Here is a 144,179-nt window from a genome sequence, read left to right as displayed (position 1 = left end):
AACATATGAAAAAATGTTCATAATCCCTATCTATTAGAGAAATGCAAATCAAAACCACCCTGAAATACCATCTAACCCCAGCAAGAAAGGCCCACATCACAAAATCTCAAAACTGCAGGTGCTGGTGTGGATGCAGAGAGAAGGGAACCCTTTTACACTGCAGGTAACCTCAAAGAACTCAAGCTAGACCTCCCATTTGATCCTGCAATCCCACTACTGGGCATCTACCCAGAAGGAAAAAAAATCCTTTTATCGTAAGGACACTTGCACTAGACTGTTTATTGCAGCTCACCTTACAATCGCCAAAATGTGGAAACAGCCTAAATGCCCACCAACCCAGGAATGGATTAACAAGCTGTGGTATATATACAGCATGGAATACTATTTAGCCATTTAAAAAATTGGAGACTTTACATCCTTTGTATTAACCTGGATGGAAGTGGAAGACATTATTCTTAGTACAGCATCACAAGAATAGAGAAGCATGAATCCTATGTACTCAATTTTGATATGAGGTCAATTAAGGACACGGTGGGGTGGTGGGAAGGGAGAGCAGAGAGAGAAAGAAGGAGGGAGAGGTGGGGAAAGAAAGAGCAGAAGAGAGGGAAGGAGGGAAGGGGGTGGGGCCGTGGTGTGTGCCACACCTTTTTGGGGCAAGACACAATTGTAGGAGGGACTTTGCCTAGCGAATGTAATCAGTGTAACCTGGTTTCTTGTACCCTCAATGAAGCCTCAACAATAGAACAAAAACATTAAATGTTTGAAAGTCATGAAGAATGAGGAAAAGGGGGAAAAATGTCCTCAAATTTAAGTGACAATTTCTCTAGTACTGTTTACAACACTGGGATGGCCTCCTGGGATAAAAAACAGGATTCATCAGAGCAAAAAGATAGTGTGGCTTGGGTGACCCTTGAGTTGCCACCACAATCTCAGTGTTAGTCTTGAATGCAGGAACTCATTCTGATGAGTGTTCCAACAAACTAACTAGACTGATTTTTTGGCAGTCTATTATTAAAATGTTCATATTATCTGCAGCATTAGAACCCTGGCTTCCTACCATTGTGTGGCCAGATGGCACCTTAGCTGGTGTCAGAGAATGCTGGGGAGGGGGAAGCAAGGCTCTTCCTGAAACCTGAGTAGCTACACCGGCACTCAACCCCCAGAGCCTCACTATCTTGAAACATCAACAGTTGTCTCCTAGTGCACAAAAAATGTGCTGAATGATGTCAAGCACAAGTTTGATTTTGCCTTAAGTAAAAATTTGAGTTGAGAAAAGTGTGGTCATTTCCATCTCCCCCTCTTAGAAGTGGCTGAGTGAAGGACTCCAACCTCTTAGGTCTAGAAGACAGTCATCACTGGATCTTGGCTCTCCCCTCTCTGCCCAAATCAAAATCAGTAATTTGAGAAAGGAGTGTTGCAAAAGGTTTTTGTTTGTTTGTTTGTCTTTTTGAGACAAAGTCTCAAGCTGTCACCCTAGATAGAGTGCCATGGCATCATAGTTCACAGCAACCTCCAACTGAGGCTCAAGCAATCCTCTTGCCTCAGTTTTTCTATTTTTAGTAGAAAAAAGGGTCTTGCTTTTTGCTCAGCCTGGTCTCAAACTCATAAGCTGAGGCAATCCACCCACCTTGGCTTCCCAAAGTGCTAGGATTACAGGCGTGAGCCACCACACCCAGCTGCAAAAGGTTTTTAATGAAAGTTCTTCACCACCTTTAGTTTCAGCAGCATTTAACTTATCATAACTGTCAAGTCAAGAAGCCCCACTAAGCTGGTGTGGTGGCTCACACCTGTAATCCTACCACTCTGGGAAGCCAAGGAGGATAGATTGCCTGAGCTCAGGTGTTCAAGACCAGCCTGAGCAAGAGCGAGACCTGTCTCAAAAAAAAAAAAAAAAAGCCAGGTGTTTTGGCAAGCACCTGTAGTCTCAGCTATTTGGGAGGCTGAGGTAAGGGAATTGCTTGAGCCCAAGAGTTTGAGATTTCTGTGACCTATGACACCCCAGCAATCAACTCCAGGGTGACTAAGTGAGACTCTGTGATGACAAAGAAGAAGGAGAAGGAGAAGCGGAAGGAAAGAAAGAAAGAAAGAAAGAAAGAAAGAAAGAAAGAAAGAAAGAAAGAAAGAAAGAAAGAAAGAAAGAAAGAAAGAAAGAAAGAAAGAAAGAAAGAAAGCCCCACTGCCCACTGACATTTGCATCAGCAAACCAACAGTCCCGGGGCTGGCTCTGAGGGACTCAGTGACACCTGTTGGCCCTGCTGGCTGTAGGGCTCCTATGCCAACTTCCAAGTGGGAAAAAGTGTAGTCAGAAGGCAGTGCTTGTTTCTGCAAGGAGGGCAAGAAGGGCAAGAAAGTGCCATCAAGGGTTATAGTACTCCTCACAGCCAAGTCACTGCTTGGCAGGGAAAACAGCAAAGACCCTGCTACTCATCATGGTGGGTAACAAGAGAAGCCTGCACCCAACCATTTGTGTGAATTTCCAACATCATAATTTGGTTTGGTTTTAGTTTGAGATTATAAAAGGTAAGTCTTTGGCTTGCATGAAAACGTGAGTCAGAGGGGCGGAGATAAGATGGCTGACTGAAGCCAGCTTTCCACAGAGTCCCCCATCCAGAAGGAGAATTAAAGGACAGAAATTAGCAAGTAACCTGGTGGATTAGAGCTGCACCAAGAGAGAAGGTTGAAGAACACACATCAACCCTGCTGAGGCGAGCTGCGACCCCAAGGATACAAACAAAATGTACAAAATCCATCACCAAGCATATGGGAGTCCCCTCCCCCATGAGAATGGCTCGGAGTACGTCATGAACAAATGAGTAGAGTTCAAAAGTCCTCCCATTATACTTCACGGGAGAGACCCTCTAAAAACTGGACCTACTTCCCCTACTAGGGTGCCATGGCACTCTCCTGCCAGGCATAAAACTGTGTAAAACTGTATATATTCTCTACCTGAAATTCTGAGCTCCCAGCACTCCCCTCCACTCTCACTCTGAGGTCTGTATAGGTCTGTCTCCCAAGAGTCCAGATTCTTGGGTGATCTCTTGAGGAGTGTGGACAGGGACTGGACTGCAGCTGGTCAGTGCTGATTCTGCGGCACGGGAGTGAGGAGAGGATGGTCAGCAGAGAGGGAACCATGCCGGAGCAGCGTTGCCCTGAGGCACAGAGTAGCAGCCATTTTTGGCAACATTACGGCTGACACCCAGATATTCCAGAGTCACACCCCCTGTCTCTCTGGGCAAACAGAGGAGGCTTGGCATCTTTTCAGATGGCAGCCACTGGCAGAACAGATCTGGGACAGAAATGCAGGCTCCATGAGTAAAGGATTTGCCTGAGGCAGTACCAGCTTGCGTGGAGGGCAGGAACTAGATAACGTATGTTCAGAGCCAGGAGTTTCCCAGGTGGGATTAAACCAGAGGACACTTTACTGAGCCTAAGATGCACCCAGCCCCCAGGGGATCATCAGCATAAACAAAGAAGGGCAGGCAGAGGCTGGAACTGACAGGTAACTGTGCTGCAAATACAAACTACAGTGGCACAGACAGGGCCTGAAGCACAGGTTCTGGGAACTCAAAACAGCTTCTCTTCTGCAGGGGAATTTAGCAGGGACAGAAACAAATTCTGCAAAGTTGTTCTGTTCTGTCAGTAACATCAATCAGGAGTGGGCTGGAACGGAGTGAACACACCCAGCCTCCCAAGGTTGTCAGGCCTCACCTCCCCCTGCCAGACAATGGCAGAGAGGAGTGGCGTGGCTGAGCAGACATAGATCTCCTTGTGATTCAGGCAGGTGCAAATCCCTGGAGTATCTGCTCATTGGAGGCAACTGGCTCATAGCCCTGCAGGGTTATCAGTGACTGGGTGTGAGAGAGGTGCAAGGTGGGGAAGGAGGCATCAACCTTCCCAGACTAGTCTATTTTCTGGGTAGGTCCTCCTGACTTCACGGAGAACCAGAGCAAGTCATATTTGAGTTGTCAGCAGACCCCTGTGATCTAGTTGCCAGAGACCTTTTAAACTCTCCCACCTGAGACAGGTGCAGACTGAGACAATTGATTTGGACCTTTTGAACTGAGCCAATCACCCAAGGACTATCCAAGTTGTGCCCTGGGTGTGTGGTTGTACAAAGGTTTGATTTTTCTTTTCCAATTGTTACCTTTGGGGGTGGGGGTGGGGATGACTTAATTGCTGGTATTTCTCCACAGCTGAGACTTAAACCCAGAGTAACTGTTTCACTAGGGTCGGACAGAGACCAGCTGAAAACAAGACAGAGCCACTTAGCCCCACCACACCAAACAGTTCCCCAGTTTCTCAGGCCGTAGCACTGTACGGGTCTTTGGCAAAGCTGCGAGGGAAAACTCAAACAGTGTAAAATAATCATGGGGCAAAATCAGCAAAAAAACTCTGGTAACATGAATAACCAGAGTTGATCAACTCCCCCAAGGAAAGATATGGCAGATATCCCATTCATAAACATATAGCTGAGATGTCAGAAATTGAATTCAGAATTTGGATTGCAAATAAGATTAATAGAATAGGGGAAAATTTGGAATTAGAAATTCGAGGAGCAATTCAAAAGTTGGAATTAGAAATTCGAGGAGCAATTCAAAAGTTGTCTCAAGAATTCAACAAATTTAAAGACAAAACCACCAAAGATTTTGACACATTGAGACAAGAATTTGCAGTCCTGAAAAATACAGAAAAATCCCTCAGTAACAGAGTGGAGCAAGCAGAAGAAAGGGTTTCTGACATTGAAGACAAAGCTTTTGAATGCTCCCAAACTCTCAAAGAGGAAGGGAAATGGGGAGCAAAAATGGATCATTCTGTCAGTGAGCTCTGGGATAATTCAAAGAAGGCTAATATCCGCCTCATTGAAATCCCGGAAAGCTATAAAGTGGCTTCACAAGGCACAGAGGCCCTTCTCCATGAAACTATGAAAGAGAATTTTCCAGACATGCCTAAAGATTCTGAAATTCAGATAGTAGACACTTTTAGAACCCCAGCACAACTCAGCCCGAATAAGACATCTCCCAGGCACATCATAATTAACTTCACTAAAGTTAATACGAAGGTAAAAATTCTGAAAGCAGCCAGACATAAGAAAACCATTGCCTACAAAGGGAAGAATATTAGAATGACTGCAGATCTCTCTACTGAAACTTTTCAAGTCAGAAGAGGGTTGTCATCGACTTTTAACCTCCTAAAGCAAAATAACTTTCAACCCCAGATTCTGTATCCAGCTAAACTGAGTTTCATTTATGATGGAGAAATTAAATACTTTAATGACTTTCATATGTTGAAGAACTTTGCCATAACCAAACCAGCTCTTCAGGATATTCTCAGAGCTATCCTCCATAATGACGAGCCCAATCCTCTACCACAAAAGTAAACTCACTCAGAAACTTTTGATCAAACTCCAACTTCCACAGTGGCGAAAGGATTAAAAATGTCCACTGGACTTTTGAAAAACTTGACACCCCAAATTTCACCAGACCTATCAATATTCTCCATTAATGTGAATGGCTTAAACTTTCCTCTAGAGAGGCACAGATTAGCTGACTGGATACAAAAACTCAGGCCAGATATTTGCTGCGTACAAGAATCACATCTTACCTTAAAAGATAAATATAGACTCAGGGTGAAAGGATGGTCATCCATATTTCAGGCAAATGGTAATCAGAAAAAAACAGGTGTTGTAATTCTATTTGCAGACATGATAGGCTTTAAACCAACCACAAGTAAGGAAGGATAAGCATGATCATTTCATATTTGTTAAGGTTAATACTCAATATGATGAGATTTCAATTATTAATATTTATGCACCCAACCAGAATGCACCTCAATTTATAAGAGAAACTCTAACAGACATGAACAACTTGATTTCCTTCAGGTACATAATAGTCGGAAGTTTCAACACTCCCTTGGCAGTGTTGGATAGATTCTCCAATAAAAAGCTGAGCAAAGAAATTTTAGATTTAAACCTAACCATCCAACATTTGGATTTAGCAGACATCTACAGAACATTTCATCCCAACAAAACTGAATACACATACTTCTCATCAGCCCACGGAATATACTGCAAAATCAATCACATCTTAGGTCACAAGTCTAACCTCAGTAAGTTTAAATGAATAGAAATTGCTCCTTGCATCTTCTTGGACCACCATGGAATAAAAGTTGAACTCAGTAACAACAGGAATCTGCATATTCATACAAAAACATGGAAGTTAAATAACCTTATGCTGAATGATAGCTGGGTCATAGATGAGATTAAGAAGGAAATTGCCAAATTTTTGGAACAAAACGAAATGAAGACATGAATTATCAGAACCTCTGGGATACCGCAAAGGCAGTCCTAAGAGGAAAATTTATAGCACTGCAAGCCTTCCTCAAGAGAACAGAAAGAGAGGAAGTTAACAATTTAATGGGACATCTCAAGCAACTGGAAAAGGAAGAACATTCCAACCCCAAACCCAAAAGAAGAAAAGAAATAACCAAAATTAGAGCAGAATTAAATGAAATTGAAAAAAAAAGAATATGCAACAGATAAAGGTCAATAAACTAGATAAACCTTTGGCTAACCTAACCAGGAAAAAAAGAGTAAAATCTCTAATTTCATCAATCAGAAATGACAAAGACGAAATAACAACAGTCTCCTCAGAAATTCAAAAAATTCTTAATGAATATTACAAGAAACTTTATTCTCAGAAATATGAAAATGTGAAGGAAATTGACTAATACTTGGAAGCACATCACCTTCCAAGACTTAGCCAGAGTGAAGTGGAAATTTTGAACAGGCCTATATCAAGTTCTGAAATAGCATTAGCCATACAAAATCTCCCTAAAAAGAAAAGTCCGGGACCAGATGGCTTCATGTCAGAATTCTACCAAACCTTTATAGAGGAACTAGTATCTATATTACTCAACCTGTTCCAAAATGTAGAAAAAGAAGGAAGACTACCCAACACGTTCTATGAAGCAAACATCACCCTGATCCCCAAACCAGGAAAAGACCCAACAAGAAAAGAAAATTATAGACCAATATCACAAATATAGATGCAATGAATATAGATGCAAGAATATTCAACAAGATCCTAACAAACAGAATCCAGCAACACCTCAAACAAATTATACATCATGAGCAAGTCTGTTTTATCCCAGGGTCTCAAGGCTAGTTCAATATACGTAAATCTATAAATAAAATTCAGCACATAAACAAATTAAAAAACAAAGACCATATGATTCTCTCAATTGATGCAGAAAAAGCTTTTGATAATATCCAGCATCCCTTCATGATCAGAACACTTAAGAAAATTGGTATAGAAGGGACATTCCTTAAACTGATAGAGGCCATCTAAAGCAAACCCACCACCAAAATTGTATTGAATGGAGTTAAATTGAAATCATTTCCACTCAGATCAGGAACCAGGCAAGGTTGCCCATTGTCTCCATTGCTCTTAAACATTGTAATGGAAGTTTTAGCCACCACAATTAGGGAAGAAAAGGTGATCAAGGGTATCCATATAGGGTCAGAAGAGATCAAACTTTCACTCTTCACAGATGATATGATTGTATATCTGGAAAACACCAGGGATTCTACTATAAAATTCTTAGAAGTGATCAAGGAATATAGTAGCGTCTCAGGTTACAACATCAACATTCATAAATCGGTAGCCTTTATATATACCAACAATAGTCAAGTTACTAAATCAGCCTACCCTTAGGTTTGGCAGGATTGAACTCTACTGCCTTGGGGCAGTTAGATGCTTGAGAACTGGGGCTCACCCTGCCCCATTCTACCCTGTTTATAATTTGCCAGTTCATGTATTATGTGGGGGAGAATGTGTCCATCCTTTCATAGCTGACTTTGGAATTAAATTGTGTCCCAGCCACTGGGGACATAGAGGTGAGCGGAAAATAGACAAGTGGATAAGACATGGGGGGGGGGGTAACAAAATGAGTTTTAAACTCAGCTCTTGCATAAAATCACTGTGGGACCAGTCTGGATTTAAGCAGTTTCATCTAAAAAGTTGGGATAATGATAGCATCTTCTTTAGAATTAACAAGGACGATGAATGCAGAAGTACTAAACACAGTGTTTGGTATATAGTAGCTATTCAATGAAAAGTCACTTGTCTTCCTTAAGGAAGCAAATGATAGAATTCAGCTGTCAAGAGTGTGGATCTTGGCACCAGACTGCTGCTTTTGAGATCTTGTTCTCCTGCTTTAAACCTGTGTGACCTTAAATGAGTTACTTAACCTCTCAGTGCCACAGCAATTTCTTGAATAAAAGGGAGGTAATACTAGTATTCCTCTCATGGGGTTGTGATAGGTATGATTGTATGTCAAGGGTAAAGAATAATGCATGTTGCGTAGCGTGTGTTTTAAGTGTTTGCAAATATTCCAGATCATTCAGTATGTTCATATCCTAATTAATATGTATGAATTCAACATACAACCATTCTATAGAATTTAATAGATTAGAATTCAATTTAATAATTAGTTTACTATTTAACCATTCTACGGAATTCAATGGAATAGATTACTATACTAATGTAATTTTTTCTACCAGCTTCCCCCTATACAGCATTACTGCTGAGCAGTAAACTGCACATTACTATACAATTGATGAGTCTCATTCACATCTGTGAAGCCAGGACCACAATAAAACACTGAGTATACCCATCAGTCCCAAAAGTGTCCCCATGTCTCTGCAATCCCGCCCTTCCTGCCTCCTGTTCCCAGAAAACCACTGACTTGCTTTGTGTTGCTCTAGATTTGCTCACATTTCCTAGATTTTTATATTAATGATATCAAACAGTAAGTGCCTTTGGGGGGGTATGACTTATTCCAGCACAAATATTTTGAGGTTTATCTATACCGTTGCATATATCAATAGTTTGTTCCTTTTTATTACTGAGAAGTATTCCACTGTATGACTATGCTACAATTTTTTTTTTCATTTTCCCATTGATGGATATTTCTATTATTCTCAGGTTTTTTTGTTCTTGTTGTTATGACAAAGATGCCATGAACAGCTGTATATAAGGCTATATATGAACATATGCATTAATTTCTCTTGGATAAATATAGTCGATTTTTACTTACAAATTATGCATTTTTTTTTTTTACAGAGACAGCATCTCATTTTATCGCCCTTGGTAGCGTGCCGTGGCGTCACACAGTTCACAGCAACCTCCAACTCCTGGGCTTAAGCGATTCTCTTGCCTCAGCCTCCCGAGGACTACAGGCGCCAGCCACAACGCCCAGCTATTATTTTGTTACAGTTTGGCCGGGCCCTGGGTTTGAACCCGCCACCCTCGGTACATGGGGCCGGCACCGTACTCACTGAGCCACAGGCACTGCCTATGAATTATGCATTTTTAAAGATTTGCCTACTCAGTAAAATTTATGTGTAACCCCCAAAGTACTAACACCATGAGTATTATTTATGGTCATTTACCCACATGTGCAGAGTTGCAAAACGTTGGAGTTGCCAGGCTTGCACATTCCCAGCCGAGGCTGAACAAGGTGACGCTGGACTTCTTGTTTCAGCTCTGGTACAGAGACAGTCAGAGGATGAGAATGGAAGGGGGCCATACAGAGCAAAAAATCAAGCTCTGGGGACAGTGGGACAGATTTGAATCCCAGCTTTGGCACCTGCTAGTGGAGCAGCCTCAGGCAAGTCACTTGGCACTTCAAAACATTACTTCTCTTTTATAAGATAGGGAAAAGAGAATCAGCCAGGATGAGTTGTATTAGGGATTTAAGATTTTAATTCATATAAAATGTGTGTGTGTGTGTGTGTCCCTCTAGAAGTAATGTTTTCTAGTAGCTGATTCAGAGTTTGTGGCCACTTTATAGCAATAACTGCTTTGAATAATGAGGAGTGACTGTACCAAGGAGTAGGAGGGATAAGTCTTATGACAGGTGTATATTTAACATTTTAAGAAACTACTAAACCATTGTCACTACTAAACTACTAAACCATTGTCACAATAGTTGTGTGAGTTTATAGTTCCAGCAGGGTAGAAAAGTTCTGGTTGATTCACAACTCACTATCACTTGATATGGCCAGTCTTTTTAACCTTAGCTTTTACAGTGGGAGTGTAATGATATCTCATTGGGATTTTAATTGGTACTAATGTGCAGTGAATAATGGTTTTTTTAATATCTTTTCATATACTTATTTGCCTTCCACATGTTGTGTTCAAAGCTTCTGCCAATTTTTAAAAAATCCATTCTATTGGTCTTTTTTTAAAATAAGTCTCCAACTCCATTGACTTTCTGTATTTTTTTCCTATTTTCTACTTTATTGATTTCTGCTCGTATCTTTAATACTTGCCTTATTCTCTATGTTTTGGGTTTGATATGATGCCTTTTCTTAGGTTGTTAGAGTATATTGGTGGTGTGAATTGCCCTGGGAAAACTGAGACCAGCATGGTCTAAATGCCTCCCATAGAACTAGTTCCCTGGATAGGACTTGTGTAAGGAAAGCATTCTATGCAAAAATGAGTTTGGACACACTCGTTAGGAAAGCTACTGTCAAAAAATGGAAAAGAACAATTGTTGATGAGGATACGGAGAAATTGGCACACTGCTGGTGGGAGTGTAAAATGATGCAGCTGCAGTGGGAAACCGTTGGGCAATTCCTTAAAAAGTTAAGTTTAGAATTACCATATGACTAGCAATTTTAGGTACATATCTCAAAGGACTTGACTCACGTTGACATTTAATTGCCATGTTACAGTATTGAGAGGTGGGGCCTTTAAGTAGTGATTAGACCATGAGGGCACCTTCATGAATGGCTTAATGCCATTTTTTAAAACCATTTCTTTCTCATTTTTGTCCCTTCACCTGTCAACAGGTGATGATGCAGCAAAAAGGCCCTCACAAGTTTCCAGTACCCTGATATAGGACTTCCCAGCTCTACAACTGCCAGCCAATAATTTCTCTTATTTCTGTGACAGCAGCACAAACAAACCAACACAGAACTAAAATTAATGTTCACAGCAGCAGCATTAACAATAGCCAAAAAGGTAGAGCAACCCAAATGTCCATCTACAGATGAATGGATAGACAAAGTGGGGTAGAGACATCAATGGAATATTATTACTCAATCATAAAGCAGGATGACCTTCTAACACAAGCTGTAATCTGGATAGGCCTAGAAAACATTATGCTTTTATAAGAGAAGGAAGCCAGGTACAAAAGGGCAAATTATCATGTGATTCCACTCATATGAGGTACTAGAATATGCTAATTTATTGAGGCAGAAAGTAGAATGAAGATTACCAGGGGGTGAAAGGAGGGGAGCATAGGTGAAATTATTAACAGCGCAGTCCCAACTCCCCAGACTGCAGACCAGCACCGGTTGGTCTGTGGCCTGTTAGGAACTTGGATACACAGCAGGAGCTCAGCAGCGGAGCGAGTTCATCTGCATTCACAGCAGCTCCCCCTGGCTCACATCACTGAGCTCCACCTCCTATTAGATCAGCAGCGGCATTAGATTTTCACAGGACTACAAACCCTACTGTAAACTGCGTATACCAGAGATCCAGATTCTCCTTTTGAGAATCTAATTCCCCTCACCCCCGTCTGTGGAAAAACTGTCTTCCATGAAACCAGCTCCCTGGTGCCAAAAAAGTAGTGACTGCTGATTTAGTGGGTACAGAATAATGATAAAGTTCTGGAAATAGATAGTGGTGACAATTATATAACATTATGAGCATACTTAATGTCATTAAATACCTCAAAATGATTTAAATAGAATATTTTATATTTTATACGTTTTACCACAATTTTTAAAAATCATAAAAAATAAAATGCTGAGAAAGAAATAAGTTTGGACAACACTGGATTATGTAAAGCTAAGCAGGTTTCTTTACTGTATGGCATCTCAGAATATTCTTTTTTTTTTTTTTGCTGTTTTTTTTTTGGCTGGGGCTGGCACCCTACTCCTTGAGCCACAGGCACTACCCCATCTCAGAATCTTTAATGGGCTAGTGTGAATTTTCAACCTTCCAGGTGGGGTGGGACTAGGATTTCTCAAGTCACCTTTTAAAACATTTTTTGTGGAACAAATTCATATTAAAAGTTGAGCGGTGAAGGCTATGGTAACCAGTTTGATGAAAATATTTCATATTGCATATAAAACCAGCACATTGTACCCCATGATTGCATTAAGGTACACAGCTATGATTTAATAAAAAAAAAAAAACCTGAAAAAAAAATTTAAAAAAAGGTTGATCAACAACTAGTAGACATTTAAACTTGAAATACAAACAGTGAAACAAAATAAAATAAAGCATCAATGCTTCGATACTGCTTTAATTGATCAAGCCACAGTCCTACTTTCTGAGCATCTGCCTCTGGAAGGGTATTGAATGTGGGGGTGGCTGCTGTGCTTCTTGGGGAGGAAGGCAGAAGCAAGGGGAGAGTGGAAGTGGTTGCTTCCGTCCACCACCCATCTTTCCTAGCTCTGGAAAGGCTGTGTAGAAAGATGGGGGAGGGTTTTCATTTCTTCTTAACTAAGCTTCTCATTTCATTAAACTGAATCCAATTTTCCAGAACACAGAAAAGAATTTAATAAAACTATCAGGTACAAATTCTTTTTCTTTGCACTAACATTTGCCATCCAGAAGTCTGGGAACATTTCCCTCAGGAATTTCAGATCTCTGCCATAATTTTGAAGCACGGTACTTTCTCAGAATACTCATAATTGGTCCACTGTGATGCCCCTGGAGCCGAGGTGGTTTCCACTTTGACATTTCTGGATTCCAGTCTTTAGCACAGAAAAATGAGACTAAACAAAAACTTTTCCCTATTTGAAAAAGCAGCGCATTTTCTGACAGAAAAAAGTAGCAGAAATCATCTATAACGCAGCAACTCCGAGGTTGTGGCTGTTGATATTGTGGTATCTACTTCCCAGTCTTTTTTCCGTGTATGTGTGAATGTGTGTGTGCATCTGTGTAGCGAGAAATGTGTCTGTCTCTCACCCCTGGATCCTAAGCACATAGCAGGTGTCTGCCTCAGTCCCTGGGAGAGAGAAGGCATTCCTTAGGAGGAGCTAAAAATTATTTCATAAACGAATATAAAAAGTGGGGATCACGGTAGGTCTGTTCTTAAATACTCAGTCTTCTGAGCTGCCAGATCTCCAACCAGCAACAGGCTAGTGCAGCAAGAATGCCTGGATATCCCGTTCTGGTGATAGGCAAGCTTCTTGGCATCATGGTACTGAAACTTTGATCAAACCTTTTCATGGAGCATTTCACGAGCTTTCATTTCTTACCTCTGGGTCATAAAACTAAAGCAAATATGAAATTAAAAAACAAAGGAAAATCCCCTGCCGGTGGTAGGAAGATGTGGGTGCTTCAGCCGTACTATTTCACAAATCTTTTCTATCTTGACATCAATCATAAAGGTGGGTTGACAAATATTCATTAAGAACATGGTAATACTTCTAGGATACCTGTCCTCTACCTGAGCTATTTATGTGCTAAACATATTAAATATTCTTGGCAAAAGAACATCTGTGTACTTTGTTCATTAAAAACAAAATATCTCTGGGTGGCGCCCATAGCTCAGTGGGTAGGGCACCGGCCACGTACACCAAGGGTGGCAGGTTCAAACCCGGTCTGGGCCAGCTGAAAAAAAAAGGAAAGAAAGAAACAATGGCAACTGCAACAACAAAAAAAAATAGGTAGGCATTGTGGCGGACACCTGTATTCTCAGCTACTTGGGAGGCTGAGGCAAAAGAATCACGTAAACCCAAGAGTTTGAGGTTGCTGTGAGCTGTGACACCACAGCACTCTGCCCAGGGCCACAGCTTGAGACTCTGTCGCAAAAAAAAAAAAAAAAAAAATCTCCCCTCTTTCAAAAAAATATGAGACATGATAGATTGTTACCAGTCTGTGAAGGGGACTATTAATTTCTTCTTGACCAATCTCTTAAAATTAATATACAGCACAACTTATACCAATGTTCAGAATAGGCAAATCTAGAGAACCAGTAAGTAGACTAGTCATTGTCAGGGGCCAGGGGTTCAGGGCAATGCAGTGACTTCAATGATTATGGGGTTTCTTTAGGGATTATAAAAATTTTATGGAGTTAGATGATAGTGATGGTTGCACAACCTTGTGAATATACCGAAAACCACTAAACTGTCTGTTTCAAATGGGTGAATTGTACGGTATATGAATTCAATCTTGAGGGTATTATAGAAAATTTATATCATAATAACAATGGCTTGTATGTATAACACGTTTATTCTTTCAAAGTACCTTCCTTTATTATATAATTTTAATCTCATTATAACTGTGTAAAGTACACAGGGCAAATTTATTTAATTTTCCTTAACAGTGGGTGGAACTGAGACCCAGAGAGAGACTCAGTGATTTTGCCAACATCACACTGCCGGTTAGAGGTAAAACCAGATTTAGAATAAAAATATTACAATTCTTTTTTATTATGTTGGGAATTAATCGAAGTTACAATAAACCAGGTTACACTGATTGCATTTGTTAGGCAAAGGCTCTCTTGCAATCATGTCTTGCCCCCAAAAGGTATGGCACACACCAAGGCCCTCCCCCCTTCCCTCTCTCTGCTCTTCCTTTCCCCACCCCTCCCTCCTTCTTTCTCTCTCTGCTCTCTCCTTCCCCCACCCCCACCGTGACCTTAATTGTCATTAATTGTCCTCATATCAAAATTGAGTACATAGGATTCATGCTTCTCCATTCTTGTGATACTTTACCTAAGAATAATGTCTTCCACTTCCATCCAGGTTAATACAAAGGATGTAAAGTCTCCAATTTTTTAAATGGCTGAATAGTATTCCATGCTGTATATATACCACAGCTTGTTAATCCATTCCTGGATTGGTGGGCATTTAGGCTGTTTCCACATTTTGGCGATTGTAAATTGAGCTGCAATAAACAGTCTAGTGCAAGTGTCCTTATGATAAAAGGATTTTTTTCCTTCTGGGTAGATGCCCAGCAGTGGGATTGCAGGATCAAATGGGAGGTCTAGCTTGAGGGCTTTGAGGTTTCTCCACACTTCCTTCCAAAAAGGTTGCACCAGTTTGCAGACCCACTAGCAGCATAAAAGTGTTCCCTTCTCTCCACATCCACGCCAGCATCTGCAGTTTTGAGATTTTGTGATGTGGGCCATTCTCACTGCGGTTAGATGGTATCTCAGGGTGGTTTTGATTCGTATTTCTCTAATAAATAGGGATGATGAGCATTTTTTCATATGTTTGTTAGTCATTCATCTGTCTTCTTTTGAGAAGGTTCTATTCATGTCTCTTATCCATCAATATATGTGATTTTGTTGGCTTTTTTCATGTGGATTAATTTGAGTTCTCTGTAGATCCTAGTTATTAAGCTTTTGTCTGATTCAAAATATGCAAATGTCCTTTCCCATTGTGTAGGTTGTCTATTTGCTTTGGTTGTTGTCTCCTTGGCTGTACAGAAGCTTTTCAGTCTAATTAAGTCCCATTTGTTTATTTTTATTGTTGTTGCAATTGCCATGGCAGTCTTCTTCATGAAGTCTTTCCCCAGGCCGATATCTTTCAGTGTTTTTCCTATGCTTTCTTTGAGGATTTTTATTGTTTCATGTCTTAAATTTAAGTCCTTTATCCATTTGGAATCAATTTTTGTGAGTGGAGAAAGGTGTGGGTCCAGTTTCAGTCTTTTACATGTGGATATCCAGTTCTCCCAGCACCATTTATTGAATAGAGAATCTTTCCTCCAAGGTATGTTCTTGTTTGGTTTATTGAAGATTAAGTGGTTGTAAGATGTTAGTTTCATTTCCTGGTTTTCTATTCAATTCCAAATGTCTATGTCTCTATTTTTATGCAAGTACCACGCTGTCTTGACCACTATGGCTTTGTAGTACAGACTAAATTCTGGTATGGTGATGTCCCAGCTTTGTTTTTATTACTAAGAACTGTCTTAGCTATACAGGTTTTTTTCTGGTTCCATACACAACACAGAATCATTTTTTCCAAATCTTGAAAGTACGATGTTGGTATTTTGATAGGAATGGCATTGAATAGGTAGATTGCTTTGGGGAGTTTTAACAATGTTGCTTTCCGCCCCCCGCCCCTCCCCCGGCCATAAGCATGGTATGTTCTTCCATTTATTAATATCCTCTGTTACTTTCTTTCTTAGGATTTCATAATTTTCTTTATAGAGGTCCTTTACCTCCTTTGTTAGGTATATTCCTAGGTATTACGTGTCTTTGAAACTATGGTGAAGGGAGTTGTGTCCTTAACTAGCCTCTTATCTTGACTGTTATTGGTGTATACAAAGGCAACTGACTTGTGGACATTGATTTTATATCCTGAGACATAAATTGTATTTTTTGCTGACTTCCAGGAGTCTTTTGGTTGAGCCTTTGAGGTTCTCTAAGTATAAGATCATGTTGTCAGCAAAGAGGGAGAGTTTGACCTCCTCTGCTCCCATTTGGATTCCCTTTATTTCCTTGTCACGCCTGATTGTATTGGCTAGAACTTCCAGCACTATGTTGAATAGTAAAGGTGACAGAGACAACCTTGTCTGGTTCCAGTTCTAAGAGGAAAAGCTTTCAGTTTTACTCCATTCAGTAAAATATTAGCTGTGGGTTTGTCGTAGATAGCTGCAATCAGTTTAAGAAATGTGCCACCTATGCCTATACTCTTCAGTGTTCTAATTAGAAAAGGATGCTGGATTTTATCAAATGCTTTTTCTGCATCTATTGAGAGGATCATATGGTCTTTATTTTTGCTTTTGTTAATATGGTGGATAACGTTTATGGACTTGCATATGTTAAACCAGCCTAGCATCCCTGGGATGAAACCTACTTGATCATCATGTATGACTTTTTGGATGATAAACTGTAATCTATTGGCTAGGATTTTGTTGGGAATTTTTGCATCTATATTCATGAGTGAAATGGGTCTGAAATTCTCATTTATAGTTGGGTCTTTTCCTGGTTTTGGTATCAGGGTGGTGTTTGCTTCGTAGAACATTTTGAGGAAGATTCCTTTCTCCTCAATTTTTTGGAATAATTTCTGCAATACAGGAATAAGCTCTTCCTTGAAGGTTTGATAGAATTCTGGTGTGAAGCCATCTGAACCAGGGCATTTTTTTGTTGGAAGCTTTTTTATTGTTTCTTTAATCTCAGTGCATGAAATTGGTCTGTTTAGAAGCTCTATTTCTTCCTGGCTAAGTCTAGGGAGAGGGTGTGATTCCAAATATTGATCCATTTTCTTCACATTGTCAAATTTCTTGGCATAGAGTTTCTGGTAGTATTCAGAGATGATCTCTTGTATCTCTGTGGGATCAGTTGCTATTTCCCCTTTATCGTTTCTGATTGAGGTTACTAGAGATTTTACTTTTCTATTTCTAGTTAGTCTGGCCAAAGGTTTATCTATTTTATCTATTTTTTCAAAAAACTAACTCCTTGTTTCATTAATTTTCTGAATGATTCTTTTGTTTTCAATTTCATTGATTTCTGATTTAATTTTGGATATTTCTTTTCTTCTACGGGGTTCAAGTTTACATTGTTCTTTTTCCAATTCCATAAGAGGGCTTGTGAGTTTGTTGATGTGCTCTCTTTCTGTTTTTCAAATGTAGGCATCTAAAACGATATATTTTCCTCTCAAAACTGCTTTTGCAGTATCTCACAGGTTTTGTGTCATCATTATTATTATGCTCAAGGAAGTTAGTGATTTCCTGTTTTATTTCTTCCTGCACCAAAGTGTCATTCAACAGAAGGTTGTTTAATTTCCATGCCTTTGTGTGGGCTTGAACGTTTTTACTGGAGTTGAGTTACACCTTCAGTGCCTTGTGGTCTGAGAAGATGCAAGGTAGAATTTCAATTCTTTTGATTCTGTTGAGGTTTGTTTTGTGTCCTAGGATATGATCAATTTTGGAGAATGTTCCATGGGGCAATGAGAAGAATATATACTCTTTATCTTTGGGATGGAGTGTTCTATATGTGTCTATCAAGCACAGCTGTTCTAGGGTCTCATTTAAATCTCTTATATCTTTGTTTAATTTCTGTTTAGAGGATCTGTCCAGCTCTGTAAGAGGAGTGTTAAAATCCCCTGTTATTATGGTATTATTGGATATCATATTGCTCAGACTGAGTAAGGTCTGTTTCAAGAATCTGGGAGCATTTAAATTGGGTGCATAAATATTTAGAATTGAAACATCTTCTCATTGTATTTTTCCCTTGACCAATATAAAATGACCATCGTTGTCTTTTTTGACTTTAGTTGCTTTAAATCCAAAAGTATCTGAAAATAAGATTGCAACTCCTATTTTCTTTTTTTTTTCTTTTTTTTTTTTTTGTAGAGACAGGGTCTCACTTTTATGGCCCTCGGTAGAGTGCCGTGGCCTCACACGGCTCACAGCAACCTCCAACTCCTGGGCTTAAGCGATTCTCTTGCCTCAGCCTCCCGAGTAGCTGGGACTACAGGCGCCCGCCACAACGTCCGGCTATTTTTTGGTTGCAGTTTGGCCGGGGCCGGGTTTGAACCCGTCACCCTCGGTATATGGGGCTGGCGCCTTACCGACTGAGCCACAGGCGCCGCCCTGCAACTCCTCTTTTCTTCTGAATTCCATTTGCCTGAAAAATTGTCTTTCAACCCTTAACTCAGAGTTTTAATTTGTCTTTTGAAGCCAGGTGTTTTTCCTGCAGACAGCAAATGGATGGCTTGTGTTTTTTAATCCAGTCAGCCAATCTATGCCTCTTCAGTGGGGAATTCAAGCCATTAACATTTATTAAGATAATTGATAAGTGTGGTAGTATTCTATTCATCTTATTTTGTGAGAAAAATATTACAATTCTTATCTAGTGAACCTCTGTCATCTAACATCACATGAATGAGTTATAATCAATATTCAGTTAAGCAATTTTATAACTTTTGTATTATTATACAAATATTATTATTTAATATTATTTTTAAATACTAACAAATCTTACTTATTAAGTGCCTGCTATGTGCCAGGCAACTTCATACATTGTTTGCTTGTTTCTTTGTTGTTTCTAGAGATGGGGGCTCAATATGTTGCCCAGGCAGGAGTGCAGTGACTATTCACAGGCATAGTCATAGTCCACTGCAGCCTTAAACTCTTGGACTTAAGTGATCTTCCTGCCTCAGCCTCCTGAGTGCATGTGCCACTGCACCCAGCTTTTACTAGTCATTGTAGAAACCTCATAAAGTAGCTTCATTTTACTGCTTTTAAGAAGGTAGTTTGGGCGGCGCCTGTGGCTCAAGGAGTAGGGCGCCGGTCCCATATGCCGGAGGTGGCGGGTTCAAACCTAGCCCCGGCCAAAAAAAAAAAAAGAAGGTAGTTTATTGGTCCAAGCTTGCCCCACAGATGACATCTGGCAATGTCTAGGGATGTTTTGATTGTCACAACTCATGTGGAGAAGGTTGTATTAGCATCTAGTAGGTAGAGGCCAGGGACACTGCTAAACATCATAATGCACAGGACAGCCCCCAACACAGACAATTTTCTGGTCTAAAATGTCAATAGTCACCAAGGTGGAGAAACCCTGCTTTAAATGCTAATAACATAACATATGTGAATCCCTCTACAAATCCAAACTGTTGTTTTTACCATTTTCCAAGTAGATTTTTCTAGAGTAACAGCCATTCCTGGAATGTTAGTAAGCCCTAGCCCCTCAGCTCACGTCTATTGGATAGATCTGTTCATGCCAAAGATGCTTGAGCAAACATGCCAACTGCATGTTTTTCTTAGTAAAGTATCTCAGGAATGTAAAAAAAAATCCAATGTACTCAATATTATTATGAAATGAATATATAATCACCCACACTTTCATATGAAAGATATAACACAATTATATAGCCCAGAAAAAAGGAGAGAAGAGGAGGGTGAGTGGAGGGGAAGTGGGTGGACGGGTGGCAGAAGGGTAATCGGTGGGACCTCACCTACTGTACATATTGCAAGGGTACATGTCAAATATATTAATAGTAGAGTATAAATGTCTAAACATAATCAAATAAGTGAGGCGAACGCTCTATTAACCAGTAAACATTCCAAATGGTATATAAAATCAGCACATTGTACCCCATAAATGCAGTAATGTATACAGTTATGATGTAATAAAAAAAAGACATGACCACTATAAAAAAAAAATACCAACTGAAATAACCCAGTTACAAACCAACGCTGTGTGATTTCATTTATAGGCGGTATCTAAAGTAATCAAAGTCATGAAAACAAAAACTAGAATGTGGTTGTCAAGGGCTGTGGAGGGAAAAGGGGGAGCTTTCCTTTGGTATAGAGTTTCAGTTACACAAACTCGGGGCAGTTCCAGAGAGCTGTTGCATAGTGATATATACACATGAACACCACTGCACACCTGAAGACAGATAAGCCAGTAAGTTTCATGGTATGTGTGACAAGTGTTTTTCACCACAGTTCACAGTTCATAGAAAAATGCTTCAGCAAGTGTTCAGCATAAGTGATTAGGAGTAGAATTTGAAGTTTCCAGGTTCCAGACCTCAGTATTAAGGGTTAGAAAAGGATGTCTGTGTCAAATTTTCCCATGTCAGTGTATGTACTACTTTAAAACTACTGTCCCATCGCTAGAGACCTAGGGAAATTCTTGTAAAGTTCTGTTTTCTGGTCTTTGGTATAGAAAAGAAGGAAGGAAACATTTTGGAAGCAACTTATCGCATCAGACCTCCCAGGTCTGGGGCTCAAGAGCTTCGTGACTTCAGGTGAGTCACTTTCCTTCTCTGGGGGGGTCTCTTGCTTTCCTCTGTAAAATGACACAATGGACAAAGTGACCTCTAAAGTTTCTTCCCTTTTCTGTTACTGGACTGTCCTCCTACATAGCCATTTTACTTTTGTGAATTTTTTTAAAAAAGTGAAAATACTAAATATTTGATGCTCAATCAAACCATGTGAATATAATTAAAATGAAGGCCAGGCACGGTGGCTCACGCCTGTAAAGCCAGCACTCTGGGAGGCTAAGGCAGCAGGTTGCCTAAGCTCAGAAGTTGGAGACCAGCTCTGGGCTAGAGTGAGCCCTCGTCTCTAAAAATAGCCGAGCATTGTGGTGGGCACCTATGGTCCCAACTACTCAGGAAGCTAAGGCAAGAGAAGGCAAGAAAATTGGTTGAGCCCATGTGTCTCAAGGTTGCTATGAGCTATATCACCAGAGCGCTCTACAGGGGGGACAAAGTGAGATTCTGTCTCAAAAAAAAAAAAAAAAAAAGAAAGAAAGAAAAGAAAAGAAAAGAAAGGGAAAGAAAATAATTAAAATGAAACTATAGGTTGAGTATCCATTATCCAAAATGCTTGGGATCAGAAGTGTTTCAGATTTGGGATTTTTTTCAGATTTGGAAATAGTTCCATATTCTAAGGGATCCCATTAGCATCCCATACTCCAGACCTTGCTTGCTTTTCTTCTATCTAATCTAACCTGTCTCTTGCCCCATTTTTTGAGAACCTCTAGTGTCATTAGTTACAAATGGCCTAATGAGCTATATAGACATTATCCCTAGGTCACCTTTTTTCTTTTTCTTTTCTTTTTGCAGTTTCTGGTCGGGGCTGGGTTTGAACCCACCACGTCCGGCATATGGGGCCAGCGCCCTACTCCTTTGAGCCACAGGCGCCGCCCTCTAGGTCACCTTTCTTGAGTACAACTCATTTAAACAATGTGCTTTAAGAAACCTCCAAAGTGTCATTGTGGATGCCCTGGCTGGCGGGTGGAGTTGAGAACTTGGGACAGGCAGGCTTACCAGGCCCCTTAAACACTGTGTGGGACACTCTCCTTCTGGCTTCAAAGACTTCCCTTCAAGCTGCTCACAGTCAGGTGAGGGATAAAATAATAGCTTAAAGAGTTACCCTTCCTGTGGTCTGTAAATTCTCAACCACCTAAAGGAAAGAAAGGACCTGCTAAGCTACTCCACAGCGGGCCACTGTGTGGCAGCACCACATCTTGCCAAAGCTCGGGACACAAGGGAGTTGGGCAAAGATGAGGAGTATGAAGCACCAGTTCACTAAGGGTGCAGGCAGACCATTAAATTGACGATGTGCAGATAACAATAATAGCTCTAGAGCCTGGGAGTGTTGACCATGTGTCAGAGTCTTCTCAAAGTGAATTCCCCTTATTAACTCATTGGTTTGCAAAACAACCCTACTGGTATTACCTTGATTTCATAAGCAGAGATCTACACCAGACAGGTAAAGTAACTTGCAAGGTGATACAATGAGGAACCTGAAAAGCCAGGATCCAAACCCACATGACCTCTCTTTAGAGCTGATACTCCTCTACCAAATATGATGTCATTTCAAGTATTCACAAGGAAATCTTGAAAATAAAGCAAAATGTTGTAAAACAGTATCAAGTCCACAGTAGCCATCATAATGTAGCAAGAACGTACGACATGCAGGGCCATCAGTGAGCACAGAGGAGGGCGTCAGCAAACCTTTTCTGGGAACTATTTAGACCTTGGTGGCCAGATAACTCTCATTGGAACAACCCAACTCTGCCATCATGACGTAAAAACTTCCCTAAACAGCATGTAAAGGAATGAGCATGGCTGTCTTCCAATACAACTGTACTTGTGGACTTTGAAATTTGAATTTCATGTAATTTTCATGTGTCATAAAATGTTTCTTCTTTGTATTTTTTCCCAGCCACATAAAAATGTAAAGCCATTCTTAGCTGACGGGCTAAAAAACACAGAGTAGGCCAGTTGGGCCCCCCACCTATAGTTTTGCTGACCCCAGGTACAGAAGAAAGAAGAGAGTCTGGATTTAGCTCAGTAAATGCCTACCATAAGCAAGTGCTGAACAATTGAGACCCGTAGACAGAAATAGTCCTCCATGGGAAATTATGTTTAATGAAATAAACCAGGCACAGAAAGACAAATACTGCATGATCTCACTCATGCGGAATCTCAAAAGTAGTTCTTCTAGAAGTAGAGCGTGTATTAGTGGTTACCAGAGGCTGGGGAGGGAGAGGAGAGAACGAATGATAAGAAATTGGGCAACAAGCACAAAACTGCAGTTAGGGAGGAGGAATAAGTTCTGGTGTCCTATTGCATAATTGCGTAATAGGATGGCTACCATTGACAATAATGTATATTTCAAAATAGCTAGAAGAGAGTTTTTTTTTTTCTTTTGAGATGGAGTCTCACTATGTTGCCCTAGATAGAGTGCTGTGGCATCACAGCTCACAGCACCCTCAAACTCCTGGGCTCAAGCGATTCTCTTACCTCAGCCTTCCAAGTAGCTGGGACTACAAGCGCCCACCACAATGCCTGGCTATTTTTGTTGTTATTGTTTTTGTTGTTTTTGGTGTTTGGCAGGCCCAGGCTGGGTTCGAACCTGCCAGCTCTGGTATATGTGGCTGGTGCTCTAGCTGCTGAGCTACAAGCACCAAGCCTAGAAGAGAGGTTTTTAAATGTTCTTATCACAAAGAATATTATCACAAAGAAATGATAAATGTTTAAGGTGATGGATGTGCTGATTATACAGTGTGTACATGTAATCAGAACATCGTGTTGTACCAAATAAATATGTACAATTATTATGTATCAAACTTAAAAAATAAGATATATAAAAATTTTTTAAAAAGAAAAGAAAAAAACTGTCCTCCATGGGCTAGCAGTTGAGCAAATAAACAAGCTATTATAGGGAGTACAGGTCTTATTAGGACAAGTAGAGGGCTCCTAAATCAGACTTAAGAGGGCAGGGAGGGGTCACCAAGGAAGTAGTGGTACACAGAGAGACCTGAAAGATGAGTAGGAACACATCAAGAAAAGGTAAGGGGGGGGCAGTGCCTGTGGCTCAACAGAGTAGGGTGCTGGCCCCATGTGCCAGAGGTGGTGGGTTCAAACCCAGCCCCGGCCAAAAATTGCAAAAAAAAAGAAAAGGTAAGGAGACCCATCACTTGGGAGACCAAGGCGGGTTTGAGGCCAAGGTGGCTGGATTGCCCAAACTCACAAGTTTGAGACCAGCCTGAGCAAGGGCAAGACCCCATCGCTAAAAAGTAGCCGGGCGTTGTGCCAAGCTACTCAGGAGCCTGAGGCAAGAGAATCGCTTAAGCCCAAGAGTGTGAGGTTGCTGTGAACTGTGACACCATAGCACTCTACCGAGGGGGACAAATTGAAACTCTGTCTCAAAAAAATAAATAAGAAAGGAAAGGTAAGGGGAAAAAACATGGTAGGTGGAACACCGTAAAGTCAGAAGAGTTAGGTTTGAGACCCCATGCTATACCATTTAGTCATTAGTGGTTATCCGGGAAATTAATGTATCTTTGGGCTTAATTTCCTCCTGTGCAAAATGAATGTAATGTCGAAGCTTACTTCACAAGCTGTCCGCAAGAAGACGAGTACAAAAGTGGTGCACCATATTACTAATAGTTATAGTTTATTTTCGTGCTCTCCATTTGCAAATTGAATGACTTTGTGTGAATAATCTGCATGATCCTTTCCAGCCCTGAAATTCTATGAATTCTTGATCTTTATCTTTAGCTCCAGAGACCTGGGTTTTGAGCAATTCTGGGTACTGTCAGTGGAAATGGCGACCTGCCCGAGGACAACTATGACTGCCTGAAGTTGAAGAAATATACTGTCCCTTGTATTCAAAGATGACATCAGTGATGGTGATGGTGGCCCTCCCTGGGGGGAAAAGCTGAAAGACGGACACACATTCTACCCTGACCCCACCTGGGAGAACCACCGACAGTTGGCAGCCACAGCTGATTTGGCAGAGTTTCAACTTGAGGTCGCCCTATACAGAGATGCCTGAACATGCCCAGCTCTTGATGGATGGTCACTTGACCCCACTGGCTCATGTTTGCAGATCCACTCAATTCTTTCCATGTAAGAAAAAAAATGCACTTGTAGTTGATCCCCCTTCCCTTAAGTATGTGGTAACTTTTCTCTCGTTGTTGAAAAGAAGACGTTAGAGCAGATTTCTCAATGGTCTGGGCAGGCAAGTGACAAATTAAGAAGAGTTTGTCGGAAAAATGAAGCTGAAGGTGTTTGGATTTGTCGTGGGACTTATGGCCACATTCATAACTCTTTTGTTCCTGTATACAAACAAGCTAGTCCCGAAAAACTACCTGCAAGTGAGGAAAATCTCAGATTCTTCAGACCTTGCACACGTCTGTGACATGGTTGTGACAGGAAAGGAAATTTTCATGAATGAAAATATACCAATGACACTGCTGAGAAATGTAACTTGCCAACAATACTTGATCCAGAATCACTACATAATGGAACCTTTGTCCAAGGATGAAGTTGAGTTCCCTTTGGCATATGTCATGGTCATCCACAAGGACTTTGATACATTTGAAAGGCTCTTCCGGGCCATTTACACTCCCCAGAACCTCTACTGTGTTCATATGGATGAGAAAGCTTCAGCTGCTTTCACAGATGCTGTTGGAAAACTACTGAGCTGCTTCCCAAATGCCTTTGTGGCTTCTAAGAGGGAGTCTGTGGTCTACGCAGGAATCTCCAGGCTCCAGGCTGACCTGAACTGCCTGCAAGACCTTGTCGCCTCCGAAGTTCCCTGGAAGTATGCCATCAATACCTGCGGGCAAGATTTCCCCCTGAAAACCAACAGGGAAATAGTTCTGTATCTGAAAGGATTTAAAGGAAAAAATATCACACCTGGGGGGCTGCCCCCTCCTCATATTAACAGGAGGACAAAATACGTGCACTTGGAGCAGAGATACCATTTTTTTTCCTTCATGCTGTGGACTTGGATGAGAAAGATGCCTCCTCCTCACAGTCTGACCATTTACTTTGGCTCTGCCTATGTGGCACTTACAAGAGAGTTTGCTAATTTTGTTCTTCAAGACCAGAGGGCCATTGATTTACTTGAGTGGTCAAAGGACACCTACTCTCCTGATGAGCATTTCTGGGTGACACTCAATAATATTCCAGGTATGTGGAACTTGATTTCTATTCTATCTAAAATCTGGAGTGTGTATGTGTGTGTGTGTTATGCACTAAAAATGTCCTTGGCTGGCTCGGTGCCCGTAGCTCAGCAGTTAGGGCGCCAGCCACATACACAAGGGCTGGTGGGTTCGAACCCAGCCTGGACCTGCTGAACAACAATGACAACTGCAACCAAAAAATAGCCAGGCATTGTGGCAGGTGCCTGTAGTCCCAGCTACTTGGGAGGCTGAGGCAAGAGAATTGCTTAAGCCCAAGAGTTTGAGGTTGCTGTGAGCTGTGACGCCATAGCACTCTACTGAGGGCAACATAGTAAGACTCTGTCCGAAAAAGACAAATAAACAATAAAAATTTTAAAAATCTTTAAAAAATGTCCTTGGTTGCATTATGTATATTCACCTGTTTCCAGACTTCATGAACATCCTATAGACTATCTTGTATGTCTGTTTCAATGAATTAATATAAGTTATACTTCTTATGTATCACTAAATATACTGTTTGCCTATAGAATGTGTGTATTAAATTTCCGCTTGCATTATATGTCACAAATCTTTGATATGATACTCCAAATAACATTTTTTAAGCAATGATAGTATGTTATTTAGAAATAAGGTCTCTTCAATAGGAACTATTCATTGTAGTTTCATTTCCTGTGAGTTTGAATGATTAGAGTTTGAAAAGTTTGAGATCTGAGAATGCCCATAGAATCCTTATAAGAATAATTTGAGCGTGGCGCCTGTGGCTCAAGGAGTAGGGCGCCGGTCCCATATGCCGGAGGTGGCAGGTTCAAACCCAGCCCCAGCCAAAAACCAAAAAAAAAAAAAAAAAAGAATAATTTGAAAAAATGCAAATGTCTCCAAGTAAAAAATATTCAAAAAGTTGTCAGGCAGGCATACCTTTTGAGTGTAGGACACAACTACAAGAGGGACTCTACCTAACACATGCAAATACATTGTAACCTAGTTGCTTGTACCCTCACCTCAACCTAAAATAAAATTAAAAAAAAAGAAAATTTACATTAAAAAAAGTCATTGAGCATTTCCAGAATTAAGAACCATCCACCAGATGACCTGTCCACTGTCTTTGGGCCATGGCCACTTGGCAGCTTCATTTTGATTGGTGAATGATACCCTTGGAAGCTTCATTTTGCTTGGTGAATGAAAACCTTGGCAGCTTCATTTTGATTGGTGAATGAAACACTTGGCGGCTTCATTTTGATTGGTGAATGAAAACCTTGGCAGCTTCGTTTTGATTGGTGAATGAAACACTTGGCGGCTTCATTTTGATTGGAGAATGGAAACCCTCTGTAGGATAGGTTTATGCCCATCTTCAGGAACTCATCCCCCCCCACACGCAAAATTTAAAAACACTGTTCTAATTATTTGAGGGAAGAAAATCTAAAAACATTTTTTCTTATAAAATTTAGTCTCATTGCAGAAAATCTTGGAAATGCAGAAAAGTATCGACAAGACCAGTAAAAACTGTACACTGTTTAAACTGGGAAGTAATTGCTGTTAAAATATTTGCATTATTTACCTCTTTCTCTGTGCATTGCTTTACAAAGTTAGGCTGTAGCGATGATGTACTTTTTTTTTTTTGCAATTTTTGGCCCCGCCCCGTTGAACCCACCTCCTCCAGTACATAGGGCCAGCGCCCTACTCCTTGAGCCACAGGAGCTGACCGATGATGATGTACTTTTATATCCTTCTTTCACTTAATACCACATCATAATAATTCCACTATGTGATTAAAAACATGAAATAATTACATTTTTTCGTAGTATGGATATAGCATAATTTGCTTACCAATTCCTCAAGCGTTGAGCATTGGTTCCCGGTTTTTAACGCTAAATAACATCAAAAGTAAATAACATCTTTTTACATAAAGCTTTGCCACATTTTAGTATTACTGCCTTTGGAATTAGAATTTACCAATTGAAAGATAGCCACATTTGAAGTTCTTGATACATATTGTGAAATTGCTTACTAAATATGTTCTAATTTTCCATCAGTTTACCAGTGGAATAACATTCAGCCAACAGTAGATATTTTGATACATCTCTTTTTGAAAACTACTTGAATTAAATTTAAAAAAAAAAGATGCATTACCGTTTTTATTTAGAATTCATTGAAGGTGATTTTTTTTTTTGTAGTTTTTGCCTGGGACTGGGTTTGAACCCATCACCTCCAGCATATGCGGCCAGAGCCCTACTCCTTCGAGCCACAGGCTCCGCCCTATTGAGGGTGATTTTTAAAAATGTATGTTGGCCATTTTTCTTGCTCTTTATGTGTAGCCAGTTAGTAGGCTTGGGATTTAATTAAAAAAACAAACAAAAAATACAGATTGGGTGCCAGCAGACGAAAAGATAAGTCTATTTAGAAAAAAGAATAAAACGAGAAGAATCTGGGTAGGCCTGAGATTACTTAAATGGGCAGGATGACATAGCAAAATAATTAGGTAATCACCAAGGAAAAATCAGCTCTTTCTATGATTTGACTTAATTGGCTCTTACCCAATAAGTAAACCCAATCCTGATCTCTAGGACATCTATCCCTCCTCTTCTACCTCCATCTCCAAACCCCACCTTGGTAAAACACTGATGCATACACATGTATTAAATCATGTTTAGCCTAAATCTGCCTCCTCCCCTATTTGAAGTTCAGCCAAAAGGTTACTCCATACATACTGAACTGTAAACTACGTGATGTGTGAACAGACTCTCACCTATTCTTGTACCAATCAGAGAGTTTTGGCCAATCACAGGCGGCTAATTGTTCAAATAAGGAAACATCAGTACAGCTATTTCTATATCTCACTTCTGTTTTCTCTATAAATCCTCATAAACCACACAGCAGCATTGGAGTCATTCTGAACCACTTCTGGTTCTGGGAGTGCTGACTGATTTGAAGTCATTTTTTGTTCAATTAAACTCTGTTAAATTTAATTGTTCTACCATTTTTTCCTTTAAACTATGGATATTAGATAATTTCATTCCTTTCTTGGGAAACTTTATAGAATTATGGTATGGAACATTTTATTTACCTTGCCAGCAAAAACTCCCATGGACTGGTGTCTACTTATTGTGCTTTTCCAAATGGTACAGAATACCAGGCCATCAAAAAATTTCAAGTCATGTACTGATGGAGAAGCTGAATTGTAGATCTAGATCTAACACAAGCCTACAGTCTAAGATGAGGGAGAAGGTAACCAGTCAAGACCCTTACAATTATTCTTTTCCAATTGGTAAAAAAACTTCATGACCATTTTGGAAAAACATGGAAAACAGGGAAAAGTGTGTGGAAGAAAGTAATTTCTCATAATCTTAAAACTCTAAAGAAAACTCTGTTAAAACTTGTGGGTTTTTCAGAGTTAGGTCATTTTAAGAATTGTTGATTTTCTATTCTTTTAGTTTCTCTTGGCTTTATGCCTGCAAAAATTTGTTAACCTCTCTGGATTTTTCTGTTTTAGAGATAAGGTTCTCACTATGTTGCCCAGGCTGGCCTCAAACTCCTGGGCTCAAGTAATCCATCCTGTAGCTGGAACAGGCACTTGCTTTAACCCCATTGAATTTTATATGCTGCTTCCAACTTCCAACTGTTTGAGGGAAGAGAGGGACATGGAAAAATGCACAGTTGGACTTATTTGTTCCCTGGGAGTAGAAATATTTCATTTCTGGAAGGGAATGTACAGAGCCTATTTGCCTTGCCTACGAGGAACCTGAGGCTGAGAGACAGGAGGTGACTTGTTCAAAGTACATGCCTTGCATTTTAGAGGAGAGAGCCTGACTTCTGACTCCCAGCCCTGGGCATTTTCTATGAAATCCTGTTGCCACCTTGGAATTCCTCTTGCCCAATGGGAAGGCATTGGGGCAGAGCACAGATCTAAGTCAGTTACAGGTCATCACCTTGCATTGAGGCTATAGGATTTCCTACCAGAAGCTAAATAAAAGGACAGAAGCTTAAGTATGAGAGGTCTGTGAAGGGAATACAAAAGTTTCCCTCTGAAAAAAGCAGCCTCTGAGTGTGTAATGTGCACAGTACATGGGGACCTGGGATTAGATGATCTGAGATCTAATTGAGCATTCTTGGGGAGATCTAGTTATATCAAGGTGGTTATCTCCCCGAACAGCTTCTCTTATAACATTTCTGGAGTTGGAAGCATTCAACCTAAAGGCCTACTGGATGAGCTAGATTTGGGTAACACCTGGTCCAGTAAGTTGAGGAACTCCACTCCATGGGGACCTGCCTTCTCACCTCTGAGACTCTTAAGGCCCGCCTTTGAAGGTGGGACAGAAGGCAAACAGACCTTCCCACTTTCACTTTCCAGCTTGTGCCATCCCACTTAAAACACTACAGTTAAACTGCCTGTCCTTTAAAGAGGCTTAGCGTGTTTGCTGATTCTTGATTCTCAGAAATTTTATCCTCTTGGAAACAGAGGTAGGTAGAGAGCAACTTGGTGGAAATCTACTGCAAGAGGGAGGGAGAGAGGAAATTGATCTTCCAGTATCACCTCTATTTAATCCTCAGTAGCAGTTCAAGAGCCAGTAGGCTTGTACTCTGGGCTACATTTATATTTTCTATTTCCAGAACCTAGCACAGTGCCTGGCGTGAAGTAAGTACACAAATGATGCTGAGTGAGTGGATGAATCATTTGGTTGTGGTTTATGAGATTTCTGTTTCTAAAGATCCTTCCTCCCCGACAGAATACCACATTTGCCTAGGGTTTGCTTATGTGATGTCCCTCCTGGGCACTGGGATGTTTCATCTGTCTTGTTAAATCATTAGTATCCACACATATTTTAATTACAATGTTTAACCTTCTATGAATTTAATGGCTTACATTATATTCCTCAGTTCCCTTCAGGCAAGGGGAAATGTTTCCAGAATTTAGTAAGGTACCTGGCATAGTCTGGTGTGTAAAACGATTTCATTTAATTAGTCACTCCCAAAACATTCCTGTGAGGTGTACACTTCATTTGATGATAGGTAAAACTGAAAATGAAGCCTTAGAGTCCCACTTAGAAAAGTAATAGACTAGTACTGAAATTCTATGAAAATAATTTATCCTTTCATTTTAAGGATGGACCTACTAAGGAAATTCAGGTTTCACCAAACCAAAAGCTACTTTTCTTTTTTCGTTTTTTTTTTTTGTTGTTGTTGTTGTTTTTGAGACAAAGTCTCACTATGTCACCCTCATCACAGCTCACAGCAACCTCAAACTCTTGGGCTTAAGCAATTCTATTGCCTCAGCTTCCCAAGTAGCTGGGACTACAGGCAACCACCACAATGCTTGGCTATTTTTTTGTTGCAGTTGTCATTGTTTACAGGCCTGGGCTGGGCTGGAGTCCACCAGCCTCAGAGTATGTGGCCAGCATTCTATTCACTGAGCTGCAGGCGCTGAGCCTATTTTCATTATTTTTAAAAGTGGGCCTTTGACTGTCATTGTTTGTAAAAAGTGTCTTTTCCCCACTTGGGGGTTAATTTGCCATGTAAAGATTTGGTACACCAGTTCCTATGATTTTCCAGAAGAAATGGGGAGATTGTAATCCCAGGCCTTGGGGATTGCAATAACATAGGCAATCCATTTCTTTGTACTCTATTCTATTTGAACAGCATGTTGTGATTGGAAGACGGGAGGCTGCATTCTTTTTCTTTTTCTCTCTTTTTTCTTTAGAGACAGGGTCTTGCTCTATTGCCTGACTGGAGTGCAGCAGCACGAATCACAGCTGACTGCAGCCTAGAACTCCCGGGCTCAAGTGTTTCTCCGGCTTTGGCCTCCCAAAATACTGGGATTACAGGTGTGAGTGAACCACCACACCTGGTCTCTACTACATTCGTTCATAATGTTTTTCTTAGTGATCCGGAGTTCAAGATCTCCCTGTAGAACTCTACCCACAGCAGCAGATTTGTTTGTTTGTTTTTGAGACACAGTCTTACTCTGTCATCCTGAATAGAGTGCCCTGACATCATCATGGCTCACAGCAACCTCAAACTCTCAGGCTCAAGCCGAGCCTCTCGCCTCCACCTCCCGAGTAGCTGGGACTAAGGCACCTGCCACAGCACCGGCTAGTTTTCTATTTTTAGTAGAGACAGGGTCTTCTTCTTGCTCAGGCTGGTCTTGAACTCCTGAATTCAAGTGACCTTCCTTCCTCGGCCTCCCAGAATGCTAGGATTACAGGCGTTAGCCATTGTGCCTGGCCACACAGCAGTGATTTTTATTTCCCATAACTTCAAAATCCTATCAAGGACTTTCCGAGAAATAGATGAGAGGAAATAAAGAGCTGAAATCCAGAAAGGTAAAAAAAAACAAAAGTGGGGACCTGGGATTAGATCCCTGTTCTGCCTTCTCTGCATAATACCCAACCTATAAAATACACCCAAATTCAACCTCCAGGATAACTTTTTCCAACAGAGAAAAGTTAGGCTGCTGAAACAAATGAGGCTCTTGGGCTCAGATTCCTACATTCTGGGGTTGCCAGATATATTTTCACCTGCAAATGCAGCTGTAAAGTGCCTTTGAGAGACAGACTCTATCTAGTCCTGGGCAGCTGTTTATCTTTTTGAGTCTTGCCTTAGGCTCGCATAGCTTCAACTCTTAATTGACTGAGCTTGAAAAGATCTTCTCTGGCATCTCCCTTGTTTCCAGCTATTTTATCTCAAACTATCACAGCCCACCCCCTTCCTCTACCTACACATACCCTTTTCTTCCCCACAGCTTTACCCCATGGTCTGAAATTTGCTCTGATATCTCTGGCCAGCCCTGTGCTGGGTGCTGTAGGTATCCTCCCAGCATGGCCCATAGATAGATGTTTTGATTTTGGAGATGAAAAGCCTGGACTTAGGCTGGGCACCTGTAGCTTAATGGTTAGGATGCCGGCCACATGCTCCGGGGTTGGTGGGTTCGAACCTGGCCCAGACCTGCTAAACAAACAAAAAAATAACAGCCAGACATTGTGGCAGGCACCTGTAGTCCCAGCTACTTGGGAGGCTGAGACAAGCGAATCGGTTGAGCCCAAGAGTTGGAGGTTGGTGTGAGTTGTGACACCACAGTACTCTATCAAGGCAAGACTCTGTCTCAATAAAAAACAAAAGAAAAAGAAAAACCTGGACGTAAAGGTGTGGTGGCCTGGCTAGGAAGAAAGCCAAAGTTAGGAGATGGAGACCTTGAGAAATTACAGTCTCCCACCCCACCCCACCCCAGCCTGTGAGATTCTTGGGAGTTGTTTTCTCAAATTCACTCAAGGGAAAGCTGTGAAGTGTGAGATCAAATGACTTGTTCAAGGGCTTCAGGCTTGTCAAGGCCTTGGTTCACCTGGAGACTTTCTGATGCATAATCCGGGGCTCTTTTAAAAAGAGATTTGTTTTATGTTATTACCTATGATTATAAAGAAACAGTGTACTAAATTGTTTTTAGGGTGCTACGTTTAACAACAATAAATAAGCAAAAGGAAGGAGAGAAGAAGAAAGGAAAATAGATGGAATTGCAAAAGAGGACAAAAGGTTAACGCATCCAGATTAAAAAAACAATTGATTCCAATCTGTTCTTTCACTGAGACCTCACCAGGCTTTTGTAGGCAAGGGAGAGTTTCCATTGGCCTCTCTGGTTTCTAACTTGGGCACAGAGATGATGTCATGACAAAATGAATATGTGAAAAGCATTGTGGGTGTTTGTCATATGGTCCGGAGTAACTAAGGTGAGGATAACAGGCCTATGATGTATAATCTTACATAAAGCCATCTTTAAAATAAAGCACTTGGGACAAAAAAAAAAAAAAGAAAGAAAGGAAGGCCTTTTATTCTGCTCCCCTTTCTATGATCATTTATTGAAATTTAGCTCTGAGTGCAGTTAACTTAGTACAATAAGAATTCGTTTATGTCTGGAGTGAGAATTTACAAGAGTACCTGTTATGGAGAAATAAGCAATTGGAGGTTGAAGACAATGTACACCCCACCATTTAAGGAGGGACCAAATTGCAGGTCTGTGCTGCTTCCCAATTTGTTCAAAGTTCTTCATTCTTCCCCATCACCACCTCTGGTTTAGAATTGAGGGTACTGATTTTGATGCAGTGTTAAAGCTGGGATGAATAGTGTCAGTTCTCTTTTTGGTCACTCACTCATTACTATCTCTTCCCCTTATTTCACACAAATGCCAGAGCATCAAGCCCAATTCATCAGGATTTAGAAGAATGGGGAGTGGTAGATTGCAAAAGGGCAGCAGGAAAGCTGGGGGTTCAGGGGAACAAGGGTTTCTCATAAGTCCACCAAGAGAAAAAGCATTAAGTAGCACTGGGTTGATGAAAAAGAAAATAGGTTCCTACTAATTCCTTTAAAAATGTCTAGTATTGACAGGCATGGTGGCTCGAGCCTGTAATCCTACCACTGTGGGAGGCTGAGTGGGGTGGATTGCTTGAGCTCAGGAGTTGGAGGCCAGCCTGAGCAAGAGCAAGACCTCATCTCTATTAAAAATAGAAAAATTAGCCAGGTGACATGGCAGGCACCTGTAGTCCCAACTACTTGAGACATTGAGGCAGGAGGATTCCCTTGAACCCAGGAGTTTGAAGTTCCTGCGAGCTATGCTGATACCATGGGATTCTAGCCCAAGGCAAGTGTGAGATTCTCTGTCAATAAATAAATGAATAAATATGACTAGCATTGTCAAAGATGCCATTTTATTGTATTTTTTGAGACAGAGCCTCAAGCTGTCGCCCTGGGTAGAGTGCCATAGCATCACAGCTCACAGCAACCTCCAACTCCTGGGCTCAAGCGAGTCTCCTGCCTCCCCTTCCAAGAAGCTGGGACTATAAGCGCCTGCCACAACGCCTGGCTATTTTTTTGGTTGCAGCCGTCATTGTTGTTTGGCAGGTCCGGGCTGGATTCAACCCGCCAGCTCAGGTGTATGTGGCTGGCGCCTTAGCCGCTTGAGCCACAGGCACCAAGCCTAATTTTCTTATTTAAAAAAAATTTTTTTTTTGTAAAGATGGGGTCTCGTTGTTGCCCAGGCTGGTTTTAAACTCCTGACCTCAAGCAATCCTCCCACCTTGGCCGCCCAAAGGACCAGGATTCGGCATGAACCACCATGCTCAGACGAAGATAATATTTTAAATAATCATTAATGTTTCCAGAGCTCAGTCAAAATCCAAAGACCCTTGTAGCATTTCAGGTGAGGTGCAAGTAAAAACTCCACTGCAGGAAGACACAAAATGCAAGTGTTCCGTCCCCTGTAACTGAACCTGGTGAGCTGTGAATTCAAAGAGCAGGTAAATGATTTGAGATGCCTTTGTGCCTCCTATGTCTGCAGGGATAGAACAGGGCCAAGAATGAAGTGATAACCAAAATAAACAAAGGAAGAACCAATGTAATTATCTGAAGAAACTGGGAGAAAAGACTGCAAAAGTTACTTGGCTACTCGCGGCAGGCATAATTAGGCATTGATATATTCATTTAGTCATCCTATACTCAATTACATTTGACTGGATTACTGTCCTAGAAAAACATGAAAAATAAAACGAAAATTGAGAAATCAAAAAAGATTGCTTTTTATGATGTTGATGTACTGCCTGTTGTGCTAAGGAGGCAGCTAAGATTACTTTTTATGACTACTGTATTAAAGAAGTGATTTGTTCCAGAATATTCTACACAGGCACCTGAACGATAGTTAAGGAAATAGATATTTGGGCTCATTGAATTCTATTTTGGGGGTCCTATGGATGAAACTGGCTGTATCTGAATCATGCTATAGAGTCCAACTCCTAAAACAACTGAAGACAGATTCACTGAGTTCTGGAGAATTTTCTTGTCATCCTTTCCTATGCTCCTGATGTGCCTAAAACAGTTGGCAACCATCCTATTAATATATTAGCTTTCAGACTGGCAAGGGAGGTTCACCCAATAATCTTAGCAGTCTGGGAGGCCAATACAGGAGGATCGCTTAAGGTCAGGAGTTCAAAATCAGCCTGAGCAAGAGCAAGACCTCATCCTCTACAAAAAAATAGAAAAATTAGCTGGGTCTGGTGGTGCACACCTATAGTCCCAGACACTCGGGAGGCTGAGGCAGGAAGGTGGCTTGAACCCAGGAGTTTGAGGTTGCAGTGAGCTATTCTAACACCAGTACACTCTAGACTAGAGAGAAAGACCATCTCTCTAAAAACAACAACAACAACAAAAAATTATCTTTCAGCTAAAGGGAAAAAAAACAACAATAATAACTCCAGGCTAATGTTCTAAAGTAATGGTTGTAAATACATTACCCAGTGAAGGCCAAGTAATGCTCTGGAAAGTGTTATGCTATAATAAGTGCAAAACGCAGGATGTCAGCTTGCACTTCCCCTGTGATTCTGATAAAATCAAGATGTCTTTGTCTAGGGGCAAGAGGAAAGTGAAAGTGCAGGGCACGAAAACATTGGGTGTTTACAAAATGTTCAGGATGTGAAAACATTGTTTACAAACTATAATATTACAGCATTTTATAATTGCATCATTTTATAATAAGTATATCATTTTATAATAATATTATACAATTTTATAATATTAAGAAGATGTATTAGAAAAAATAGGCATGTTGAATGTACCACATTCATAGGTATAAACATACGGCTTCTACCAATCAGAATTACCTGGAATCTCTCACTAGCGCAATCAGGGAAACCAGGAAATGAAACCTTGAGCATCAATCAGTAAATATTTGATTGTCTGCTATGTACAGACAACGCGAGAAGCTAGAAGCAGAGGAGGAATATGTGAGCTGAGCACCAGCAGGTCCCACACACATCATTTGCAGCTAACTGCCAAATAACACAGAGCTCATTAGTGCTGTCCCGGACGTGTAATCTAACTGATGTGGGCTCACAGAAGAGGGAGGAAGGGAGGAGTAAGAAGATTTCAAAGGAGAGGTGACATTGTGTCGTTTTCCTGAAGTTTGCCTGTGAGGAGATGGGCGCATGCACCTGTGTGCGTGCATGCACCTGTGTGCACGTGTGTGTGTAAATGGGCTTCTTTACCCTTGTACAGTTATGCCTCTTTTGTCTCAGTCCCATCTGTTCTGGTCGTGGTGAGGAATGCTTTCTATGTTTTCGTTTTCTCACATTGACCTATGGATGGTAAAACTATTCTCATTTTTTACAGATACAAAAACTCCCCTTAAAAGCATTATAAACCTGTATCTAAGAGCTCTCTCCTGAAGTTGAAGAACATCCCAAACTGAGGCATCAGGGTGCTCTGTCTATATCCTGTGCAGGCCAGAGTGAAATAAATTTGACATTTACTAACTTTAGCCTCTATGCAATTTGGGGGTGGCAACAGGTTATTCATTCTTCTGGTATTTTTTTAAAAAGAAGTTAGCTTTTATTCATCAGTGTGCCAAATCACTTTGGGCAGTAAGTTAGACGGTGAGGCAAGCTTGCTAATTAACATGCCTTTTAAAGGATCTTACCTAGCAGCAGGGAAAATTAAGTTCTGGAAAGAATAGCCAGTCATATGCCACACTTTATAGCATACCCAGCCAATGCGGAGAAGGGGTGGGTATGTGGAAAAAGACAAGGTTAAGCGATTTATTTTTAAGCACTATATATTTATTGACAGAATCTCTCTCCAATATGCACATGCTTCAAACTGAAGCTTTTAACTTGGCAGTGCTGTTTAAGCAAACAAACTCAGTCGGTTGAATGCAATGATTAACAGAAAGCCGGGGAGCTGACATAGTTACCACCAGCCTTTGGCTGGGAGAAGCTGGGGGTGAAAGTCTTAGAGCAATGACTTGCAGAATGGTCACCTCACCCACCAGCGATTTCACTGTGCCGACAGGTGGACCCCGTGGAAGCAGAACCTCCCCGAGGCAGTTTGTTTTTGTGTAGGAACAGGTGGCAGATTAGCAGGGGACAGAGCAAGTGGAAGGGAGCTGCTTCAGAAATGTGTCAAAGAAAAGTGAAAATGCAACCTAGCGGTATATGAAGAGGGAAGGAAGAAATAAGACAAGCACTGTCAGTCGGGAGGACACCGAACAGCTGCTCGGAGCTGCATCTATCAAGATGATTCTGAATGCTGGAGAAAAATGTAAGTTAAATCTATCCACACTCTGATCAGACCTCAAGAGACATTTTACTCGTTTCCTGGTTTTGAATGATGGGTTCTTGGAAGCACTGTCTTTTTAGTGTGTTTCTTATTACTGCTCTGATTTTTATCTTTTTTTACAACAACGAGTTAGGGGAAAAGAAACGTTTTCTGAGGGCAGCTCTGTCCAATGCTTTCCTGTTAGGAGAAGCCTGTCATCAGATTTTTAAGGGGAAGGTTTTTTACCTAACAGAAAATGCATTGAAAACTACCCTTGATGAAGCTACCTGTTATGAGTACAAGGTTCAAAGTCATTATATAACAGAACCACTCTCTGAAGAAGAGGCTGCGTTTCCTTTAGCGTACATAGTGACCATCCACAAAGACTTTGGCACTTTTGAGAGGCTCTTTAGGGCGATTTATATGCCCCAAAATGTCTACTGTGTGCACCTGGATCAGAAGGCGACAGATGCATTTAAAGATGCAGTGAAACAACTCCTGAGCTGCTTCCCCAATGCTTTCCTGGCTTCCAGGCTGGAGCCAGTGGTCTACGGTGGAATCTCCAGGCTCCAGGCTGACCTGAACTGCCTTCGAGACCTTGTCCTTGCCGAGGTTCCCTGGAAGTACACTATCAACACCTGCGGGCAAGATTTCCCCTTGAAAACCAACAGGGAAATAGTTCAGTATCTGAAAGGATTTAAAGGGAAAAACATCACCCCAGGGGTGCTGCCCCCTGATCACGCCATTGGACGGACTAAATATGTCCATCGAGAACTATTAAACAACAAACATTCCTACGTGCTTAAAACAACAAAATTAAAAACTCCTCCTCCTCACAATATGACCATTTACTTTGGCACCGCCTATGTGGCCCTCACAAGGGAATTTGCCAACTTTGTCCTCCAAGACCAGCATGCACTCGACTTACTCTCCTGGTCTCAGGATACGTACAGCCCCGATGAACACTTCTGGGTAACGCTCAATAGGATTCCTGGTATGTATATCTCTTAACGTTTGTTTTTAATGAATAAACATTGCATGGTTAATACCGAATAAAATGCTTAGAAAAGAGTAAACAAAGTTAATAATCAAATTGTTCACAGTTTCAAATGTTAAATTAAAACAAAAATTTCACCATGCTTCTGTTTACAGAGTAGGACACAAATCATGCCTGTTTTACAAATGAGAAAACTGAGACGATTCCATAGAGGTGGAAACTCGACTGTGTGATTTGATTTTGCTGATTTACCAACCTGCTTTTCTGGGCCCTTAGACCCACCCCAAATGGGTACTGTGGCCTTGACACAGGACAAAAGATTGAGGGAACACTAGACATACAAATGAAAAATTAAACTTAATTCTCCTTTGAGTGTAATGAGATTTAAAAGCAGGAATACATATTATAAAGTTTGAATGGCAATATGAACATTTTAATAATATTTTTGCCCCTGTTGAAGCTCCTTTCAGAGTGTGAGCAGGATAAAGCTTTTTAAAGTCTTCATTTTCAAATTCTTTTCCAGAATTGAAACAAAACACACAACTAGTAAGTAAATTCACCAATTATAAACCAGGTCTCCTAAGCCTGACTGATATCCTTTTATCCTAACTTGATTTTCTTTTTTTGTTTTCATTGTTGGGGATTCATTGAGGGTACAAAGAACCAGGTCACATTGATTACATTTGCTAGATAAAGACCCTCTTATAATTGTGTCCCACCCCCAAAAGGTGTACCACACACCACACCGTGACCCCCTCACCTCTCCCCCTTTCCGTCTCTCTGCTCTCCCCACCCCCCGCCCCCCACCGTGTACTTAATTGTCCTTATACCAGAATTGAGTACTTAGGTCTCAAGTTGTTACTAAATTAACTCCACCTCTCCTTCAGTCCACATTCCAAATGATCTGAGTAACCTCAGGTTGTTTCCAGTGAACCAACTCAGTTTTGCTGGTTGAAAATCAAAATTCAGATTCACAGTTCAAAGAGAAAAGTAATTGGAATCAATGTGAGAATAAAATTCATGGTCTCTTCAGATTGCTAGGTCAAAATGGGAGACATCTTAGGATCACCTAGAGCTCCTAAAAATATTTACAGCCTGGCCCACTTCCCAGAGAGGCTCCCTCCCTGGGGTGGACCTAACCAAGGTATCTGTACAGCCTCTGGGTGACGCTCAGGTCTGGCCAGGGTGTGAACCATTGCAGATGCTTGTTTTAGACGTTGGTGTGTGAAGCTTTGTAGACTTAGAATTATGTATAAGTCTGGGATTTTTTCAGAGCTGGAAGGGGGGCATGTAATGATAAAAAGAAATCAGGGCCCAAGAAAGTCAAGTAAGGGAGACTATTTAAATAGAACTGTGGGGTCCAGAGTCAGGAAAGTGAAAGCCCCACTGTTCTCTCAAGTGCTACTCACAGCATGGCAGACTCTTCACTTCTGGCCTCCATGCTGTATAGGGAAATATTGGCAAAGCAGGTTCCGAAGAGAGCAGCCAAGCAGGTTAAAAGGCCAAACTCTACTTTATTTTCCCTTTAATACCAAAGAACTAAGATAAACAAAAGGGTATTTGATCCGATAAAGACTCAAAGAAGGATCACTGTTTTCACCTACTTAAAAGTTTTGCTCATGAAAGAGAATTGAGACCAATTATGTGTTTTGGAAGAAGAATCTAGGGCCAGCAGGCGGGAGATTAGAAGCTGGGGAGCTGAGAATAGAATGCGTAGCTTCCTCAATGGTGAGCAAACCCAAGGCTAGCAGAGCCAGAGGAAATACCTGAGGGGAAACCTCAAGGGTTGGACAGGAGTCTCTGAGTCTCTTCCCAGCCCGAGAATCCACAGATTCTAATGAATGCATTGAATAGAAACCTAACAGTAACACCCTGACTTGTCAACTTTATTTACTGGCTGTATGGAACAGGATTTTTATTACTACATCCCTCATTGGCAGGAACAGATCAGTAAAGCAATAGAAAACAAGTGCGCTGATTCATGTCTTTCAGAACTAGTTTCTGTGCTATGCAAGTGGAGGATCCTTGTCAGAGGCCCCGGACTGGTCCTGCAACTCTCAGGGACCTGGGACAGGCCTACATGTAGGAGACAAGGGAACTAGAATCTTAAGAGGCTCCTGCTAGGTGGAAATCTGGATCCTTTCTAGTTCATGTATAGGGTTTTGGGGGGATGGGTATTTTGAGGTTATTCTTGTTGATTGCAATGATTAGGGGCTTATTATTAAGATTCTTGAAAAAATAATTGGGCCAGGAAAAAAAAATCTCACAGCTGAAATGGTTCCAAGGGAAGCTAGAACAACCCTGCCTGATACTATCACGTGAGCCACTTATGTGATTTTAGATGGTCTGGAGCCACGTTAAAGGAAAGCATCTTCTTAGAAAAGGACCAAATGTTTGGGGGACATTATTTCTTTGATTGAGGTACTATAACAATTCCTATGAGGAAACAGAGGTTTGGAGAATTTCTGTTACTTGTCTGAGGACACCTGGCTAGTAATGGCCAGTGTCAAGGTGATTACATTTGTATTAAAGATGAGGTCGATTAGGAGATGAAATTGTTCAACACTGAATTAAGGACATTTCAGGGGCAAAATGTTCATTCAGGTCTCAGACCTCCTGGATCCTGTGACAAAGCAATTAGCTCAGACTCATTTAAAAAATAAATAAAGCAATGGGTGTAATCCTGATAAGTAGTTACAGTGATTAGATCCCTTTTCTATGGTTTTATGCAAACCATATTTCCTCCTCTAAGAATCTCCTCTCTCTCTTCTGTGTTCTCTTCCTCCCAGCTCGTAAGCAATGAGCTGAAGGGTGAAATGGATTTAAATTGTGTATTTTGTTTCACTCAATATATCCAAAGTGCCTATGGCCAGTTGTTATGATTACGCTGCTTTTGGTGGGACGGTCAGACGACAGCTCTGCCATCCCTGCCGTGTAGAGGAGCCAGCTGTACTCAAGCCTCAGAGGCTCCATCTCTGCTTATGTTGTTTTTGCCAGCTCCTGTTACCTCATCTGAAACCCTCACCTCTGCTGCAGAGCTTCCATGTGTCCGTGGGATCCTCAGCCCACGGGTGGGGATGGGAGGAAGAAGGCTGCCAATCTCTGTGCTGCTGTATTGACAGCAATCCCTCCCTGTGTCTCATTCAATCCCTCCCTGTGTCTCAGAGAATCTTTGCTTTGGGTCCTGGAGCCATCGTACAGTGAGTATCCCCATTCTCACTGCATACCACCACTTCAGAGACAGTGGCCCTTCGTTAGGCCGCAAGTTGTCCCATCAGCTGTAGCCAAGGCGGTAAGGTTACGTGGTTTCCAAAAAATGAAACAAATAAATAATAAAATTAAAATAAAATAATTAAAAAAATGAAATGAAATGAACTATTGAAACAAAGCATGATCTGTCTCCAGACCATAGTAAGTCCCTTATGAAGTGGCAGGTCCTCTGGAGGCCTCTCAGAGGAGAAGACTGTGTGTGGCCTACGCAGGCAAAGGTACCCAGGAGGAGGGTGTGGCTTTAAAGATGTTCTCAGATAAACTTCACTGGTGTTGTGAAATTCAGCCTTCCTGTCCTCTCTTCTTCCTCTTCCTTCTTCCATCTTTCTCTCACTGCTTCTTTTAAACCCAGTCCACAATAAGATGGCATCCCTGCTAGTTTGCATCTGACTCAGCCAAGGATGGTTTCCCTGGGGGAAAGAAACATTAATAGGCCAGAGGTGCACGTGCACCTACTTCCTACCTTCTCTCTGAGCTAGTGACTATCTGCCTGTGATGTGGACATGCAGTGAGGTTTTTTTTTTTTTTTTAAATTGTTGTTCTGAATGTGTTTCTCAGATCGAAAAATTTCAAAATTGACTTAATGATTTCTGCTTCACTTGCTACAAAAAAGTATTTCTTAAAGGACTCCACGGGGAATTTTAAACTCACATTAAAATGAGAATGAATGAGAAAAGAGCCTGTTCTCGGTTTGGGTGGGGATGGGAGGAAGAAGGATTGCCAAGGTGCCCAGAGGGAAAGGAGCAGAGGACAGGGAAGGTGACTGGGACCCTGTGAGTCTGGAAGACAGACCCTCTCTACTTGCAATTTGTTTTCTCCCCCTGGAAAGCCCTGTTGGCATTCTTTGGCGTGCGTTTCCACTTGAGCCCTTGATATGGGAGGCTTATTGCATTTCCATTTGCTGTCTAGTTCACTCTGGCCTGACTCTCAGTCACTATTTGAGACTGTCATATCCCAGTAGTTCCCATGTATGTACAAATGCAATGCTGAGGTGCCAGGTGCTGGAATGGTGACATTCACAGCTATAGGCACTGAGAAGGGTGGGTCTGAATCAAGGTGGCTTTGGGAACTCATACCTGAGGCTCAGAGATGTGGCTGTGATCTTACCATAGCCAGAGGGAATTTACATGCCCAAGCCCATCATGCTCATCAAGCTTCTGAGATGCTAGGTGTGGAAAAACATGCAGGAGAGGAAAATTTGGGAGGATAAATTGTACTATTAGGTGGGCTTGAACAATCTCCATTTTCATATCTGCTAGAAATACTAATTATTGTCAACTCCGAGGAAAGGAAATCAGTGAATTGGTCTTTTCAAGAAAACGCAGTCTCTTGCGAAGGTGGTAAATGGCCTGGCAGACTTTGACTTCTGTAGACTATCAAGAATTCAGTGGCATTAGTTTTATAGCTACCCTAGAAGGAGGGGGGTAATGTTTAACCTGTGAGTGGATTTAACTCACCATTGTCTTCCCTCCGTCACATGTCACTGGGTTGGTTCTTTGGGCATCCTGTGGCTCACACCCTAAATTTACTTTATGCTTTCTCCTTCCTCAGCTAAGTTGGACTCCAGATACACCTCAGTTTGCAATGAGGTTGCACCATTACAAAGTCCAAAAATCACAAGAGGGAACCATTGTCAGCCAGGGACTGTGTTCTTTACTAGTTCTCTTCCCCCAAGAGGATAATTCATACCTGTGTCACCCTGAAGTTAAATACTAATAGGACATAGGATTCAGGGGACCTAGAAATTCAGTACCTTATATGTTTTATGTTAAATATGCTAAAGTTTATGGAATAACAGACTTAGTTTCCGGAAGTTATATAGTGACACAGAAGAAAGGAACAATCCCAGCCCTATGGGAGGCCGAGGTGGGTGGATCGCTCGAGCTCAGGATTTTAAGACCAGCTTGAGCAAGACACCCCACCTCTAAAAATAGCTGGGTGTTGTGGCAGGTGCCAGTAGTCCAAAGCTACTTGGGAGGCTGAGGCAAGAGAATCACTTGAGCCCAAGAGTTTGAGGTTGCTGTGAGCTGTGATGCCATGGCACAAAGTGACACTCTATCTCAAAAATAAATGGTTTGCATGATAATGATAATGCTTTTTCTTTGTCAATTACACCACCTTCTAAGATCTCTAAGGAATTAACAGAGACATGACCCTGTTTTAATATTTCCTTGCCCCTTTACATGGCAATTTCTTTTTTCAGACCAAAACATAGCATCTCTTCCTTTGGTAACCTATCTTCATTTTACACTGAGGAAACTAAAAGTTGATGGAAGGGAAAGAAACAAATAAGGGTTGGATCCAACTGCACTAGAGTCAGTGGTCATCAATTAGAATGCTTTTTAGATGTCAGTGGACTGTTAATTGGGTTGAAAAAGTAATCTGAAGATCTGTCTACTCTCTAGAGTCTCACACTTGCTCATGGGATTTAGAAACAGGCAGCTCTGTGTTGAAAGGCTGCTCTACCACCTACAAGCAATCCCTTTTACTTTGGCAAGATTCCTCCTTTCACCAAGCCTAATTATTCATCTATAATCCTGGGATAAAATATCTCTTTGTAGGCCTATTGGCAGGATTAGAAAGTACAAGAACTGTGACTGGTACATAGTAAGAAATCGCTAAGTGTTAAAAGAGGGAACAGGTGAACTTCTCAGATGTTGATTTTCAAGGATTTAGTGTTAGTATTCTATTAAAAATCCTGTGTACAACTAAAAACAAGACAAACCCACAAACGTTTGGCTTTGAAGGCACAAGGTGTACATTTTTTGTTAGAAATAGGGTGTTTGGCCATGTAATGTCGTCTGCCTATGGCCTTGTACTAGGCAGTAGTATTCTTCTGTGGCTAGTTAGAAGCCTCTCAACTTGCCGAGCTTCTGTCCCCTTTAGAGCAGTCTGGAGCCAAATGGCCTCCACAGCCTTGTTGGTGCTGCCCTTTGGTTCTGGAATGCTCTGAACTTTGCAGCTCTCTAATTAGTTCTCATCAGGATCTAGTCATTCTTCTTTCCCTGGTGAGGCCTCCTCCATAGCATCTTAACTATCCGTGTGGCTCTCAGTCCCCTCACTGCTGGTCCCGACCCCTCTCACCACCACTGCATGTGAGAATGCGAACTGAATGGCTGTCCCCAGGTCGTGGACTTAGCCTCATTGTTGAGTGGGGTTCCCTTATCACTTTGAGTGGAGCAGCAAAGGAATGGCAAAGAAAAAGTTACTGTTCTGCGTGTTTACTAAAATGTTCTCAAAAAATGAAGAAAACTCTCCTTCAGCTTTGCAGAAAGTTTATTTTGTGATTTTTCAATTCTGGCTTACCTTTAAGCAGTCCTCAGGGCAGGAATCAAGCCGGCCCCGCTTCCAATTTACACACACCCTTCCCCACTCTCACCAGCTTTTCCAAAGAGCAGATGTCCTTTGCTACTTAGGCTAAATCCATTAGAAAACACTTGGAAGCGTGGTGGACCTGTGGGAATTGGTCATCTGATGGCTAAGATCAGTATAGATTACCTTCTTAATGCATTTTGAGGATTGAAGTTGGTACATTTTAGTTCAGGTCTAGAAAAGTGAAATCAAGAATTAAAGGAATTTTGCCAGAGTAAGTTTGGCCTTGAGAGGCTTTGATTTAAAATATCCTGACCATGTAGTTAAAGTGGTTTATTTAGCTCTCACTTGAATTCCTGCATAATTATTATTCCCCAAGCAGACCTCTTTGCCTTTATACCAGTTTCCCCCAGGCCTTTCTTTGCCTGGAAAAATCCCAGTTATCTTCTAGGGCCCAGCTGAGCCGCTCTGAGCTCAGAGATCTGTGATAACCGCCTACCCCCAGGAAGAGCTGCTGTTTGTCATCTCTGCCTCAGGTGCTGTTCTCTCTTCTTCTCTCTTCACTTCTCTGATAACCTTTATTTTCCTGCTGAGAGACTTGTGGTTTAATCATCTCATGGTACTGACAGAAAACAGAATGGTAGAGCCTCAACCCACACAGTGCTTTGGTGTGGGATAGAATTGAAATTCTCCTTATGTCGATGGTATAAAGTAAACCTGGTGGTGTTTTCATACAAATCCAGACATTTTCTACCATCCCAGGCACTGACAGTGCTTACAGTAGATCCACAGAGTTAGGGCTGTGTTTCGAGCCCCAGTGTTAGGCACTAGAAAGTTTCTCCAGAAGGCATGTAAATCACCATCATTGCACAAGTTTTTACAATGCCAGGCGCTGGACTAATTATCTTTCTTTCCCCAAAGGTAACAGCTTTATTGAAGTGTAATTTACACCACCAAATTTATGAGGTATAATCAACATACCATAACATTCACAAATTTTAAGTGTATAATGTAATGATTTTTAACGTATTTAGAGTTATGCAACCACAATCACAATCTAATTTAGAATATTTTTGTCACCTCAAAAAGAAACTTCATAGGCTGGGCGTGGTGGCTTTCACCTCAGGGAGTCTTAGGTGGGAGGATCCCTTGAGCTCAGTAGTTTCAGACCAGCCCAAGCAAGAGCAAAACCCCATCTCTATTAAAGTTAAAAACATGAGCAGGGTGTTGTGGTGGGCGCCTATAGTCCCATCTACTCGGGAGGCTGATCACTTGAACCCAGGAGTTTCAGGTCGCTGTGAGCTAGGCTGATGCTGTGGCACTCTAGCCCAGGCAACAGAGTAAGACTCATTCAGGAAAAAAGACAGAAGGAAACCTTGTTCCTATTTATAACCACTTCCTATTTCTACACCCAACCCTTACTTTTCTGTTTCAATCGATTTGCCCTTTCTGGACATTTCATATTAGTGGAATCATACAATACATATTCTTTCATTTCTGGCTCCTTTTACTCCCCATCTTATTTTGGAGGTCCATAGCATGAATCTAGTACTTCCCACTTTATATGGATGACTATCGCTTCATCGTACGGCTATACAATGGTTAAACGTCTGTTTAACCATTCATCCACTGGTGGACATTTTGGGTGTTTCCACTTCTGGCTATTATGCATAATGCGCCAGGACATAAACATTAATGTGAACAGATTCTTCATGAACAAGTCTTTGTGGGAACACTTGTTTTCATTTCCCTGGGTGGACACCAAGACTGATATTGCTGATCCAAGTGGCAACTCTATGTTTAACATTTTGAGGAACTGCCAAACTGGTGTCCAAAGGGCTGTAACATTTTCATGCCCACCAGCAAGGGTATGAGGGATCTAGTTTCTCCGTATCTTTGTCAACACTTGTTATCGTGTTCCTTATGTTAGCCCTTGTAGCAGGTGTGAAGTGGTATCTTCGTATGGTTTGATTGGTATGTCCCTAATTTAAAATGATGTGGAACCTTTTTTTATGTGCTTGTTGGCCTTTGGTATATCTTCTTAGAAAAGGACTGTTAAGTGCTTTAGGGGGCATTATTTCTTTGAACTGGGTACTGCTACAATTCCCATGAGGAAAATAAGGTTTGGAGAGTTTCTGATACTTGTCCAAGGACACCTGGCTAGTAAGTGCCAGTGTCATGATGATTACATTTGTATTAAAGGGGAGGTCGCTTAGGAGATGAAATTGTTCAACACGGACTTAAGGAGACACTGAAGGGACAAAATGTTCATTCAGGTCTCAGATCTCCTGAATCCCGAGACAAAGCAGAGAGAGAAAGGAGGAGGGAGGGGTGGGGGAAAGGAAGAGCAGAGAGAGGGAAGAAGGGAGGGGGTGGGGCCTTGCTGTGTGCCACACCTTTTGGGGGCAAGACATGATTGCAAGAGGGACTTTACCTAACAAATGCAATCAGTGTAACCTGGTTTATTGTACCCTCAATGAATCCCCAACAATAATAAATAAATAAATAAATAAAGCACCCATTTAATCCTGATGGGTAGTTACCATGATTAGATTTCTTGTTTGTAATTTTATGCAAACCGTATTTCCTCTTCTTTTTAAAAATCAAATGGCTGCAACTCCCTCCTTTCTAATAAAATACCATCTCTTGTCTCTGGTCTGTGTTTTCTTCCTCCCAGCTCATAAGCAGTGAGCTGAAGGCTTTGTGCTAAAGCCCTGTTAGTGCTTTTGTGGCTTTTACTTTTTGGATTTTTTCATTTCACAGTATTTGCTCCTTGGCTGTGGTCTGGGTTCTTGTATGAGCTCATTCGTCTGTGCTGTCTGCATTTGACCCCTTAGAAACTTAGGAGGGGGTTGTTTACATCCATATCAGGCCAGCGCAATTCAAGCTTCCTTATTGATTTTTGGTGCTTCAAATACTAATTCTGTGTTACTGAGCTTGACAAGTGCAGGATAATGTCTGACAGGGTTTCACATTCATTTGTTTTTACCTTGGAGTATTCATAAATTTCTTTCTTTTTAGTTTTCTCCTTATTAGGAACGAATGAATGTCAAATTCCTATAATGTTGCAATCCTAACCTCCTAGCATTGGTGAAAAATCATAACAGTTTTTATGGAGGATAAATCAGTCCCTCTTGCAGAAATTTTCCATTCAGATATTGAGCCATGGGAAGCTGTTTTTGTTGCGTTTGTGACTTTACAGGGTTCAGACCTGGTCTGTGAGACTCAAGCATCTGCAGACTCATACATCAGGCAGAAGCTGGGAGTGGGATAGAGCACAAGGCTCTAGTTTCCAAGCGGTAAAAGGGAAAGTTCAGGCGGCAGCGGAAAGGAAAAGGGAGGGTTAGGAATGAAAGCAATTGTGGTAGTAGGTCGCTCTTGACAGGATACAGGGCCTGAGAATAGAAACCCGGAGTGTTCTAAAGTTTGCAGGGCTCTGCACAGCCTAATTTTGCGGGCAGCTAGGAACAGCTTGACCTTTTTCAATGTGTGTGAAGTGTTTTTAGCTTGTTCGCAAACTGTTTTCCTGTACAGCAGCCTTTTCTTGCTACACTTTGTACCACATTGCTGAGCTTTTCCACTCAAGTCTGTGCTAACGTGCTGAAACAGGTTGTAGATCGGCTACATCCTGCTCCTAAAAAGTATAAGGCAGGCCAAGCTCGGGCGTCAGAGCCCTTTGACCAGATACCTCTGGCTAAAAGCAGCTTTGCTCAATTTTTTTTTTCTTTTTAGAGACAGTCTCACTTTGTCACCCTCAGTAGAGTGCTGTGGTGTCACAGCTCACAGCAACCTCTAGCTCTTGGGCTTAGGCAATTCTCTTGCCTCAGCCTCCCGAGTAGCTGGGACCACAGGCACCCACCACAATGCCCAGCTATTTTTGTTGTAGTTTGGCTGGGGCTGGGTTTGAACCTGCCACCCTTGGTGTACGGGGCTGATGCCCTACACACTGAGCCGCAGGCGCCGCCCAGCTCAATTTTTTTTTTTTTACAGGTGCCAGACAAATATAGTTGACCCTTGACTGACACAGGGATTTATGAAACTAACAATCAAAAAAATCTGTGTATAATTTTTCACTCCCCATAAAATGTAACTATTAATAGCCCACTATTGATTGGAAGCCTTACCAATAACATAAACAGTCTATTAACACATATTTTAAATGTTGTGTGCATTATATATGTCTTCATAGAATAAAGTCTGTTATAGAAAAGAAGATGTTAAGAAAAATCATAACGAAGGCTCAGCACCCATGCCCAGTGGTTAGGGCACCAGCCTCACACGCCGGGGCTGGCAGGTTTGAACCTGCCCGGGCCTGCTAAACAACAATGACAACTATAACAAAACAATAGCCAGGTGCTGTGGTGGGCGCCTGTAGTCCCAGCTACTTGGGAGGCTGATGCAAGAGAATCACTTAAGCCCAAGAGTTTGAGGTTGCTGTGAGCTGTGATATCATCATACTCTACTGAGGGTGACATAGTGAGACTCTGTCTCCAAAAAAAAAAAAAGAAATCTCAAGAATCTCAAGCTACTCTTAATCATCCTATCACTTTAGCCCCTTCCTATCTGGGACAATTTCTCAGTCTGTCTTTGTCTTCCAAGATCTGTTTTTGAGGAGTACAGGTCTAATAATGGTTCATGATTGGATTCAGGTTATGCCACAGGGATAATAACTCTTTATCCCTTGGTTAGGATACTGCCTGGATTGGTTAGGATTCAGTGGATTTCTCCACTGAAAAGTTAGCATTTTGGATTGATTGTTAAGTAATTAGTAGGTATTTCTGGGAAGACACTTTGAGAGTATTTAGATATCCTGTTGGTGGCTCTTGCCTGACTTCAGTTATTACTGAGACAGTTATCAAATCATGATTTTTGTTTAAACTTCATCCTTCTTCTAGATCTGTTTGTTCCTAGGGCTTGGATTCCTAGTTTAGTTAACGGATTACAATCTGTTACTATTTTTCCTTACTTTGCTCTCACATTGTCCCAGACAAGGCCAGAGGGAGCCCCTGCAAGCTGGCTCCTGTGTCCTTTCAACAAGTCTCAGTCATTATTTTTGGCACAGGAAATGTTCCAGGCTAATCCCATACTTCACATGCCCCGTCCTGGAGTTCTCCATCTGCTCCAAGAAGCCCTGGCTCTACTGAATAGAGAATAGTATTTAGAGACCAGGATCTGAGCACCAGACACGTTCACTGCTGCATGAGCATCATTACCTCTATGCTCTTTCTGGGTTAGAACTAGGGGAAAATATCTCTGCACATATACACATTAATGTCTGTCTACATGCACGCCACATGCTTGCTGCTCACACTCACAGGCAGTTCAAATACACATTCCAATTCACACACTATCTCACACTCACACATTCACATGCATGTACACATCTATATTTTAATTTTTTTTTTGAGACAGAATCTCACTCTGTCCCCTTAGGTAGAGTGCTGTGCCATGGCTCACAGTAACTTTAACCTTTTGTCTCATCCTCCCAAGTAGCTGGGACTACAGGCATCCATCACCATGCCCAGCTAGTTTTTTCTATTTTTAGTAAAGACAGGGTCTCGCTTTTGCTCAACCTGGTCTCAAACTCCTAAGCTCAAGCAATCCACCCTCCTCAGTCTCCCAGAGTGCTAGGATTACAGGCGAGAGCCACCAGGCCTGGCCTTATACTTTAATTTTTAAAGTATATATTAAAAGCCACAAGTCCACACTGATATCTGCCATTCCAGTCCAACAACATGTCGTTTATTCTTCTACTTTCTTCTTCGGCAGTGAGAAACCTGCTTCTTATTAACCTCAGTCTTTTCACTCAGTTTTTGATTCCCAGTCTATGCAACCCCATGGTTCCCAGCCAAAGTCCCACCCTGGTCCATGCTAATCTACCTTCTACCTGAGCTGCAGCTTTAGGGAGAGAGAAGGAGCTCTGACAGAACTGTGATGCCTTTGTGAATCTGTTCACTTTGGGAGACAGTTAAGCTGTGGTTGTTACCAACTGACTATATAAATTCAAAGTCCCGCTCCCATATTGCCTGACTTTATGTTGGACTTCTTTAAATCTTACTTGCTCATCTGTAAAATGGGAATAATAAATAAATGTGTTTACTTCACAAGGTTAAGCATTTGATGATCATCTGCACAAAATAATTATAAGTATTTTCTCAGTGTTATCTTTTATATTCTATTGTAATGGTTAGAGGCCCAGCAAGAAATAGCACCATCAAATCAGCCTAATCAAGAAAGGATTAGGCTGGGCGAGGTAGCTCGCACCTGTAATCCTAGCACTCTGGGAGGCTGAGGCCAGTGGATTGTTTGAGCTCAAGAGTTCAAGACCAGCTTGAGTAAGAGCAAGACCCCATCTCTACTAAAAATAGAAAAAAAACTAGCTGGACCTCATGGCAGATGCCAGAGGCTAAGAGAAGAGGATTGCTTGAGCCCAAGAGTTTGAAGTTGTGAGCTACAATGCCATGGCACTCTACCCAGGATGAGAGAGTGAGACTCTGTCTCAGAAAGAGAAGAGAAGAGAAGAGAAGAGAAGAGAAGAGAAGAGAAGAGAAGAGAAGAGAAGAGAAGAGAAGAGAAGAGAAGAGAAGAAAGAAGAATCTATGTAATTTTTGGATCTATGTAATTTGAGTATGCTGTGGTAGTTTAACTATATAGATTCAAATGTGCCAGGAGATAAAATGGTTTTCTGAAAGAGAAAGAGAGAAAGGCTTAACAAAGTTATTAACTTTAATAAATGAAAGTGTGAGTAGCATTGGGGGGAACTATAAGAAATACTCAGGACCAATGAAAGGATTAGTCATATCTAGACCTGACGTGGGGAGTTGGTGGAAAATGTGCTGTGGACAGAGGGCTGCTTTGAGAAGAACTGTGACTTCCAAATTGGGTCAAAAGACACAGATAGCCTGCTGTGAACAGCAAAAAAGGAGCTGGGGGAAGGAGCTGGGTGCGCTGGCAAACAGAATGGATGATTTAAGAGGGTGCCAAGAAATGTGAGTGACGACACTGTCAGTAGGCTTTGGGGGCTACAATGACCCCCACCTCCGTAATGAGGAAACTGAGATGTACACCTCTCTCTTCTCCCTTGTTGGCAAACCCAACCAGAGCAAAGTCCATATATGTAAGCCCTCTTGCAGGGTGGACAAGAGAGGGGAGGAGATCTAAAGGGTCGCATGGGAGATTTTCAGTGCAATTATCTAACTTTTTTGTAAAACTGATTTTGATGGAATGGTGGTAATAGTGTGTCAGTCTATTGTCATCTGGATAGTCCCCAACCTCATCTTCATAAGAAAAGTTAAAAATAAACAAATTTAGCAAAGTGATCCAGAGAGTAGGTGTGAGGATGGATGGGAGTCCAGGAAATAAGAGGGTGAATTCTAAGCTCCTGCCCCTGCTGTACCAAGTGGGAACAGAGGAAGAGGTACTTCGGGCTTGGTGAATTGTTCACTGCAGAAAGAGATGTTACAATGGCACACAAGTACTTAGTGCCTCGAGATTACTTCCAGGTGCCTATTAATACTCAAGGGTCAAGGCTTGGGATTCCAGTCCAACCTGGGACCAAGTACACCCTGGATCATGCCTTCTGCATGTGACTGGTCAGAACATGCAGAAATGTGATCCCCGGAAGAGGGGGCTGAAGAGGTGGAATTTGGAGCTGAAAGGAAAAGATTTGTCCAAAAGGTTTTCTGAGCAATAAAAAAGTTGGAGGGAAAGGAAAAAAACGTTGTAATGTTCCCAGCCTAGGCATAGTCTCAATATTAATGATGACTGACTGAATGTGAGAGGACAAAAAGGCATGTTGGACAAAGAAAAGTACGTGTCTGAACCATAGGGGAGCACAGCTGACCTTGTGTCTCAGGATTTCTCCATGAAGCAGATCTGGGCCTTGAGGCAAAGACATTCCTAGGCCTCCGGGATGGGACATGGGAGGGGAACCAAGAGCAAGAGCTTGGGAGCAAAGTCACTCATATTCAAGTTCTGGGTCTGTCCTTACTGGCTAAGTGACCTCAGGGTGTGGTGAGGGGCAGGTGCCGAGAGCAGTGACCTTGTGAGTCTCAATTTCCTCATCAGGAATGTGAGGCTCATTCTAATCCCCCATGCCAACTATCAGCATCACCACTCATACTTCCCAGGACCCTATTATAACAGCCCCTCTCTGTCTTCATATAATCTAGATCAGTGATTTTCAACTGGTGTGTTGAGGCACACTCTTGTACCGTGAGAGGGTCTTAGGTGTGCTGGGAAAAGTTTTAAAGATCATTAATTAAATTATTTTCAAAAGAAGTTCAAAGCACAGTAAGTATATTCTTTTTTTTAAGTCTTTTTTTTTTTTTTTAATCTATGTAATTTAAGTGTGCTGTGGTAGTTTCACTATATAGGCTCAAGTGTGCCGGGAGATAAAAAAGGTTGAAAAACACCAATCTAGATTATAAGTGCCTTAAACAGTGGGCACCAGTTCTGTGTTGATCAGAACAGGTTTCTGAATTAAGCTTTATCCACCTCTTTCCTTATGGCTCCGTTTCTCTTAGACCCTGCTCACTAGTAGGAAGAAGGGAGAAGACCTGGCTAGGTCACGGCTAAGGGTAGCTGGTGTCAGAGCAAGCAGAGTGGGAACAACTTTAGCAGTCAGCCTAGGTAAGGAAGAAGTGGTGGTGCTGGTGTGTGGTGCTGTAGAGCATTTGACCACATCTGCTGTCTGTATTACCCTGTTTCCTCGAAAATAAGACAGTGTCTTATTTTAAGGTGTGCTCCCAAAGATGCGCTAGGTCTTATTTTCAGGGGACGTCTTATCTTTCCTGTAAGTAGGTCTTAGTTTTGGAGGATGTCTTATTTTCGGGGAAACAGGATAGTTATTCATAATGGACTCCTGATTTCCACTCACCTTGAAGACTCCCTTGGAAAAGATTTTTCTGAGGACCATAACTCATTCATTCATTCTTGGTAAAGTATTATATAACAGAAAAGTTGGCTAGGCATGGTGGCTCCTGCCTGTAATCCCAGCGTTTTGGGAGGCCGAGGCAGGAGGACTGCTTAAGACCAGGAGTTTAAAAAATAAGTTTTACCATTTCATTTCCTGAAAATTAAAAAAAAAAAAAAAAAGACCAGGAGTTCAAGACCAGCCTGGGCAACATAACAAGACTCTATCTCTACAAAAAAAAAAAAAAAAAAAAATGAAAATTAGCAGGGTAGGATTGGCACCATAGCATAGTGGTTACAGCACCGCCTACATACACTGAGGCTGGTAGGTTCAAACCCGGGCTGGGCCAGCTAAACAACAATGATGACAACCTCCACAAAAAATAGCCAGACATTGTGGCGGGTGCCTGTAGTCTTAGCTACTTGGGAGGCTGAGGCAAGAGAATCGCTTAAGCCCAGGAGTTGGACGTTGCTGTGAGCTGTGACGCCACCGCACTCTATCAAGGGTGACAAAGTGAGACTCTGTCTCAAAAAAAAATTTAGCAGGGTATGGTATGTACCTATGGTTCTAGCTACTCAGGAGGCTGAGACAGGAGGATCACTCAAGCCTGGGAGCTTGAGGTCACAGTGAGCTATGATTGCACCATCACACTCTAGCCTGAGAAACAGGGTGAGAATCTGTCTCAAAAAAGAAAGAAAGTGCACATACGATACATGTTCAGCATGGTGCATCTTCACAAAGCAGACATGCTTATGTAACCAATATTGAAGTCGCTACCCAAGCATACATTATTTTTAACTGTTTTTATACTTAATGTAAATAGAAATATACAGCATGTACTTTTTTTCTGTTTTTTAAAAATCTTCCTTCAATAGTATGTGTGTAAGATTTACCTTTTTTGTTGTAGGCAGTTGGATTTCATTTATTCTCACTATTGCCTTAGAGAGAACCAATCTCTAGAGACAATTTTGGTTGTCAGAGGTGGGGAAAGGGAGGCAGGGGGTGCTACTGGCTTTAGTGGGTGGAGGTCAGGCACCTTAACAATGCCCAGGGCAGCCTTCACAACAAGGCATTGTCAGTAATGCCAAGTTGAGAAACTCTGCTATGTAATAACTATCGATGGATATTTGAGTAGTTTCCAATTTCGGTTTGTTATGAATATGGTTGCAATGAATATTGAATGATATATCTGTGGACAAATATGTATGCATCTCTCTGGAGTAAATACCTGTGAATGGAATTGCTGGGTAATAGGATATAGATATGCTCAACTTTGGTAGATATTCTTGGTTTTTCAAAGTTATTGTACCAATGCACACTTCCCCAGCAGTGTATGACCATTCCAGTTGCTCCCCATTTTCAATAATTAACTTGGTCGTTTTTCCTTTCTTTCCTTCTCATCCTTCCCCTATATCCTCCTCTAATTCAGCTTATGGATCACTAGATACCCAAAACAGCAGTGTTTGTTGTTAAATAATCCTTATACATATTTTGTAAAAGATGGATTACGCACAGGTATGGTCCCCATGCTTAGTAATTAGAGGCAGCATTTGGGGCAAGATGACTTGTAACTAGGGTTTCTCTTATTCAAACATCAGTGCCGGGTGTTTCTGTATATCCACTTTTCTCCCATTCTTTTTAGTACAAGCAATTAGTTTTACGTAGTAAATTTTGCTCTCAGAATCAGATATCCACCATTTGAGTTCTTTGTATTAAGTATTTCCAAATTGTACCATGCTGTTTATCCCCAAATGTTGTGTGTTTTTTTCCTTACAGGATATTCCTTAGCTACAGGAAAGTAGATCAGGTAGGACCATTGAGAAAAAAAAAATCAAGGAATTTTGGTCTCGGGTCCATTGACTCTCAGACTTTGGGCCAGGGATGAGCAGTTTCAGCATTATCTGTGACCTAAATGCAAATTATGAGCTCACCCTGCCACCTGTAGTTTAACATCCCCTCTAGGTGATTAGCTAATTTTTACAAACTACTGATCAAGACTGTATTATCTCCAAACTACAGACACACCAATTTGGCTGAATACTTGTGGAATCAAATGTTTTGATACTACAATGAATGAGTCGATTGCCCTCCCAGGATTAAATCATTTCCACATGTAAATTCAGTGGTGAGTTGTCTTAAAATGTTATTTTGGGTAACTTATTTTTCACTTTCTAAACCCCCAAACGTCAGGATCTTCATATTTCCAGTTGCTAAGTGTATGCTGATAGAAGATGGCCCCCAGCTGCAGGCATTTGCCTATGTAAATGCCTTGTGCATTGTGTTTTGCAAATATTTGCTTGGCATCGATCAGGATCCAGAGCGTGTTTTCATGACAGTTTCACCACATCAAAATCAGGTGCAGCTCACTGTAGCTCACAAGGCGATGAGTTGGTTTGGCTTGGTGCAACTACCTTTGGACTTGCCATGTGTGGGTCTTTAAAATTTCGCATATTAAACTTCTTCCCCTAAAATGAGAGTTTAACATAATGCTTTAGGTTCTGTGATCTAGACAACAACTTATTCCGTTGCTAATTAGATAAATGGGAGAGAAAATAAAATGATTGGCCCCAGGAGAAGGAGGATTTTCCCCAGTGAACCCAGTTAAAGGGCTTCTCAGTTATGAGAGAATTGTTGGTTTAGCTGAAGATGTGCTTTGGAAATGTCTTCTCGCTTCTCTTTAGCATCACGATGGTCATCACTAAAAAAAAAAAAAAAAACACCATTTACAAACCTTATCCCGAGTCCTAACACTTTGCATTGCACCAGTCTCAAACTGAAAATATTTAGGAGGAAGAAAAAAAGGATTGATTGTGTCTGTATTGAATACGTCCAGATTACTTTTTTCCCTTTTTTTGAGACAGTCTTACTTTGTCACCCGGGTAGAGTGCGATAGCATCATAGCTCACAGCAACCTCAGACTCCTGGGCTTAAGCAATTCTCTTGCCTCAGTCTCCCAAGTAGCTGGAACTACAAGCACCCACCGCAACACCCGGCTATTGTTAGAGACGAGGTCTTGTTCTGGCTCAGGCTGGTCTGGAACCTGTGAGCTCAGGCAATCCACCTGCCTAGGCCTCACAAGTGCTGGGATTATAGGCATAAGCCACTGCGTCTGGCCCTTTTTTCCTTATTATTATTCCCTAAACAATATGGTATAACAAGTATTTACATAGCATTATATTGTATTAGGTGTTACAAATAATCTAGAGATGATTTAAAGTATACAGGAGGAAGTGCATGGGCAAATACTACACCATGTTTTATCAGGGACTTGAGCATCCATGGATTTTGGTATCCCAGGGGTCCTAGAACCAATCCCCCATGGATACTGGGGAGCTACTACACTAAACTGTCTGTCCAAAGTGAATTGAACTGCCAACATTCTCTACTTTCCTATGTGTCATTTTTAGGTCAAAGGGAAAAACAAATCCCTACATTTTATAATTAAGAACAAATCATCAAGTACAGTGGCTCACATCTGTAATCCTAGCACTGTGGGATGCTGAGGCCAGTGGATTGCTTGAGCTCAGAAGTTCAAGACCAGCCTAAGCAAGAGCAAGACCTCATCTCTACCAAAGAAACTAGCCAGGTGTTGTGGTGGGCACCTGTAGTCCCAGCTACTCAGGAGGCTGAGGCAAGAGGATCTCTTGAGCCCAAGAGTTTGAGGTTGCTGTGAGCTATGATGCTATGGCTCTCTACCCAGGTGACAGAGTGAGACTCTGTCTTAGAACAACAAAAAAAAAAAAGAACAAATCCCTGAGTCCTTTAGCTTTAATAATAAAGCAAACCACCCAAAAATATCTTTGCAACAGAAGAGCCATCAGGGATGGCCAAGAATGAAGAGCCCGGGTGGCGCCTGTGGCTCAAGGAGTAGGGCGCCAGTCCCATATGCCGGAGGTAGAGGGTTCAAACCTAGCCCCGGCCAAAAACCACAAAAAAAAAAAAAAAAAAAAAATTAAGAATGAAGAGCCCAAGGATTAATAACATCTCACTTCATTTACCTAAACTTTTCTCTCAATGTAACTTAGCCCCTCAATGCTACTTCAACAAACTTGACCCCAGTGTATCCTCTCGGGGCCCTTCTGGCCATTATTTAACTCTATAATAATCTAGTGTTGCTTCTCAAACCTGTGTCCCCTCAAGTTCTTTCCTAACTAAAGGATAGCAGTTAATTGGTCCCAGAACAATTATGAAAGTGTAATGAAGTTTGCATTCCTATGTGCAGTTAGGGCAAAGATGTAGGAGTGAGTGTGTACAAAATCTGGTCACCACAATTGTCCGGAGGTGGACTCTTCTTTCAAGGATAAGAAGTCTAAATTTTTTAGCACAGCAACATATAAGTTCTTTTCAGCCTCCCCTTACTAGTTGACTTAGCCTGGCAAGCAGCAAACACCCAGTGTGGTACATCTCCAACTGGTTTTTCTCTAGGGCCTGCGGCATCAGGCCAGGGCCACACATGGGAAAGCTGAGAGGCACCCTGCACTTGGACGAGGACGACCTTGTCCCCCTTGGATTTTTTTCTTTTTTTGCTAAGATTCTAAGTCCTCTGTCATTTCAAATAAAAGTTGCCCTCTCATTTTGGAGCTATGTTCTACATATCTTCATAATTGGGAAAAAAATCTTAAATAACATATACAAAAGAAAGAATTCTAAATGGAATGGGGGGAAAGCCTTTAAGATGGCCCAGGGCAGGCTAAGCATGTCTAGCCTGATTATTGGCTAGTTCAGGAATAATTGCTTCCAAAGTTAGTGACAAGGCATGATTGCTGGGCCTGCAGGTGTCAACTTGGTCTTCTGCCTTAGAAAAAAGGCAGGTAGGGGAGGTTGAATTACCTGTTTGGCCTCAGTAGCCCAAAGCCCAAAGTGAGTGGCATCTATTCTGGATAAGCAGGTTGCACAGCCTTTTAGGAAGGAAAGGTAATGGGTAACAAAACCCCCCATTAATTCAAGAAGCAATTTTTAGAAAAAAGTTCTGTAGGGATTTTTTAACACTAGACTCTGAAAGTGGGGGACATTAGCCCAAGGACAGGCAAAAGAGCTGGGAGGAAAAACAGCTCTATTTTTCAACACACAAACAATGCCATTTGAAGTAGTGGATTGAATACAGAAGTATTATCAAAGTCCCTAATTTGGTTTCTGTCTATATTCATAATAGGGTAACATTAATGTCTGTCCTCTAAGCCTATACAAATCCGAACCCCCATGTTACTGGCTAGTTGGAAATACAATGTAAACAGACCCCGTTGCACTAATTAAGTTACGTACACTGAATGCCTTGTGGAGCTGCAAATGTTTTAATATTTACTCTAAGCCATAAGGCTTTGCCAGATGAGCTACTAAAATTAGCTCTGTTGTTTAGAAACAGAATGCATAATAATCTGAAGGAATTATTTGGAAAAATACAAGTCTGGGATTGAATTTTCCTTTATCATGAACTTTGGGTTTTTCCTTTTGCTCTACTCCATAGAAAACTCAGAGTATCATCTGGTTTATTCATATAATGGCTACATTTTCTTTTTCTTACAACCAAAAATCCAGGAGTTGGTTATACAGAGAACTTATCTGGGGGGAGGTGGTGGTGAGGAATATTTAGTAAGGGACAGAGAAAAATAATGTATAAGCTGAAAAGATGAAAACTGTAAACAATGGCCAACCGTCGTGGCTCACACCTGTAATCCTAGCACTCTGGGAGGCTGAGGTGGGTGGATTGTCTGAGCTCACAGGTTCAAGACCAGCCTGAGCCAGAGTGAGACCCCCCCATCTCTAAAAATAGCTGTGGTCATTGTGGTGGATGCCTGTAGTCCCAGCTACTTAGGAGGCTGAGGCAAGAGAATTGCTTGAGCCCAAGAGGTTGAGGTTGCTGTGAGCTGTGACGCCACAGCACTCTACCAAGAGTGACAAAGTGAGACTCTATCTCAAAGAAAAAAAAATGTAAACAATGAGAGCTAGAAGAATGAAAACCATGGTGTGCTCAGCAAATGACTTACTCGGCTGGGGTTCCAGGTGCTGCGAATCCTGGAGGGTGGCACTGGTTTTTCTACCCCTGGTGAAAGCCAGGAATCAGCATGTTGTCTATCAGTTCCAGTTAACGGTAAGGTAGACCGTGTTCAAAAGGAAGAAGAGAACATGCATTAAAGGACATTGTTTAATGTAAGGGACTCGGTTTCCACCGTGAGTAAACACTTCAGGGTTGAGACACTGAACTGTTAACTTCAGGTAAATAGTGAGGGGATTGTAGTTAAATTGATGCTTTAGAAATCATTTTGAGAGCATATTAAATAAAATACATTAATGCATATTTCAGTAAAAAAAGATACCTGGTGGAAAAGAGAAAAGTGGAAGATGAGAACCTTAAAGCAAAACAGCTTGACACTCCTCAGCCAAAACACAACTATTTACAATCAGGAAAAAACAACGTTCGTTTCCTAGGCGGTTGATAAGGCCAACGTGGCAGGTATGCAACACCTCCCTGAGCATTCCAGCATGTTCTTCCCCTGATCAAAGCCTGGATGCCCCCTGGGTCCCCTGGGTGAGCACCATTGGTGCCCAGGGTTCAAGTTCTTCCCTGTGAAGCTTTAAGGTATTATCCAGATCAGGGGAGGTGGCCCAGGACTTGTTCATCTGACCCCAACACTGTATGACAAACACCACAGCTGATGCTGATGGTGAGAAGAGAGGGGTTCATTTCAAAGTCATGGGTCCAGGGGCCCCTGCGATTTCAGATGCGCTGGGACTGGAATTCCTCCTCCAATTAACTCTTTGTTTTGAAAAAGGGCAGGGTGGGGCCAGAAAACCTTACAGTGGAGCTAGGATGGATAAGATTTTCTTTGATTTTAGATTTTGTCACTTGAGTCAGGTTTCGTGAAACAGCATGTGGATTGCGCTGGAAGAGCCGAGAGACCAGGTTGTGGGTCCCTGCCTCGAGCAGCCAGCGGGGGCAAGCCCGGACGCCCGCAGAGCGGCGAGCAGGAAGCCGCAGGCCTGCCAGAGCCCATCGCTTCAACGCTGCCTTTCAGGGCGCTAATTCCCCGAATGGGGTGGTAATAACACGGGTGGGGGGAGGGAGGGACCCGAGGCCGGTCGGGGAGGAGGAAATGAAAGAGCAGAGATCTGCGAAATAAAATTTGCAGCAGGAGAGGAGAGTGGCCAGAGTTGGAGCCAAACAGCGAGCAGATGCAAACAGCCAGGCGGAGGGAGGGGAAAGCGCTGGGCTCCAGCAACCTGCTACGGGGATTTAAACAAAGGAGGTTTGAGGGGGGCGGGATCCGTCTCCAATATCGGCGGGAGGAGGGAGCCAGCCGCTGGACTCTCCGGGATGAAACTCAGTAAATCCACAGCGTCGCCTTCAGGGTGGGAATGATTGGAGAATGTTCCAAAATACGAACTCAGAGAAGCTAGTAAGTTTGCAAGCGGACCTGCGGGCTGGACGGAGCCAGGCGCCGCGCCCGTGCTGGAGGCATGCCCGCATCCCTGCGCTACCTCTTCGCCGTGTCCGTCTCCAGCGTCGTCGTCTTCATCGTGCTCTACGTGTTCAGTTTTGGGGGCGAGCAGAGCTTCCAGCGACTGAATGTCTCAGACGCTTGGATGCTGACTCAGGTGTGCACAGCCTTCATCAATGGGAAAACACCTTTCCTGTGGAGAAACAAACTCATGATCCAAGAGAAGCCTTCCTGCGAGGAATACTTGACCCAAAGCCACTATATCACAGCCCCTTTATCCAAAGAAGAAGCTCAGTTTCCTTTGGCGTATATAATGGTCGTCCATCACCATTTTGACACCTTCGCCAGGCTCTTCAGGGCTGTCTACATGCCCCAGAATATCTACTGTGTTCACGTAGATGAAAAGGCAACCGTTGCGTTTAAAGATGCGGTGCAACAACTGCTGAGCTGCTTCCCAAACGCTTTTCTGGCTTCCAAGATGGAGCCAGTTGTCTACGGTGGGATCTCCAGGCTGCAGGCGGATCTGAACTGCATCAAAGATCTGTCGGCCTCGGAGGTCCCCTGGAAGTACGTCGTCAACACCTGTGGGCAAGATTTCCCCCTGAAAACCAACAAGGAAATTGTTCATTATCTGAAAGGATTTAAAGGGAAAAACATTACCCCAGGAGTGCTGCCCCCAGCCCACGCAGTTGGACGGACTAGGTATGTCCACCGAGAGCACCTGGGCAAAGAGCTCTCCTATGTGATCAGAACACCGGCGCTGAAGCCGCCTCCCCCCCACAATCTCACCATCTACTTTGGTTCTGCCTATGTTGCCCTGTCAAGAGAGTTTGCAAACTTTGTCCTCCATGACCCTAGGGCAACTGATTTGCTTCAGTGGTCCAAGGACACTTTCAGTCCTGATGAGCATTTCTGGGTGACGCTCAACAGAATTCCAGGTATGTGAGATTCCGTGTTTCTCGCCAAAGAGAGGTGCTGTGTTCAGAAGGGTTTTGGAAGAGCCAGCCATTTTTTTTATTGGGAAGTAGAAGATGAAAACTGACGTGCATATAGTTCTCACCCTAGTCTTTTCTAAACATAAGATGATGTTCTTTGTGCAATAATTCAAACAGCTTAACGTGACCAAATAATAACTTTCAATGGGGTCGCCATGCAGTTCAAGTTCTTTTGCATACATCTTATTCAATCTTTAATATGTTCAGTATCATTGTTCTCACAGGTGTCTTTCCTTTTAAATTTGTTAAACTTGCTCTTACTCTGTGTCTTTGCCTGGCCATCCTCCTGCGTACTCTAGGCCTCTGTAGGCACCTTCCCCTCAGCCAGATCTCTGCTCTCAGATGTGGGCAGCTCTGCCACCCACTTGTCATTGGCCCTCATACTGTCCTCTTTTCCCTTTGAAGGGCTTATCACTATCTGGAATTACCATATTTACCTATTTGCATGGGCTTATTCTTAATCTCCTCTGCTCCAGCTTGATGAAGCCAGGGTCATTTTCCAGGGTCCTTAATGCTTAGGACACATAGTAAATGTTTAATAAATATATATTAGATGAATGAGGGAATGAATGGATGGATGGCAAAGCATGAGGCTTTACTGAGTACCACCCCCGTCTCCCTAAGATCCAGTGAACTAAAAAATATTTGGACTTATGCATGCACTGTATCAGGCATGTAGGGTTTTTTTTTTTTCTTTTTAATACATTTTATTTCAGGAAAAAATGAGATTCTAGAAGAAACTTCTTCCTCTCTCATCAAAATGTTTCTACCTTTCATGATACTTACCAGATCGGTCATTTTTTAAAATGTGCAAAGTATGATAGGATTTCTTCTGAAGGAAATAGTGTGTTTGGACTCAATGAAAAATACAAAATGGATCTCTGATGAACTAGACAGCTTTATTGTAGTGAGAGAAAAGCAATCATTGTTGGAGTTGTTGGGGGCCTGCCAAGTTGGAAACACTGGTAGGTGCTCTCAGGCTGCAGGGCAGGGCCTGCTGGGTGATAAACACGCCAGCGGTCTCTGGAAAATACCATGTTTGGTCTCTGAATCCCAGGGGGGTTTGCCTGGGGAGCAGGGCTCCCTCGTGCTCTGCAATTTCTCTTTTTTCTAAGTCTCCTTTTCCTAACCAGTGGTCACCATCTTTTCACTTTTGATCTGTTGTTTCCATCACCAGCATATAATTTAGGAGCATTAGGCACTTAGAGACTGATGTTCATACTTAAATATTTATTCCCTTTCTATTTTTGTCATTCCCTTAACATTCATAAGTTGGTTCTTAGCCACGTGGTTCCTTAGGTACTGTGCTGAGATGAAGGCTTTTCATAACTTAGTAAAAGTCTGAATTGCCACTTTAAAGAAAAAAAAAAGAAGGAAGAAAGAAAAACATGGTTTGGGGCTTGTGTTAAATATCCTTGGTTACCTTGTCAGAAGAATGGACAGTTTTATCACTGTCAAGTCAGTATAAGAAAATCAAGGAAAGAAGACTCTCCTGTTTTTCCTGAGCATGCTTCCTCTTTTCTGCCTCAGTCAAATAGATAATTCATCTCAGTCTCTGGTGAGAGCAAGAATACCTGGATAGGTGCAGGAGAGAAGACCTCTTTTGCTGTAGGTTTGTGGCTTGGCTCCTCTGCTTCTGCCCACTCACAGCAACAATGTAACCCCACGTATGTCTCAGAACCTCATGGAACCTCAAGTCTCTCCAGCTGCAAAATGAGGGGCCAGGATAGGAAGGCCCTTTTTGTTCCCACACACACCCTTCTTCGCAGAAGATGCAAAGCCCAGAACCACATAAAAACTTCACAGGGGCTACTAGGAATCTGTAGAGAGAAAGGCAGAATTGCCGGCGAGCCTGGACTCTGCATTGCCCTTTAGCATTGGAAGTGAAAGCCCCTCTAGGAAGCATCTCTTCAGAGAGGAAGGAGACTGTGGCCCGTGTCAGTGCCCCATCCCTGTCTGATTCTGCAAGGGATGCATTTCAGGATAATGTGCTGTTTCCTGGAGCTTTGCCTCTTTCCTTTCTTAGACTGTGGGCAACATCCTGGTTCAGGGAGAAAGGATATCCTGCTCCAAGGTGGGGCCTTTCCAAAATTACACGTGAATTAAAGCAAATAAATCATCAAATGCTCTGGTGGTGGCTCCCCCCACCTTCAAAGGCAATGCAAAATGCAATCCCACGCTCGAGTAACTCCGGCGGTTTTACGCTTGAGCATTCCTCGTGATTTAAGATTTGGGGTGTGACTCGGTTCTTTATAGCCAGACAGCCTTTCATCATATCAGCTCTTCTGTTTTCCATGCCATGTGAAGGGGAGCAGTTCTTCTGTACACACAGCATAAACATCTTTCTTGCAAACCTGTGGGTAGAGATGATGCTGTTCATTTCTCCCTTTAAAGTGACTGTCTCTCTTTCTCCTAAAGTATGTGTGTTTCAAAGAGCCTGTGCAGACACGTCTGGTTTCCCAAAACACCCCCAAGAGCAATAATACAACCAAGAAAATGATTAGCACGCTGGAATTAGATGGTATCAGAAAATAAAGTAAAAATCACATAGAATGGGCAAGATGGAGCAGGAAGGATGTTCACAGAAGTAGCACCAATCACATGGCTTCATGCTGCCCTGGTCCCCAGTAGTACCATTCTCATGAGAAAGTAATTTCTCTCTTGGTTTTCAACCACTGTTAGAAATGGTGATAGAATAGGCCAGAAAGAGATTCTTCAGGGCTCCAGTCTCACGCTCTGCAGGGGAGCCTGGCTGTCACCCTTCTAGGTGGCTTATGTGCAGGTGGGGTGTCCAGCCCTGTCCTTTCTGGCCACATTCTCAAAGGAAACCCTCTTGGATCACAGATCCCTCTTTCTCGTGCGACAGAGCATCAGACCCCGACAGCAGTCACTGACTCTGACTTCTGGAACACCCTTTCATTTTTCTGACTTTTCAGATCTTTTCACTATTGCTCTGTCACCTTGACAGAAGCCCATTTTCTCTAACTGTTCTGTTTATTCTTCTAGCACGTTCCTCTGCCCGCCTGCCCCAAGGAAGAGCACCTGAGGCTATTTAGACTGTTGCTTGTGAAATTGTTCAGCACCCGCCCAAGCGGGGGCTGGTCTACTTTCCACACAGTTGGTTCCCATGGCTGGACTGTCTGCCCTACCCCCCTCGGGCCGGTCCAGCTGTAAGGAAAAGGCACAGCCACTGCTTGCTTTGGTTTTAGCTACTTCTTTTCCCTCTGTGTTAAGTTTGTTCTTTTGAATCTTTGCTCATTCATCACCCTGACCTTTCTCACGCCATGATGTTTGGATTCCATAAGAATGTTTCCATTTGTCTTCCTTTTTCCACTTTGTGTACATTTTTTTTTTTCTTCAGAGGCCCTTTGTCAGATCCTCTCAACCTCAGAAGGGACCACATGATCACATTTCCTCATTTTTTAAATTCTAAAAGTAGCGTGTTTCCTACTTCGTTTTTTCTTTTTTAACTGTGACTTTTGTTTACATGCGCACATTCTTTGGGAGAGTGTTACAACTCTATAGGTTACAAGTGTCAGAAACTCAACTCAGAGTAGCTTAAATGAACACATGCAGCTGGTCATGTAACTGAGACACCCAGGCAGCTCCAAATCAAGTTGGATCCGTAGTTCAAACAGTGTGTCCAGGTCTCTTTCTTGCCAGCTTGTCTCTCTGTGGGGTGACCAACTGTCCTGTTTGCCCAGGTCTGTCTTCAGCGTGGGACTTTCATGGGCAGAACTGGAAAAGTCCCTGGCTAGCTGGGTAGAGTTGGTTAACCCACCTCTCGGCCCTGGCTTGGCTTCATTCAGTTGGTTCTCTCCCACAGAGAATCAGTGGTGGCCAGAGGGAGCTCCAGGCTTACTTACCTGTGACAGGTAAGTAATTCAATTCTCTCTGGGGATGGGGGCAGGAAAGTCTATTTTTTCTGATAGTTCCAGCAACAGCCCCCTCTTCCCCTAGGAGGCTGCAGATTGATCCTACTTGGTCCAGATTCCTAACCCTAAACAAATTAGGTGACCATCCTTTCTTTGGTTACTGTCCCACCCTGGAGCTGAAGGATGGGACAGGCCCTGTTGGAGGATGGCTTCTCAGAGAGATGCTGGGAAGACAGGTGCCCACACAGGATGGTTCCTTATCCTACAGAGGGCAGGTGTTAATGAGCATGTCCACGTGATATTAGAGGGGCAAGATTTAGCGATTAAAGGGGCGCCTGCAGCTTTAACTACTTGAGCAATTTTGAGTGATCTCAATAACCACACCCTTTCCCTTCATATAAACATGTTTACAAGAATAATGTCACTTTATCATATTTAGACAATACTAGAATGCAAGGGATTTCTTATGTACTTTCTTCTTCAATTCTTATAAGAACCCTGTGAGAGGGGAACTGTTGTTATTATTTTATAGATGAGAAGATTTGATTAAATTATGTGATTTGTCCAAAGACAGATATTGCACATACTTATCAAGAAATAAGAATAAAAAGATCCAGGGGAGAGAGAAATAATACTATACACTTACTTTAAATTAAACCTCGTTGTACAAATTCTTCATTTAATTATTGCATTAGCTGTGAATGTTCAGAAGGTGAAATGTGGCTAATTCTAAGTTTCATGAAGCTTGTAGAATGATTCTATAATTGGACCCACTGAAAAATTTTCTCTTTTATCCTAATATTTAGCCCTCCCCCTCCCCCAGATTTTGGCTTTTTCATGGAAGCAGAGGTATAGGAAAGATGAGGGGAATTAATGTTTACTGAACATGTACCTATGGGTCTAGACTAGCTCAGCTGAATCTTCACAAGGATCCTGTCTTGTGGGTACTTAAACCCTCTTTCGGCAAACGTGAAGATGGTGTCACGGGTGTGAGTAATACCGGTTGGTCCAAAAGCAGACCGCACAGTAGACAGCACATGCATTGAATACCCCCAATGCTACACGCTCGGAGTTATGCTCACGTTCTTCCCCTTTGCGTGTCCCTGAGTTGACACCAACCTCCCATGAGCTCAGGCCTACAGGCTGGTCTCTCTTCTCCCTTAGCTCTCATCACCCTCATTCCTGCTGATTTGGTTTCCCTGGAATATAAGAGTTAAGGGCTCAGGCTCTAGAGTTAAAATCCTGGCTTCTTCACTACTGACCGTGTGACCTGACATTTGTAAGCCTTAACCTTAGGGTGAGTATGTAGCACCAACAGCAAAGCCTGGAGGCAAACTGCCAGGCTCTCCTATTACAAGCTGCGTGACCTTGACCTTGACCTTGACCTTGACAAGGTACTTGACTTTTGTGGCCCTGGTTTCCCCAGGTAAAGTGGGGAAACTAATAATATTTACATAGACTATTTTAAGCCTAAAAGAGTTAGTTGTGATTATTATATTTTCACTTATAAAATGGATATTCATTGAATAAATATGTGTGGAGCAGTGAGACACTGTGGTAGGTACTGGATATAACTAGCCAATAAGACTCATAGACCCCCCACCTCATGGGGAAGATATTCTAGAAGGGGCAGACATATTTTTTTTTTCCTTTTTTTTTTTTTTTATTGTTGGGGATTCATTGAGGGTACAATAAGCCAGGTTACACTGATAGGGGCAGACATATTAAAAAGTAGATAGGTAAGCAAGATCGTCTGAGATTGTGATAAGTACTATAAACAAAATGTACAAGCTGACTCAGAAAGGGACCAACTTTGGATGATGTGGGTTGAGAAACCTTCTTGGCAAAGGTGAATTGCATCCCAAGAGGAGAATGAGCTGGGCATGAACTTGGGAAAGCAGTTCCAGACAGAGGAAATAGGGGTGGACAGGCCCTGGGGCAAGCGATAGCCTGGTGTGGTCAGGAGCCAGAAGGGCAGCCAGTGTGGCCATTGGCAAGTGAGTGAGCCTAAGAGTTGAACTGCATGAGGTGGGCTGTGCATGAAGGAGGCCCTTGCAGGAGGCCATGGGAAGGACGGACCTGATGGCAGCCAGCTCTCAGGCACGGTGTTAGGCACAGAGTAAACGCTCAGTAGACAATTATAGCCCCTGGCTTCACCTCTGTTCCTGGAGCCATCATCCACCCCTCTTGTCTCTTCTACAATAGCATAATTTCTTTCTGACTAAGTCCTCCAACTCCATTCCCAACCTGCTTTAATCCATCCCCCACAGTGACAGAATCTCCTATGACCACATGATCGCACACCTCTCCTTGAAACCTTCTGTGGAACCCCATCCCCTACAGCGTAACATCCCAGTCCCTTTGCTGAAGACAGGGAGCTCATCACCACTCAGGCCCCACTGGCTTTTCCAGCCTTTCTCTACCTGCACCACCACCCCCAGGTAACTTGTGGGTCCCCGTTGTGCCACTTCAGCCTCTCTGCCTCTAGGCTTAATAATCCGTCTGCTAGGAGAGGCTCTGGAATGCTCTTTCCATTTCTCCTGGATCTGAATGATGTGTAACTTTAAGATTCAGCTTAGAGTCACATTCTGTAAAAAGCCTTTCCTGATTCTCACTCCTCTGGACTCTGGTATCACAGCATACCCTTATCAGTCTTCCAGTGCTGTGCCGTGCGTTCCTAGTGGCCTTCTAGACTAAGCTTCAAGGGCAGCAGCAACACATGCCAATTTGCTTTCCTTATACCTAGCACAGCCCTGGCACACAAGTAATGCTCAAGACAAGGAAGTCCCGGCATAGTCATTTAACTTACACAAACTCACCCGTACCCATTGTAAATGAATGGGGTCCAGAGTGACTGCAGATTCTGCTTGTTCCCAGGGCTCACAAGCACAGAAGCGCAGTGCATGTCAATCTCAGAATATAGCTCGAGCCAACATCTTCATCTGGTGCTCATTAGAAGAAACGGCCATCTGGATCAAGATTAAAGGGAAAACTGGCTGTGTTGGAGTAGTGGTGTCAGCTTAGCGTGGAGCATTCCCAGAGGAATTCTGACTGTTGCGCTGTTCCCCCCTTTCCCCACGGGCTTTGCAACCTCACCTCTGTGCAGGACGTGTAGCTACTCTAGATATTTGTTGAATTTATTGAACAGCTAATAATTGCCAAAGCCAGAGCACCAACTCTTATCCTCTAATTTATAATCCAGTGCTCTGTCCTCTGTCCGCGATGCAAGGTACAGATTCACTTTTTTCTAAAAGTTGTTTTTACTTGGAAAAGCAGATAGAGTTAAAAAGGGCTAGCAAAAGCTGATTATCAAAGACCAAAGCCAGCCAGTAGTCTTTGAGTTATGAACTTGTCATAGAACTGTAACTTTGTTACAGAATTCTGAGCTCTGACCTCCGGGTCATGAAAAGGCCCTCATGTTGCCAAATGTGTTAAAAGTCATTCCTTTTATAATCCTTCTTAGAGAAACTTGTATGTAAATAGGGAACTTTGTTCTTTTCATATTCTTGGTTACTGACTATTGAAATGAGACTTGGGTAACACTTGTGTTTAGTACTATTCTCAGTGGAATTCAGTAAACATCTTCTATGATTCTTTGCTCAGTTTACCTGGTGGCTGTTGCAGTCTGCTCTCCCTCAGCGCTTTCATGTACATCTCTGGGTCATCACCATTTCTGTACTGATGAGTCGTGTGCCCGCATCCTGCTCCCAGCGCTCCCCCGCATTCCTCCCTGTCTCTTCCCAAAGCTCCCACCTGTATCTGCTGGTATCCCCCATGCCTCTACTCTCACACACCCAGTTCCCCAGTCACGCCCTTCGAGTCAGCCAACTTCTCCCTGTCTGACCCCCCCAGGTCCAATCGGCACATTCTGTACATTCCGTCCGTGAGTGATTCCTAGTGGGTTCCGCCTTTTCTGTTCTCATCACCACTGCTCTTAACTCTTAGCCCATTACACACTTCCAAAAGATTGTGGTCAGACCCGTCCAAGTGGTCTCTCTGGCCACTTCGAATCATTCCAACACTCTTGACACATTTTTCTTCTTAAAGCATAGCTCTATGAATAATATTTCTCAATTTTAAGTGTCAGTGATATCCAGTGTAGACACCTCAATGTGGCATTTTGGGTACCAACACGTCCCTGCTGGGTGTCCCCTCAATATCACCTCTGTAACCTCGTTGTCAGCTCCCACTGCTGCCAGCCCTCATAGGGACACTCCAGAAAAACCATCATGCCTTGGCTTCTTTTTTTTTTTTTTTTTTGAGACAGAGTCTCACTTTGTGGCCCTCGGTAGAGTGCTGTGGTATCATAGCTCACAGCAACCTCAAACTCCTGGGCTCAAGAAATTCTCTTGCCTCAGACTCTCTAGTAGTTGGGACTACAGGTGCCCGCCACAATGCCTGGCTATTTTTAGAGACAGGGTCTTGCTCTCGCTCAGGCTGGTCTTGAACCCGTGAGCTCAGGCAGTCCACCTGCCTCAGCCTCCCAGAGTGCTAGGATTACAGACATGAGCCACTGTGCCCGACCCCATGCCTTGGATTCTTGTGGCCTTTTTCTTCGTGTCACTTCTCTTCTTGAGCCATTCGCCTCCATCTCTCCCTTGTGATAATCAACTTACTAGGTCTGCATTCAGTGCTTTGTCCTTTAGGAGCTTTTCTCTATCTTTTCCCCTTCAAATTTATACCTCTGTTATAACTCCTTTATGACACTCTTTGCACCTTTGTGTTAAATTATAAATGTGATGAGTAGCATATTACCCAGATTAGACCACAGTCTCTTTGGGGTCTTTTGTATTTTTGCAGCCCAGCACAGTGGGCTGATAATAAATGTTTATTAAATTGAATCAAATGGATCAATGTGGTGATATCAATGCTCCCCCCTACCCCCCAAACAACAACAAAATTGAGTCAAGTGAAAAAAATTTGCTGGTGCCCCTCAGCACTGCTGCCTGGTCAGCTGCTTGTCACCACCTGGTGTGAACCTCAGACAGCATCTTTCAGCCATGTCCAATCTTTCCTGGACATTTCTTAAATACCTTTTGGCCCTTGGGCAACAGCAGCGGAACCATTCGTCCCACTCAGGGTTTCCAAAGCATCTTACTCATTTTCAGAGTGTTTCTCAGTGCTGAGCCCAGCCTGGGGGCAGCACCTGCTCGAGCCAGACCATTTTCCTCCCCAAAACCTGCCCACCACCATGTGCTTAGCAAATTGATGCCTTATTCTGCACCAAAAAAGTAAAAAAGAACAGCCAGACACCAGAGGCTCCTGATTCAAAGACCAGAACTGGATATTTACAGGGCTGCCTCTTTGAAGGAATAATCCATCCTTTGGTAAAGGAAATGACCCTGCTAAGAATTTTGGGGACTCCCTTTACTCCCTACCCCCTTAGAAGGCTATATCCCAAGCAAAGTATGCTAATTGCTTTCCTCACTAACCATTTCTCGGTGTGGTTTCTCCAGGCCGGATCTACTTAAGGACCTGACTTTCTCTGGCCCTCTGACCTCACTGTTCGTGGCATTCTTCTCCAAGATGCTCTTGGACAAAACGATGCCTCATGTCCCCTTTAATGCCACATTTCCAGAGAGTGGATGGGTGGAGGATGTGCTTTCAAAGCCCTTGCCCTTGAGTTCTATACCTCCATGATATTTATTCCCCCTGATCTTTCTCTTTAGCCAGATTTAAAAGATCAGAACTTAATTGTGGAAATAGTGGAGGATAAAATGGCCACATTTCCTAAGTCTTCTCAAGATACTCAGGTCATCCAAAGCATTTAGGTTTGTGCTCCATCAGTCCTCTCTTCCAGACATTTCCCGTTCCATATCTTCTTTAGCCCTTTCCTCCTTAGCACCAATCCTCATATAAATCCCCCTCCATTGAAAATCTCTAATTCTGTCCTTGGCCCAAGTCTGAGTACCTTCTACAAGTTCTTTGGGGGCTCTAGATAAAAAAAAAAAAGGTCCTCCTGCCTGGACTCCAAATCCTTTCTTGTATCCAGATGGAAACGGCCCTCCCCAACACCCTGAAGGCCTTGCTAGATGGTGGGTCGTTTCCTGGAGAGGTCAGACACATCCCTGTCTGTTTTCTCCTCCCCCAGGATTTTGGTCTGTCTGAGTTAGCTGGCCTCCTTCTGACTTCCAGACCCTTCTTGACTATCTGTTTCTTATTATCCTACCACCTTCTGGACTTTCTGTGTCAAGTACTCAATCCAAACCAAGATTCCTAAATATAGTTTTCCAGGAAAAAATAGTATTCTCCTTATTCTATGCTGAGTCTAGCATGGCATTTAGAGCCAAAGAGGAGCCTTAGAGAACTTCTAGTTCCAATCCTAACCTTGTACAAATTTGGAAATTGTTAAGCAGAGAGATCAAATGTCTGGCTGATCATCCTGCTCTATAAAGTGAGCTTACATTTTCTAGCTTCACTGCCTATTTTTTAAAATAAACTTTTTTTTTTTTTTGAGACAGAGTTTTACTCTGTTGACCCAGGATAGAGTACCATGGAGTTATAGCTCACAGCAACCTCAAACTCTTGGGCTCAAGAGATCTTCTTTCCTCAGCCTCCCTAATAGCTGGGACAACAGGCACCTGCCACAACACCCAGATAGTTGTTCCATTTTTAGTAGAGATGGGGTCTAACTCTTGTTCAGGCTGGTCTTGAACTCCTGAGCTCAGGCAATCCACCCTCCTGGGCCTCCCAAAGTTTTGGGATTATAGATGTGAGCCACTGCTTCTGGCCTAAAATAAACATTCCATTCATAAGAGTCTATATTTTTCTATTAACCCTATCTCATACAGACAGATCTCTCAAATCACACATGGTATGGAAGGAGGGGATTTTAGATACTAGTAACCTCATAGCAAGAATTTTTATCTCTTTAGGGTCCCCCATTATTATCTAGGTTGTTACCAAAACTTTCTTGTTTCCACTGAAGAACATCTGTGTAGTTAGTATGATTTAAATGCATTCTTTTGGGTCCACTGTAAAGTCATCCCATGAATGTTAATCACTTTGTCCCCATGCCTCAGTGATTCATGGAAATGTGAGGAAGGATCACGGAGAGATTTTCTGCACTGTAGACTTAGTGACGGACGATGTGTGTGCTTCCCCTGCCTGCACCCCCCACCAATGATTTGAACATTTCTTTTTCTTTCACAATGGTCAATTACTAAGTAGTCTCAAATAATTAGCAATACCTTCAGTAGTGATTCTCAATCCAGGAGTGGGTGGGACTTATGGTATTTAGGGTGATCAGTTCCCCCTGGTTTGCCCAGGACTTAACCAGTTTCAACACTGGAAATCTTGTGTTCTGGGACATCCCTCCTGGCAAACTTTGACATTGGTCACCCACCCCATTTCTGCTCACTTTCCTACACCCAAGGCACACCAGGATAGAGCATTAGTACCATAAATATTTATGTTCTGTAGGACAGCACTGATCAGCAACTTGGCAAAAATGAACATTGAAATCATTCAGTTATGTAAGTTACAATACATTGAAGGGTACTGATCAAAACTACAATGTCAGGCATGAGGGCCCCAAACCAAAGCAGACTGGGACTATGCCTACTCATAACAATTTTCCCACTGTTTTTGAGGATAAAGTATAGAATTTAAGTATGCCATCTAAAAGGATAGATGGATAAATATAAAATTTGATTTGAAACCACCTTCCCCAGTGGGAGAATCAAATGCAAACATTGTCTTCAATTAGTTGTACGAACAGGACATGTCTTGGAGGCAAATTTGTTCCAGCTTTAATTTCTAGGAAAACGAAGAAACGTCTGCTTTTTGGAATTTATCCAAGCATTCGGCCCTGACAAACTGTTAAAACTCAAGCAAATGACAGTCTCTGTGGGAAAAAAGTATAAAAGTGGATGGAATAAACTGAAAACCAGTCAAGAATTTAATAGCACTATTAAAATTAGCAGTTGGAGGAAACTGCTGCCTATCTCTATTTTAAGACTGTTTTGTTTCTTTAAAACTATTTATTTGAAAGTGTTCAAAAGATAAACAGTTTGAGAGCTTCAAGATATAGAGATCCCTGGCAGCAGCTGGATTGTAAAATACTGTCTTTTGGAAATTGCGATCTTTTTCTCAGATGAGGGAGATATTTGGAATCACACAAAAGTTGCACAAAGAGATGGGGTCTCACTGAAATTTAACAGAATATAGCCAAAGATAAAAGTTTCTGTTTGGGTTTATTTATTTATTTATTATTATTATTTTTGGGGCTTGTTTTTTGTTGTTTTTATTTTTGCTAGGGCAATTAGAGTTAATAGCTGGAGAATTAACCCCATAAGAAAAAGAAATTTGCTCCTCCAATGCGGTTGTTGGGGAAATCAAGAAAAGCAGTGTGATCTTAGGGATAGGGTAGGGCAGGTGAGGATAACAGAACAAGGCTGGAGAAGGCTTCTTAGATTTAATTCCCACCACTTGGGTAGACTTTCTACTTTAAAAAATTTTTTTATTTTTATTTGTTTATTTATTTTTTTTACTTTTAAAAATTTTTTTGAGACAGAATCTGACTTTGTCACCCTTTGTAGAGTGTGATGGTGTCATAGTTCACAGCAACCTCAAACTGTTGGGCTTACATGATCTTCTTGCCTCAGGCCCCCAAGTAGCTGGTACTACAGGCCCCAGCACAATGCCTGGCTATCTTTAGAGACAGGGTTTCACTCTTTCGCAGACTGGTCTGTAACTCCTGAGCTCGGGTGATCAAACCACCTCAGCCTGCAGAATGCTTGGATTCCAGGCGTGAGCCACTGCACCCAGCCTACTCCTCTTTTTTAAAATTTGGGAAGCGATGTCGTAGTGATACCAGGAAGCTGTCTCCAGGCCGCACAGTAAACAGCAGAGAAAGATTTAAACCTTCTCTTCAACTCTAAAGCAGGGATCTTAACCACCATGTTGTGTGCTGGTCTCCATGGCTAGCTTTTCGCTGGGTGCACCAGCAGGCCACTGTCTGAAGAAGTCATCAAGTCTGAGACTGTTTCAAAGAACAGGCTCAGGAGGCTGCAGTTGGAAATGAAGGGCAGTTCCCTCACTGGGGGTGGGGAGAGAGGGAAAAAGCTGGACCTGCCTGTGATAATGGTGGCCTGGAGGGCCCCCACCTGCATATTAGGGATCTTCTAGGTGGCAGAATGACTCTAAAAGACATACAGCTGTTGTGCTTTTACCACATCTACATAGGAAGGTGGTCAGGGTGCATGGGTCTTATATGAGCCTGTTTTGGCAACAGAGGTGTGTTGAGTGAAATGTGTCAAGAGCTTATTGCATACCAGGCGTGGGTCTAAGCCCTTTCTGTGTATTAGCCTATTTAAATCTTTCACAAACCCTATGAGGTCAGTGCTCTTAATATCTCCATTTTATAGAAGCAGAAAAAAACCTGTGGCATACAGAGTGGCTCTGAAGCAGCGTCTGACTCTGCCCCAGCATGTCTAGGACTGGCCCAGAGACATGGCCACTTCTGGGTCCCTTGGCACCTCCATCAGGAACCAGATTCAGCGGGCACCAGGATAACGTCTATGAGTGCGGTTTCACACCCACCATCCCTTGTGAGGTAGTTTCTGTTATCTTCCTTTTACAGAAAAGAAAACGGAGGCTAAGAGTGTGAATTAATTGTCCACACTCTTCATAAATCCAGAACTTTGCACTGTGACCTAGATGGTGTCTGTAAAGGGCATTCGTGTGGGCATAAGAGTGATCGACATTATTATTTTTCCTTCTTTCACATCTTCTCAACTGTAAAACCACAGAAATTATAGGTGATTGCAAAGATCCCAAAATTGCAGAGTTTAGGCCTGGAGGAGCATGAATATGATCTAGAAAAGAGATTAGCAAACTACAGCCCTAGGCTAAATCGGGCCTATTTCTGTATTGCCCTCAAGCTAAGAATGGTTTTACATTTTCAAATAGTTGAAAAAAATATATCAAAAGAAGATGACTTCATGATGTGAAGAATGATATGAAATTCAGGTTTCAGCATCCCTAAAGTTTTATTAGGATACAGCCACATGTGTTGTGACAGCCACTTTCATGCTACAATAAATGGCAGGGATGTATTGTTGTGACAGAGACTAAATGGATGGCCTAGGAGCCTGTAATACTTACTACCAGACCTTTTCCAGAGAAAGTGATAACATCTGAGGTAGAATCATGTAGTAAACATATTTGCTTAGCATTTTCAAGGACACCGTTTTGTCTTATTTTGGATTTTCTAGATAATTGAAGCCTGCCTTTTTGTGCGCAAAATAGTTAGCTTCAAAAAACAAAGAAATACACACAAAAGAACCCTATTTTAGAGTGGGGAGGATGGGCGGAGGGAGGGTGATTGGTGGGACCACACCTACGGTGCATCTTTACAAGGGTACATGTGATACTTACTAAATGTAGAATATAAATGTCTTAACACAATAACTAAGAAAATGCCAGGAAGGCTATGTTGACCACTGTGATGAAAATATGTCAAATGGTCTATAAAACCAGTGTACGGTGCCCCATGATCGCATTAATGTACACAGCTATGATTTAATAATAATAATAATAAAACCTATTTTAGGAGGCTGAGGGAGCGGAGGGATTTAAGAGAGGGATTGGAAAGGCTTAGGGACTCCAAGATCAGAGAGCAAGAGAACGGAACAGAGACAGAAAGAGATCTGGGGAGACAGAGCCAGAGAGACAAAGAGAGAAAAACAGAGAAAAAGAACTGAGATTCAGGGAAATCATTATGCTCAGAAAAGAAGAAAATATTGCAAGAAGCAAGCTCAGAAGCATGTGGAGGGTGGTCAGAACTGGGCTCTTGTCTGACCCGCGTGCAATAGAGACCCAGACCTGCCAGTTCTGTGCCCCTCTTCTGAGGTGTGACTTCACAGCTGCGTAGCTTTAAGAACATTCTAAGACGTATTTTTTAACAAATGTATGTACATACACATTTAAAAATGTTTTTTCAACAACTTCCTTCTAATAGTTCTAGCAACTCAAACTCCCATCAGTGGGTACGGAAGTGCCTGTTACCCCATACTTTTTCCACCACTTGCGACTATTCTTTGAATTTTTGCCTAATTGATGGATAACAAAATGACTGCTGTATTTTTTCTTTCTAATCTGGGCTTGAGATCGATCTCTGGCTATAAACTCTGGTCCTGCTCTGATGTGGCTCCAGGGGAGGTGGTTGTGGTGTTTACTGCGTGCCTTTCATTGGATACTTCTTTACTCTGGTGGGCGACCAAAAGCCTTTGTGTTCAACCTGTGACCAGGTGTCGGTGTCATAGGAAACTTGTTTACACTGGCAGATGCCCTTGTGACTCTTCTCTTATCTGTGTCCAGTTTATTCCTACCAAGATCACCACTCTTTAGGAGAGCTGTGACCTGGAGGAAATTAGGTCCAGTTGTGTTGGTCAGGCGAGACACAGAGCGGGCAGCTCAGTAGAGCACCTGAAATAGCAGCAGCAGCGTGTCACCTACAGATCCCGGAGAGAAAAGGACACTGTGTGCTTTTTCTGCTTTGTGATTGTCATATGCTCTACTTTTCTCCTTGGTTGTTTAACTTTTCTTAATTTTTAGGATGTCTCCTCATCGTAGGAATATTAACCTCTAGTCTTACGAACGCTTTATCCCAAGCATTATCTGTATTCTGAGCTGTTAAAAAAATCCCTCAATGAACAAAATCCCACTATTTTTCTTTTTTTTTTTTTGAGATAGAGTCTCACTTCGTCACCCTTGGTAGAGTGCTGAGGTGTCACAGCTCACAGCAACCTCAAACTCTTGGGCTTAAGCGATTCTCCTGCCTCAGCCTCCCAAGTAGCTGGGACTACAGGAACCCGCCATGGTGCCTGGCTATTTTTTTTGTTGTTGTTGTTGTTGTTGTTGCAGTCGTCATTGTTGTTTTAGCTGGCCCAGGTCAGGTTCAAACCTGCCAGCCTCAGAGTATGTGGCTGGCGCTCTACCCACTAAGCTGTGGGCTCCACCAAAAAAATCCAACTATTTTTAACAAACATATTTCAGAATGCCTTTTAAAATAGAATATTTTATTTTATTTTTATTATTTTTTTTTATTTTCACATATACATGTGTTCATTAGGCTTCCACTTTTTGCCATCACAAAATTAATAAGGCTTAGACTTTAACAACAATAACAATGTTTAAGATAGGGACCAGAAACAAAAATATGAAATAGAATATCTGTATAAGTTACCTACTAGTACATTTATATTTCTATTTCACTAAATATGTATACTCTGCTTGTTTTCAAAGAAAGTACACATTGGCCCAATGTTTGCATTGATCTTCAGTTTACAAGTTCTTTCACAGATATTAACTTATTTGATCTTTGTAAATGCTAGAGATATTGATCTCATAAAGTAATAAGATGGGCATTGAGCTGTATAAATGCTAGTTTTTCTCAGACCAAATGATCTCACACAGCTCTGCTTTTGGATTTGAACTTATTTCATTCTAAGGCCAAATCTGCCAGTTCTACATCCCTCTAATTTGTAGTTTTGCATCTGCTTAGCTCTAAGAACATTCGTTATAATTATGTCTAAACTAAGAGCTAATGGGCTAAGACTCAAGAGGAATGCAAAGTGCATGAACTCTGATGCTTAAAGCATAGATGATAAGACTGTTTCCCTGTTGGCCAAGCGTACTCCTTAGGAGTCTGCATGTTTGTGTACATATTATTTACAATTTTGTTAGTTGATAACATTTTAAAAGTTTGGGGATTTTTCAGATAAAATTCAGATTTCTCACTTCTCCTAAAACATCAGAAGAGCTGGCAGCAACTAGGCTGTGATGGGGTGGGCACTGATTGCCGAGGTGGAAGGCAAGCCACTTACCCTGGGGGTTGGGGAGATTCCCAGGGCCCCACCCTCCTCAAGGTCCACCTCACCTTGGCCAAGTGTTAGATACCATCTGTGAATTTCTCCGCCATACCTTGCCTGCCTGTATGCATTTGAGCACATGAATCCAGCCCATGATGTATGATCATTGTTTTGGTTGCTTGGAGATTGTTTCTTGTTTATTTTCTGTGTCTCACTTGTGGCCAAAGAGTTTGAGGTTGCAAAGGCTTAGACACAGAGCAGGGTGCCATGAGATGAAGGGGAAGTAGCACTGGAGAAGGAACAAAATGGAATTGAACCTCTTGGGGTAAATCAGCCCATTTGAAAGCCTTTGGGGAGAACTCATCACAAAGCATGGTCTGGATTCAGTGGCTGATAGTTATGCCAAGGGAGGTGGAGGACTGCAAGACTCTGAGAGCAGGTCAGACTCAGATTCCAGTTATGACCCTCTGCTGACCTGCATTTCTCTCTGCCTTTGTTTACCCAGCTGGGGTGGAAGCAAAGCTCCTGTAAGGTTAATGAGAACCTAGTCTAAGGGAAAAGAGACCCCATCACCTGCTCAGAGGCCCCCAGATAGCTGAGCCCCCCCTCCTTTTTTTTTTTTTGGAGACAGTCTCACTTTGTCACTTGGTGGCGACATAGCTCACAGCAACCTCAAACTCTTTGGCTCATGCAATCCTCTTGCCTCAGCCTCCGGAGTAGCTGGGACTATAGGCGCCTGCCACAACGCCCAGCTACTTTTAGAGATGAGGTCTCACTCTTGCTTAGGCTGGTCTCAAACCTGTGAGTCCAGGCAACCCACCTGCCTCAGCTTCCCAGAGAGTGCTAGGATTATAGGCGTGAGCCACCACGCTCACCTCCAGCTCTTTGTTTTAATGTTTGAGCTTAGCTGTGTGGAGGGAGGGTAAACTTTCTCTTTCCTGGGAAAGTTCACAGAGAGATCAACTCACAATATAGCAGATTAATAAGAGGACAAAATTTACTTACCGCATAGACAGACAGGATCACGGAGCGATTATCCAATATCCCAACAGAATCCAGATACTTTTACATCTGCCTTTTAGCAGGGAGAGGGCGATGAGAATTAGAGGTAATTCTGCATAGGGACAATAAATGGTTTCTAGGAAGGATGAATGAATACTTGGGAGAATAAACAGTTCTGTGAGGGAAATAGATTGACTTATAAATTAACCTGAGAAGCAGGTATTATGTTTAAAATGATTTGGGCCAGGTCTGGTTGCATTCTTGATTTTCTTTCCTGAAATATATTGACAGGTAACCAAGAGGGGAAGGGAAGTTAATTGTTCTTCCAATAGTTTGTCTGGTTTATTCAGATAGAGGGAAATATTCAAAATACTCCTTTAATTCAAAATATTCCTTATACCAAGGAATCATATTTTGGGGTGAAATTTTCTGAGCTCCCTCAGCTGATTGTGTGTTGTTAGCTATAGCATCCGTGCTGTCTCCTTGTTTGTGACCCTAAAGGTCATCCCGGGGCAGAGAAAGGCCCGGAGTGATATGGAATGTCCACTTGACAGTGTTCAATATGTTAAGCCAACTAGAATGAATAGGAGCAGAAATAACCTCCTCTCAGTTGGAGGTTAGCCTGCCCAATTATTTTCTGGAAGAAAATGCCTGTTCAGTCACCCTGGATACCAGGCAAAACAAACCTACTGCTCGGGCCAGCCAGTCAGAAGGCCCCACCTGTTCATCCAAATAGTTGTAAACAAGCTGGGACAAACTAGATACATGATTGGGGGAGGGGTGTTTTATTTATGTATTTTCATAGCGCTGTTTTGAACTATAACTTACGTTGTCACCCCACCTTTGCAATCTGCGTGGATTAAATCGCAAGGAAAGGTTTCTTCAGTTCGCTTTTCACTGTCATCTACCACAGCTCCCTAATGGAGGATCAGGGCTCAAGGAAAAGAGAAGGGAAAACATCAGACTGAACCTGCAGCGAAAGCCCTTTGCTTCCCTTTCTGCCTCTGACTTTCCCCTTCCTGTCCTCCGCAAGTTCTGCTGAGAATATATTTTGCAGAATAGGGTGTGGTTCTAGTACGACATATGAATGAAGGGACGTGGGGGAATCAAAATGGTCTATTCGACCTTCCTATAGCCACATTGCATGTGTGTGGTACATGTGTGTGTTGTTTTCTGAGGAAAAGGGGAAATAACTATGGGAGAGACAAAGAGCAGAATTTAATATTTAACCTCTGGGAATAAACCAACCCATTTGAAAGGCCTAAGGTAAATGTTTTTCTTGTCCATTACTCAGAACACAAATAAAAAATAGCAGTTCATTAGCGGGGTCAGGAGTGTTAGATATTTTTCAAATGAGAAACAACAATACTAATAATCACACAGGTACCTAGATTCCTGCTAAACACTGGATGAGAGTTCTCTCATTTAATCTTCTTAGCAACCATAGGAAATAGAAGCCACTGTAATTGACCCCTTCACGGTGGGAGAACATGGTGCTTCGTCGGGTGAAGTGACTTTACCCTGATCTCTGTGACCAGCTAGGATTTAGCCAAGTAGAATGGCTTCGGTATCTGAACTAGGGAGCTATAGAATTAAGGCTCTGGTTTTTATCTGGCTAAATAACTCTGGAGAGAACATTTTTACTGGTCTGTCCCCACATCTATAAAATAAAGAGTTGTGTTAGGCGATCCCAAAGATCCCTCCCAGTCTTCGGCAACCCTGCCAATCAATTATCTGTCACACCCACACCTCTGTTGCCATTCATGTCATTCATTCATACCATGAACTGTGAGGAGGTCAAGGGGTGGTGTGGCAGAGGGAGGGGGCGGGGAGATTGCTGTGTTATGCAGAGAATGATTTCCTAATAGGAGCAGCTGTTCCCATTGCCACATGCCCGGACAGGTAGGTTAGCTGGATGAGTCCAGGAACGAGGCAGGACCCATACCTCTTCGGGTGCCTGGCCCAGTCAGTCTTTTAGTTGGACCAGTTACCTTTTCCCCAAAGGTGTCCCGACCACCTGCATCAACCCTCAGGGCCCTCTAGAGCAGCACCCCACATTTGCTGTGCCTGCTCGCTTGAGGTGTGGTGAGCTGCTAGAACCCTTCCGTAATGTGGCCAGACCTGCTCCTCCTAATTCCCCTGAATCACACTGACTGATGCTTCCAGGAATGTGGCAGCAACCCTGAAGCTTTTGTTCTTTCTTCAGAGTAAGGAGGTGGGAGAGGGGATTGGATGAGAGGAATGAGAATCCTTTGATTTCCATGAAATGACCTCAAATCTAAAGATGTGAGGCTTTTAAAGAGACTCATGGGAGCCAACTTTTGCTTATGCAAACTAAGGTATATTTACTTCATTATGTGATGTCAACAGTGATTCTTTAGTGTGAAAAGTCGCTCCTAGATTCTTCCCTTATCTCGTACCCCCAAGGGTGCAATTCTTGGTTCCTTCTTCCTATAGTTATGTATGTAACGCACATACCTCTATATTACGTTACACCATCAGAATCTAATTTAATCTAGGGAACCTCATCAAAGACTTTTTTTGCCGCTAATTATATTCTACTTAGACGTGTTACAAGAGCATTATTATTTGTGTCTGTAAATGCCCAGAGACAGAGGTAACACTGAAAGGAAAAGGGGTGGAAGAGAAATAAATTCAAGGAGCAAACATCCTAAGTGCTGGGGCTTCCAAGGACTGCTAGCAGGTTGTGGAGCCAGCCAGAAAAAATAGAACCACTTATTCTAGAAGGCAAGGAGAAAGCGTGAGAAGAGAAATCAGATTGGAATAGATTGGATGGAAAGGGGGTGGGGGGAGCAAAAGAAAATGGGCTCCAATGAAAAAGACCTTGTCACTCCATTCCTGGATGTAATTTGCTGAAATCCACCAGTTGGATTTTGTACGTAAATGAGGAGGCTTCCCTGAGGTTGGGCTGGGCTGGGCTGGGCCAGGCCAAGCCTCTGGGAGGAGCAAGGATTCAAGCAGAGAGGAACCACAGACCGGAGTGCCGCAGGAAAGTGTCATATCTCCAGGCAACCCCAAAGAGGATGGACAGGACACCGGAGTCGAGAATACATGAGGATTAAAGGACTCAGGGAGGGTGAGCCAGACTTCAAGAGAAGCTGCCAAAATTCAAGACTAGCCAGAGAAGTCGATTCAACTTCTCAGGCTTATAGTTTCAGGGACTGATTATTTCACAGCCCCTAAAGAGAAGAGATTTCTTCCCTAGGGAAGTGAAAATAATGGACTTTTGGAGGTATTACTTCTTTGCTTTCACTGTGGTCAGTGTGGTTATTTTTGTGATATTTTACAGTAGCCAGTTGAGCCTGCCAAAACATTACGAGAAGCTGAACAGTTCCAGTGAAAGATATTTTAGAGCAGATGCCTGTAACTACGCTTTAGGAGATGAGTCACCCTTTTCTTGGGAAAATACATTACCATCACCTTTGGGAAGTGTCCCCTGCAAGAGCTACCTGATCCAGAGTCACTACATCACAAGTCCCCTGTCGGAAGAAGAAATTGCATTTCCTTTGGCTTATGTCATGGTCATCCACAAGGACTTTGATACTTTTGAAAGGCTCTTTAGGGCTATCTATATGCCCCAAAATATCTACTGTGTTCATGTGGACGATAAAGCCCCAGCTGAGTTTAAGGAATCTGTGCAGCAGTTACTGAGTTGTTTCCAAAATGCTTTTATTGCTTCAAAGAAAGAGTCTGTGGTTTATGCGGGAATTTCCAGGCTCCAGGCTGATCTGAACTGCCTGCAAGACCTTCTCACCACAGAGGTTCCCTGGAAGTATGTCCTCAACACCTGTGGGCAAGATTTTCCCCTGAAAACCAACAGGGAAATAGTTCAGTATCTGAAAGGATTTAAAGAGAAAAACATTACCCCAGGGGTGCTGCCCCCTGATCACGCCATTGGACGGACTAAGTATGTCCACCAAGAGCATAGAAGCAAAGATCATTCTTATGTGAAAAATACTAAAGTTTTGAAAACCCCACCTCCACATCAGCTGACCATTTACTTTGGCACGGCCTATGTGGCCCTTACCAGAGAGTTTGTCAACTTTGTATTTCATGACAAAAGGGCCATTGATCTACTAGAATGGTCCAAAGATACCTACAGTCCTGACGAGCATTTCTGGGTGACACTCAGTAGGATTCCAGGTGGGTACCAATTTCCATTCCCAATTCTTCTTGGTTTTCTAACATTCTCCTTCTCGCCAGAGAACTGACTCATTTGAAAAAATTAAATACTTAGGGAAAATTTTTAGCGACAGTTTCGTGCTGGCTTTGTTATCTTGTAAATATGTGAGATGCTGATCTAAGAAATGAGGGACTATGGTCATTTGGCCAAACTGTTCTTGATTGTGTGTCCCACGGTTGCTGACTTTCAGCTCAGCTTTTCCAATGAATATGCTTCAAAGTTGTTGATAAGCACAGCTATCAACATAATAACGCTTATTTTTTAAATAACTATTCTAGAATTTATGAATTGAAATAGATGGTGTTTCTTTTAGAGGGATGTTACGCTATTCTGCACTGCTTCATTGATGCAGGCGGTTGCTGGAAGGTCAGGGCGCTGTGTGAGGGTGCTGCTTTTAGAGTCTTAGAAGCCTCTTTGGGCCCTTATGTGGGGATCACCGTGAAACCTGCCCTTTCCCCTTGGTTGGTTCACTGAAAGATCAACTTATAATTATGGCAGATTAATAAGAGAAAGGTTTATTTCCAAATACCCCACACATGGGGGGAACCACTAGAATGATTACCCAAAGTCTCAACAGTAGTCAGAGACCATTATAGATGCCTTTTGGAAGGGAGGGAGAGAATGTGGAATGTATAGGAGCAGCTAGTGGTGCTGGGGGCAGTGGTGTAGATGGAGGGAAACAGATTAATTTGTAGATTAACCTGAGACAGGAATCAGGCTTCAAATGACCTGGGGGCCAGGTCTGTTAGCTGTAATAAGGAAGTCATCAGCTCCTTTTGATTCCCAATCAAGATACTCAGATTTTATGTAGATAGAGATAAGGCCTATTTCAATGCTTCCTGATCAAGAATAGCCTTTAATTAAAAATATTCTTTATACCAAGGAGTCATATTTGGGGGAAAAATTTCCTTAGCTCCTTCACTTACAAATCATCACTCCAGCTTAAATGACTCTGGCCTAAGATCTGTAGCCAAGTCTCAGCTTATCTTAGTGCAACACATCTAGCCTGATTCTGTACTTGAGCCTAGAGGAATAGGCAACAATGAATTGAATCATACAGAGAGAAATTCTAGCTGGATAGATCCAAAGAGAATTCTCAGTTTTAAGCTGCAGATTTTTATTAGAAATTCCAGTTTGCAACCTCTTGATTTTAAGTCTTTTCAGTTGTTTTTGGTAATATGGAAAGGGGTCCAAGGTATGTCAGGCAGCTGAAGGCAGAAAAGAGCATCGTACGCTCTCTTGGCTTCAGGACTAGGTTTCTTTTCAAAATTCTGGTTCTCACAAGTGGCCAGTGACCTGCAGTACCTCTGCTGGGTGATGGCCCTATAGTCTTCTTTCCAATATTACGCCAGCACAATTGTAGGTGTGAGGGTGACCCTAATGCCTGCCATTCTTGAAATAATTTCTGCCTCTTATGTACATGTTATTATTGTTGGCACATATTTGAGGGCTGTTTGAAGCTACCTTTGTTTCTGAAAGCAGACTCAAAGCGATAGGACATAACTAGTTCTCCAGCAATTCAGCATTCCTAGCAGCCAAACTAAAGTGGTGGTTACAGAAGTTCACTTACAGTTCAGAAAGAGAATGGGAAAGGTGGCTGGGAACAGAAGGAGACGTGGGCTATCCCAGGAGAAGGCTCAATTGTCAGGTGCGCAAAATTTTAGGGGTGGGGCGTGAACCAGCATTTCTCAGGATGTAGTGAATTAACATTTCATTTCAAAACCTTTCATTTGCAGATACCTATTGTAAATATGTAAATATACTAGATGTGGCCTGCACTCTTGTTTCTTTTTTTTTTTTTTTTTTTTTTGTAGAGACAAGAGTCTCACTGTACCGCCCTCGGGTAGAGTGCCGTGGCGTCACACGGCTCACAGCAACCTCTCACTCTTGGGCTTACGTGAATCTCTTGCCTCAGCCTCCCGAGCAGCTGGGACTACAGGCGCCCGCCACAACGCCCGGCTATTTTTTTTTTTTTTTTTTTTTGTTGCAGTTTGGCCGGGGCTGGGTTTGAATCCGCCACCCTCGGCATATGGGGCCGGCGCCCCACTCACTGAGCCACAGGCGCCGCCCTGCACTCTTGTTTCTGGTGGTATAGTTTTTGTGAGGTATGTTATGGCTTAATTATAAGAAAGCAACATTGGGGCGGCGCCTGTGGCTCAAAGGGATGGGGCGCCGGTCCCATATGCTGGAGGTGGTGGGTTCAAACCCAGCCTCGGCCAAAAACCACAAAAAAAAAAAAAAACATAAAAACATTTAAAAAAAAAAAAAGAAAGCAACATTGTTATCCTGAAGTACAGATGAAGAAAATGAGACTTAGAGAAACTGAAGTCATGTGTTTGTGTTGTTCACACAGCTTGCCCCGGGCAAAGCTAAAATCTGATCCTGGATTTGTGTGGCCTGAAGTCTGAGCTGTTTTTCTAGCACCAGGAAAAGAAGGCATGATCATTTCTTCTTTCCTGTGTATCAAAAGCAAATTCCCTGCAGAATGCCAGGAAGGAGAAAGGAAAAGGATGGTTGGAAAAAATGAGGAGGCTGTGGAAGGGGGTTTCACTTGATTGCTTTGAGCTGGCAATGGAGGAATATGGAAACAGAGAGAAAGAGAGAGTCGGAAGATAGCAAGCATGTGAGGATGGCCAGGGCCTCTGTGTTATTAGAGGCACCAGAGGAATCCTTTCTGGGAGGGAACACAATCACCCCTCATGTGCTCATTCCATTGCTCAACCTTCTCTGAGCCAGTGGAAATGGGAAGTGTCCTTCCATTAAATGTTCTCAGGGACTCTGAACCCAATCACTGTTATGGTGACAAATGAAAAGGAAGGGTCTTAACACTCTTTTTTTTTGTTTTAGACAGAGTCTCAAGCTGTTGCTCTGGGTAAGGTGCCATGGTGTCATAGCTCACAGCAACCTCCAACTCAGGCTCAAGTGATCCTGTTGCCTCAGTTTTTCTATTTTTAGTAGAGACAGTGTCTCGCTTTTTGCTCAGGCTGATGTCAAACCAATGAGCTCAAGCTGTCCACCTGCCTTGGCCTTCTAGAGTGCTAAGATTACAGGCGTGAACCAGCATGCCTGGCCAGGATCTTAGGACTTCGCCTTCACATAGGATAGAAAAGAAGTCTTTAAAAAATCATCAGCTATTTTGATTTTTATATTTTCAGCAATCAACAAATATTTATGTAGCCCTTTAGTCTACCAATATCTCTCCTGTGTCATGAGGGTACAGATATAAGCAGATAGATGTGATTTCACAGAATTTAAGTTTGGGGATTAGAATGGTTGAGTAATAAGTTTTAGTGAGACTATTTTGGGCTAATTTACCCCCCACCTGAATCTATTTTTCCTGAATTTTTGTTTGTTTGTTTTGTTTTAGATAGGGTCTTGCTCTGCCTCCCAGGCAGTGGTGTCCAGAGTACAATGGCATCATCACAGCTCATTCTGATCTCAAACTCTGGACTCAAGTAATCCTGGCTCAGCCTCCCGAGTAGCTGAGACTATAGGTGTGCATCACACCCAGCTAATTTTTTTTTTTTTTTTGTAGAGGCAAGGTCTCATTTTTGCATAGGCTGGTTTTGAACTCTTGACCTCAAGTGATCCTCCTGCCTCAGCCTCCCAAAGTGTTAGGTTTATAGGTGTGAGACCCCAGGCACAGCCAAAAACATTTTTTTTTTTTTGAGACAGAACCTCAAGCTGTTGCCCTGGGTAGAGTGCCGTGAAATCACAACTGAAAGCAACCTCCAACACCTGGGCTCAAGCAATTCTCCTGCCTCCGCCTCCCAACCAGCTGGGACTATAGGCGCCCACCACAACGCCCGGCTATTTTTTGGTTGCAGCTGTCATTGTTGTTTGGTGGGCCCGGACTGGATTCAAACCTGCCAGGTCAGGTGTATGTGGCTGGCACCTTAGCCACTTGAGTCACAGGCACTGAGGCCCCAAAACATTTTTTAAGTTAACTTTCTTAAAAACATAGGAATTATATTCACAAGTTCCAAATTTTTTAGAATTTGCATCCCACCAGCTACCAATGTCAATGCTTCTTTATATATCCTTCCAGAGATATCTTATTACATTCCAAGACAATAAAACTGGTTAAACATTGTGTATAAACATTTTATGTGGATTTCAAGTTCAACACAAAAATACTCCAAAATAGAAAAATGATTCTTATTTTAGGTGCCATATTGTCTATGAATGAGAAACAAAATACTGCAAAATATGTTCTTTATTTAGAAAGGTTATATGCAGACATTTAGGAAGCCATTTTTAATTTAAAAACTCACCCTTTTATAATTTTGAAACATTTTAAAATCTAGGTGCAAGGAATGTTGTGAGACAAAGTTATCAGGGACCTTTGCTCCCCAGTATCCAGCTGTGGTGCCTGTGCAGAACTCTCAGGCAGGCTGGAAAAATGCCTGCTTTTACAATGCCTTTTCATCATCTAAAGCAGTGATTCTCAACCTTCCTAATGCCGTGATATATTTTCATTGTTACAAAGGTGTCGTGACCCACAGGTTGAGAACCGCTGATCTAAAGGGTCAGTTTTGGCTGGGCACAGTGACTCACTCCTATAATCCTAGCACTCTGGGAGGCTGATTGTTTCAGCTCAAGAGTTTGAGATAAGCCTGAGAAAGACCCTAACATAGAAAAACTATATTCTAAAAATAGAAAAACTAGGTAGATGTTGTGGTGGGCACCTGTAGTCCTAGCTACTCAGGAGACTGAGGTAAGAGGATTGCCCGAGCCCAGTAGATTAAGGTTGCTGTGAGCTCTGAAGATGCAATGGTACTCCACCCAGGGCAACAGAATGACAGTCTGTCTCAAAAAAGAAAAAAAAATAAAGGTCAGGTTTAGACTTTTAATATGGCATGACCTCCATGACCTGACACCCACCCATCTCACTACCCTCATTTTTTTTTTAAATTAATGCCTCATATTTTATGTTCCAACAACTGCTTGGCCCTACACACTTCCACAATTTTCATCGATTGTTTTGAATGGCTTTTTATATCCTCTTGTAAAGGATGCCCTTGTTCTGGTCTCTATCTAACTCCTCTTCTTCCTTCACCTTGGATGTCACCTCCTCCAGATGCTGTCTCTGACACCCCACCCCCACCCCAACAGTTGGTACTTCAACTCTGGGTTCTCCTGCTGCCAGCATTGAATTGCAATTACCTGTTAAGTGACTATCTCCTCTACCCAACCTCCTCAGTATTTGAGCTCCTTAAGAGTAAGAAACATAACATCTGTCTTTGTATCCTCATTACTATAATTTATTACAGTGCGCGCACCTTATTTGAGGCTATGCAGAATGCTAGGTGGTTACAGACTGAGTCAGGGAAGGGGCATGAATGTGCTAAGTAATTAGAAGAAGATGGGAAGATATAAAATATAAAAATATCCTTCCCTTATCCTACCTGGAGGGGAAATAATTTTTGATAGTAAGGACTAGAGAAATAGTAGTAACTATTACCTGGAGATACAACTCCGCAATAGCCAGGCCAACAAATGATGTTAGTAAGTAAGAGAGAGAGAAACCTGGTAGAATTAGCAAGCTCTAGAGTTCCAGATAAAATGTTAATTGGACTGAGTCCTTCCTTAGAAAATCTGGCTCCTGGGCGGCGCCTGTGGCTCAGTCAGTAGGGCGCCGGCCCCATATACCGAGGGTGGTGGGTTCAAACCCAGCCCCAGCCAAACTGCAACCAAAAAATAGCCGGGCGTTGTGGCGGGCGCCTGTAGTCCCAGCTGCTCGGGAGGCTGAGGCAAGAGAATCGCTTAAGCCCAGGAGCTGGAGGTTTCTGTGAGCTGTGTGAGGCCACGGTACTCTACGGAGGGCCATAAAGTGAGACTCCGTCTCTACAAAAAAAAAAAAAAAGAAAATCCGGCTCCTAGGGAGCCAACTGGGGCCATCCTGCAGTCAGATTCTGATGCCCAGAGAAAGCCGAGGCAGGCAGCATGTGTAGACACCTCCAGTTAGTCTCTGCCTCACTTGACACCTGCAGTTAGTCTCTGCCTCACTTGACACCTCCAGTTAGTCTCCGCCTTCCTTGACACCTCCAGTTAGTCTCTGCCTCACTTGACACCTGCAGTTAGTCTCTGCCTCACTTGACACCTGCAGTTAGTCTCTGCCTCACTTGACACCTCCAGTTAGTCTCCGCCTTCCTTGACACCTCCAGTTAGTCTCTGCCTCACTTGACACCTGCAGTTAGTCTCTGCCTCACTTGACACCTCCAGTTAGTCTCCGCCTTCCTTGACACCTCCAGTTAGTCTCTGCCTCACTTGACACCTGCAGTTAGTCTCTGCCTCACTTGCACCTGGTTTGAGTCTCCCCCACACCTGGCACTCACTCAACCCTGCTGTTCCAACCCTTCCTGGGATTCTCACGCTTCATGCACTAGACTTCTTCTGACTTAATTTGATCTAGAGTTCTCCTTAGTTGCTGGTATAGGAAAAAACAAGACCATAAGAATATAAAAGGTTAAGAAAAGATAATAGAAGGAAACTTAAAACATGTCCCCAGGCGTAGCTCTCAACAAATATAAACACTGAGCTATTTGGAAGGTATGTGCTCTCCTCAGAAAGGTTACCAGGGCCTTTACCCTGGGCGTGGCTGGATCGGTCCCAATCCTTCTCAAAGTATGCATTGTACGCTCTGTACATCAGCCCACATTTAGAATTCAGTTTCTAGTACCACAAAGGATGCGTTCAGTCATGCTGATTGTACCGATGGCGGGGAATGATATACATTAATGGTCTGGTAGAATCGTGTCTCAATGAATGTCACAAGAACTTTCAGATCTAAGATCACATGATTTTTTTTTTTTCTTTTTTTTTTTTTTTTGTGGCCAGAGGATAATCCACACTGGCACTTGTTTTGTTAATGTGGTAGAGATAAATTCTGGTTGAAGGAGACATTCCACAAAACAGATATTTCTGTGGGTTCCTATCCATTTAACTGAGTTTTAAAATAATATTTTTTATTGCCAGATTATATTAAATACACGTCATAAAAATTTGAACATAATTTTCTTCTCTTTCTTTTTTTTTTTTTGAGATAGAGTCTTACTCCATCACCCTGGGGTTGACTACTGTGGTGTCATCAGAGCTCACAGCAAACTCCCGGGCTCAAGTGATCCTCTTACTTCAGTCTCCCAAGCAGCTGGGACTACTGGTCACCCCCCATAACAGGTGGCTAGTTTTTCTATTTTTAGTAGAAAGAGGGTCTCACTCTTGCTCAGGCTGGTCTCAAACTCCTGAGCTCAAGAAATCCACCTTCCTTGGCTTCCAGAGTGCTAGGATTACAGGCATGAACCACAGCGCCAGGCCTTGAATATAATTTGCAAAATACTGTGTTAGTGAAGTGGACCTATGTGGCTTGTTTTACCTCTTTGGTAAAGGGCTCTAGGCCTGTGGTTCCCTGTTAGGAGCCAGAGACAAAGACCTCTACCTCTCCCCACACCAGAGCCCCTACCCTTCCCCCCTACGACCACCACCTGCTGGTTCCTGGAAAATTTGTTTTCTATGGAACATCAGAACCAGGCCACACAGCAGGAGCTGAGCATCAAGAGCCAAAGCAAAGCAGTCTCATCTTTATGTACAGCTACCAGTTGCTCCCCCTTCACTTTTGTTGTCGCCTGAGCTGTGCCTTCCACCCTCCTTCCCCTACACCGTCAGTGGAAAAATTGTCTTCCTCGAAACAGGTTCCTGGTGCCCAAAAGGTTGGGGACTGATTCTAGGTTCTTCCCCTGTCTGTAATTGGTGTAGAATCACAGGGGAAGGTTTATAGTCTACCCCTGTGTTTATAGTCTATCCTGGCTCCTGGTAGAGAAACCTTAGACAAGTTATAGGGTATTCACATAATTAAATTATGCTGAAGTTATTAAAAAATGATTGTAGAATCATTTGTGATGTTTCTAGCCATTGGTTCGACTATAGTATTTAAGATCATCTCCCTCATTGGAAAATTTGTGCCCCAATATTTTTGCCCCCCACCTCTAAAAAGGAAATGATTAGGAGACACTACCATTAATTAGCAATTAATTCCTCATCTGTAGGACAACATTCTTCAGACAAAAAGAAAGAAAAATTGGATTACAGTATAGATGAATATTTAATTAAATATAAATACAATTATGATTCATAAACTCACAGGGAGCTGAATTTAACTTGGATTTAATTCCAGCAGGGAGGGTTAATATAGTTACCCTTCTCCCCTCCCACTGCATCACTTGACTAGCCTTAAAAACAAACAAACAGGGGCGGCGCCTGTGGCTCAGTGAGTAGGGCGCCGGCCCCATACCCCGAGGGTGGTGGGTTCAAACCCAGCCCCGGCCGAACTGCAACAACAAAAAAAATAGCTGGGCGTTGTGGTGGGCGCCTGTAGTCCCAGCTGCTCTGGAGGCTGAGGCAAGAGAATCGCATAAGCCCAGGAGCTGGAGGTTGCTGTGAGCCGTGTGACGCCATGGCACTCTACCCGAGGGTGGTACAGTGAGACTCTGTCTCTACAAAAAAAACAAAAGCAAACAAACAAAAAACATACCTACTACTTTAGAACTGCTAAGATCATTTTGAACATATTTATCCTCCCATAATTCCTTATCAATTGCATAAGACAATTTTTTTCTAGAAGCAGCAGTTGTTTTTTTAACAAAAATATAGTATTGCATTTTAATGACTTTTTAAAACAATAAAATATTGTGTATCAAAGCCATATATAATTGACATAAGCATATATCAAAGTATATAATATAATAAGTAATATATACTTAATCCCCCCCCCATATTATCTACTTGACAAATACCTCCTATTTTTCTTTACATGATATAAAAGTATCTCTTTCCATCCTCCCTTAAGTCTACATGATATTATGAAAACGGCTTTTGGAGCCAGACAAATGTGAGTGAAGTCCTTCCTCTCAATATTTGCTAATGGTGTGACACTGGCATGAGTTTACTGTGAGCCTTTCTTTATTCTTCTGATTTCCAGAGAAGTTATGAGTATTAAATAAGGTAATGTGTACAGTGCAGGGATTCTCAAACTTGAGCAAGCCTCAGAGTCTGTCTAGGGAGACTGTAAGACAGATTGCTGGGCCCTACCTCAGAGTTCATGATTTAGCAAGTCTGTAAGACCTCATTTTTCACGCTCCCACCCTTACCCCCGCCCCACCCCAAGATTAGTATCTTTCATTCTTTGGCTGAATTGAAAGGACTTGTCCAAGATAATAAGCTAGACAAAGCAACGATGTGTGCCCCCTGCCCTTTAAGGGCAGTGAATCCACCCTCTTCATTCTACCATAGTCCTCAATTGCACGTGGACTGCCGGCAGGCTCTGAAGGTACAGAAGGCCATTTCTAATTCCTGCGACATGCTCCCTTTATTAATAAGAATTATATATTAAGAAAACCTAAATGCGACATAGTGTTCCTATACTAATGAGATCTCTAGGTGTAGACAGTACAAGGGTTGGGACTTTGTAGGACTTCAAAAAGGAAAAGAAAACATTCACTCAAGGTTGGTAATCCTTACTGTCCATTTGCTTACTCTTCTTAGCTGTACAGTGTCAAATGTTTAAAAACTCAAAGTTCACGAGTTACTGTCCTGATCCTTAATAGCTTTGGGGGTCATCAAAAGTCAAATCCTTAGAGCCATCCAGAGATTCTTTTGGCACTTCTATAAACATCTTTGAAAAGAAATACTAGTATGTCATAGTCACTACTGTGAGACTCAGTCACCAGATATATTCCAGATATATTTTATAAGGATGAAGTTGAATTAAAACAGTCCTTACTTTCTAATAAATTCTCAAGCACCTTCTGAACTTCCTCTTATGTCCTAAAACTAACATTAACTGAGGCTTAGGTTGGTTATATAATTTGTTTAGAGTTTGACAAGCTGTGACATGACAAGGCTAGGAGTTTTTTCTGCCCCAAAGTTCAAATCTTCTCATCCACTCTACCCTGCAAGATCAGAGAGACCTCATGTGAAGCGACAAAACTTGGTAACGGGGTATCTCAAATCATAATTGTGAAAAATTAAGGAGAAAAATGAATCCAACAGGGAAGGCTCTATGAGAACATGCAGGTAATGGAAATACGTTAAGATTTGGCTGAAGGCAAAACACCTTCATGTTGATTTCATCTTCAAACCTAGTTACGTTGAAGTCCTAGTAAGCCTGTCAATTGTGTTTTTTTTTTTTTAAGTAGAGGAAATGAGACTAGTGCAGTGACTGACACCTGTAGATCCCTGCACTCTGAGAGGCCAGGGAGGGAGGATCCCAGGAGCTCAGGAGTTGAAGACCAGCCCGAAGAAGAGCTTGGACCCCATCTCTACTAAAAATAGAAAAATAGCTGGGCGTTGTGGTGGGCGCATATAGTCTCAGCCACTCGGGAGACTGAAGCAGGAGGTTTCCATGAACCCAGGAGTTTGATGTTTCAGGGAACTAGGCTGACTCCATGGCACTCTAGCCTGTGCAGTAGAGTGACACTCTGTCTCAAATAAATAAATAAATAAAATGAAGGAAGAAAGGAGACTATTTGGTATGGAGAAGGGATTTTAAAAGGTACCTCTGAACATTATACATGGAATATTCATATTCCACTAACCAATTTACTACTCATAGTGTGATACTTTTTTCTATTCTCCTACCAGAAGTGGGGAGGCCCAGAGAACGTAAATTGTAAGCAGAGTTCTAATGCTTAGGTTTTTTTTGTTGTGTTTTGTTTTTAGAGAGAGTCTCACTTTGTTGCCCTCAGTAGAGTGCTGTAGCGTCACAGCTCACAGCAACCTTCAGCTTTTTGGGCTTAGGCGATTCTCTTGCCTCAGCCTCCCAAGTACCTGGGACTATAGGTGCCTGCCACAACACCCGGCTATTTTTTTGTTGCAGTTTGGCCAGGGCCAGGTTTGAACCTTTTGGTATATGGGGCCAGCATCCTACTCACTGAGCCACAGGCGCTACCCTCTAATGCTTAAAGCTAATGCCTTAAGAGCTTGTGCTTATAGATTCAGCTTTGTTGACTAAAAACAAAGAAGGGGTCTTCTTCATAAAATCTTTTCCCAGGTTAATTTTGTCAAGAGTTTTTCCCATACTTTATTCTAGAATCTTTATTGTTTTTTGTCTTAAATTTAAATCTTTTATTCAGTGAGAGTTCATTTTTGTCAGTGGTGAGTGGTGTGGGTCCAATTTTAGTCTTCTACATGTGGTTAACCAGTTCTCCCAGCACTATTTATTAAATAAGGATTCTTTTCCCCAGCATATGCTTTTGTTTGGCTTATCAAAGATCAGATGGAGATCTGTGACTGGGTTCATCTCTAGGGTCTTTATACTATTCCACGGATCTGTATCTCTATTTTTGTGCCAGTACCATACTGTTTTGATCACTGTAGGCTTGTAGTATATAACCTGAAGTCTGATAATGTGATGCCTCCAGATTTGTTTTATTTCTTAAAATTGCATTGGCTATCCAGGGTTTATTCTGGTTCCATAGGGAATGAGGTACTATCTTTTCAAATTCTTCAAAGTATGACATTGGTGCTTTGATGGGGATTGCATTAAATCTGTAGATTGCTTTGGTAATACGGACATTTTAACCATGTTGACTCTTCCCAAGTATGAGCATGGTATGTTCTTCCATTTGTTAATGGCTTCTGCTATTTCTTTTCTCAGAGTTTCATAGTTCTCTTTATAGAGATCCTTCACATCCTTTGTTAAGATATATTCCCAGGTATTTCATTTTCTTTGAAGCTACCAGGAAGGGCCTTGCATCTTTGATTTGATTCTCAGCTTGACTCTTATTGGTATATATGAAGGCTACTGATTTGGGGACATTGATTTTGTACTCGAGACATTACTGTATTTCTTGATCACCTGTAAGAGCCTTATTGGATTTTCCATCTGCAAATGCAATACTGATTTCGCAAGATTGTTGTGAGGGTGACAGACAGTGGAAGTATAGCTCCTAGCTCAGCCATTGTTAATTCTATAATCACATCTATCCCTCCCCTTCTCCTCCTCTGTGATATATTAATGTAATGATTTTCCCATTGGTATTACACTGTGACAAGTAGCATTAGTGGAACTATTGTCTCTGGGCCTTGTGCCCATATCTGGATCCATTTACCACTACTGCTACAACTTAGAACTCAGGCCAGCAACAGTAGGCGTTGCATGCCCATGGAGGTGGGTGTTATGCTCCAAAGTCTTACATAATGAGGAAATTGAGCATTGAGCCCTCACATAATGTCCCCAGCTCTCTAGTTGTTTTTAGAACACTGTATTTCCCCCTCATTTCCAGAAAGTATTTTCTTGGTGTGCCCATAAATGCTGAGTGTTGATACTATTAAGTATTATATGAATGAATACACTGTTAGTTCTTTTTATTCTGCCCAGTTGCACTCATTAAGGTACAGCGGGGAGCTGGAAAAATGCAATCCCTCCAAATACAGAGATTTCAGAAAGTACTGCAAAGGATAGCAAACTCAAACAAAATTAGCTTGAATTCTCTCTCAGCTTCCATACTACTAGGGTTCACCTTGCACAGGGAAGTGAGAGGGCTGAGTAGCTGAGAATACTGCATGGTTAGTGGGACCTACCGTGCGGTGTTTGTAAGGGCATCTATTCATGTACTTCAACACCAGGAAACACAGGTAGCCAGCAACAATCCTACATTAGTGCAAATATCTTGAAAAGGGCATACCTACACATTCCTAATCATCCAAATCTCCTCTCTCTCTCTGCCCCAGTAAGAAAAAATGTAGTGTTGTTTTCCCCAGAATGTAGTTGAAACAAGGTGTATTGGTGAGGGTCTTATAGGGATCAGCTTCCATCCACTGTGTCCCAGCAGGGGCAAAGGCTGGAGGGCATGTGTCACAGGAATTGGAAGTGGCCTCCTGTACCTTCAGAGCCTGCCGGCGGTCCACATGGAATTGAGAACTATGGTAGAATTGAAGAAGGTGGATTCACTTCCCTCAAGGGGTAGGGAGCACACATCATTGCCTTGTCTAGCTTATGATCTTGAACAAGTCCTTTCAACTCTCCAAACTTAGTTTTCTCAGCCAAAAAATGAAAGATGCTAATCTTTGGGGGTAGGGGAGTAGAGGTAGGAGTGTGAAAAATGAAGTATTAACTCTGTAACAACTTACTACTCCATAACTCTAAAGGCAATAGCACCACTCCTGGGACACAGAACTAGGTGTGGTGATGGTTTCTTTTTAAGTAGAAGATATGGAAGGCACTCCGAGTAGCTACATCCGTAACAACAGAGTGATTTTGTGAAGTGGAATAGGTAATTTTGTGCTAGAATTGAAAGAGACAGTTCTCATCAGTTGAGGTGTAGAGACACTAAGACCAGGAAGATGGAATGATTTGTCTGCATTGCATGATTTGGCCATTGAACAAGGCCTTAAAAATGAGACCTCTAAGTCTAAATACAGTAACCTTCATGTGTTTAATGCTTCACACAATTTCTCTCTGAGATGTCTTAGATAGCAGAGCAAAAGGACAGTAAGAATATTTTAGTATCTGTGCTTTCTAACCCTAAAAGACAGGTTTTAACAACAGGATTCTAGGAAAGTGTTCAGACTTCATTAAAAAAGGTAATGTTAATTTATCAAATGAAAAATTCTATAGGTATATTGAAAAATATAATTTTTAAAATGTATCCATTTACCACGAAGGGGGCCCATTCTATTTTATTGTTATTGAATTTGCAGCATCTTCCTTTTTTATTTTTAGACTTACATATGGTAAAACTCACTCCTTTTGGTGTCTGGTTCCATGAGTTCTGACTGTCACGAAACCACCACCACCATCAGGAGCAGCCTCAGTATTCCCTCAGGCTGCTCCTTGCACGATGCCTCCCCTAGTCCAAATTTTTGGCAAATCCTGGCCTGTTCACCATCCCTGTGCTTTCCGGGAATGTCATAAAAATGAAATCATTGAGTATATAGCCTCGGGGTCTGGAAAAGCAGCTTCTTATTCTGAGATTTTTTTCTTTTTATGAATTCCTTTCGTGTTTCATATAGGTCCTATCACAGCTGTGACATGTTCTGAGTGACGGTTCCTTTTGTCCTACTTTTCTTTTACCATATTATTTATTTATTTTTTCATGAATAATAAAACCAGATGGCCCTCTTAACATTCTATATAAAAAGTAGGGTCATTTTTAGTAGTATTTTTAATTTGTGATAATAAACTTCAAAAAAAAGACAACCTTTAACATTTAATTATGGAACTTGGTTTACTTTCATTACCTTTAATTTTTCAGTATCAGTGATTATACATGAATAGTAGAAACACCAAGAACCTGAAAGAATAAAAATAACCCAAACCGTGTTCCACTTCTGTTCCGGAAACACATGTGACAGACTCACAAAACTTCCCATTACAGTCCTTTCCACCAATCAGATGATAGACAAGTGTGGTAAGGAACACGTCACAGCACCTCACTCTGGCTTCTTATCAGAACTCATGTAGAAGAGGCTCTGTCTAGACTTGTAGATGACTCAAGGGTTTATCTTTTCCTATAAATCGAACATATTAGTCCTTGGTCCTGATCTACAGATGTCTATAATTCAGAGTTTCTAAAAAAAATTGAAATAACTGTTACACAAATGAAAACACCAGTACTAACTACGGTTCTTAAAATGGCCCTGGACAGAGGAGAAATGTGCAAGGGGGAGGAGCTAAGGAGGTCAATATTTCTTTGAAGTCTCATGTTTTATTTTATGAAGCCATTAATATGTAAATATTGCAATTCCTCCTACTCTATAACTTTTAAAAATATTTTTATTGAAATATAATACTACCGGCGGCGCCTGTGGCTCAGTGAGTAGGGCGCCGGCCCCATATGCCGAAGGTAGCGGGTTCAAACCCAGCCCCAGCCAAACTGCAACAACAACAACAAAAAAAAATAGCCGGGCGTTGTGGCGGGCGCCTGTAGTCCCAGCTGCTCAGGAGGCTGAGGCAAGAGAATCGCGTAAGCCCAAGAGTTAGAGGTTGCTGTGAGCTGTGTGATGCCACGGCACTCTACCTGAGGGCGGTACAGTGAGACTCTGTCTCTACAAAAAAAAAAAGGAAATATAATACTACCTACAGAAAACTGCACGTATCACAAGTTGAACAGATCACTGAGTTGTCGCACCCTCCGTATTTACAAACCATGGTTCCTAGAATTCTTTTTTTTTTTTTGAGAGAGAGAGAGTCTCACTTTGTCACCTTGGGTAAAGTGCGGTGGCGTCACAGCTCACAGCAACCTCAAACTCTTGGGCTGAAGCGATTATCTTGCCTCAGCCTCCCAAGTAGCTGGGACCACAGGCACCCGCCACCATGCCTGGCTAGATTCCTAGTATTCTTGAACCCCCTGAGGGTTCCTTCCCACTATAACATTTCCAAGAATAACAACTGTCCCAACCTATAAATTTAACTTGTCTGTTTTTGTGTTGCTGCGTACCTTCTTCTTGAAGGCCAAAACTTTTCACCCAAATGTGCAGCTTAAATTGATGTTTCAGGAAGAAGTACCAGGCCTAGGTTTCCTGTTTTGTGTGTTTGTTTGTTTGTTTAGAGACAGAGTCTCACTCTGTTGCCCAGGCTAGAGTGCCTTGGCATCAGCCTCGCTCACAGCAACCTCCAACTCCTGGGCTCAAGCGATCTTCCTGCCTCAGTCTCCTGAGTAGCTGGGACTACAGGTGGCGTGCACAGTGCCTGGCTAATTTTTTCTATTTCTAGTAGAGACAGGGCCTCTCTTGCTCAGGCTGGTCTTTAACTCCTGAGCTCAAGGGATCCTCCCACCTTAGCCTCGTGTGCGTAGTGCAAGGATTACAGGTGTGAGCCATCTCCCTGGCCTGGTTTCCTGCATTTTTGCATACTGCAGGAGGCAGAGCAATGGAGAGGGCCACTTGCTAATCTTAGGCACATTGAAAGGCTCTTTCTCCCATGTTTCTTCTCTTTTAAAAGTTTATTTAGGTGTTTTTATATTTACAGAGTAAAACTGTGAACAGAACTGCCCTGCTGTTCTGTATAAGACATTAGGCTTGCTATAGATAGGGACTTAGTTCCCCAAATTAGCAACCTATATGTATCCAGTACTTGCAGCAACAAGTGGAATTTACCACTGACTTTCAAAAACTTTTGACCTATCTTGGATTGTAAATAGGGGTTAAAATTAGACAACAGTCATAAGTGAGCATGATTTGTTTATCTGACTGCTTTCACATGGAATTAGAGGGAAGGTTTTGCAAGTTGCAAATGAATTCTTGAATAACATCCAACTGGGTGTAGCCTTAGTGCCTTGTTTTGAAGGTAGAGAAGGCGCTGTGTGCAGGGCAAGATGAAAATGTGTCTAGTGGAGTCATTAAAGACTTTTCCCTAGGCAACAAACAAAACAGTACAGGGCATGCTGTGTTCTATTATTTCAATAAGGGAGGACCCTACCTAGGAAAAAAACCAAAACTGTGCTTTTATTCCAAACAATCACATAAAACCTAGGAAATGGCCATTGAAATGCAAAATTCGAGCTGTGGACAAACACATCTAAATAAGGAGATGGCAGGAAAAAGCTTACTACTGAAGTCCAAGGATGGCCAAGTTTCTGGGCAGAATCTCCCAAGTTTCTGGAATCCAATAAAACTCGAGTCCCAAGCAAACAGGTTTTTTGCAGTTTGCCACAACAAATCAAAAAACAAATTCACAAACCCATCAAAATGATAAACATGTACGTAAGTGATGCCTGAAGTCCTTTAACTGAAGGAAACGTAACATATTAATCTCAACGGTAAATGTGCTTATAAAAGGTCATTTGCAGTCTTTGTTCAATATAAGTTAGGCAGCTAGTTAATAGTTATGTTGTTGTCATAATGTAACATGGAAGTGTTTGTGCAAAAAGGTGCTTTATGAAATAAACTTTTACCTTCTCTTTTTTCTTTTTTTTGCCATTGAAAGAAAACTTTAATGTTACTCACAATTCTCCTAGAATAAGAGGCTCAGCACACCACACATGGCCACAGGGGAAGCACAGCCGCAGTCCAGATGCCAAAAGCAGGAAGGGAAAGGCCTAACCACAGTCTTTTATGTTTTTAAGTAATGTTCTCTTAATATTAACAGCTGTTACTTATAGGTATTAGATTTTATAGCTTTATTTTTACCTTGATCTTTGGTTTTTGCACATTTATGCATTATTTGAATTAATTCTAACAACCAGTGTCCAGCTGTTCACAACTTATGGAATAATATAATAGTCTTAAGAGGAAAAAAGTAAAACAAGGTAAATGTATCAACTTGCTAACAGTAGCTAATTTGTGGGAGGTGGAATATAAACTATTGGCTGCTTCTTCCAACTGTTCTATACTTTTAAAATTTCCAAAACTTAAAAATAAAGTTGCTTTATTTGTTGAAAAATAAACTCTGTCCTTACTGAGGCACAACATTTGGTGTTTTAGAAGTGTAGCATAGATAATAAAGTATGATCCCTATGAAGAGATGTTCAATAAAAGACTTCCCTGAATGGGCAGCGTCTGTGGCTCAGTGGGCAGGGCGCCGTCCCCATATACGGAGGGTGGAGTGTTCAAACCCAGTCCCAGCCAAACTGCAAAAAAACAAAAAATAGCCGGGCATTGTGGCGGGCACCTGTAGTCCCAGCTACTCAGGAAGCTGAGGCAAGAGAATCGCCTAAGCCCAGGAGTTGGAGGTTGCTATGAGCGGTGATGCCACGGCACTCTACTGAGGGTGATAAGTAAGACTCTGTCTCTATGTCTGTACAAAAAAAAAAAAAAAGACTTCTGGGCGGCGCCTGTGGCTCAGTCGGTAAGGCGCCAGCCCCATATACTGAGGGTGGCGGGTTCAAACCCAGCCCCGGCTGAACTGCAATCAAAAAAAAAAAATAGCTGGGCGTTGTGGCGGGTGCCTGTAGTCCCAGCTACTCGGGAGGCTGAGGCAAGAGAATCGCTTAAGCCCAGGAGTTGGAGGTTGCTGTGAGCCGTGTGATGCCACGGCACTCTACGGAGGGCCATAAAGTGGGACTCTGTCTCTACAAAAAAAAAAAAGACTTCTCTGAAGAACAAGTATTCTCAACACTGGCTACACATTACGATCATCTTGAACATTTAAAAATACATAAACCAATGTCTGGGCCCCAGCCCAGTGGGGCTTATTCTAATGTGTAGCCAGAGTGACTTGACAGAGATGAACACCAGGGTTAGAGATAAAAGCTGAAGCATGGAATCTATTAACTTACTGACTTAACTCTCCATTCCTTACCATTTGCACCTGATAGCTATTTAAAAAAACAAAATCAGTTAATGTTTTGTTGGTAGCAAAAGAACTCCCTAAACTTAGTGGCTTGAAAAAAGATTTCTATGGGGCCGCGCCTGTGGCTCAGTCAGTAAGGCGCCAGCCCCATATACCGAGGGTGGCGGGTTCAAACCCGGCCCCAGCTGAACTGCAACCAAAAAATAGCTGGGCGTTGTGGCAGGCGCCTGTAGTCCCAGCTACTCGGGAGGGTGAGGCAAGAGAATCGCTTAAACCCAGGAGTTGGAGGTTGCTGTGAGCTGTGTGAGGCCACGGCACTCTACCAAGGGCCATAAAGTGAAACTCTGTCTCTACAAAAAAAAAAAAAAGAAAAGAAAAAAGATTTCCATGATTGTGTGAGTTCTTTGGATTAAGGCCAACTCGCCAGGGGCTGGAAGGTTTTGGATAACATCACTCTCATGACCAGGCCTTCTCCCCTTCCCCGCTTTCTCATTTTCTGGCAGGCTGCTGGGGCTGGCTTCCCTTGGTGACCTCAAGGCAAAGGAAAGCCCTAGTCAATAAGTGTTTTTTAACTCTCTGCTGTGTCACATTTGCTAATGTCCCATTGGCCAAAGCAAGTCACATAGCCAAGACGATGTTCCAGACATCTTCTACTTCTTAATGGAAAGTTGCAAAGTCATAGTGAACCAGGGTCTGTGTGTTAGCAATGGACACATTTATGACTCCATTTTTTGCAGTGTGCCACAACAAATCAAAATATATTCCTGTTTAGTGGAAACATCTGATAAAACCAAGATCTCTTTTGGGATCTGTTGGGAGTTGGAGGTCTCACTTCCCTGAACCCAATTGACCTGGTTCGATTACTCAGCTGAGCTAGAAGTTCAACCCAGGCACAATGGCAATCAAAAGCAAAAGTGAGTGGAAACTGAAAATAAAATTGGAGTGGCACAGGCAGTGTGGATAGAGAGCAAAAGTAACGTGCACAAGTTTCAGGGTAACAAAGAGAGACTTTAGTTAGGAAGAACAAAGAGAAAGTTTAGAGCACTTCCAAAGAGAGTTGGAAGTAGGTCCCTTCAAGAAGGAGAAAAGATGAGAGTGACAGACGCAAAGGTCTGCAGGGTTGGTATAAATACTCTCTGTTTGAATTCACTACAAGTCTTTCACTGGCCAACTCCAGGCAGGATTGTCCTTTTCTATTGGTCATTGGTTACCTAGGTTACACATATCCATATTCTTATGGGCTTCCAGACTTCCTGGTTCAGCAGACCAGGTTCTTCTCCCACCTCCCTTGAAGCCCCTTTCTTGGTGTCCCTTCTCAGGATCGTTTTTTTTTTTGTGGTTTTTGGCCAGGGCTGGGTTTGAACCTGCCACCTCCGGCATATGGGACCGGCACCCTACTCCTTGAGCCACAGGCGCCACCCCTCAGGATCGTTTTTAAAAATATATTTTTTTCTAGTTAATTTTGGGAATATACCTTTACATTCTGTTACAAAAGAAATTAAATAGCAGTTAAGAAATTTAAAAAAAAAATAGCCTACCTCCCAGTGGTAAGAAAAGTAACCTTTTAAAAATGAAGAAAATACAGAAAATTATAAAAACTAAAATAAAAATCATCAATAAATTCAATACTCAGAGATAAGATTTTAGTATATTCCTCCCAGTCTACATTTTTATATAAAAATATACATTTACATGTCTTTATAGGTTTTTATAAACCAGCTCTCTTCACTTAATGGTCTATCAGACAGAGTCTCACTCTGTTGCCTGCCTGGGTAGCGTGTAGTTCACAGCAACCTCAAACTCTTGGGCTCAAGCCTCCCAACTAGCTGGGACTCCAGGTGTCACAATGCCTGGCTATTTTTAGAGACAGGGCTCACTCTCGCTCAGGCTGGTCTTGAACCCGTGAGCTCAGGCAATCCACCCACCTTAGCCTCCCAGAGTGTTTAGATTACAGTCATGTGACACTGCTCCCCGCCTGAAATCTGCACCATTTTTACTCTTCTGCTTCCAAGTTTGGGAGTTCCATTTCACTCTACTTTCCCCACAGTGGGGCATTATCATCTTGTACATCTTTGCCAACTTGATAAATACAAAAAGAGCCACTATCTTAGGGTTTTAACTTTAATGATTTTAGTCCCTAATAAGATATTTTTTTGTGCTAATAGGCATTTTCATAGGCCAATGTTCAAGGAAAGGTGAAAATGGAAGACCAATTCAGGAATTCCCAGATGGGTGGCAGAACAGTTGGGTGTTTGAATAGTAATGAATGGTGAGGTGGGCAGTGTTGAAAGATAAGGCCTAGAACCCAGGGTTGCAAACTGCCGAGCCCTTATGACTGAATCACTTCTTAAAGGTTCCACTTTTCAGCACTATTAAATTGGGATTAAGTTTCCAATATATGAACTATGGGGGACATATTTAAGACATAGCAGGGAGCAAGACTGGAAAAACTGTTGCGCGCAGTGGTCAATATTTTGGTATTTTCCGGCCAGAATGTGATTATACCATTGAAGTGATAGATCTCATCAAATTATGATTCTGATGAGCTAGAAGAGATAGTCTGCTTGATTAGTGACAGTCTGAAGCAAAAGAAAGAAATGACACTAAAGGCGGAATACAAATGTCTACATACAATAACTAAGAAAATGCCACGAAGGCTACGTTGAACAGTTTGATGAGAATATTTCAGATTGTATATGAAACCAGCACATTGTACCCCTTGATTGCACTAGTGTACACAGCTATGATTTAACAATAAAAAGAAAGAAAGAAAGAAATGACAATTTAGAGACAAGCTTTTGAGGAAGAGATAATAAGCTTTAAGCTGGGTCCGTTGAGTCCAAAGGGAGCAAAAGCAGAAATATAAAATGAGAAATGGAGTGAGGGACCAGAATTCTAGTAAGAGGTAGCATGGGTGCCCACAGAAGAGTCTAGGATGATGACAAGTCTCAGTTTGCTTATGTCTATTTGTGGGTGAGCAACTCTGGGGCATCTCAAGCTGGCTTTAGCCATCAGACCATTCAAAGTAATTTGCACCCCCCTAAATAGGAAGCAACAGGACCAATGTTGATTAGAGACAGAGCCATCTGGTGGTGTTGCCATGAAGTGGGCAGACTTCAGGCCAAGAGAGCTGTTTGTAGGGAGTTAAAATAATCCAGTGAGGGATGTCCAGCACCTGACCAACAGCTGTGACAACAAAGGCAAGCAAAGGGCACGTGTTGGAGCAATGCTATTGCCAACCAGATAAGACTTGAAGAACTGCTGATAGATTGGAAATTCATTGGGAGCTCCTGTATGGCACAAAGTTTCAGCAGTCATAGCTGGAAGGGGTTCAGGTTAATCATGAGGATGAAAGTTTGTGGAAAAATGTCTTTGTTTAGTGGAAGAAAGAAGTAAACAGTATCACGCTATAAGTCTTGGAGTAGGGAAGCTTAAGGCCTTCACTACCTCATTAAAATTGGTTGTAATAGAAAACATTCTACTGACCTTTTCTATTCAGAAGACTGACCCGGAAAGTAAAGGTGTTTGGGCTGCTACTAAAAATATTAATAAATATAAATCTTCTGGATACACTAGGCTGAAATCTCTTAGGACCGTTCCAGCCATGGCTTTAGCCCTAGGGACTACTCTAGGAGGCTTTTAACGACGCCCTTTAAATGAGTAAATTATCTTGAAACAAAGTCAGCAAGTTATTTAGCATATCCATATCCCTGGGCAATTCGCGTCCATTTTCTAGGGTCTAGCTTACACAACTTGGCAAAAGGGGTAGGGAAGATAGTAGGAAATTTCTGAAATCCCTTTGATTCTAAAATTCTGAGTTTTTCCTTACTTTCTTCATTCCATCTTTTCCAACTAAGGCAGTTATCAGAGATGAATGCGGAGATGTCATATAAAGGATGCCACGCCATTGTCTCGGGTACTGCCAAACTCCAGAAAACATCCACATGAAACAAAACAAGATCACTTTTAGTAAATTTCATGTGTTAAAAATCCTAAGTGATTTATGAACTAGTAATAGGTAAAAACAAATATATATCTCTTTACTTCTAAAAAGGACCAAAATTAATAAGAAAAAGACACTATAAGTTGCTTAACACTAAATTTCTCTGCCAGTGGGTAATTTTCAATTTTTTGTTGTTAAAGATAATCAGCAGTGAACATTTTATATATTTTCTCTTTCGTTAAATTTTCTTTTGTAGAATATTAAGAAGCACAATTACTGAATCAACAAAATAAGATTCAGCTGGATAATATTAAAAGTTTTATACATTAAAAACTTGGTATTTCTTCCACTTACATTTCACATGCAAATATTTGTACATGGTGTACAGGCAGTCCCCAGGTTACAAACAAGATAGGTTCTGCAGATTTGTTCTTAAGTTGAATTTGTATATAAGTTGGAATAGGGACATTTACCTATTACCTGTAATGGCCTCAGTTTAAAAGTGCAAGTTGTACGTAAGTCAGATGTTTGTAACTTGGGAACTGCCTGTATTAACAGTATACAATTTCAAATTCTTTTTTTTTTTTTTTTACTGTAGATGAGTAATTCTCAATCAGGAGTGATTTTGCACCTCACAGGACATCTGGCAATATCTGTAGAGATTTTTGACTGTCACAGCTGGGTTTGGGGGCTGCTAATGGTATATAGTGGATGGGGCCAAGGATGCTTCTAAACATCCTACCAGACGCAGCACAGCCCCTCACAACCATGAATTACCCAGCCCAAATGTTAGTAGTGCCAAGCTTGAGAGATCTGCCTTTGGTTATGATAAAAAGGCAGTCTCTTCCACAGATACATCATTCCCATGATTTTAATAGAGGGATTATAGTTTCAACCATTTATTGAGTAATCATGTATGCCAGGCGTTGCAAAATACAAAATAAACATTATCTCGTTTAACCCTAACAAAACTCAGTGAGGTTTTGAAGATTAGTATACCACATCCACCTGTTCAAAGTCACAAACCATAGTAGCAAAAACAGGGATTTTGAAATTTCATCTATGTGATTTAAAAGCCAGTACTGGGTCATTATGTATAATAATATCACAAGTATCTTCATATACAGATTTCCACATTTTATAAATTATTTTCTTAGCTTATTTTTAAAGCACTGGTTAAAGAATCAAAGGGGATTGATAGTTATGGTGACTTTTTCTCCATGTTTCCAAACTGATTTTCTACCATCAATTTATAGCACCACCATTACATTGTAAGAAGTCCTGGCTTGGCTCCCGTAGCACAGTGGTTAGGGCACCAGCCTCATACACCGAGGGTGGCCGGTTCGAACCCAGCCTGGGCCAGCTAAAAATAAAAAAAAATAGAAAAGAAATTCCTTTTTTTTTTTTTGTAGAGACAGAGTCTCACTTTACTGCCCTCGGTAGAGTGCCGTGGCGTCACACGGCTCACAGCAACCTCCCGCTCTTGGGCTTATGTGATTCTCTTGCCTCAGCCTCCCGAGCAGCTGGGACTACAGGCGCCCACCACAACGCCCGGCTATTTTGTTGTTGTTGCAGTTCGGCCGGGGCTGGGTTTGAACCCACCACCCTCGGTATATGGGGCCGGCGCCCTACTCACTGAGCCACAGGTGCTGCCCAGAAATTCCTTTCAATATGGCATTTTTCATCAGCATTGACTACTGGACATTTAAAAACAAAATCCCTTGTTGTTGAATAATTAAAAATGAATATGAACTTAATAAATAATAGTGGGCACATACAGTGCTTCCCTAACTGTGAAAAATGAAACCCTAACTGTGCAAAAAGAAGCAGAAAGTCCAGTCAATGTAAATAAAGCTTGTATTTCAAAGAATCATATTCATTCATTCAACAAATACAGTTATTTGACTAATAAAGGCTGAGCCCTCAGAAAAACATTCCTGATTACTCTGTAAACTTTGTCTCAAATATTTTGTTTATATAAGCCTATGAAGAGCAAATGAGAGAATTGGATTTTATAGTTAAAAATGTTTTCTCTGATAATATTGGCATCTTCCTTTTGCCCTATCCTAGAAATAATGAGAAATAGTCCTTCTTAGGAGACTTGTAAATTAAGGGTTGATTCATACCCATGTATCCGATAGCTAGTCTCCTAAAATCCTAACAATAATATTGTAACAGCAACCATAATAATACGAGAATCGGGTCAAGTATTTTTTAAATAGTAGTTGTATCCCATTAGAGGATATAGAAATCACTTAAGTAGTTTTTGACCAGAAATTTTAAGTGAATCTAGACTAAAAAATAACTTAAAATAAATAAGGGCCTGGTGTGGTAGTTCATGTCTGTAACCCCAGTGCTTTGGGATGCTGAGGTGGAGGACTTGAGCCCAGGATTGTTCAAGATCAGCCTGAGCAATATAGCAAGACTTCGTCTCTACAAAAAAAATTTTCATTATCTGGGTGTGGTGGTGCAAACCTGTAGTCCCAGCTACTCAGGAGACTGAGGCAGGATTATCACTTGAGCCCAGGATTTGTAGGTTGCTGTGAGCTATGAATGTGCCACTGCAGTCCAGGTGACAGAGCAAGGGCTCTATCTCATTCAGTCATTCAGTCATTCAGTCATTAATAAATAAATAAGTCGCATGCATTGCCTGTGATAAACTTCAGTATTATTTTGTGAAATGTTTTTTTGTTTTATATACGTATGTGGGACAGAGATGGTATAAAATGTTTTTTTCTTTTTTCCTGTGGATTGAAATCTAACAGGTTGTGGCTCGGTGCCCGTAGCTCAGTGGTTAAAGGCTGAGGGTTCGAACCCAGCCTGGGCCAGCTAAACAACAATAACAACTGCAACCAAAAAACAGCCAGGCATTGTGGCAGGCGCCCCTGTAGTCCCAGCTACTCGGGAGGCTAAAGCAAGAGAATCCCTTAAGCCCAAGAGTTTGAGGTGGCTGTGAGCTGTGATGCCAAGGCACTCTACCGAGGGCGACATAGTGAAATTCTGTCTCAAAAAATAAATTAATTAATTTAAAAAAGAAATCTAACAAGTTGAAAACCACTAATCTAATTTACCTACTTCATTTGAGAGGTGAGGTTCAGAGACATTACATGATGCCCACAGATAGCCAGAAGGTTAATGACAGAAGTGGGATGGGAACAGAAGTTCCCTCATCCCTGTGCCAGTGTCTGGTCCATCAGGGAATTCAGCCTGAGGTCAATCGCTGGAAGAAAATCAGGAAACAGAGTCAGGCATAGCAGAGGCTCTTGGTGAGTAGGCGGAAACCGTTCTTTGGCAGAAGTGGTGGGATTGGCAGCTTTGGGGTCTCCACGTATCTTTTAACCAAGACAAATTAAATTACTGACTGAGCAGTGGGTACATTGTACTTTTGTGGAATTCAGTGTTAAACTTGCCATTATCTCCTTGAAATAATAACCAAGAGATCACCGCAACATATTAAAATTGAGTAGTGACCGGAAGTCTCGTTGAAAGTTTCAGCTGCTTCCTGAGCCAGTTGATCTAGGCATGAATGACTAGTGGCTGTGGGGGCTGCTGCTTGCCAGCAAGGTAGAAGAAACACTTTCTGATGCTGAGAAGTAGAACACTGTGACACCTGAAGTTACTACGACCTGTTGGGAAATTAGGCAGCAACCAGGTCTGTCTGATGCACAGGCAGGGTAATGATCTTCACCAGTGGCACTTCAGAGTTACACTGGGAATGAGAGTTCATTTATCTGTTAACATTGAGAATCTCCCAACAGCCAAGGGCACCATGAGAACTGGCCCTCTGTTCAGTGTGGCTTTTCTCTGTAGCAGGTGGGCTAGTGTCTTTCCAGGAGGTGACTTGAGAGGTCTATTAAAATGCACATATTCCTAGAAGTGGGAACAAGTTAGTTAAATTAACCCAAGGATGGAAAAATAGAGCAGATTTTGAGTGAGAATGGGAGAGTTAGTAAGAGACTAACCTTAAAACTTGATGAAAGCTAAGGGAAAGATTCAAAAAGAGGATAAAGGGAAGGTTCTGTTCTTGGCCAGAACAGGCTGTGTCCTCTTCACAGTGTTTCCTGTAGCTCAGAGCTTCCTTCATACACTCGATCGTGTAGGAATCCTCTGATATGTGAAGACGCTGATCTGGGTGTGGGAGATCCAGAGTGGGGCCCAAGGTGATGCTGATGTGTGAGGTCTGTGCCCCCGTTCCTGCCACATAGTCCTTGGCCTCAGGATTCTTTGTCAAAAAAGACAAAGTAGAATTCAACGTGGTCTGTGTTTGCCCTTCTCCCCCCTTCTGCTTTTAAAAATGTAATTTTTTAATGCATGAATAATATTTAAACAGAGACATGTTTGAGACCTACCATCGAACAGAAAGGATAGAAGTTGTGATTCGGAATTTTCTTAGGAGGAGGTTAGTAATTGTTGCGTGTTTATTTTAAAGACAGAAGGTCATTAATTATAAATGTCATGATGTTATCGCTGGGATAATGGAATGATGTGTTTCTGAGTATCAGTCTGGTTGAGATGATCAATACTAACGAGAATGAAAGAGGAAGAAAATGTCCTTTCAAATATATAGTCATTTAAAGGTTAAAGGTCCTTTTATCACAAAAAGTTCTATGCACTTTTCTGAGATAGTTACTTATTCTAAACAGATTCATAAAAATCACACATAGCTAATGTCATTGACAAATAAATAAACCAGATTCTCTCTTTGCTTTTTGGACTCCCATTCCCCACCTCCTAACTTCATTTAACCAAGACAGGTTTTACTATAATTTTTTAAAAAGTATAAGTAAATAAATAATTTTAAAATGTGTGTTAAGGACAAAACAAATGAGCTTCTTTTTGATAAGTAAGCACTAAAATAATTTTAAAGTATTAAAGTGAAAATTAGAGAAATAGAAAGTAATATTGTTTAATAAACAGTGACTTTTTATAATCTTTGAATACTTTTCTTAAATAATTTCAAGTTTTTGAGTAGAAAGACAAAAAGACCCTTGCCTTATAGAGAGTCTTTAGGTTTAAGACCCATGTTGTTTACAAGAAAGGCGGTGACAAATTTAATTTTAGTTGGGTGGCCTGAGTATGATTTCAATCATCGTATAATCATGTGTCGTCAGGACAAAAGCACAGCTTTTTTCTTCTGTCAATGCACATTTTTGTTAATGTATTTAAAAGTCTAATTCCACTATGTTTCTTTAAAAGGATTGGTCTTGTCCAGTTGTTTTTCTTTTTTTTTTTTTTCTTTCTTTTTTGAAATAGAGCCTCAGTCTATTGCCCTGGGTAGAGTGCTGTGGCATCACAGCTCACAGCAGCCTCCAACTGCTGGGCTTAAGCAATTCTCTTGCCTCTTGCCTCAGCCTCCCAAGTATCTGGGACTATAGGCACTCACCATAACGCCCAGCTATTTTTTGGTTGTAGTTGTCATTGTTGTTTGGCAGGCCCAGGCTGGATTCAAACCCGCCGGCTCTGGTATATGTATCTGGCGCCTTAGCTGCTTAAGCTATAGGCACTGAGCCCCAGTTGTTTTTCTTATTAAAAATGTCCATTGTCTTGAGTAATCTTTTTCTCATTAGTTACATGTATTAGCTTTCTGCTTGCTACTCTAACAAATTATCACAAACTTAGCCACTTTCACAACATAAATATATTATCTTACAATTCTGTAGGACGGAAGTCTGACCAGGGTAAAGTCACAGTGTTGGCTGGGCTGTGTTCCTTCCTTGCAGTAGGCTCTGGGTACAATGTCTTTCCTTGCCTTTTCTGGCTTCTCAAGGCACACCTTGAAGCATGGAGCCTTCTCACATCACTCTGACCGCCTCTTCTGCCTCCCTCTTCTACTGTTAAGGACCTTTGTGCTGACAAAGGTTCTTTTGGACCCACCCAGATATTAGAGGATAATCTCCGGATTTTAAAGTCGACTGATCAGCAACCTTAATTCCCATTTGCCATGTAATATACTCTCAGTTTCCAAAGATTAGATGTAGACATCTTTGTGTGTCTGTTTAGGGGGCTGGAGAGCATTATTCTGCCTACCACAGTCTGTCTTACCAATATTTAAAAACAATCTTCGCTGAGTGTAGTGGCTCATGCCTGTCATCCCAGCACTTGACAGGCCTAGGTGGGTGAATTGCCTGAGCTCACAAGTTCCAGACCAGCCTGAGCCAGAGCCGAGACCCTGTCTCTAAAAAATAGCTGGGTGTTGTGGCAGGTGCCTATAGTCCCAGCTACTTGGGAGGCTGAGGCAAGAGGATCACTTGAACTCAAGAGTTTGGGGTTGCTGGCACTCTACCAAGGGGGACCAAGTGAGACTCTGTCTCAAAAATAAAAATAAAAACAATCTTCTGGCAGGGCATAGTGACTCACTCCTGTAACCCTAGCCCTCTGGGAGACCAGGGCAGGAGGATCCCTTGAGCTCAGGAGTTTGAGACCTGCCTGAGCAAGAGTGAGACCTGTTGCTACTAAAAATAGAAACATTAGCTGGGTGTTGTACCGGGTGCCTATTGTCCTAGTTATTCAGGAGGCTGAGGCAGGAGGATCACTTGATCCAGGAGTATGAGATTGCTGTGAGCTAGGAAAACACACAGCACTCTAGCCTGTGTAACAGTAAGACTGTCTCAAAAAACAAACAAACAAACAAAAAAATACCTGTCTTCTAGGAAAGGACTGTTGTAAAGGGTGCTAAAAGCATGTGTATAGTGCATTACTCCAAAATTATGTTCAGATTGCATTACTCACGGGTGAAAAATGGTGTAGCTCTTATGAAGCACAGTATTTATTACTCAGTTGCACTTACACTGATACCTATATACTCCTTTGTCAATAATGATTTTTATGCTACAATCTTGGAGCATAAGTAACCTGTATGATTAAATGGACCCTTCAATTTCTGTGACATACCTGAAATTTATTGAGATGGAGAGGGTTTGGGGGAGAGCACAGTATTTCTCAAATGGGGCAATTTTGTTCAGGCACAGGACATTTGACAGTCTCCCCAGACATTTCTGGTTGTCACAGCTGGAGGAAGGATGCTTTTGGCATCTAGCAGGCAGAGGCCAGGGATGCCCGTAAGTATCCTACCGAACATAAGACAGCCCTCACAACAAGGAATTATCCAGCCCAGAGTGTCTGCAGTGATGTGACAGGGAAATCCTGACTCAGCAGAATGTGAACCCAAAGCACTCCACCTCCAACCTTTTCCTTTTCTTTGAGGTTGACTCTTCACATTTCACAGAATTCAGTATTACACTATCATCTAATGAGTGGTATTATCATATGGATTGGAATTGTATTAACATATTGATTGAATGAGATATTGTACTAATTAGATAATGAACCAGCAACTAACATTTCTGATCAAAAGATCAGCTGGAGGAAACAGAAGAAGGGAGGATGGGGTGCACCCATCCATGTGAAATGTGAACGGCAATAGGCTGAAAGAAAAGAAGCGGGCCTTGGGGCCTTAATTGGTGAAATCGATGCCCTCCTCTCACGGTTCTCCCCTCTGCCTTCTTCTTTACCAACATCACAGGTGTCCCTGGCTCTATGCCAAACGCATCCTGGACCGGTAACCTCAGAGCGATAAAATGGAGTGACATGGAGGACAGACACGGAGGCTGCCACGGTGAGGCTCTTGTTTCACGCCCTTAGCCCTCTGCTTGTTGGTGTTCGCATGAAGGTATCCGTGGAATCCAGGAATCTTTCCTGCAGAGAGAACTGCTGCTATCTTTAGACCAATCTGCTAGTTTTTAGAGAAGCCAGAGGCTTGGAGATATAGTCCTTTAGAAATACATTTAAATATCTCACCAATGTTCTCCAGCTTATAATTACCTAGAGAGAAGTAGAGGTGGGTTTCAATTATAATGGCACTTTCTCTTTCATAGTTTCCATTTTCTTGTTGTTCATTCTTCTTGCTGTTTGGAGAAAATGGTCGGGAACAGGAAAAGTGATGTCGTATTCTCACCATGCAGCCAGCGGGACCCCCTCCCTCGGATCAGCTTCTGCTCCCTCTCCAGCCGGACTTCTGGTGGCTTGGAGAGCTGAGGCTCTGGCATGATGTCAGGTGATACTGGAGAGAAGGGTTTTGCTTGCAATGGGCAAGGACTAGAAACACTAAGCAGTTTTCATTTCTACACGACCTTAGGAAGAAGGGTCTGTACCACTCCTGATACATACTCCATTCAGAATATTGCTGCCACACACAGTGGGCACATGTGTTAGTTTGCTAGCACTGCCATAACAAAGTAGCACGTACTGGGTAGTTTAAACAATAAAATTTTATTCTCTTGACATTTTGAAGGCCAGAAATCCAAGGTCAAGGTGTCAACTGGGTTGGTTTCCCCCTCGGCCTCTCTACTCCCTGTGTCCTCACAGGGTCTTCCCTCGGTGTGTGTCTGTGTGCTTATCTCCTTTCCTTGCAAGGATCCAGTGATACTGGATTTAGGGCCCACTCATGGGACCCCATTTTAACTTAATGACCTCTTTAAAGACTTCTATCTCCACTCAGAGGTGCTGCTAGGTTTTAGGATTGAAGACATAAATCTAGAGGGGCACATGGTTAATCTTACAACATGCAGTAGATATTCAGTGAATGAGGGAAGGAATGAGAATATGGAAGTCTGGTCTTTTCCCCATGTGGTCACCAGCTCTGCCTTCACTTTTCCACTTAATCTGCAACTTCACTAATCTGTTTGTCTTACCTACAATACATTTTGGGCAAAAATCTCCACATTGCTGCGTCTCTATAACCCTCTACCACGTCAGCCTCTTGCTCATGTGACTCTTGATAGTCTTGTCACCTTCTGCTGTGGATGGCAACATACTCAAGTCACTGTACAGAAATTTCAGCCTTGTCTTAAGTATATTCATAGCTTTACCTTAATCTTCTCAGATTTTCCCCAGAGGATAGCAGGTGCCACCCACCTGCATTCTCACCACGGCCTGTCCTCCCAGGGGAACGAGAAGGATAAATGGGAGGTCATTTTACTCTTAAATCTCCTAAGTCTTTAGAAAACTGACCACCACCTAGTCAGATTCCCAGTGTCTGGGATATGTCATCTTCTCCACATCCTTCCATCAGCCACTCTCCCACCCCCCGGGACTCCCATAGTTACCCTCTGATCTTCATTACCACTCTCCAGCAATAACATCTGAGGACTTCAACATCCTTCCATCAGCCACTCTCCCACCCAGGACCACCATAGTTACCCTCTGATCTTCATTACCACTCTCCAGCAGTAACATCTGAGGACTTCAACATCCATACCAGTGACCCATGAGGCATCATTATCTTGCAACACTAGCCGTCCTCCTACAGAAGCTCCCATCTCATATGGAGAGATTGCCCTTCAGCCTCCCTGTTGTTGTCTGTATCCAGGCCCTATCTCATACAGAAAGTGTATGCTAGTCAGGTTTGCATTTTCTGTAGGATCCCTTAGTGATCACATGATAGACTGGAGCCCAGAGAATTGGCCCTGGCCTGGAAGCTGCCTAAAGGTATAAAGTTTGGTAGTCTAGGCCCTTGCCAACAAATGTCACATTTTTTCTTCTTTTAATACTTGTTACACCAGTGAACATCTGAAAGCATTATAATGGTCCAGAGCATAACAACTATCTAGTGCCCTAAAGTCTGTATAGGGAAAAGAAAAAGGCATAATCAGGAGATTTAGAACATGGCTTGCTAAACAGTGAGTCAGTAATGCAGTCTGGCCCTTTTCCCCTCAGCTGAAGGTAATTGGGACTTGTTCCGAAGCCATGTCTATACCCCTGTTGTCAGCCTGCTTTGCACCTAGAGTGGTCTTACACTTGGAGCACGCAGCTCAGATTATAAGCTCTTAGCCACCTCTACTAGTTTTCTCCCCTAACTTACATTCTATATATATTTTTCTGTCTTTTTTCCCAGAATACAAACTCTAAAAGGGCTAGGATTTTTGTCCAGTTTGTTCTTTATTATATACCCACACCTAAAACAGGTTGTTGTTGTAATTGTTTAAGATGTGTTTGTCTGAATTGGGATTTCTGGAAGTTCAACATTCCCAGCTCTTTCCTTTGACTGGTTTCCTTCCCAGGACTCTCTGATTGACCTGTGTACAGAGATCAGCCTTCCCATGCTGTCCTTGTCAACATTTCAGGTTCCCTTAACCATTTGGACCCTATGAGGCTGATCACTAAGCTTAATCATTACCTCCAGCTGCTTTTTGCCACTTGTGCTCCCCTAGGCATAAAGTCACTGGAGAATGTTATAGTCGCTGGAGAATGTTATAGCACTCTCAAGACTCACCCACCCTGGAGTCCTCCAATGGGGCCCCAGGCTGATTGTCCTTATATCACCTCACTGTTCACCTGCCCTTCCCAGGGTACTGCTCCTCAGCTTTTCTGATCACCTTTCAACTCCCAAGCTCATGCTAAAATGGCCTTTCCACTCCCCAGAGGCAATCGTTTTAACTCTAGAAAGTTCTCTGAAGACATTTGATCAAAATTCCATTATCTAGTCCCCTTCAATGTCATCTTCTGCACCACTGTCAGGGTTTTGAGCAGAAGAGACAAATTCTACTTAGATTTTATTTTTTTTTATTTATTTATTTTTTTTTTACACTTTTTTTTTTGTAGAGACAGAGTCTCACTTTATGGCCCTCGGTAGAGTGCTGTGGCCTCACACAGCTCACAGCAACCTCCAACTCCTGGGCTTAAGCGATTCTCTTGCCTCAGCCTCCCGAGCAGCTGGGACTACAGGCGCCCGCCACAATGCCCGGCTATTTTTTGGTTGCAGTTTGGCCGGGGCCGGGTTTGAACCCGCCACCCTCGGTATATGGGGCCGGCGCCTTACCAACTGAGCCACAGGCGCCGCCCCCTCTACTTAGATTTTAAAACAAGCTCGCTGGCTGCTGCACTGGTGATATATGAACAGAGAAAGGTGTAGGGAGGGGAGACCAGTTTTTATTGCAATTCAGACAGAAAGGCTTGGACCAAGGTGGTAGTCGTAGTAAGGGTGGTGAGAAGTGGTCAAATCCTGTTACTAGTTGAAGGTTAAAGTGTCAGAATGGCTGATAGATTGGATGTGGAATGTGAAAGGGGAAATGCCTGGGGCACTGAACAATAGAATTACCATAGACTGTGATGGGGAAGACTTGGGAGGAAGGGCCTAGGGAGAAGATTGGGAAGCCCAGGGCTGACGTGTTCTATCAGTGAGGTTTACTCCACATCTCAGCGGGGACATAGAGTTGGCACTTGGATAGGCTGGCCCAGAGCCGGGGAAGAGGCCCACCTGTACCCTCACAGAACTTCTCTCTACAGCTCTCATTTGACGATGTAGTAGTTCCCCTTACCCACAGTGGATACCTTACAAGGCCCCCAGTGGATGCCTGAAACCAAAGATCATACTGAACCCTACATATACCTGTGGCAAAATTTAATTTATAAATTAGGCACAGTAAGAAATTAAAAATAACTAATAATAAAACATAACAATTATAACCATAGACTGTACGAAAAACCACATGAATGTGGTTCCTGTCTCCCCATCCCAAGTATCTTAGTACTTTGGGACTGCAGTTAACCCTGGGTAACTAAATCAAAGCAAAACCTTAAGGGTTGACTGTACTGGAATTGCTTTGTGACTCCTGTCACATTATTGCTTTTTTTGTTTGTTTGAGATAGTCTCAAGCTATTGCCCTGGGTAGAGTGCCATGGGATCGTTATAGCTCACAGCAACCTCCAATTCTTGGGATCGAGTGATTCTCTGGCCTCAGTTTTTCTATTTTAGTAGCGATGGGGTCTCGCTCTTGTTCAGGCTGGTCTCCAACTCATCAGCTCAAGCAATCCACCCACCTTGACCTCCTAGAGTGCTAAGATTATAGGCCAGGGCCCCAGGCCTGACCTTTATTTAATTCTCATTTCTTTTTCAAATACAGTAGAACCTCTGTAAGTTGAGTACCCAAGGGACTGTAACAAACTGGTCAAGTTATATCAGTGGTCAACATAAGCAACTATGATACTAATGCATACATGTGGTGCCTGTCTGAAAATTAATTTTATGAAAATTAGTCAACTTGAGAAGGTGGTCAAGGTAAGGAGGTGATCAACTATGCCATTTCTGCCGTGCACATGTGTATCTCTTGTCCCCTTAGATAGAGTTTCGGTCCTCTGTGGGCTAGGACTCCACAGTCACGTTTCTTTTGAATCCCCTAACACTTGGCACAGGATTTGCTACTTGTTAGTTAGGGAGGAGTAACTCTACCAGCTGCAAGGTCACCACCCTGGACTTTTGAAAGCAAGTATGTTTTGACTGTGTTTCTTGTTCTCTCCTTTGCAGGCCATTATGTACATGGCATTTGTATCTATGGAAACGGAGACTTAAAGTGGCTGGTAAACTCACCAAGCCTGTTTGCTAACAAGTTCGAGCTTAATACGTATCCCCTTACCGTGGAATGCCTAGAACTGAGGCTTCGAGAAAGAACCCTCAATCAGAGTGAAATTGCGATACAACCCAGCTGGTATTTTTGATCTGTGACAACTCATGGCTGAAGGGAAACTGCAGCTGGGAAGAAGAGATGTCTTTGTGAGAGACTTTCACCTTGGTGATGTAATGGTTTCAGGATCACAATGATGGCTTCAGGACCTGGCTCCATCATTATACTTAAAATATCCCCTAGACACTGTGAAACACACAAGCAGGATGGCCGGGTGGAGCTGTCCGGCACTCTGGACAGTCTTGCTGTTTCCTCATGCTCACCTCTATTCTCACTTATTGTTAGGATCAATGATAAATTTAAATGTCAGGAGATCTTTGCACCAGATACTTAATATATAAACATGTTCTAATTAAAAGGAGAATTGTAGATGATACTATTTAGGAAAATAAGAATTAGGTTTCTTTGAAAAAGGCATCTTTTAGAACACATTACTAGTCACCACTTCTTGCACAAATGTAAACATTGAAACAGCTTTGTGGGTAACTCACCAATTTCCTTTACAACGTAAGCTACTAGCATTGAGTTTCAACACTAGCATTTTAAGTTTACCCACATCCAAAGTTCTGTATATAGATGGTGTAAAATCATTAACAAGACACAGTGTGTGTTTTAAGACAGAAGTCATTGCTGTTTCAGTAGAAGGGCCTCGGGGAGCAGAACATTTTTCTATTATATGCCAGAATGTACTCTTCCCTCTCTCATGTTTTCCACTGAAAACACTGAAAAGTCCTCGTGAGTATGAAGATATGTCTATAAGAGATGGGCTGTTACATAAATCTCACTACCGGAATACCTTAGCATGAATCACTTTCCTCTTCTGGGATCCCCTCTCCCCAATATTATCTTACTTGCAAAACAGAGACCAAATTCTATTCTTCTAAGTGAGGCTCTTAACTATACCCTAGTATTCTCTGAGTAGTTTTACAATGCCCACTGCTGATAGGAATGCCTAATTTTTAAGAGCTTTCAATTATGGGTGAGCACATTTATTTACCTCTCATTTATTCACCCATTCATTCTTTCAGCCTGCAATCAATTAATCTTTCCTGAGTGACTACTATGTACCAGATGTGCTGAGAGAAGAGAAGGAAAAATAAGACAGAACTTTTTTCACTCTAAAAATTTTAAGAATAATGTCAACCTTGGATGTTGCTCTGGAGAATCTTAGATAATGACCACACATTGTTATGCAGGGCTATGTGTTGTAGTATCAAGCCAAAGATATCAGTAATAATTATAAATTGAAGGTTAAATCAAAGATCATTGCACAGATGGGGGGAAGGAGGAGACAGAAGCTGAAGCCTCTTGTGGGCTAGGCATTCTGTAGTTCTGTTATAAATCTCGTTTCATGCAAACCTCACAACAGTCATGTGAGCTTCTCATGATTACACCCATTTTACAGATGAAGTAACTGAAGCTAAGCATTTCATATTTCCCAATTTTCCTGTCTGAGAATTGGGATTCTCTTTCTGGTCTTCTCAGTTCATTTCCTAAGGTGGAATATTGAGAGAAGGTGAAATAAAGCCATATTTAGTGTATCAGAGAAGGTAGGTTTTAAGATGGGTCTCGGTGTTGAGAAAAAGGCACCCCAGGAAAATGTGAAGTCTGCATTAATATTCCTCTTATCCACTGAGTTCCTAAATATTTATTTATTCTAATGAAAAACGATTGTTAAAACTGTTACATTTAATTAACACAGTTTTATTTTTTTATAACTGTACCTGTTGAATGTTAATCATATTTAAAGGGAATGACTTTGAAGTAAAATCTTTAACCTTTTTTTCCTGCTACTGAAATAAAAATGGAATTGTGTTTGATGGTAAAGGGTTGAGGGGTTGGGAACGTATCCAGGATCAGTGGTGAACTCTAAATATTTTCTCTTTTCAACCTATTATTTAAAATGACAGCACCTGAGGAGAAGAAATGTTTTACACTGGATCTTTATTATGTAGAAGGAGAAATCTTTCTGGAATAGAAGATGTTTACGTGTGTGGCTGGTCATCTCTCCTACGTCTTAAATACTTTAATATTGGAAGAGCATAGTGTTTGGGCTGGTGGGTTTCTGACAGCCCGTAGGAATACCCTTAAACTGCTGTACCTGTCTTTTATTTTCAGTGATGGTCCATGTTTTGTTTTCATGGAAATAAATTAATATATTGTTTTCCACCTTTGGGAATATTGTGTATTTTTATTTGATAGTTGGTTAAAATCCACTAACAAGTATGTTTAACAAGGCAGTTTTCCTAGTATTAAAAATATCATGTTAATATTAAAAAGTTAAATAGGAAAAACTTTTTCTTATACATTTCTTGCACACATCATGTTACATTTATTGCCATGTATTAGAGTGTTTTGTGTCCATTGGGAGTGAGGATATTTTTCTTTTTCTTTTTTTTCCTGGGTGTATGAGAGAGAGAAAAGAGACAAGGTTCTGCTCTGTCACCCAGATTGGAGTCCAGTGGCCTGATCACAGCTCACTGTAGCCTGCAGCTCCTGGGCTCAGGCGATCCTCCCACCTCAGCCTCCCAAAGTGCTGGGATTATCGGTGTGAACCATTGTGCATAGCTGGGGATGATATTTTTTTACATACATTTCTATTTTATGTTCATTCATTCATTATTTATTTATTTAGACAGGGTCTTGTTCTGTCACCCAGGCCACAGTACAATGGCACAATCACAGCTCACAGTATCCTCGAATTCCTGGGCTCAAGTGATGCTCATGCCTCAGTTTCCTGAGTAGCTGGAACTATAGGTGCATGTCACTACCCCCAGATAATTTGTTTTCTTTAATATTTATACAGATGGAGGTCTTGCTATGTTGCCCAGGCTCATCTTAAACTCTTTCCTCAAGTAATCCTTCTGCTTCAGTTTCCCAAAGTGCTGGGATTACAGGTGTCAGCCACCATGCCTGGCCTGCTATTGATAATTTAAAGGAAAGCAATTAACTTTGATCCTTTCCGTGGCCATCTTATTGAATCTTTTCTCCTTGCTAATAGTTTCTAAAGGTGTTACACCTAGCATTTTCTAAATACCAGTTTTTTCTCTTCTTTCTCAATATTCAGTCATCTTATTTCTTTTTCTTATCTTCTTGTGTTAGAAATCTGCAATGCAATTCTAAATAGCAGTGGTGTGAGCAGGCCTCCATGTATTATTTCCAGCATTCGAGGGCATTTTGCACTATCATTGCTGAAGAGTTGATACAGCTTTCTAGCAAAACCCTTTATCCAGTTAAGACTCAGAATACCAGAAAATAAATATAAACAGAAATGTTATGATTCTAAGATTTTATTTATTTATTTATTGTTTGGGATTTCTTGAGGGTACAAAGAATTAGGTTACACTGATTACATTTGTTAAGTAAAGTCCCTCTTATAACCCACGAGCTGTGCCATACACTGTGATCCCTCAACCTCTTCCCTCCTCCCCCTTCCTCATTCCCCTATTCCCCTGTCCCCATTATGTATTAGTTCACCTACTGCCTTGATATTAGAATTAAGTACATTGGATTCTTGCTTCTCCATTCTTGTGATGCTTTACTAAGAATAACGTGTTCCACCTCCATCCAGGTAAATAAAAAAGATATAAAGTCTCCAACTCTTTTCATGACTGAATAGTATTCCATGGTATACATATACCACAGCTTGTTAATCATTCCTGATTCATATATATATATATATATATATACACACATATATATATTCTGATTCTTATATTTTAAAATCCTAGTTCTATCTCATTTTTTTGGCTGATAAAATTTAGGTGACACTGGGTTGAGTTTTTTTATTTTTTTCATTACAAGCATTACTTCAAAAAGTGAGGAAAAAGGTTAGTACCCCTACTTTTTTTTAAACAGCTAGAATTTAATGTCAAATGAGAAACTGGAATAGGGATTCATCTGAACAGAGAAGCAAATAAATTTGGAACCACTAATGCCTGAGCTGGAAGACTTGTATTGTAACTACTTCTTCTTCCTGTCAGGCTCGTTTAGGAATTAAGGGCTCAAGACAATCGGAAAAGAGACTAATGAGAAACTTCTCACAATCCTGACCTTGGAACTAGAAGAGAGGAGGAGGGTGTAGGCAGAGCTGCCCTTGCTCACCTTTCTCAAACAGAAAGTTCTGTTTGAGCCCAGGAAGCCTGACAGGGGGCTGTATGAGACAGATGGGCTGAACAATCCAAGAGTAAAATGTTTCTGAGAAGGAAACAATTCAGCAACTGAATTTTGTCTGGTGAGGCTCTCTTCTTGTTGTTTGGTCCTTTCCACATGGTGAAAGGGGGCAGCTCTCAGAGGTAGCATCAGTATCAAACTGCAGAAATGAACCCAAGGCATCATGTGACTGGGAAAGGGAGATAGTAGGAGAAATGGCTGGAAAAGTTAATGCCAAGTTAGTTAAAGTGAATTATTTCAAGTGCAGCCTATCAACTATAAGCCAGGCAGCAAGGTCTGTTTTAGAGAGCTTTTTTAAAAAAAGTTTTATTTTAAAATAATTTTAGACTTAGAGAAAAGTTACAAAACACCAGAGTTCTCTTCAATTTTTCACCCAGCTTCTCTTATATTAACATCTTGCATAACCAAAGTTTAGTTATCACCTAGGCCAGCCACAGTGGCTCACGCTTGTAATCCCAGCACTCTGGGAAGCCAAGGCAGGTGGATTGCCTGAGCTCAGGAGTTCAAAACCAGCCTGAGCAAGAGTGAGACCCCATCTCTAAAAATAGCCAAGGCTCTGTGGGGGCACCTGTAGTCCCAGCTACTTGGGAGGCTGAAGACAAAAGGATCATTTGAGCTTTAGAGTTCGAGGTTGCCATGATCTATGAGCCATGGCACACTACCAAGGGCAACAAAGTGAGACTCTGTCTCAACAACAACAAAGTTCAATTATCAAAACTTGCTTTGTTTTGTTTGAATTCTATGCTAGCTGTGTGTTGAGGCTTGGTACCAGCCAACATTTACCTTTGCACAGGACAGACCAGATGGGTCGGGTGTGTCCCAAGAATGTAGTAGAAGCATCACGCTAGACCAAATGATAGTAAGGGGCTGGTCTCAAGTCATTATTTCCTGATGCAAATTTACGGTGGTGCTATGGACAGAATACTTGTGTCCCCCCACCCTCCAAAATTCATGTTCTAAAACCTAATCCCCAATGTGATAATATTAGAAGGTGGAGCTTTTGGATAATATTAGAAGGTGGAGCTGAACCCTCATGGATTGGGATTGGTGCCCTTATACAAGAGACCTCAGGAAGCTGCCTCTTCCCTTCCACCCCAGGATAAAGGAGCAGGCAGGTGCCTCTATGAACCGGGGGAGAGCCTCCCCAGACACCAAGTCTGCTGGCATGTCGATCATGGACTTTCCATCCTCTAGAACTGTGAGCAAGATTTCTGTTGTTTACAAGCCACCAGTTTGTGGTATTTTGGTATAGGTACCAAATGGACTGATACATAGAAAGGAAAATTCTACACATTCTCTATTCTAGACCATGCAAAATGAGAAAAAGGAAAGGATAAGAGAGAAGGGCCGATCTACAGTCATAGTACCAAGTGTTGGTGGAGAAGAAAGTTGGTGTATGGTAGTTAAAATGTGACTTGTATGTTACAGATCACTGGTTGAAAAACCCCAACTCATTCATTTTCTCAGGATTTTAAGGAGATTTAATGGGTCATAAAAGGCTGGGAGGAAAAGCACCGATTGCCTGCCACGTCTACCCATTTAAACTGCAGTGCTTAACACCTTTGGTGATGCCCTTCCACGTGCCTGTGAGCGGTGAGGTGAGGTAAGGCCACGATTAGCATTCACACAGCAGCTGTTACAGAGAACCCAGCAGAAGGGGTTCAAAGTAGACTTTGCAATCGCTGGGCTGTTTATCAGAGATGACTCAGTGGAAGACGAATGGTTTAAAGAGTAACTACAGTAACAGCATGAGATTCTTTTGAAAGCAACGGTGACTTTACAACACAGACTGGCAGAGAAGTATTTGAAAACGTAGGAAACTTACTGAAACATTGGTGTCATAGTGATTACTACGCGTGGAAATTTCCCTATTCCGGATATGTGATCGAAAAACTTTTCTAAGGAATGGGGTGGATCTTGGGGAAATATTACTTGAAAAACTTCCACACATAGAAGGGAATAGAGATAAAGACAGACTGTTGTGTTGTCACAGGATTTGTTTTGAGCAGGAAGATTCCATTCACTCCTTTTATTTGTAACAAACTGTGCTAGGTTCAGGTTCAGGGTATATAACTCTATTAAGACCGACAGGTCCGGGCGGCGCCTGTGGCTCAGTCGGTAAGGCGCCGGCCCCACATACCGAGGGTGGCGGGTTCAAACCCGGCCTCGGCTGAACTGCAACCAAAAATAGCTGGGCATGGTGGCGGGCTCCTGTCGTCCCAGCTACTGGGGAAGCTGAGGCAAGAGAATCGCTTAAGCCTAGGAGTTGGAAGTTGCTGTGAGCTGTGTGATGCCATGGCACTCTACCCGAAGGGTATAAAGTGACACTCTGTCTCTACAAAAAAAAAAAAAAAAAAAAGACCGACAGGTCCTCATGAGTAACAAATGATGCTATTCAAACTTTTAAAGTATGGATTTCATACTTTTAAAGCCTTGCTTAGAATATTTGACTCACTTCTGTATAAAGCCACGCATGTGTTTTTGTTTAGTTTCGCCTCCTACCTGCCAGACAACATGCTGTTGAAGATTAACAGAGAGAAACGTCTTGCCCTTAATAAACTCATTACAAACTTGTTTTTGTAAATTTTTAAAAACATTTTGTATCTTTTTTTCTAGCAGAGGCATGTCAAGGATTCTGAATGAATTATCCTTAATATTTGTTATCTAGTCTATAATCTGAAGCAAGTTAAACGTGATCTCTCCCCGTTAGTCATTATTAATTAATAGAAAAAGGCTGACAAGTCCTTTATAGTCTAGTTGGAGGGATAGGAAAATTTCAAAATACACCAACAAACGAGATAATTGTATTTAATTATTTTTTACTTATGTACCTTTCTGGTTACAGGAGAATATTTTTAACTTCTTTTTAATAACATTTATCAAAAATACTGACAGGTACCCTGTGTATTCTACTAATCTCCTCCCACTGTCTACAGAGGCCCTAAATGTGAAGCTTGTCATCCTCACGCATGTTTTGGTAAACTAAGATAATTTTAGATAGTAATGAACTCAGAAAATACAGGGGTGAGAGCTCCATATTTTTATTTTATTATTTTTTTAATCTATTTACTCTGTCCCAGGCTTCTTTATTTAAGAACAAAGTGATGGGGGTGGTGCCTGTGGCTCAGTCGGTAGGGCGCTGGCCCCATATACCGAGGATGGCGGGTTCAAACCCGGCCCCGGCCAAACTGCAACCAAAAAATAGCCGGGCGTTGTGGCGGGCGCCTGTAGTCCCAGCTGCTCGGGAGGCTGAGGCAAGAGAATCGCGTAAGCCCAGGAGTTGGAGGTTGCTGTGAGCTGTGTGAGGCCACGGCACTCTACCGAGGGCTATAAAGTGAGACTTTATAAAAAAAAAAAAAAAGAATAAAGTGATGAGTGATGTGGGGATTAAAATCAAGAGTATAATTGAACTTCACCTTTCTTCCATCCAGCTCCCCCCAAACTCCCTGCCCCCACCCCTTGTGTTCCCAATTCCTTCCTTAGTGATTAAAGAATTTCATCCCCAAAGCCCTGGTACAAACTCCAGGTTCTCCTTCCTAGCTTCTCCCGTTTTTCTGTCCCTCCCCATTCCTAGTAGGGCGGACACCTCAGTTTGAATGCATAGGAGAGCCCAGAGTGGTGACAGAGACAGAAGGAAAGGTTTCCCCGTCAGAGAAAGGGACCAAGGAGTACAGCTTGTGAACTGAGGGCTACCGTAGCCTGGGCTACCAAAATGGGGCCCTGCAGCCAGAGGAAAGGCACTGGTCCTCCTGAGAAAGGAGACCCCGCAGCCTCAAACTCCTCCGATCGTGAACAGTCAATGCCTGGTCGCTTGCTGGCCTGGTGGTGGTTACAGAACCACACTCGGACCACATCCTTCTCCAGCTCAAGCTGCTGGGCCGTGTGGCTGATGTGCTGCAGTGTGGGTGTCAGGTACTGCAGGAACAGGTTCTCCAGGTGGCCTCTCACTCCGTCTTTGCTCACGAGGGTCTCTGCTTTGCCTATCTCCTGAAGATTTTCGTTGTTGTCAGCTTCCTCCACCCACTTCTGCGCCAGAGGCCGCAGCTTACACGTGTTCTTGAAACTGAGCTGCAGGGCCTCAAAACGGCAGATGGTTGTTTGGCTTCCAAACCTTCCCAAAGAGAACCCCAGGGAGACCCCCCCCCCACCCCTTCTGCCTGGGTATACCCCAGGGCTATCCTCTTCTGCTTCGGGAGCTTGGCAAACTGCTCCAGTTCCTTCTGCAGAGTTTTGATGACTGGCCCTCCTCAGGGCTTTGCTCTGGCTTCTCCTTCTCCATCTCACGGCACCAGAGGGAGCAGTGCCGGGTTCAGGGGAGGCCCCCTCCGAGTTACTCTTCACTCCAGCTCCTGCCTTGCTCTCAGGCTGAGAGGTCTCCAGGCTGCCTTGAGGCACTAGCCCTACTCCAACCTGAGGTCCACAGTATGCCACCCTCCCACAGAACTCGTATGGTGGGGAGCAAGGGGGAATCCCCCACACCTCAGACCCTGGCCCAACTCCCTCCAGGAGGCCTTGAAAGCTTAGCCAGGGGTGGTGCCGGTAGCTCAGTGGGCAAGGGCACCAGCCACATACACCGGGGCTGGTGGGTTTGAACTCTGCCCGGGCCTGCTAAAACAATGACAACTGCAACAAAAAAAATAGCCAGGCGTTGTGGCAGATGCCTGTACTCCTCTACTTGGGAGACTGAGGCAAGAGAATCGCTTAAGCCCAAGAATCTGAGGTTGCTGGGAGCTGTGACACCATGGCACTCTACCCAGGGCAACAGCTTGAGACTCTGTCTCAAAAAAAGAAAGAAAGAAAGTTTAGCCAGGTCTGAAGGCCAACCCAGCCCTCTCTGGCCCTCTTGGCCCGTTGCCTCCACCACCTGGCATGGGCAAGAAGGCAAAATCCGAAGCCAGGTGGCCTGCCAGGGGGAAGGAAGGTGAGCTGGGGGCCTGGTGAAGTGAGCAAGAGCGCCTTTAGATTGGGCTGTCAGGGAAGGCCTTTCTGCAGAGGAGACATTTTAAGATCAGACCACAGTTTTGCCACCAGCAAGTGATCACAAGAGGTGTAGCTGGACATTAGTACCAAATATTCCTTGGCTTTGGTAAAATAAATAAATAAATAGCCAGTCAAGGATTCCTTGGAGACAAAGCTGGGCAGGGAAAGTACAATGTGAGCCTAGAACACATTGTTGTACCAGAAAGTAGAAGAGTGTTCAGAGAATGAGGGAGTCAATCATAAAAGAGCTACTGGCTCAGTCTGGGACACTTTGGAGCATTGAAATAAATGACGATAACAAAAATAAGAATTCATGAGTACATACCTGAATATTGTGTGGTGGATATGTATATGTGTGTACATATGTTAATTATTTATATGTGTATGTTAATGCACACACATATACATATGCACATGATTAAATAGAATTTATAGGAGGACACTGATTTGAACCAAGGTCTTGCACTAGGGCCTCCAGCTGACCAAACCAAAATGGAGTCACTCATGCTAAAGTATCATGTCACCAAACCCAAACTAAGTTGTTTATCTGACTCCCAAGAAATGAAGACAGAGAGAGAAAGCCAAATTCCCAAACAGGCCAATTTATCCAGCATGATAAGCCCACTGGTTGAACACTTACAAGAAAAGTAATCTGATGTTACCAATCTGCTTTTCTTATTATGCTATTTCCTTGTTCTCACTCAAGGTACCTTATAAGAACCGCTTGTGCTACCAGGCCCAGAGAGCCCCTCTCTCTTCCTAGGTGAAGTGCATAAAGCACAAATTAGATCATTTAATTAAATTTGTTGAAATTTTGTCTTTTGGCATTATGGACATACACGAATGGAGGAGAAGGGGGAAAGCTCTTATGGTAAAAAAAAAGTCGACTAGTAATTATAAGAGGAATGATGGAGTTAGGAAACCATCAAGAGTGGTTGAAACTAGTGGAGGAAAGATTGATGAGGAACAGGATATTTACGTAGTTTCAAAATCTCTCCACATGAATCATGCATTAATTATAAACCTACAATAGTAACTTTGCAGAGAAACCTGGGGACACTAACTTAACCAAATGGTCAAAGTTACATAGTTAATACTGGGACAAAACAAGTCATGTTTCTCCTGATAGAAAGGACTGAGCAGGATGTAACATCACATTAGTAGGATTCCTACCAAAAAAGGCATAATCTGAATCTGTAATCATGTGAAAATATCAAACAAAATAAAATTGACCCATACTCTACAAAATAACTATTATTCTTTAAATATATCAAAATCAAGAAATTCTGGGGAATTATTTCAGATTAATAGGGATTAAAGAGAAATGAAAATTTAATTCAATATGTGGACATAGTGCCTATAGCTCTGAGGCTGGGAAGCTGGCCACGTACACCGGAGCTGGTGGGTTCGAACCTGGCCTGGGCCTGCCAAACAACAATGACAACTACAACAAAAAAAATAGCCGGGCATTGTGGCAGGCGCCTGTAGTCCCAATACTCGGGAGGCTGAAGCAAGAGAATCACCTAAGCCCAGGAGTTGGAGGTTGCTGTGAGCTGTGACACCACCGTAGCCAACTGAGGGCGACATAGTGAGACTCTGTCTCAAAAAAAAAAAAAAAAAAAAAATGAATTCAATATGTGATCTGGATTAATTAGGTCTGGGGATATAAAGAAGAACTATCAAGGACATTGCCTGGACAATAAAAAAAATAATGTACAGGGGCAGCACCTGTGCCTCAGTGGGTAGGGTGCCAGCCCATATACCAACGGTGGCAGGTTCAAACCTGGCCCTGGCCAAACTGTAACAAAAAGATAGCCGGGCGTTGTGGTGGACACCTGTAATCCCAGCTACTCGGGAGGCTGAGGCAAAAAAATCGCTTAAGCCCTGGAGTTGGAGGTTGCTGTGAGCTGTGTGACTAAACAGCACTCTACCGAGGGCGATAAAATGAGACTCTGTCTCTTAAAAAACAAAACAAAACAAAACAAAACAAAAAAAACTGATGTACACGGCTCAGCACCTGCAGCTCAAGCAGCTAAGGTGCCAGCCACATACACCAGAGCTGATGGGTTCAAACCCAGCCCAGGCCTGCCAAACAGCAGTGACAACTACAACCAAAAAATAGCCGGGCGTTGTGGCGGGCACCTGTAGTCCCAGCTACTCGGGAGGCTGAGGCAAGAGAATCGCTTAAGCCCAGGAGTTGGAGGTTGCTGTGAGCTGTGATACCACAGCACTATACCCAGGGTGACAGCTTGAGGCTCTGTCTCATGAAAGAAAGAAAGAAAGAGAGAGAGAGAGAGAGAGAGAGAGAGAAGGAAGGAAGGAAGGAAGGAAGGAAGGAAGGAAGGAAGGAAGGAAGGAAGGAAGGAAGGAAGGAAGGAAGGAAAGAAAGAAAGAAAGAGAGGAAGAAAGAAAGAAAGAAAGACGATGTACACAGACTATGTATTATATTAAGATTATATATGGGTGGCACGTGTGGCTCAAAGGAATAGAGTGCTGGCTCCATATGCCGGAGGTGGCGGGAAGGAAGGAAGGAAGGAAGGAAGGAAGGAAGGAAGGAAGGAAGGAAGGAAAGAAAGAAAGACGATGTACACAGACTATTTATTATATTAAGATGATATATGGGTGGCACGTGTGGCTCAAAGGAATAGAGTGCTGGCTCCATATGCCGGAGGTGGCGGGAAGGAAGGAAGGAAGGAAGGAAGGAAGGAAGGAAGGAAGGAAAGAAAGAAAGACGATGTACACAGACTATGTATTATATTAAGATTATATATGGGTGGCACGTGTGGCTCAAAGGAATAGAGTGCTGGCTCCATATGCCGGAGGTGGCGGGAAGGAAGGAAGGAAGGAAGGAAGGAAGGAAGGAAGGAAGGAAGGAAAGAAAGAAAGACGATGTACACAGACTATGTATTATATTAAGATGATATATGGGTGGCACGTGTGGCTCAAAGGAATAGAGTGCTGGCTCCATATGCCGGAGGTGGCGGGTTGAAACCCCACCCCACCCAAAAACTGCAAAAAAAAAAAAAATTATACTATTTTTTCAATGTTAAATTTTCTGATTACATAAGAAAATGTATTTGTTTTTATTTATTTATTTTGAGACAGAGTCTCAAGCTGTCGCCCTGGTAGCGTGCTGTGGCGTCACAGCTCACAGCAACCTCCAACTCTTGGGCTTAAGCGATTCTCTTGCCTCAGCCTCCCAAGTAGCTGGGACTACAGGCACCCACCACAATACCCAACTATTTTTGGTTGTTGTTGCAGTTGTCATTGTTGTTTAGCTGGCCAGGATCAGGTTCGAACCCACCAGACTGGGTGTATGTGGCCAGCACCGTACCCACGGAGCTACAGGTGCTGCCAATGTATTTGTTCTTAGAAAGTACTGAAGTGTTTGGGGTAAGGTAGCATGATGTCTCCAACGTACTCTTTTTTCAGATTTAAGATGGAGTTAGCTTGGCCAACCTAACACCTAAAAAGTGTGTTAATTCATAATGTTGAACAGTTTCCAATCTTTTACTACAAGAAACAGGCTGGTGTGGTGGCTCACACCTGTAATCCTCGCACTCTGGGAGACTGAGGCAGGGGGACCTCTTGAGCTTAGAAGTTCAAAACCAGCCTGAGCAAGGGTGAGACCCTGTCTCTACTAAAAATAGAAAAACTAGCTGGGCATAGTAGCACATACCTATAGTCCCAGCTACTTTGAGAGGCTGAGGCAAGAGTATTGCTTAAGCCTGAGAGTTTGAGGTTGCTGTGAACTATGATGCCATGGCACTCTACCCAAGGCAAAAAAGTAAGACATTGTCAAAAGAAAGAAGGGAGGGAGGGAGGGAGGGAAGGAAGGTGGGAAGGAGAGAGGAAGGGATAATGATATGTATCTTGGCAGGTGCTTTCATTTGTGTTCTAGGGCTGGATATCCAGCTTTGCCCTACAGCTACCCCTCGGCAACAGGCTTCCCAGAGGGGCAGGTTCCCTTTGCACTGGCAAGATGAGGTACCTTCATCCAGGCCCCTGGGGATGCCAGTGCCACCCCTCTGTGTTGGGTTTGGGGCCCACAGGGCCCTCTAGCTCAGGCCACAGCAGGTATCACACAAGTTTTTGGCAGCAATCAACAGAAACTGATTCTGTAGGACTCAAACAGAAAATGAATTCATTAGAAGGTATGGGACTAGGCCCTGTGCAGTGGCTGACACTTGTAATGTCTGCACTTTGGAATGTGAAAATGGGAGGATCACATGAGCTCAGGAGTTTGAGACCAGCCTGGGCAACATATCCAGGCCTCATCTGTACAAAAAAATAAAAAATAAAAAAAATTCTAATTAGCTAGGCATGGCGATGTGTAATTATAGTCCCAGCTATCCAAGAGGCTGAGGCAGGAGAATCACTTGAGCTTAGGAGTTCTAGGAAGCAGTGAGCTCTGATTGCACCACTGCACTCCAGCCTGGGTGACAGAGAAAGAACCTTTGGCTAATGGAAAAAAAAAAATGGTATTAGAGTAGCAAATCTAAGTCATACAATGCTGTCCTTCCTGGCAGTATGTGGTATCAAAGAGCTTATCTGTAGTAAGGCTATGGAAGACTTAAAAGACACAGTTAACAAATCTGACCTACTGTCCATAAAGAGAACACTGTGACCAATAACCTTTGCTACAAACATACCTGAAACATTTACGATAAGTGATCACATACAAAGCCACAAAGCAACAGATTTCAAAGAATGGGAGACATACAGAGTATATATTCTGATCGAAAAGGAATAAAGTTTTTAAGAATAATTAGATGATTCTTATGTTTTTGGAAATGAAACAATATATTTCTAAATAACCCTCAGGTGGAAGAAAACATCACAATAAAAATTAGTAAATATTTGGAATATTTTGATAATGCAAATAACATTTGTGTGGATATAAAGCAGTACCTAGAGGCAAATTTATAGCATTAAACACATATATTAGAAAAGATAAATAGATGAAAATTAATGAGATATGCATTCATCTCAAAAAGTTAGGAAATGATCATCAAAATAAACCTAAAGAAAGAAAAACAAATTTAAAAGATACCAGAAATTAATGAAAAGAAAACAATCATATGGTGAAGGCTACTTGCAAAGCCAAGACTTAATTAGTTCTTTGTTACTTAAAGATCTCACACTTTATAAGTTTCTTTCTTCTTTTTTTTTTTTTGCAGTTTCTTTTTTTGCAGTTTTTTGGCCGGGGCTGGGTTTGAACCCACCACCTCCGGTATATGGGGCCAGCGCCCTACTCCTTTGAGCCACAGGTGCCACCCACACTTTATAAGTTTCTTCAGCAACATGGTGGAAAATTGTTTGTGTCCCTCCCTTCTGCTCTCCTACTGACACTCACATTGAGCCTTAGATACAAGTAATTCAATTAATATTATGTGAATGAGTGACTTTAGTCTATGAACCAAAAAACAAATTGTCAAAGAGAAAAAGTTCAAATGGGACATTTGTGTGTTGTGTGTTTGTATGTGCACATGTATGTGTGAAAAAGTATCTAAGCCATTGTAACAGAATGTTGAAATTAGTAACATGAGTCAGAACTGAGATCAAAGAGGAATTCTCAGTTCAATGAGTTCCACATACTTGGGGTCAGACATCTCCACCAGGGATTACTAGGTGATAGCAAAAACAGCCTCATTAAATCAACCATGATTCTCTAACTCAGGGGTTAGCTTTTTCTGTGAAGGGCCAGAGAGTAAAGGGAGAAAGTTTTAATTTGAGACTATTTCAAAATCAAATACTCATCTATAATACCAGCTCACCCATCTACTTAGCATTTTAGGCATTGTGGGTCACATGGTTTCTGTTGCAATTTCCAACTTTGAGCCACAGACAATGTGTGAACATAGCAGTGTTCCAATAAAACTTTATCAACAGTCCATGGCTGTAGTTTGTTAATCCCTGCTCTACACATTCCTTCTTCTTCCATATAAGCCCAGGCAAGAGAGCCAGATCCTGTCTAAAAAGAAAAAAAAAAAAAAAAAGGAAGAGAAAACATACTACTTAAAAAAAACAAACAACTATTAACAATTAAGAAAGAGTTGATCTATAGAGAAATGCACTCCAATTACCAAGAAAATTCACATGAAGATACATAAATCTACCTGTGAAAGCAATAATTTGAAGTAGTACGAACAATCAAAATTATTAATACATATATAATAGTATACATATTAATCTTAATCTTCCACAGATCCTTCCACAGATGGATCCTTCCTTAATCGTCCACAGTCCATAGCAGCTCATATGAAGATTCTGTCTCCTCCAAAATGCACAGCAGGTTGTGGGGAGACTTTGCCATCCCATTTCCAGGGACCCTTCAAAACTAATGAATAAGAATGAGTCACTCCATTTCATTATTCATTATCAAATCTGCTGAGTACACAAACGTGCCAGGCACTATGCTGAGCACATGAGGTAAAAAGCCCCTGAGATGAGCCCTGTCCCATGGAGTCCTCTAATGTGAGAGGACAGAAATCTGGAAGGATCTTCCCCCTTAAAGGGTTGAAAATGATAAGCTAGATGAGAAATTACTAGACTGTACCCAGATGGGCATACTCTGGGAGAAGTTAGCCAAAACAGGAGGGGCGAGGAGGAGACAGAGAGCTAAGTAACTGGACACAATTATAACCAATGTGCTGACCCAACAATAGAAACAGGTAAGAGCCAGAAATGATGGAAAGGAGGGTGAATGACTCTGAGTGGCTTGGTAAACCAGTCTGTATGAGGATGCGTTGACAAAAAGAGATCAGAATATACATGGAATAGGAAGGTAGATGTATCACAAAATCATGTTCAAACAGGGAATAGCCTGGAATCAAAACAGCAGAGGCAAATTGGATCTGGAAAAGTGAGTGCAGATGGAAGTGGGCAAAAGTAGAGACCTCTAGGGAAGTGAAATGTTTTAAGAATTAATTTCTTTTTTAACTCCTAAAAAAAGGATTCTATCCCTCCACAACCCACCCCAAGGTGTCAAAAACAAAATCAAGTTTTGGAGATGTTACCTTTGTAACCTTACCACTTAAATGATAATCATAGTCACAGTACTGTACCACGTGCAATTATATCAGCTAAATAGTGCTCACACAGAGGATATAGATGATGAAGATCAAGTTCTTTCCCTCCCACAAGCCTGTGCTGCAGCTGTAGAAGGGAAGAACGTGCGAATGTCTTCACGTGCATTACTAACAACATTTAGAATAGATGCTTGCCTTTACTATGTGACGGACAGTTACTACATCACAGATCCTTGGTCCACAGAAGAAGCCGTATTCCCTCTGGCATATTCCCTCGGTCAAGATTTTGATATGTTTGAACAGCTCTTCTGAGCTATTTACATCAAACATCCACGGTATTCACATAGATAAGGAAGCCATGTTTGAGTTTCAAATCGCTGTGCAGGAATTACTGAACTGCTTCTCAAATACTTCAATGTCCTCACAGTCTGAGTATATCATTCATGGGATCATATCCAGGCTCCAGGCAGTCCTGGCCTGCAGGAGAGACCTTTAGAGTCGGATATTCAGTGGAGATGCATCATTAGGATGGTCACGATTTCCCACTAAAAACCAACAGGGAGGGGCGGCGCCTGTGGCTCAGTGACTAGGGCACCGGCCCCATATACTGAGGGTGGCAGGATCAAACCTGGCCCCAGCCAAACTGCATCAAAAAAATAGCCGGGTGTTGTGGCGGGTGCCTGTAGTCCCAGCTACTCAGGAGGCTGAGGCAAGAGACTTGCCTAAGCCCAAGAGCTGGAGGTTGCTGTGAGCTGTGACAACACAGCACTCTACCAAGGGCAACAAAGTAAGAATCTGTCTCTAAAAAAAAAAAAATAAAAATAAAAATAATAACCAACAGGGAAATAGTTCAGTTTCTGAAAACATTGAAGAAGAAAAACATTACCCCTCATTTAGAGTTTGTTTTGAAATCCACTGAAAGGATCAAATACTCTTACAGAGAGTATAGAAACAGAACACACACTTTTATTCTAAAGAAGCGTAGAGAGAAGAGCCCGCCTCCAGATCAACTCAAAATCCACTTTGGCTCAACGTATGTTGCCTTACAAGGAAATTTGTCAATTTTGCTCTTTTTAATAAAATAGCCATCGAGTTACTCCAGTTACTCGAGTTACTCCAGATGAACAGCTCTGGATCACACTAAACAACATTCCAGCTGAGTCTGGTTTCCTTCCTCATTTCTACTTTACTTATTAACTTTTATTTTGAAATCAAGGTAATATACGTTAGTATCATTTTAAAATCAAATATTATTAAACAGTTTCTTACGATGAAGAATATGGCCTTACCTAATGCTTCATCCCATGTACAGTCCCAGGTAACAAAGCCAACTATCATACTTTTAGCTGTTTCTCTTGTTGCTGACTTCTATGCAAAAAACGTACTGCCATTACTTGATTTTCCAACATGAACATTAAATAGCAATATTCCTGTTATAGTGGTTGAGAATAACCATGAACGTTCCTGCACTCTTCTCTCTTTTTTTTTTTTATACAGAGTCTCACTATGTCGCCCTGGGTAGAGTTCTGTGGTGTCACAGCTCACAGCAACCTCCAACTCTTGGGCTGAAGTGATTCTCTTGCCTCAGCCTCCCAAGTAGCTGGGACGACAGGCGCCCACCACAATGCCTGGCTATTTTTTGGTTGTAGTTGTCATTGTTGTTTAGCTGGCTCGGGTCAGGTTCGAACCTGCTACCTTTGGTGTATGTGGTTGGCGCCATAACCACTGTACTACAGGCACCGAGCCTTTCTCCCTTAAACCAATTGTCAATATCTACATTATCATAACTATAAAGTTATTGCTCACAGGTGACAAGCGCTCTACTAGAATTACTTTTGCTTTCTTCTAAACATTTTCCCCCCTAAGGCTGATGCCTACATTTTTTTCTTCATATGTATATATAGTTTCCACTAATTATTTAAGAATGTTTAAACTCGTCTGTCAGATAAATGGGTATTTTTCAAGTGTTCAACTCTTTATCAGTTCCTTTTTCTCGGCATTGTCTCTGTACACTTGTTGTCAACTTTTATCTGGGAACTCACTTCCTAGTATGTTGAATCCATAGACTGTACAGGACCTATTTTTTAAATCTATGTTTATTATCTATCTTGAGATATTTCAGAATTAAATAATATGACATCACACTCTTGCTTCAAACCAATCTGAGAGTGGGTGGGAAGTGACTCATGACCGGTTCTCTTTTTGTAATTGTTGACACTGGTTGATGGGTACTAGAGGGTTAATTACTGCTCTATAATTTCTTGTGGAAATTATAGAAATTTTCTATAGTAACAAAATTTAAAAACTTTTAAATCCCAGAATTTTTTAAAAGTTATTGTAAATACAGGCTGGGTGTAGTGGCTCACACCTTTAATTCTAGCACTCTGGAGGGCCAAGATGGGTGGATTGACTGAGCTCAGGAGTTCCAGATCAGCCTGAGCAAGAGTGAGACCCCATCTCTAAAAAATAAGCAGGCCTTGTGGCAGGCAGGTGCCTGTAGTTGCAGTTACTCGGGAGGCTTCGGCAAGAGGATGGCTTGTACCCAGGAGTTTGAAGTTGCTGTGAGCTATAAAGCCACAGTACTCTAGTCAGGGGCAACAGAATGAGACTCTATCTCAAAAAAAAAAAAAAAGTTATTGTAAATAGAATAATAACTTCACTAAGTTCTTCTTACTATTTTACTTGCAAAGTCTGTTGATTTTTATATATTTATTTTTTAATCCATCCATATTACTAAATTCTCTTATTTTTAATAGTTTTCTAGTTGACTCTTTTGGATTTTTCATGTATTCAGTTATACAATGTGCAAATAAATGATAAATTTCCAAGCATAAAGTTAATTTCTTTATCTAATTTGTTAACGACTACCTCCGGAATCATGTAATAACAGTATTATAATTGTAATTCTCCTCTTGTTCTTAACTTTAAAAAGAAATTTTCTAGGGGTGTGTTTGGTGACTGTACGCTTATTTGTTGGAGATAGAAGAGATTTGTCTATTTAAAGTTTTCATCCCTTTTGGAACTGGTTTTGATCAATTATACTTTCCTAGAAAAGTATTCATTTCATTCAGATTTTCAAACTTATTTGAAAAGTTGAACATAGGTATCTCTTATAAGTCTTTGAAATTTTCTATATAACTGCAATTAGTTTTCTACTTATCACCTCTTATTTTGTGTAACTATGATGTTTCCTTTTTTTTTTTTTTTGATGTTTCCTTTTTTCTGTTAAAATTAGCTCAGCAAAAAACAGGCATGGTGGCTCATGCCTGTAATCCTAGTCCAATGTAATCAAACTGCCACTTGATAGCTGGCTGGTCCCCTTAGAAAACCGCCATTTCAGTGGTCAGTGTTGGTCTCTGCCGTTAGCAGATTAGGCACTCAACAGTAACACTGGCAGGTTAACCTTGGCAATGGAAAGGTCCATAATATTGAGCCCATGCACAGCACTCCTGCCTGCCACTGGAGTCACTTTGTTCATGGGCCCATAAGGAAGCACTGGGGTGACTGGGGAAAGTGGACAGTGTATGTATGCTGCATCTGATAATTAAGAGCTCTCTCTGCAGTGTGTGCTGTGTAGGGAGAAGTCCCGCAGGACACAAAGATCTTCATAGTCTCTGCCCATCCTGGGACGTCCATCCATGCACCTCTTCCCCAGACTTCTTAGTCACCAATCTTTCAATCCTGCTCCTGACAAGTCTGTAACATCCAGAACAAGTCTGCAACTGCCCAGGTAATGAGCATAGAGTCACACATCTGGCCAACTTTCTCTCCAAAGTAGATTTTCCAAAGATGTTAGGTAGGGATAAGGAGGAAGGAGGACAGATGCTTTGTTTAGGGGTGTCCACTGAGAGGCAAATGACGCTAGGAGAAGTTTTCTTTACTAGGAAAAACAAAGTGACCAGTGTCAAGGGGGTCCCCAAAGACTAACCAGATGTGTGCTCTGTAGTAAGGGTCTCCAAGGACTGAACAATCAGAAAGAAGTCGAAAAATCACAAAGTAGAAGTATAATCAAGGCCTCCATAGAGGGTCTTAGGAGCATGTGCACAGTTGAGGTAACAGTGTCCCTAAATGACCTGCCCTCATTCACATACTAAAAATCACACCTACTATAGCCATGACAGTTCACAAATACCATGGCAACCCCCAGAATTGCCTTACAAGGATAGAAAAGGGAGGGCTCCCAATTCCAGGAATTCCCCAACTTTTCCAAGAAAAATTATGAACATTCCACCACCACTACCACCACTTGACATAAAATTAGGGAGTCATCAGGAAAGGGGACATCTTTTTAAACTCAGCGTCTCCTCCACTCACAGGGCTGACTGTTCTTTCTCTGGAATGTGCTGTGCTTTAATAAAACTTGGGCACTCTGTCTGCCTGCACCTGCTTGCTCTGCTCGTTTACTCTGTCCCCAGTAAACAGTTCTTCACTACTGGGAACTAAGAACCTAAAAACACAGGGACCTGCTATCTGGTTCCTCACACCCAATAAATGTACTACTTGAAGTCCTGACTATGGGAGAATTTTCTTCACCACTGTCCAAGGGTTACCCTGATGGTGCTCTAAAGACACAGCAGCACCAGCGTATCAGGCACACCTGGGCAGCTTCTCAAATCTAGCCCTACCTTCATTTCCTAGTTCCAAATATATATAATATTTCCTTATATTAAGGAATATTAAATCTATATTTAATATTCCTATTCATTTCAGGTTAATGTGAGATTACAACCAGGCCATGTGTTTGAATTTGTTAGGTAGAGTCCCTCTTGTAGTTGTGTCCTGTACCCCAAAGGTGTGCCATACACCCCTACACTAAGTGACAGCACCTCAATCCTCCCTCTTTTCTTCTCCTCCCTTGTTCCTCCTCCCCCCATCTTGAATTAAATTGAGTTTTACTCGTACGTGGGTGTGAAAAAATATGGACCGCTTCACAAATTTGCATGTCATCCTTGCACAAGGCACGTGTTAATCTTCTCTGTATTATTCCAATTTTAGTATATGTGCTGCCAAAGCGAACACTGATGCAATTTATTTTGAATGTTTTAATAAGAAATTCCCAATCATACTTTAAAAATAGAGTACAGGGAAGCACCTGTGGCTCAGAGGGTAGGGCGTGGCCCCATATCCTGAGGGCGGCAGTTCAAAGCTGGCCCCAGCCAAACTGCAACAACAACAACGAAAATAAATAGGCGGGTGTTGTGGCGGGTGCCTGGAGGCTGAGGCAAGAGAATCACCTAAGCCCAGGAGTTGGAGGTTGCTGTGAGCTGTGTGACGTCATGGCACTCTACCCAGGGCAATAAAGTGAGACTCTGTCTCTTAAAAAAAAAACAAAAATAGACTACAATGAGTCCCCATAAACCTATCAATCAATTTTCACAATCATCCATATAACAATGCCATATTTGTTTAATTTATTGCTCTCTACATTTTTTAACTGGCATATTTTAAAGCAAAGTCAAGCCATTATGTCATTTCACCCCTAACCACTTCAGTGTGCACGTCAAAAGAAAAAAAGTAGGCATTTCTCACTCAGCATAATGCTCTTATCAGCTGCCACAAAATTAACAATTGCCTTTTAATAAACAGATGCTCTTAGACTTACAAGGAGGTGACATCTGTATAATCCCATCGTACATTGAAAATATTGTTAATTTAAAAATACATTTAAGGGCGGCGCCTGTGGCTCAGTGAGTAGGGCGCCAGCCCCATATGCCGAGGGTGGCGGGTTCAAACCAGCCCCGGCCAAAATGCAACCAAAAAATAGCCGGGTGTTGTGGCGGGTGCCTGTAGTCCCAGCTGCTCGGGAGGCTGAGGCAAGAGAATCGCTTAAGCCCAAGAGTTAGAGGTTGCTGTGAGCCGTGTGACGCCACGGCAACCTACCTGAGGGCGGTACAGTGAGACTCGGTCTCTACAAAAAAAAAAATACATTTAATACATCTAACCTATTGAACATAATGCCCGGCCTACCTACAACATGCTCATAACAGTTATATTAGCCGATAGGTGGGCCAAATCTTCTTTTTTTTTTTTTTCTTCCATTTTTTTTTTTTTTTTATTTTTGGGGATTCATTGAGGGTACAATAAGCCAGGTTACACTGATTGCAATTGTTAGGTAAAGTCCCTCTTGCAATCATGTCTTGCCCCCATAAAGTGTAACACACACCAAGGCCCCTCCTTCCCTCTTTCTGTTCCCCCCCATAACCATAATTGTCATTAATTGTCCTCATATCAAAATTGAGTATATAGGATTCATGCTTCCCCATTCTTGTGATGCTTTACTAAGAATAATGTCTTCCACGTGCATCCAGGTTAATACGAAGGATGTAAAGTCTCCATTTTTTTTAATGGCTGAATAGTATTCCATGGTATACATATACCACAGCTTGTTAATCCATTCCTGGGTTGGGGGGCATTTAGGCTGTTTCCACATTTTGGTGATTGTAAATTGAGCTGCAATAAACAGTCTAGTACAAGTGTCCTTATGATAAAAGGATTTCTTTCCTTCTGGGTAGATGCCCAGTAATGGGATTGCAGGATCAAATGGGAGGTCTAGCTTGAGTGCTTTGAGGTTTCTCCATACTTCCTTCCAGAAAGGTTGTACTAGTTTGCAGTCCCACCAGCAGTGTAAAAGTGTTCCCTTCTCTCCACATCCACGCCAGCATCTGCAGTTTTGAGATTTTGTGATGTGGGCCATTCTCACTGGAGTTAGATGATATCTCAGGGTTGTTTTGATTTGCATTTCTCTAATATATAGAGATGATGAACATTTTTTCATGTGTTTGTTAGCCATTCGTCTGTCGTCTTTAGAGAAAGTTCTATTCATGTCTCTTGCCCATTGATATAAGGGATTGTTGGCTTTTTTCATGTGGATTAATTTGAGTTCTGTATAGATCCTAGTTATCAACCTTTTGTCTGATTGAAAATATGCAAATATCCTTTCCCATTGTGTAGGTTGTCTCTTTGCTTTGGTTATTGTCTCCTTAGCTGTACAGAAGCTTTTCAGTTTAATGAAGTCCCATTTGTTTATTTTTGTTGTTGTTGCAATTGCCATGGCAGTCTTCTTCATGAAGTCTTTCCCCAGGCCAATATCTTCCAGTGTTTTTCCTATGCTTTCTTGGAGGATTTTTATTGTTTCATGCCTTAAATTTAAGTCCTTTATCCATCTTGAATCAATTTTTGTGAGTGGGGAAAGGTGTGGGTCCACTTTCAGTCTTTTACATGTAGACATCCAGTTCTCCCAACACCATTTATTGAATAGGGAGTCTTTCCCCCAAGGTATGTTCTTGTTTGGTTTATCAAAGATTAGGTGGTTGTAAAATGTTAGTTTCATTTCTTGGTTTTCAATTCGATTCCAAGTGTCTATGTCTCTGTTTTTGTGCCAGTACCATGCTGTCTTGACCACTATGGCTTTGTAGTACAGACTAAAATCTGGTATGCTGATGCCCCCAGCTTTATTTTTGTTACAGAGAACTGCCTTAGCTATACGGGGTTTTTTCCAGTTCCATACAAAACGCAGAATCATTTTTTCCAAATCTTGAAAGTACGATGTTGGTATTTTGATAGGAATGGCATTGAATAGGTAGATTGCTTTGGGAAGTATAGACATTTTAACAATGTTGATTCTTCCCATCCACGAGCATGGTATGTTCTTCCACTTGTTAATATCCTCTGCTATTTCCTTTCTGAGGATTTCATAGTTTTCTTTATAGAGGTCCTTCACCTCCTTCGTTAGGTATACTCCTAGGTATTTCATTTTCTTTGAAACTATGGTGAAGGGAGTTGTGTCCTTAATTAGCTTCTCATCTTGACTGTTATTGGTGTACACAAAGGCTACTGACTTGTGGACATTGATTTTATATCCTGAAACATTACTGTATTTTTTGATGACTTCTAGGAGTCTTGTGGTTGAGTCTTTGGGGTTCTCTAAGTATAAGATCATGTCGTCAGCAAAGAGGGAGAGTTTGACCTCCTCTGCTCCCATTTGGATTCCCTTTATTTCCTTGTCTTGCCTAATTGTATTGGCTAGAACTTCCAGCACTACGTTGAACAGTAAAGGTGACAGAGGACAACCTTGTCTGGTTCCAGTTCTAAGAGGAAAAGCTTTCAGTTTTACTCCATTCAGTAAAATATTGGCTGTGGGTTTGTCATAGATAGCTTCAATCAGTTTTAGAAATGTGCCACCTATGCCTATACTCTTCAGTGTTCTAATTAGAAAAGGATGCTGGATTTTATCAAATGCTTTTTCTGCATCTATTGAGAGGATCATGTGATCTTTATTTTTGCCTCTGTTAATATGGTGGATAACGTGTATAGACTTGCGTATGTTAAACCAGCCTTGCATCCCTGGGATGAAGCCTACTTGATCATGATGAATGACTTTTTTGATGATAAGCTGTAATCTATTGGCTAGGATTTTGTTGAGAATTTTTGCGTCTATATTCATGAGTGAGATTGGTCTGAAATTCTCCCTTTTGTCTGGGTCTTTTCCTGGTTTTGGTATCAGGGTGATGTTTGCTTCATAGAATGTGTTGGGGAAGATTCCTTCTTCCTCAATTTTTTGGAATAATTTCTGCAGTA

At 42.0% G+C, this 144,179-nt stretch overlaps 2 protein-coding genes, 1 non-coding gene and 1 pseudogene across 6 annotated transcripts; 2 read left to right on the top strand and 2 right to left on the bottom strand.

Moving 5' to 3' along the window:
* The first annotated feature begins 24,990 nt into the window (after nucleotides 1-24,990).
* On the top strand, nucleotides 24,991-28,003 carry LOC128594740 (N-acetyllactosaminide beta-1,6-N-acetylglucosaminyl-transferase-like). Its single transcript, XM_053603633.1, has 2 exons — nucleotides 24,991-25,912; nucleotides 27,936-28,003. The coding sequence occupies exons 1-2, from the start codon at nucleotides 24,991-24,993 to the stop codon at nucleotides 28,001-28,003; spliced, it is 990 nt and encodes a 329-aa protein (XP_053459608.1).
* Nucleotides 28,004-37,608: 9,605 nt separating this feature from the next.
* On the top strand, nucleotides 37,609-121,587 carry GCNT2 (glucosaminyl (N-acetyl) transferase 2 (I blood group)). 4 transcript variants are annotated; one of them, XM_053601568.1, is made up of 3 exons: nucleotides 37,609-38,962; nucleotides 114,483-114,575; nucleotides 119,262-121,587. In XM_053601568.1, the coding sequence occupies exons 1-3, from the start codon at nucleotides 38,038-38,040 to the stop codon at nucleotides 119,450-119,452; spliced, it is 1,209 nt and encodes a 402-aa protein (XP_053457543.1). In that variant the 5' UTR covers nucleotides 37,609-38,037; the 3' UTR covers nucleotides 119,453-121,587. The 4 variants fall into 4 exon arrangements, with proteins under 4 accessions (XP_053457543.1, XP_053457546.1, XP_053457545.1 ...); XM_053601571.1 differs by lacking the exons at nucleotides 114,483-114,575; nucleotides 119,262-121,587 and adding exons at nucleotides 56,481-56,586; nucleotides 83,895-83,968; XM_053601570.1 differs by lacking the exon at nucleotides 37,609-38,962 and adding an exon at nucleotides 61,555-62,835.
* A 5,591-nt stretch (nucleotides 121,588-127,178) lies between these two features.
* Nucleotides 127,179-133,232, bottom strand: LOC128594739 (POU domain, class 5, transcription factor 1-like; annotated as a pseudogene).
* A 7,282-nt stretch (nucleotides 133,233-140,514) lies between these two features.
* On the bottom strand, nucleotides 140,515-140,621 carry LOC128595064 (U6 spliceosomal RNA). The gene has a single exon (XR_008382753.1). It is a non-coding gene; the product is annotated as a U6 spliceosomal RNA (small nuclear RNA).
* Nucleotides 140,622-144,179: the final 3,558 nt, after the last annotated feature.

Source organism: Nycticebus coucang, chromosome 9 (genome assembly GCF_027406575.1).
Source record: "Nycticebus coucang isolate mNycCou1 chromosome 9, mNycCou1.pri, whole genome shotgun sequence".
In the NCBI taxonomy this organism is placed as follows: domain Eukaryota; kingdom Metazoa; phylum Chordata; class Mammalia; order Primates; family Lorisidae; genus Nycticebus; species Nycticebus coucang.
The sequence above is the reverse complement of the archived record's forward strand: the minus strand, read 5'-3'. Positions and strand labels throughout refer to the sequence as shown.

Bases quoted from the DNA above. Each gene is read 5' to 3' on its own strand.
- LOC128594740 (XM_053603633.1), top strand. From the start codon at position 24,991: ATGAAGCTGAAGGTGTTTGGATTTGTCGTGGGACTTATGGCCACATTC. The intron at 25,913-27,935 runs GTATGTGGAACT...ATTTTCCATCAG, and splicing joins GACACTCAATAATATTCCAG to TTTACCAGTGGAATAACATT.
- GCNT2 (XM_053601568.1), top strand. From the start codon at position 38,038: ATGATGGGTTCTTGGAAGCACTGTCTTTTTAGTGTGTTTCTTATTACT. The intron at 38,963-114,482 runs GTATGTATATCT...CCAACATCACAG, and splicing joins AACGCTCAATAGGATTCCTG to GTGTCCCTGGCTCTATGCCA. The intron at 114,576-119,261 runs GTGAGGCTCTTG...TCTCCTTTGCAG, and splicing joins CAGACACGGAGGCTGCCACG to GCCATTATGTACATGGCATT.